This window comes from Pelodiscus sinensis, chromosome 3, assembly GCF_052426305.1.
Source record: "Pelodiscus sinensis isolate ZL-2025 chromosome 3, ASM5242630v1, whole genome shotgun sequence".
In the NCBI taxonomy this organism is placed as follows: Eukaryota; Metazoa; Chordata; order Testudines; family Trionychidae; genus Pelodiscus; species Pelodiscus sinensis.
Window position 1 is genome coordinate 23,785,944 of NC_143054.1, and position 121,896 is coordinate 23,907,839.

Sequence of the window (121,896 nt, forward strand, 5' to 3'; positions counted from 1 at the left end):
CCGTACCAATCTAGACGCGCTTTTCCGAAAATGCTTTTAAAGGAAAACTTTTCCATTAAAAGCATTTCCGGAAAATCATGCCAGTCTAGACGTAGCCCTTGAGTTTTCAAGGTGAGATTTTAATTTTGAGGTAAGGCAATGGGCAGTCAAATGGTTTTCTTATCCAATTAAATATGGTTAGGTTACAATCAACAAAACATTTCAAAAACTAGGATTGGAATGTAGAGACATTTTCTTTTATATCTCCAATGATAAGGCTATTGGATGAGAAATCCAGGAAATCGTTCTGTATTGAAAACATTTGAAAAATGTTGTTGTTGACTTGTGATTTCCAAGTATTTTTAGTTAAGGCATTAATTTTGTCATTGAGTTTGAGAATGTTAGTTTCTTTTTCCTTGTAATGCTACTCATTCAATGAATTTAAACAGTCAAAAATATCAGCTAGATATGTGAAACAAAAACAGGACTATGTAGCACTTAAAAGACTAACAAGATGGTTTATTAGGTGATGAGCTTTCGTGGGCCAGACCCACTTCCTTAGATCAAATAGTGGAAGAAAATTGGCACAACCATATATACCAAAGGATACAATTAAAAAAAATGAACACATATGAAAAGGACAAATCAAATTTTAGAACAGAAGGGGAATAGGGGGGAAGGGGACGTAAATGTCTGTGAGGGTATGTCTACACTACCCCGCTAGTTCGAACCAGCGGGGTAATGTATGCATACCGCACTTTCTAATGAAGCCCGGGATTTGAATTTCCCGGGCTTCATTAGCATAAGCGGGGAGCCGCCATTTTTAAATCCCCGCTGCTTCGAACCCCGTGCAGCCCGGCTACACGGGGCTCGAACTAGGTAGTTCGGACTAGGTTCCTATTCCGAACTACCGTTACTCCTCGTGAAATAGGAAGCCTAGTCCGAACTATCTAGTTCGTGCCACGTGTAGCCGCGGGCACGCAGTCCGCACTAGCGGACATTTAAAAATGGCAGCGCCCGGCAACATGCAAATGAAGCCCGGGAAATTCAAATCCCGGGCTTCATTTGCAAGTTTGTATGACTACATTAACCACCCCAGTTCGAACTAGGGTGGTAGTGTAGACATACCCACATAGACCAATAACTGCTGCCAACAAAACATCAGTAGATTCTGTAAGGAAAAGAACTAGTTCTTTTGAATCCTTTCCATCATTGGCTCTCTTATGTCATTGGACATGTTGTCAATATGACAATTCACAGTGCAATAAATCTCAGCCAAATGGCAGCATATTTGCCAATCATAGTTTCTCATATTTGTTTAGCCTCAAGAAGAAGAGAGTCGAGATGGTGTGAGATTTTTTGCTTTAGTGATTAAAAGTGAAACAGGATAAGCTACCTTCAGAGTTTGGCTGTCATAATTGATTTACAGATAACAATTTCTGTTGCTCAAGTTCATGTATGTAAATGTTGCTGGATTTTATTTGTTTTTAGGCTGCTATTGACCAAAATTTCATTGCACAAAACACACTGGGGACTTGGAATGTCTTCTGAACCAGAGTAAGTAAATCCAAATGCAAAATTACAACTTAAGTATTTTGTGTTTTTCACCACACTTGTGATTCCTAACTCCCGTTCTCCATCATCTGTCATCTTCAGGACTCCTCCTCTTGGCATAGTTAGGATGGCTTGGTATGCTATTGCCACCTTTACTTCTGAGCTACAGCTGCCTGGAGCTCTGGGCCCCTTTGAATCACTGCTGAAGCGCCGCTCCATGTGGCTCAGTGGGCTGAAGTTGAGAGGGGTTGTCAGCCGACGGTCAGGGTAGAGTGTGTGTGTGTGTGTGTGTGTGTGTGTGTGTTACCGAGAAAAGGTTTAACGTCCGTGCCTTTACCGCTAGGACCGGGGTCCCGTCGCGGAGGGCAGCCAACAGGCTGACAGATGCCCCGAGTTAATAGGAAGAGCTTATTACATCTCAGATTTTAGCTGCTAGGATACAGGATCCCTTTGCAGCGGGCAGTCTAGGGAAGATTGAGAGCTGCCCCAACGGATCTGTCACCTGGGAGTGACACGATCCAAACGCCCAAGCTCTTCCTATACCTGTCCCTTATGACCAGCTGAAGTTCTTTTAAATTGTGCTTGGTTCTGTTACAGCAACTGAAGGAGTCAGGTTAAAAACTTAAACAGTTACAGGTTAATTAAAAGTGACGAGGAGTCCTGTGGCACCTTATAGACTAACTGAAGTGTAGGAGCATAAGCTTTCGTGGGCAAAGACCCACTTCGTCAGATGCATGTCAGATGCATCTGACGAAGTGGGTCTTTGCCCACGAAAGCTTATGCTCCTACACTTTAGTTAGTCTATAAGGTGCCACAGGACTTCTCGTCGCTTTTGCAGATTCAGACTAACACGGCTACCCCTCTGAGGTTAATTAAAAAGACTTATAAAGCATATGGTTACAATGGCTATTGCTCTATTTCTTAACTGCTAGCAAATATAGATATAAAAAATAGTTACAAAGAAAATAAAGATAGAAAATAGAAATAATTGTACCAAGTGACAGCTTAATCTTTAAAGAGCTCTAAGTCTATGTGTACACTTAAGACAAAGGACCACATCCAGGTACAATTTTTACCCCCTTCTGTGCCTCTCAACTCCAGCGGGTCAAGCCAGGGCCGGTCCCTCAATTCCTAGGAAAGACGAATACGAGGTGGGCGTCCCCGTGCAACCTCGGGAGGTCATACACCTAACCTGACCAGCAGATAGATAGTAGATTGACACTCAGAGTAAATGTGCTGCTGGACCCATCTTTATACCCATAGGCACCCGTATCCTCTTTCTTATATAAGATGCCAAATTGTACTGGTCCGTTTCTGTGGAGCCAGTTCTTACAAGCAAGTTTCAAGTTAATTTACACTTGCAAGAGAGATAACTAAATTGTGAGTACTAGACATTTTTTTACTGGGCGAGAGATTCCTCTCCCCGCGGACGGCTGTGTGTTCGTATCAATATGGGTTTCACTCAAGGGCACTCCTCAGAAGCCTCTTGGTCAGCAATTGGCATATCTCTGTTTACAGCAATTCACGGTCACAGCAGCCTGCCATATCCAGGCAAGCAAAATTGGATGTTACAAGGGGGGTTCCTGTCTGGCTACAGGGGTGCACAGTCCTAGCGGCTCTGAGAGCAGGCTGCCCTGTCCCTGTCCCTTTCTCGTGATGCTTGCCCCTTGAAGCAGCATGGAGCTGCCCCCACATGCCTTGCTCAGGGGCCCGCAATAGCTGTCGGCTCCACTTCCTATAATAGTCTTGCAACCCCTTTTTGGACCAGGACCCCCAGTTTGAGAAAACTGGGCTAGAGAATCCATTTAGTAGCAGATCCAACCTTCTTGCCCCACCATCTTATACAGCCCCAAAAGATAGGCATCTCAGATCTCCCCTTCTCTTATCCATTAGATCGACTCCAATTCCATCCATAGGTCTTGTCTTCACTACATAATTTATCAGGCTATAGAGTTCAACAATTTAAATATCTTGGTTCAGAGTTGATGGAAATGGGACTGTGGAATATTAGGAGTCACAGGAAGAGCACTTGATGGAAATGGAGAGAGCTGATGGGAACGCATCACAAGACCTGTGATTAGGTCACTCATGCTGTATGGATCAGAAGGTTGTCTAATGAGGCAGCGAGAAGAGCAACTTCACTGCTGCCGAAATGAGGATGCTTTTGTGGATGTTGGGTGCAATGAGAACTCATAAGCTATGGAATGAAGTGACTTCTGCCAGGATGCAAGTAGCCCCTATCATGGAAAAGCTGAGGGAATAGTGACTGAGAAGGCTGGGTCAGTGCATCGTTTCTCCTCCACTTGCACTGGGGCTGAGAGGTCCCACTGGCTGTTCCCCTCTTTACGCTGGGGCTGCCCCCACCAGGGTTGCCAAAATTTATTTCGTAATAGTACCAAACTTTTCACGAAAAGGTACCAAAACACACAAAAACGTACCAAATTTTAAACATCAATATATAAACCCTATAAAACATCTTAAGCAGGAAAAAATACATTTAACTTACATTACATCTTACTAAAACATCGAAATGGAAGAAATACTTTCAACTTACCTTATATTTTGTTAAAAGAGAACTTTTTCGTCAACTGCTTCATTACTATACCATCTTTTTTGTTGCATTCTATCACAAAGCTCTTTTGGTGGATTCCACGTTGTGCAGTTAATGTCTTGAAGTAAAGATTTAGATCTTATTAATGCATTTAAGGTGGACATTTTCAGAGATGCACGATTTTTAACTTTAATGTTGTTGAGTAAGGAGAAAACTCTTTCAGCAGCTGCTGAAGAGTGAGGCAATGAAAGAAGATTGATCATAAATTTTGACAACAGAGAGAAGTGATATTCGTCACCACATTTTTCTTGAGATATGTTAAACCAAAAATTTTCAGGCATTTTTTCAGCATTAGGAGGTTGATCTTGCGTTGTCAGCTCCCTCCATTCTTCATTTATTTGTTCATCGACTAGGTTAGAAATTTCATAACTAGTGGGATAATTGATTTAGGCCTTCCCTCAATAACATTAGCTGGGTCCAACGCCTTAAGCAACTCCAATTTTGCAAACAATTCACAAGATAAAAAGCGCTGAAACATCTGCTTTGTAAGGCAAACATAGAAATTTAAAATTTTTACTTGAAATTCTTGCAATTCTTTCCGGGAAATTTTTCCTGAATTATCCAGGTAAATGCTTTCTACAGTGGCACCACAATAAATGTCATCTATCCTGAGATATGTTGAAGGATCATTAATATTGATTTTACTTATATCATTAGGTTTCAAAATTTCTCGTTTGATGAAATTACTGAGAATCCCTTTAACACTAGTATTAATAGAATTCCTTAACTTATGAATTCTCAATGTTTCTGCTTGATACTCCAAATTGAGCTTATTGATGTCAGGCAAAATGTAAGCTAAGAAAGCATAATACATTTTTGTAATTGGATTTTGTAATCCCTCTAGAATTCTTGAAGCCATAGGAATGCCATCTTCTAATGCAGCAGATGTAAAGAACATTAAAAGTGCAGGCCATTGTTCTAAAATTCTTTTCACCACTTGCTCAAGGGAAAGCCATCTTGTGTAGCTAATGTGGATATTTTTTTGAGGATTGGTATTTGTAAATGTTTGAAATTCTTTATATTCATTTAGGCGCTTAGGACTATTGCTCAAATATGAAAAAATATTTCTGGCTAACTCTTCTAAATAATGTGGCAGTGCAGTGCAGGCTTTAGGAGCACACAAGTACAATGAATGGCAAACACAAGGTTGTATGAAGATATGAGAAATTTTCTGTTTTAAGAGATGCTGAACTCCTCCTTTGCTTCCCATCATAACAGTAGCATTATCGCTGGCAAATCCTATTAGGTTTTCAAAAGAGATTTCATTACTGTTAAAAAACACCTCTATGCAATTATAAATTCCAAGAGCAGTTGTGTCTTTAATTTCTAATAGTGTTAGAAATTTGTCCACTGTTTTTTGAACTTCAGTATCATAATGTCTAGCTACCAGAACAAGTTGTTTGATAGTAGAAATGTCATCAATAATAAAAGAAAATTTTGTCACCTTCAACTTAGAAACTAGGTTACTGAAGTCATGTTCACTGATCACATTAGAAAAAATGTATGTTCCTTTGGTTTTAGCACACTTGATATCCTTTGCTATTTTTGAATCTGGACAAACGTTTGCAACGAGGCCAGGCAAATGATCCAAAAGGGCTATAGGTAAATTGTGTTCTGCAATAAATCCACACAGTTTAAGCTCAGCAGCTGCTATCTGTGCTGAGTGAATAGAGGATGGACCAGGTTTCATAAAGTCAGTTACTTTTGAAGTTTGTTTTGTAGATTTTAGGGTTTTTTTATGCTTTTCTGTGTTTTCATGTCTTTCAATTTGACTTAAACTACCAGCAATTTCGCAATTGCATAATTTGCAGAAACCTTTACCTGGGTTGTATTTACTAACTACTAGCCAGCCAGAAAATTTTTCATGTGTCAACAACTTCGACGGCAATTTTCTCTCGTAAGAAGCTGTACACTTTTGTTTTTTTCTCTTAGGAGTGTTATCCTTATCATTTTCATCACTATCTGAACGAATAACCATATTTTTCTCTTCACTCATAATGGGTTCACCAAAAACAACGTGAAAACACAAAATGTTCACAAAGGATTTGTAAAAGTAAGCAAACAAGTAGCCGAGTAACCGGAACACAGCGCTAACTGCATCACTGCAACTCAAACTGACGCCAGGGCGGCTGGGCCAGTGACGCGGCCACGTGAAGAGGAGGAATACATCACATGATTGCATCACATAACACAATACACGCAGTCACAGTCTCGTCTCCCCAGGCTTCATTTGCATAATAAACTGAAAAGATATTAATGAACATGTATCCGATGTAAGAAATGTTAACGTTTTAAAAATGAGTGTGGAACATGAAATTATAACTTAGAGGCTTCTGAGCAAAAATGTATAATATTAGCACAAAAATTCCTAAAACGTACCAAAAATATCAGGCGTACCAAACGTACAACAGGAGGTAAATAGGACCAATAGCAACTATGGCAGCCCTGGCCCCCACTTGCACTGGGTTTGGGGAGGAAGCTAGAGGTTGCCTCCTCTCACACTGTGGAAGGGGGTTCATGGTCCATTATTCCCCCCCTCCCCCCCCCCATGCACGGTTTGGTTGGTCCCAGCTGCCCGTTAGCTCTGATTAGGATGGTAGGAACGCGCTGCCCTGTCTGTCACGGCGAGGAGGCGGGGTTGAGGGGGACATGTGTCCGCCCATAGTGGGCTGGGGTCGGCGCCCGTGATAGGTCACTTGGCGGGGGGAGGTGGGGCAGAGTAGTCTACGCCTTCTCTGACTGGGCGGGGACTAGGACGCCTGTCTCGCGGGGGGGAGGCGTTAGTGCGGGTGGCTGCCGCCGGCAGAACGTAGCGGTTCAGGTAAGAAGGACGGTTGGAGGCCTTCCCCCTCCCTCCCCCCGCACCCTCACGCGTGGGGAGGTGGCGCTGGGCTCGCGCGGCCTCTTGCGTTGCCCCGGGAGACGGTGCGGGTGGGCGCAGGCAGGGACATGTGGGCGCAGACCAGAGCACCGCCGCAGTTCCCCGCCTAGGCGTCCAGCTACCCGCTCCCAGGGGTCCCGGACTCCTCCCCTCCCCCCCCACATTCGCTGAGGAGGCGGGTGGCTACCCGCGTACTGCGTTGCTGCTCTCCTCCCCCCCCCCCCACCCCGCGCCGCCACTCTTAGTTGGGCTTTGGGGAGAATGTGAGGTTCCCGCTTTACATTTGGGGTGGGGGTCGCAGGGCCTGGTCTCCTGTCCTAGAGCACCTGCGGGACTAGTGCGGGGGCTAGCACCGCACAGGCACTTAAGCAAGTAGGTGGGTAGCTCTCTCCCCAAAGAGATGATGCACGTAGTTCAAACTATAGCAGGTGGATAAGGCGAGCAGTAGGAGGGTGTGTGCATGGGGGAGGGGGAGATTAATGCACATATATTTAGGTGTCTTTCGTGTCCACTGAGCTCTGTGTTTATGTGATTGTATTTTCCCTTTTATTATAGCTATTCTTTATTCATCCAGCACACTGCACAATGTGGTTTAGCCTTTGAACCAATCATGTGCCTATAAATAGGGTGAAGCAGTACCAAATGGCTCCTTTCTCCCTTTTAAAAGCAAAATTTAGTGTGTGTGTATGTGTATGGGGGAGCGGGGATGGTTGTTTATTGTTGAGGTTTTTTGTTTTTGTTTTTGTTTTGCCCTACTGTGAATCCTTGAAACTCTCCAGGCCTCATCAGCATGATAAAGTTTTACCAGTTACGCTGGTATCCTTATATCAATATATAAGCCCTGTAAGGACACTTCTATTATAGAATAAGGGTGCTTTTCTTTAGTTTAGCTTAATTCTCTTTCCAAGTAGCACAAATTAAGTCCAAAAACTGCCAGAGTGGCGTGTACAAGCAGTATAATTATACTGGTTTTAATTCATGTCTCAGGTTACACTGAAAAAAAAATTCTTTCTAGCAGCTAGTGACATCTGATTGTAAACTGCTTTGAAAATGCTTTTCTTAGGTTAAACAAGAGAATAATGAAGTTAGTTATGAGGATGGATAGAAAAGACTCTGACTCCACCCTTTTGGCTGAATCCCTAAACAACCCTTTTATTGTGATGTATTTGACATTGAACTTATACCACGCTTGATTTCACTCATTATTTTTCTAGTTTAGCTTCAAGGTACTCTTCATTTTCAATTTATTGATTGGGCTTTGATTATGCTAAACTCTCAACATTCCTGTGTTATGTACTAGAATTGTGTGTGTTCCATAAAGTGATAGAAAGAGACTTTCGCTTTGCACTTTCTCCATTTTCTATTTTCATGTTGTCCTGTCAATTTTTTTTATTTTGATTTTTTTTTCTCTTCCCTCCTCCCAGCATCTCCCTGTCTGCTTAGTTAGAAATATATAATAATCTAAAACTCACTTTTGCAATGAGGAAAACTCGCTTGCATACCTGGAGGAATAAAAACATTTGTGACATAAGATTGACTGTTGAGCAAGTAATTTTATCTACTCACCACTTGACTACAAAAAAACAGTGAAGCTTAATGCCAGATAGAGAAAAAATAAAGCTAATTTGTTGCATGTTCTGTAATGTGTGATACTGTTAATTTTTCCTTTAAAATATAGATAATATTTGTACAGCAGCAACTTGTCATTTTTCTTAGACATGATTTCTGTATGATGACAGAGTTTCTTTCCTGACTTCCCATGTGTCTAGTTTAAATGAATAAAATTATGAAGAGCTATAGAGAGCAGGAATTTCTTACCCTACGCAGGCTATACTGTAATTTTTTTCATGGCTATAAAAGAAAATTATAGATTACATTAGAAAAACATCAAGAGCTTGAGTTAAACCCACAAAAGTGGAAACTAATAGTTTAAGGCTAAAATTCTTCCAAATACTGCATTTTGTTCAACTATTACAGCACATCTGGTTTATAAGATTGTACCTAAATGCAACTAACTGTATCTAAGATGTTCAGGATTGCTTATTATTATTTTTTTTTAATTGAGTACTTCATATGCACTCTCTTGTAATTTCCTTTTATGCTGTCCTCTATTATCCTTTATATAGTAAGTCTTGAATTCCTGTTTCCTTCACCCTCAATTTAAAAAATCTATACATTAGTAACCATTAAAAAGTCAAGTACCTGCTAGTAAAAAACAAACAAAAAAACCCCAACCCCATGGGGAAACTGTAGTAATGTGGATTAGTTGGATACCATTGGGGAACATTGAGTAGTAGATTGTCATAGTGCTATGGAGATTCTTTATTGACAGTGTCCTGCATCTTAGTATGTCTTCATAACACTGCTTTATATGCTATACATTTGTTTTAAGTGGCAGGAGTCCTGTGGCACCTTATAGACTAACTGAAGTGTAGGAACATAAGCTTTCGTGGGCAAAGACCCACTTCGTCAGATGGGTCTTTGCCCACGAAAGCTTATGCTCCTACACTTCAGTTAGTCTATAAGGTGCCACAGAACTCCTCTCCGCTTTTACATTTGTTTTGTCAGGTCAAAAAATCTTTTCTGGTAGTCTGACAGTTTGTATTGATTTGCATATAGGTGATGTGAATTCCCATAAACAAAATTCCCATATTGTTGTTTAAAATTAGTGTTTAAAAATACATACTCAAAGTATCTATGCTACACAATGCAAATCATCGAGACTAGAATGAAATTTCCACCTTAAAAGAGAAGCCTTTTGCGTATGTACAGATAATGTCAAACTGATTAGTTCTCTCATCAGTCATATTTGTATGCACATCTGAATACCCTGTAATTATAGCTTGTAACGTAAATTATTTGTGTTGGGCATGCTGCAAAATTCTAGTGGCCTTCTTTAAAACCATTTAATGACTAGATTCAGAAACCCCACTTTCTGCTGCGTGTATGAAGTTTGATCATTCACTTACTAATTCATATATTTTTATTTTGTAGTAATAACAAATCACAACATTTTCATCCTTTGGATTTAATTTGATTATTTAGCAGTAATACTGATGATCTGATATTAAAATCCTGAAAATAAACTTATGCTACTGATAACCCTTAATTTTAATGTTCCTAGTGGACAATAAACCATACATAGTAAATATGAGGATTTTGGGAGGCAGAACCTGCAAGAGAGATATATGTTTGTATGTAGTCCTACTGAATTCACTGCCTGTCATGATTTCGGCCCATTATTAACACTCTAACAATAGTATATTTCATGAGTCTCATTCAGTCTTACTATATTGTTCATGGGTATAGTGAATAGAGAAAGTAATTTGAAACGAGTGAGTTAAAATGTTTTATACTGAGCTAACCCAAAAGCTCAAAGAAAAAAATGAGGTAAAATGGAATTTCTCTGAATTATATACATGGTGCAGGATATTGGGGATGTATTTGTAGTTATAAAATTCAAACTGCGATAGATGATGGGATTCCATGGTGAAGGGTGTAGGTAATTTTACTGAGAGGCAGTGAATGTCCTTTGTTTCAGTGAAAATACAGAGTACTACTGGTTTTGTTTTTCTATATGTTTGTGCAGTGCCAAATCCTAACTGGAGTTTTGATGCTACCGCACTACAAATGACTGAAATGGGACAGTTATTTTGGGGGGGCATATCTAATTACTGTTCAGGGGCACTCATTCTCAATTCTCATTTTTTAAATGTTTGTAAGCTTTATTAATTTTGAACTCTAGAAATGGCAAAAGCTGGGTAACTTTTGTTTTAGCCTAATTAAATATCAGGCAGTCCCAGTGAGATACATATGAATAATTAATTTTATTTCACTAATTGCTTTAATAATATACAAATCAGTAAAGCACTTCAGAAACTGCTAAGAGATGATTATCTAATTAGAAGTGCCTGAGTTACACAGATTACACTCACTTCTCTGATTTCATTGTGTGTTCTCTACCTAGTTTATAGTTCTGTGTGACATCATGCAAGTCAGCTTGCAGGATTTGCTCCTTAGTCAGTAGGAATAATTACTGTGCTCAAAGCGAAGTACACTATAAATCTTTGTAGGATTCAGCCCTATATATTCAAGTGATTCCTTTTTGTATGTAACTGTCTATACTCTAAGATACGATTCTGCTAGTGTAGTAGTTATGGGTAGCATAGTCTATCAGCAATCCTGTTTTTTGCAGTACTTTATTGTAGTAATATACTGGTCCAGTTCTGTGAATGTATTCTTTCTTTGATCTGGTAATAAGTATTGATGTGGTGTGACATTAAATGGTTGTATAAATTATGGAGTGTGTGTCTCAGATTCCTGCGTGACATTACTATTTTTGACTATAGCATATTGGGAGCTTATGTTAAGCATATTGTCCACCATGATCCCCAAATCCGAGTTATTACAGAATAGGGCACTCTATCCTGGGTAAGTATGGTCTACATTCATTGTTCCTAGATGTATGTACTTATTTTTAGTTGTATTAAAAATGGGTATCGTTTGCTTGTTCCCTGTTTACTAAGCGGTCTGTATCACTCTGAATCGGTGACCTACCCTCCTCTTTATTCACCACTCCCTGACCTTTTGTGTCCTCTTCAAACTTTATCTGTGATAATGTATTTTCTTCCAGGTCATTGATAAATTGTTAAGTATTGTAGAGCCAAGAACTGATACTCGTGGGCTGTCTCTGAGAAAACACCCACTTGGTGGTCATATGCTGTTGAGAATTATTTTTTGACACCTATCAGTTACACAGATTTTTCATCCATTTAATGTGTGCTATGGTAATTGTAGATCATTGTGGTTTTTAATTAAAATACCATGCAGTACAAATTCAAATACAGGTTGAACCTCTCTAGTCCAGCATCCTTGGGACTAGGGATGTCAACTAACTTTTTTTGTGTGTAAACATGTAATTGTGTGAATTTTTAGTGGTTACACATTTACACTAGAGATGTAAGCTACTAGACAACTATCCAGTAAGCAAAAGCTTATTGCATAGTCGATACACTACAGAAGGAGACAGGATGGGGTGGGTGGGGGGGGGGGAGCAAAGTGCAGCTCTCTGTGGGGTGTTGGCTTAAAAGCTGGTTTCCCTCAGTTCTAGTTCTGTGGGAGGGGCGGGGACGCAGTGGTGGCTTTCCAACTCCCTGCTGGCCTTGGGCTCCATGCGGTGTTTCAATCTTTGAAATGCACAAGAGCCCCTGCTGAGGCTCTTGTACATTTCAAAGGCGGAATGCTGTGCTAGTACTTATTGACTACAGGCAGTCCCCGACTTACGCGGATCCGACTTATGTCGGATCCGCAGTTACGAACGGGGCTCGCCCCGGAGGACACGGACTGCGGGACCTCGCGGTCCTGCCGCCCGTGTACTCTGGGGCTTTCTCCGCGTCTCCCTGGTCTGCAGACCAGGAAAATGCGGAGCAAAGCCGTGGGGGGGGCTGTCCTGCTGGCAGCTGTCCTGCTGCTGGCGTCCTCAGGGGCTTTGCTCCCCGTCTCCCTGGTCTGCTGGTCTCCAGGCACTCCAGCAGACCAGGGAGACTGGGAGCAAAGCCGCGGAGGACCCAGGCAGCGGGACGTCTCGGTCCACCGCCCGCGTCTTCCTGGTCTGCTGGGGTGGGGGGGGGCGCAGCTAGTACGACCCCCCCCCCCCCCCAGCAGACTAGGCTTTTCTCCAGACTCCTGTGGCAGAGCAGCTGGGGCGCTGCCGGTTAGTCCCGCAGCGCCGCTCTGGGCGCTACTGGACCAACCCGGCAGCACCCCAGCTGCTCTGCCCCAGGCATCCCCAAGTCAGCTGCTGCTGAAACTGACCAGCGCTGACTACAGGAAGCCCGAGGCAGAGTTGCTCTGCCCCGGGCTTCCTGGAATCAGCTGCTGATCAGTTTCAGCAGCACCTGACTTGGGGACGCTTGGGGTTCTTAAGTTGATTCTGTATGTAAGTCAGAACTGGCGGTCAGTTTCAGCAGCGGCTGAATCTGGACGCCAGTTCCGACTTACATACAGATTCAACTTAAGAACAAACCTACAGTCCCTATCTTGTACGTAACCCGGGGACTGTCTGTATTCAATTAGTCAGTGGAAATCCCATCGACTATTTGATTAGTTAATTGAAAGTTAACATTCCTAGTTTACACACAGATGGGGCATATAGGAGCTACTGCTTATGGGGAGCTGGCTATCGCTGAGCACTGGCTCCAGCCTGCACACCCATCCCTTGGATAGAGGTAGCAGAATGGGGAGCAGACAATTGGCAGGACCCAGTATGTTTAGGGTGTCAGTTTGAAAGCCAGCTTCCCATGTGTACTGTCTTCTATCTGCCCCCTCTCTCCTCCCACCTCCCGCTGCAGCGGGACGGGGGAGGAAAGAGACAGGTAGCTCTGTAGGAGCTGGTGCCCTGGGGGAGCTGGCTCTCTCCCCCGCACCTACTGCCTCTGTGGGAAGCAGCTCTGTGGGGCGAGGGGGAAGGCGGCTCCACAGTACTAAGCACTCTTTCCACACACACCCCACTTGCTACCTGACTGTTGCCAAACCAGAGAATTTGCCAAACCGCAGGAGATCAATATTGTCTAACAGCATTACCAATATTTCCACTAGGCTCTTAGAAGATAACACCTCGGAACACTGAGAGCCAGGGCTGGTGGCTGTAAACAGAATTTTTGGGATTGCAGGAAACTTGACCACACCCTGGGTAAGTGGGCTTTGGCTTACTAAAATCATACCAGTGCTCCAAGTCTAATTGGAAGAGTAATGATGATTTTCAGTGGTTTACTTGGCTAACTCGCTTAATTATTGAATGTGAATTATCTGGACTTGCTGATTTAAAAATATTTGCCTTTATTGGATTTGGTTAATATCGTCCATGAGTACTATAGGTTGAACCTCGCTAGTCCAGAACTCTCTGGTCTGGAAACATCCATTGTCCAGAATGATTTTAGTTTTTTCATTGGTATGGACAGTTTTCCCACAGTCCCATAAAGTTTGTTTACGGCCCTCAGTCTTGGCTCTCAGTGTACTGTGCCATTGTTTAACTCTAATCTACCTTTAAATGTCCTCTAACAGCCCAGTAAGCAGTAAAAGTGTTGATAATGCTTCTAGACAATATTGACCTCCCATGATCCAGAAAATTCTCTGGTTCAGAACTGGTCAGGTCCCCTCAGTGCTGGACTAGAGAAGTTCAACCTGTAGCAGAATAGAAAAGAATATTATTACTGCCTGGTGAAATGATGTAATCTTTTCCCCCAAATTGAGAACTTCAATATTTATTGAACACTTGTGCCATTTTTGTATTATTATTGATTGTATAGTGGTCTTGTGTACCCATATTATATTCAGGTTTCTCTTGTTCCTAATGCATTTTTATAACAAGGTTTGTTGTTATCCACAATTCTTCTGGTCTTTTTTTTCCCTTTTGTGTTCTTTGACTTCCCTAATCAGATGTCTGTGACTTCTAACTGCCAGTTTCATATTCCTTCCTATCAGCTTTCCCTTTGTTATATTTTGTTAGTATTATTTTTAATTGTTTTTAGCTTTCTTCTCTTCCCCTCCAAGCCAGATGTTTGTTTGTTTGTTTTTTGGTTTGTTTGTTTGTTTGTGTTTTGCATAGTCTTCTTCCTTAATTGTTAGGTTGTGGCTTTCTGGGAATCTGTCAAGATATTCTTAGATGATTCCAAATTATCATTTGCACTGTTCTGAGTCAGTTCTTCTTTGTAGCTAATTGGCTCGAGATTGTTTTCAGCTTTGTGAAATTGACATAGCTAAGGCAACAAATCTATATAAATGGTATGGATGTTTATAAATATATCAAATCATGATTACTTGTACCTAAGCTAGCATTTATTTTTACTTCTGTTATCAGTTCCTTTTATCTCTTAAAACAGATTCTAAACTAATAAAGAATTTCTCCATATTAGCAGTAAAATGTTGGATCACGAAACTGTAATCTGTAATGTTTATAAATTCCAAAGAAATTTTAGAACTGGCATCATGAGACCTCCAACATATCACTTAAATTGAAACCCATGTTCACACATCTTTTCTCTTATACATTATAGATACTTGCATAAGGAGGTCGTTATTCTTTTCCCTGTTGTCACTGAGTGGTCTGTAATAAATGCCAACTAAGACCCTATCTTGTGATAGAACAGTTAGAAATGTATTCATAAGCATCTGAGTTACTTGGAAACAGGGAGTAAGGTTTTGTTTTTATGACATTTATTGTTTGTTCAAATGACTTGTTTTCTAGATTGGATCCTTTACTTAAAGTGTGGAAATTGAAATTGCAGGATTGTTTCTCTTCCTTGTTGTCATTATTTCTAGAAACTGTTAGCATCTAATGTTTCTTCAGCATGATAATCCCACCTTTAGTGTAATGTCATTTCATTACGTTAGAACCTAGTTTTGTAGTTCTGCAGTTCTCATACTATGGTGTATGCTGCTGCTGGTTTCTGTAGAGGAGGTTTTATGTTGCCTGCTCCTTATTTTGAGATCTGAAAGGGTTGGATGCCAATAGAAGCAGGTAGAAACCAGGCAGAGCCACCATAATTGTGTCCAGTAGAGGCTCTTCCGGCATAGAAGAGGAAATGGGTGCTGTCTGTATTCACCTGTGCTATGTCCCCCACCTGCTGCACTGGGCTGGGACTCCGTGAGCTTGGAACATCTGTGGTGCTGCGCCAGACCAGAGTCCCAGTTTTATAGAAGGTTAACCTGTAGTTACATTTTAACAAGCATGGTTGGGATATCACTATTCGTTGTCACAAACACACATTGGTTTTTTTGGGTTTTTTTACTGAACTAAAAGTAAATTACCTAAAAAAAATCCCCTTTTCATTTGTTACTGAAGCATCCTGTTGATTCCCAAATCCTAGCAAAGTTATCAAAATTGTAGTAAACGTCTGTATTTTTGTGAATGCAGTTACATTAATTATCTGCTTTATTTATAAATCAGGTAAATGTCAGCTTAAAATGTTAAGCTTGCTTACATTTGAAATAGTATTTGATTATACAAAATTAAAACTTTTTCACTATTCTGCTAAATGCCAAGAGAAAATTCTATGGCAATAAAAATGATTACGTTTCTAACAAAATTCTTTGTTAGGGTCTCATGTACTAGCAAAGATAGTTTTGCAGAAAACCCCAAGAACTTTTTTTTTGAACTGATTACAAAATCCAGTGTTTTAATCATTTTATCCGACAGTGTGAAAGAGATGCAAACTTTTAACAAGGCAGTTTAGTTTTAAGGACCAAGACTCCGCTAATTCAAATACTTACACATGTTCTTAACTTGAAGACTTGGCCTGTGATCCAGCAAACACTTTGCCTTGGTAAACTTGGTTTGCTGCATAAGTGCCCAAGAAGGCAAGGAACAGCTCTGTTACAATATTAATTATAAAATAGCTGAGTAACAACAAGGTGGATTTTGGATGAGTCTGCAGCCCACATGCTATGGGGCTGGTGAATAGGTTGATCCTATAAATAATTTGTATAAGAAACTGTATTTTGGAGAATATATGCATGCCAGGAGTTGGGCCAGGCTTCCTAATTGTTGTATTAGTTATTGAGACCCCAAACAGAACTTTTTTTTGTTAGTAAGGCAGAGCAACAAAACTCATTGAAGGCATGCTACAACAATGTGGAATGGCATTTACCTTACTACAGTTTGGTGCATTAAAAAGTTGGCAGTGTTTTTGAGAAGTCTAAATGTTTGTGATTGACATTATTAATCTGTTTCCTAATTCACTGTATAAAAAACATTATAAAACACATACAGGATTGTAGAACAGTAAATACTCTATTATACAGTTTTGCATTTTAATTGAAGCTTTGAGTCATTGTCAGTGCATCTTATTCCAAAAGAGAAATTTGTATACCAGTGATATGGCATTAATTCAAAAAGGGACTGTTATATAAGCAAATACAATGCATATACTGCATCCTTTAGTTTTTAATACAGTCTTTAAAGGGTAGATTTGAAACTGACACATTTTGTGACGGATATTAGTATATATACATTGGAGAAATTGTCTGTACTTTCAGGGTATGTGTTTATGTGTTTTTAGTTTTTTGTTTTTTGTCAGCCTCCTCCTCCCCCTGAGGTAGAAATGAGTGAGTAGCACAGCAGCTCACAACAAATTCATATGCTGGCACTGAAGGGAGCAGTCTCTGTAGTGGTGCTGACTTCCTTCTGTTCTTTTGACCATAAAAGGAGAAAAACACTGCCATATGACTTGTACTGGAGAGAATCACAGGGCAAAAACTGCATGTTTTTAAAGTTGCCTTAGGAAGCTTATTCTGTTACATGGCTTGCTGAATTCTGTTTCATGTGTCTCTTGTCTACTTCCCACCCCTGAGTGCTGTGCATTTCAATTCTTTTTTAAAAGGCTGTAGAGGTAGTAGGTGAAGAACAGCTTTAACTTTTCCTGGGAATACTTATTAGTAACAAGTTTAATGAACATCTGAAGAACTGAAATATACTTTATTCTGATCAAAAATAAGATTTTTTTATATCAAATATCTGTAAATTAAGGGCTCAATTGTTCTTTCTTTTCTTTTAACATGAGAGGATTCTGTTAGGGGACTGGGTGTAAAGAAGGCGGAAGGTAAATAGCTCCTCAACCGAGCCATTTCTAAACCTTGCTGGAAAATTTCTCCCGGGGCTGAGAGGAACACCTCTCCAGAACATATTCATCCTGTGCCAGTGACTGTCTACATGCACAGTCACTTAAGAATCACTTGTTAGTCTTTAAAGTGCTACCAGACTATTTGTTGTTTTTTAAGTTTATCCTGTACAGACTAACTTGGCTACCCCCTGAAGGTTTTGGATTTCACAGAGTACCATGCAACGTTATCAATAGCATTGTTGTGTTGGCTACTTTGAGCTAAAATAGACCAGCAATTTGAAATATGTAGCGCAAAATCATAGAATCAGAGGGTTGGAAGAGACCTTAAGTGGTCATTGAGTCTAATAACCTGCCCAAAGCAGGACCAACTCTTTAACTGAATCATCCCAGACAGAGCTTTGTCAAGCCGGACTTAAAAACCTCTAGGGAAGGATATTCTACCACCTCTCTCAGTAACTCATTCCACTGCTTCACCACCTTCCTAGTAAAATATTTTTTTCTAATATCCAACCTAGACCTCCCCCACTGCAACTTGACACCATTGCTCCTTGTTCTGCCATCTGTCACTACTGAGAAAAGCCTCTCTCCATCCTCTTTGGAACCACCTTCAGGTATAAAGGGAGTTGTAGAAAATCATTTCATTGTGTGACTATTCTTGTATGAGCAAAAATTGCACATAAATTGCACATTGAAGTTCAGATTCTTTACTGCTTTCCAATCTTGTGTAATAATTTACTCATATGCAAAGCAGGTATAAAACATGACTAGTGATACTCTCACCTCAGTGGTTCATGAGCTAAATTAGCGAGCAGCGTTATCCAAAAGAACCACAATAGTGTGAATACATAATTTAATTTACGTTAGTAGATATTCATACTTAAACAATATGACACTGGAAATATTTAATATGTATGTAATATAAAAATTATTCTCAATAAAATGATTGATCAATTAGTTAATGTATTAAAAGTATCCTGATTAGCTAATCATTCAGTTGGTGTTTTAATATCATGTGTGGAAAATAGCTGCAGGAGATGCATTGAAGAGACACTTGCTCATTCTGGGTATAGGCAGTGTTTTATACCCACTTTTTACCTGGTGTAGCCAGTTATGTAAACTGGAAAATCACACCTTATTTATGGTGATTAAAGAGTCCTTGTTTTGTTTATTTTAACCAAAATTGAGGGGAAACTATTGTATTAACTATGAAATCTTATTCTAGATTAGGGATGTTAAATATTGGTTAATTAAATAGTCGAGTAACCTCATGAATTCTTGTCGGTTAGTTGACTATTCTATAGTCCCTGAGGGTGGGGCCCACAGCCGCTGTGCTCTGGCTTCATTCCCGAAGAGCCCACTTACAATCTACACTGCTGCCTCTGATAGAGGCAGCAGCGTGGGGTGCCAAGCAGGAGCTGGTCCGTAAGGGGAGCCAATTTAAAAACCAGCTCCCCTTGCAGACAGGCTGCCTGTTGTCCAAGTGCTGTTTCCTCTGATAATGAAGCAGCAGTGCAGGGTGGTAGCACATCCTCTCTACGGGACGTCTGAGCTCCCAGACCAGGCGTGAGCTGGAACTGAGCTTGGCTGCCTGCCCATGTGGCTCCTAATACACTTCAGATGTAGAGCCACAGGGTGGGAGGTCCTGGACCCAGCATGAGCCAGGACTGAGCCTGCCTGCCTAGCTTCTAAAATAGTTTAAATGTAGAACCGCAGCAGGCTAGGTCTCAGACCCATTGCAAGCCAGGAGTGAGCCAGGCAGCTGGCCAGCCAGCTAAAAAAATTTACTGTCCGGGGGGGGGGGAGGGAAGTGCATGTATTTTGTAGCATTAACCTAAGTTTTTGCTAATCGGTTAATCGACTACACGATTACATCCCTAATCTAGATCTTGGTGCCTTTTGTTTTAGGGGAAAAAAGTTATCTAGTTTGATTTTAATACCTAGAGAATTTTGTTTGGAAACAAGTTAAAACATCAGTAATTTCCCCATGTAATTCATAAGCAGAAGCAAACATACAACCTCCGAAAATTCGTGATTTTTATAGTACAGTCTCTTCTCAAAGAGCTTGTCTTCTTCAGACTTCCCAGATAACAGCCAGCCAGCCAGCCTAATGTGAGGAGAGATGGAGGGTCATATTGTCAGCTTCTCTTATATCTTCATTGAAGCTGGTGGACCTATACCAAATTACAGCATCTGACAATCTGGTCCGGAGTCTCTTCTGGTGTTGGAAGCAATCCAGGGTGATTAGAATTAAGGAATCATGTGTGCAGATACAATTGAAGTGGGCACATTAGTTGTATTTTATTATTAAACAGAGATCGAGAGTTCTCAGGTTTCTATGATAAAATGCACTTAAAATTCCAGATATTCCCCATAGTGCCAAAATGTGGAAAGACTGTTGTCTTTGATCACTGAAATACATGGGTTGATATGCACCAGCAGAGGATCAAGATCTTTATATTTTATTATCTAACAAAATATTGCAAATCTGTAGTTAAAAATATGATTAAATGTAGCAAGGAACTGCTTGAGTATCCCTCTGGCACACCTGGAAACTTAAGATATGGTTTGCCTTGGTAAAATTTCAGTATTGTTTAATTCAGCAATGTCTCCAGAAATGGAATTGCAGCAACCCTCGCACAAAAGAGTATTATGAGAAGCTTCACAAACTTTCCATTGATGCTGTGGGGTAAGCTATGGCAAGTTTATCTTCAAACTTCTCAACCTGCTGTGGGGAAATTCTAGCCACATTTAGGAAGCAAGAAGTGATATCTGTGGAAAAAAAACAATACTCGTATTAAAAACACATTGAGGGACTCAATATTATGCAAGGGGTCTCTTCGGGGTTTTGTGTACAGCCTTTTGAGAGAGCTTTCTAGAATTAAAATCTTCTAGTCAAAGAGCTAAACTTTTTAAACTTTATAATAATGTTAATAGATTTTTTTATCATGCGCAAAGGATACATACCCTGGTTCAAGTCCAAATTTATTCCCATTTTCCTACTTGCTTTGTAGTGGGGATGTTAAATGTTCAATAATTGTGTAACCACACCAAATCTTATTGGTTAGTGATGGCTGCTGGCTCGCTCCCAGAAACAAATGCATTCCTGTGGACAGAGGCTGGTCTACAGCATCAGCCCCTATCTGTGGGGGGGCCCTAGCTCCCCATGGACAGAGGCTGCTCCAGCATCCTGTATGCCACCTTAGGCTTATCGGTTAATTATTTAAATGACTATTTGCTAACATCCCTACTTTGTAATTAACTAAAATAATGGCACCAACACACAAACATAACGTGTAAATGTGGTTGTTGCTCCTGTTTCCACTGCAGAATCTCCCTGCTTCTTGGGGGATGCTCTTATCGCTTTTTATTCTGCTAAATTTAAGACCACTGGACAAACTTAACCTGAGAGAAGACTTCTAACAATGCAGGGTTTATCCACTTTCGTCTTACGTAATAATTAATACATATCTGGTGTGGACAAATCCTTACCTTATTGAAACCATAAACTCATATTATTGCAACATAGATTAAGGGCATCTGTACTTTTCTTAAATCAAAATCCAGAACATGTAACTTCATTTTAGACTATGAAACTTGGTACCTTAAGTAATGAATATCTGAGATTTGAGGTAATTTTATACAGTAAACTTCTGATAATACGGCACCTTTAGGACCCAGGAGATGCCAGATTATCAGATATGTCGGCCTATACGAAGGGGGGGCTAAGAGGGGTCTGGGGTGGAGTGGAGCGATGTGCCCCTTGGCGCTGTGGGACCAACCCGGAAGCACCCCAGCTGCTCTGCCCCAGGTGTCCCCAAGTCAGCTGCTGCTGAAACTGACCAGCGGCTGACTCCGGGAAGCCCGGGGCAGAGTACCCCAGCTGCTCTGCCCCGGGCTTCCCGAAGGCAGCTGCTGGTCAGAGTAGCTGGGGGTTCTGCTGGGTTGGTCCCGCAGCGCTGAGGGGCAACGCTATGGGACCAACCCGGCAGCACCCCAGCTGCTCTGCCCCTGGGTTCCCTGAGTCAGCTGCTGGTCAGTTTCAGCAGCGGCTGAATCAGGGAAGCCGGGGGCAGAGCAGCTCCAATTGTCCGGCTGCCTGGAGCACTTCTGGGTTTCAGATGGTTCCGGACCATCAGGAGTGCTGGACCATTGGATGCCGGACCACTGGTGTTTTACTGTAGTGACCTTGTTTAGAATCTGGTGTGTTCTTTATATTGCATACTATCTTATCTAATCATTCTGTTTTACCTGTGGTCTATAACGGTCAAATTTTGCAGTCCTATGTTGAATCTACTTTGCTTAGCTCTGTACATGTAATTACTTCAGTATTTATGTACTATTTAAGAAATGATGAAGCCATATGATCAGTATTAAACAGCAGGAAACTGTTAGAGGGCACTGCCTTAAATTAAACTGTGTGCAGAGTAAGACTGCTCAATAATCCCTGATTTACACTAGGAAGTTACTTAGAGAAATAACTCCCGTTATTTTGAAATAACAAGCAGAGCATTCAAACTTACCAAGCTCATTTCAAAATAATAACTCCTGCTTTCCACGTGGAGTAACACTATTTCAAAAGTTATTTTGAAATAGCGGTAGTATTTTTTGTTTTTTAATCTAGAACCCTGCAAACATGTGGGTATCCAATGCAGATATCCATGGATCAATTTTATGGCTGCAGATAGAAATTTTGTATTGGTACAGGACTCTATAGAAATATGACAGTCTTTTCAGAGAGTTTCTCAACTTGAGCAGTTCTACCAGTCATCTCTAATCAAACAGGAACTATTTTTTAAAATGCTAAACCATTTTTCCTTCAGACTTTGAAAACAAAATTCACCTTCAGGCATAGCTATTGCATGAAAAATTTCAGAGAATGAAAATGTGAGGTTAGATTGGAAACAGTTATTTTAGATCCTATAATAATTGTATCTATAGAAGTTCATCTCTGGGATTTCAAGAGCCAAATTTTATTCCAGTTATTTATTTGCCTCTAAGCTTGCTCAGCAAAGGAAATAGTAAACCTGGATTCAGAGTGGAGAGAACTCTATTTTCTACAGCCATGTTAGAAGTATTGTGGTTATGGGTGAGCTGGTATTTTAATTCCAAGCTTTCATGTTGTACCTAGTACAACAGACTTCCGATAATCTGGCACCTTTGGGACCCAGGGGGTGCCGGATTATTGGATATGCTGGAGTATCAGTATGGAAGGCTGTGACAGGTATGGGGGTGGGAGGAAGGTTGGGTGGGGAACGGCGTGGCGTGGGGCGAACTGGGTGCTCGTGAAGGGCAGCGCTGCGGGACCAACCTGGCAGCACCCCAGCTGCTCTGCCCCAAGGTTTCCCCAAGTCCACGGCTGGTCAGTTTCAACAGAGGCAGACTTGGAGAAGCCGTGGGGCAGAACAGCTGGGGTGCTGCCGAGCAGGGGGGTGAGGAGTGGGGCTGCGGGACCAACCCGGTAGCACACCAGCTGCTCTGCTCTGCACTGCTTCCCCAGGTCCGCAGCTGATCAGTTTCAGCAGCGGCAGCAGTGGACTTGGGGAAGCAGCTCCAATTGTCTGGCTGGCCGGAGCACTTCAGGGTTCCAGTTGGTGCCGATCTATTGGGAGTGCCAGACCACTGGATGCCGGACAATGGGAGTTTTATTGTAACATTTTTAAAGGTGATTTCACTTGTGATCTTGATAAAGCATGAGCCTTCAAAATTAACATCATAAGAAAAAAAACAACAACCAAAAACCTGTGCAGCCATTCTTGAGTTTGAATATGGAACAAGTGGTGGATTTTTAGTCATAAGAAAGTGATAATGGTATACTACAAATAGCTCTTGTTTCTGATTACCTTTGTTTTCCCCCTGTATTTACATGTTTTTAAAGCTTTGGTAACTTTCTGAATGTATAAGAATTTGATCTCCGAAATCCTCCAGCATGCAAAGGATTTTGGGAAAAACAGTTCCAGTTTATGTAAATATTTTTGTTTTAAATGCACATAGGAATTATGACAAGCAGCTAAATTTTACAAGACGCATGTCTCATGCATTTTCCATAACTTAGTTGAATTTTTAAGGGTACGTCTAGACTACATGCCATTTAAATAATTGCCGCTTCATTTAAATTTACATGGCTCAGCACGATAGTCTGGACGCTCCCCTGCCGACATCAAAGGTATTTGTCGACCACCCAGGTATGCCTCATCCCAGGAGGCATACCTGGGTGGTCGACAAATACCTTTGATGTCGGCAGGGGAGCGTCCAGACTATTGCGCTGAGCCGACAAACAGCTGATCAGCTGGTTGTCTGCTCAGCGCGGCAGCCATGTAAATTTAAATGAAGCGGTGATTATTTAAATTGCCGCTTCTTTTTACTATGTCCGGTACCCTAATCTGTCGCCAGAGGCATGTAGTCTAGACGTACCCTAAGATAATGCACATGCCTCAGCTACATAAAAACCACCTGCACCAATTTTGGCAGCAATTCATCACCTTAATCCCAACTATCTTATTGAGTCAATTAAAAAATAATTGAACATTTTCATGAATAAAAATCCAAACTAAATATTTCTAAAAAAAATCAGATCTGCTACAACTTTTAAAATTGTTATTCTATTTTAACAAAGTTCCAAATTTCACTTAAAAAATGAGAACAGGCTTAACCTAACTTGTTTTCTTTTAAGCTAGAGAAGTCTTATCTGCAAAGTTGAAAGAAAGGAAAAGCACAGTGATCCTGTGTGGTTTTTTGTGACAGACGGATGCTGAGCCTCTAACTCCACGGTTCCAGATTATTGAATCTGAACTAGAAATACTACTTTACTAGGTAAGAAATTGCTCTGTGTGTGCTGTATAAGTCTTCCTCTTCACAGTGTTTAAATGAGTATGTACAGTATTATGAAAGGTAGTATTATGTAGGATTGTAGAGTATTTTTAGTTTAATGTGTTTGGCTTTGCTGGATGTACCTGCATTTCTCAAATGATGAATATAGTGTCCTCACTGTCATGAGACAGCAGTAATATGCTCTGATTGAGATGACTTGTTGAGTTGAAGTGTTAGAGCATGTCTATATGAAGAATTAATGTTTGGCAAGCTGGGGTGTAAATGTGCAGCACTACACTTTGATAGGTACTAAGCAGTCACGTGGGCTTTTTTTCTGAGCTCTAGATTAAGGTCCCTAATGTGCTTTGTTGTACTGCAGTTTGAAATAGCTGGCAGTCAAAGTATACTATGGAATTTAGAGCACTGCACAGCTACAGTCCACCTTGCTATTCACTAAGTTGCTGTATAGATAATCTCTTGATTTCCCTCCAAGAAAAGACTTCTGAGGCATCATGAGCGAGAAGGAGCCTGATCTGAAGGACTCCACAGATTCCATGGTACTCCACAGATTCCAGAAGGATGACTTTCTCCTATCACACTTATCTATGGGGGAAAGCCTTGCTATTACTCTACTGATGCCCATCCCTGTGGAGAATACAAACTCGAGAGAAATATAATGGTTCTTTTAGCACTATTAACAGTGTACAAGTTCTTGATAAGAAATATTCTAGATCTTCATGGCAGCATGCCACAGAACTGTTCTGACCAGATCTCACTTAGATGAGCTGCTCTTCACTAGTTCTTCTTAGCTTGTTTGAAAACTTTGGTAGATGTTGGTGTTTGCCGTGGACTGTCCCTCAGATAATAACTTTTGTCAGTCATAAACGGAGGGACAAATTTTGTTGGCATAGTGTTTGTGGGACAAGGATCATTAGCAGAGGTCATCTTGGGGCTAATGGTTCCTAGCAGAAAGAGAGAGCCTTTAGATGTGTGGAAAAGAATCTTTAGGATAGCTCTTTCTCACTCTGTCAACAGGGCATCTCTTGTGCATTATCCAGCATGTCATGGCATGAGCATGAAACATCAAAAGAAAAATCAGTCTCAATTAATCACGCTAGAAGTCTGTGTCACTGAGGATGTCCGGAAACAGATATGGTTCAGTCACACTCACATAAACTCAGAGAACTCTATGCTAATATTATAGATGTGATATAAAAGAAACAGAATAGAACCATCAGCAGAATTAAAGATTCACTTTAAGTCCTGTTGTGTGTAAAATGACATAACCAAGTCCATAGATAAATACACCCTGAGATGTAATCAGTTCATCATAGAGAGATCCCTCCTAAAAACATCTTCTGCAATTTAATAGAAAACAATCACTGGTATATTTCTACAGGATTTTTTTAAGTTTAAAGAACATAAACATTAGAAAGAGTATAGAGCATTGCCCTTAGTTACATTCCAGGACTCTTGAAGAATGAGAGGGAATGACGGTTGAGTAGCAGTGCATGTGTTGCTGTCACTTTTACAGACAGGAGCCGAAGGCCTGTGCATCCAGAAAGTCACTGTTCTTAACTTAATGGGGGAGAGGAAATTGAATGAACCAGTGAGTGAACAGCTGCAGCTGTAGGGGTGTCTGTAGGATTGAGAAAATGAGAGAAGAGGAAGGGTTTAATTAAGGCAAAGGAAAGAGAGATCTTTGGGGAGGGGGAGTGAAACGGGGAGGAGAAGGAAGAGGATAAGAACAAAATGATCTAAGAGGAGAGGATACAGGTGTGTGACGGAAGAAGAAAAGAGAAGCGGGTCTAACATAGAAGAGCATCTGATCTCTAATAAAAATGGGTTGAAGATAGGAAGGGGTAATGAGGAATAACAAGCATAAGATCTAGTTAATTATGGGTGTTTTAAAGTTTATTAAATAAAAAGTTAATAACATTACAACCAAATACGACACAGTTGTCTTTATTTTGTTAAATATCGGGGTTATGGCTTATAAGGGCTGTTGTGGTACAGTTATTTTTTCCAGCAAGTTCTCCTGGAAAGTAGAAAGCCTTCAATGAGACTTACTTGCCAGTGGACAAAGTTCTCCTGCTGGGTGTCAGAGTGGGGCATCTCTCCTTTACATCCTTCCGTGCAATTGGTATTGACTACTTACTGAACTTCAAGAACAGTGGTCTAGCACACTCCTCTGTCAAGTTGTGCTTTGCTTTCATCTATGCTTTCCACTAGGATGTTAAGAAGCCTGTAATTTGTTAATTGAGTAGTTGACAAAAACTTCGTTGAAAGTACATTGAAAGTACTCAGTTCTGGATCCCTGCTGCGGTAGTTTCTGGGACCTGGCACAAGCCTGGACTGAGCCAGCCTGTCGGACAGCCTGTTAGTGTTCCCGACCACTATGGCCAGAACCTGTCTCAGGCTCGTGGTACACTTGTCAGCCTGTACTAAGGTAGTTCACTTTACCAGATTGCATTGAGGTCTCTGCAGGCCTTGTTGGCTCAAGTTTACAAACTGGGTTGTCGCCACTTAGAGTAGTCACCTTAGCTCCACTGGTGCTCAACTCTCTCCAGTGGTGGTTAAACCAAGCCACTGGGTGCACTGGGGTTCTGTTCTGTGCACTCAACCTCTCGCTAACATTGGTCATGGATGTCTCCATTGGGCTGGGGAGCCCATCTGGCTGAACTCAGAACACAGGACCTGTGGTCACCAGCAGAAATTTCCCTGCATATCAACATCAAGGAGCTATAGGTGGTGCGTTTGGCCTGCAAAACTTCTGAGCAGCCCTGTGGCAGGTGTTTTCTCATTTGGACAGATATCACTCTGTTTTCTATCCTTGCGCGGGTTGAATTTTCTTATGTGCACTACCAATATTGAGGGTGCGTGGATGTGCACCACCAATACAAACAAAACCAGATAATTTTAAGCAGTTCATAAGTGTGTGGAAGGCAGTATATTAAAACAAGGGATATTTAATACTGAGCAATGCATAAAATATTTAATATGAAATTAAATACAAAAGAAAATTAACACTCCGTTGGAGTACATGTATCAACTTTTCTAACAGCTCAAGCTAATACATGCTACTCCTGATTCATAAGAGCCAGAACTCTACCAAAAAGCAAAGATCTGGCCTTAATGCAATATAGTATACCATGTATTAATTAGTAACACAGATTTTTTAAAAAAATCGTTAAGTTCAGAGTTTTAGATATCGGTAACACTCCAAAAACATTCTGTTAACAGAATCTTTTTCTTCCTTATCTTAAGCCATTAACACCTTATGCAAACTTTGTTTGAAATTCAATCATGCAAATGTCCCGGCATGCACCATTTCCCTTCCAGCCTGCTCCCCCACTCAACCCAGTCAGACAGCTAGTCAAACACCCCTGCCTCCGTCTCACTGCACAGATGCCAGCACCCACCCACCCTCTCTTTCCCCAACCTGCCCTATGTAGTCAGCCCCTTATCTCCATTCTAGCTCCTTTGCTATGCACTCATTCAGCATTGGCTCAGGCCTTCTGAGCTGTGTTCCTTGCTCCTGTCCTTATCCAAGACATTTGTAGAGCAGCTACCTGGTCTTCAGTACATACTTTTAGGTCTTATTGTATAATTCAGCATAAAGCAAGAGAGGACACGGCTGAGCAGTATTGCAGTCAGCAGATCGGTGAGCTCCAACTCCTCTTCAGTATAATGGCTTGGGAGCCGCCTGACTTGGAATAAACATGAACAATCACTCGAAGAAAAAATGGTTATGTACATTTTATAATGGCTATTCTTTGATATGTGTTGCTCATGTCCATTCCAATATCCCTCCCCCTGTGTTGGCGAATTCAGGAAAGAAGAAATTGGGGGGAGGGGGCCGCGAGGCTTGGCAGAGGACTATATATACCACCACATTGAATCAGCACCGCTCTAGGGATCTCCACAGCTGATCTGTGTACACTGCTATGGGAAAACCTTCTGATGACTGTGCACAGAGCTCATACGTGTGACTTGGAATGGACAGGAGCAACACATCTCAAAGAACAATAGTTACAAAAGGTATGTAACTGTTTTTCACCTGTTCTGTAACGTGTTCTTCAAGCTGTGGTGTTTATCATGTCCATTCCATGATCTGCCTTCCTTCCCCACTGTGACTCATTACTGTTACTGGAACTCCTTGGGTGCTATTTCAATAAAAATATATAATAAATAGCTTTCAGGTTACACATCCCGCCTAGCTGCTGTCACATGTTCTATGAGCATTGTGACATATGTGAATGTTAAGGAGTTGTAACACATGACAAGGAATTACAATTACTTGCAGGAGGGATTTTGTTAAAAGGTTTGTTTTTTTAGAAAATAGGCAGATTTAGAATTTTATATTCTGTGCTGGGTGGTTCCACAGCCAAATGCCCAAACTGGAGAATACCTTTGTGCTAGCCTTGACTGATACTCCCAAGGGACTATCTCAGAGCACATGAATGTGAATGGGGAGGTGTTCTCTGAAGCTTTTTGTGACCAACCTATTAATGGGTCAACATATGAGTAGGGTTTTCAGAATCATGTTCATGATTTAGGGGCACACGTTCCATTGGCTTTTTTTTTTTTTTTCAAGCTGTAAGATCAGGGCTTTGAACGAAAGCAAACTGAGAGGCCATAAGAAGTGAGCGTAGTGTTAATTTTTTCACAGCATTCATGTTAATATGTTCTAAAAACACTTGTTTTTGTGGTGTCCATGTCCATTAACATAACTCATTGACGTCTTCCTCAAGCACAAACAAAAAACAGGACTATGTAGCACTTTAAAGACTAACAAGATGGTTTATTAGGTGATAAGCTTTTGTGGGCCAGACCCACTTCTATTTGATCTGAGGAAGTGAGTCTGGCCCACGAAAGCTTATCACCTAATAAACCATCTTTTTAGTCTTTAAAGTGCTACATAGTCCTGTTTTTTGTTTCAGCTACACCAGACTAACACGGCTACATTTCTATCGCTATTCCTCAAGCACAGTACTTCCTGAAATTAAAGGTCAGAACTGAAAGAGAGCAACAAGCCATCTGTCTCTTTCACTTTCCATCTGGAGCAAAGAAACATTTATAAAGAGCTCTTTAATTAATTGATGTGAAAAATTGGATATGGATTCGATCATGTGTACCAAATGTATAAGGTAGGTGGGTGCAGAAAATAGATTGCTGGCCAGGTGTGAGCTCTGCTGTGCTTACACAAATCAAGAATTTTTTTTTTTTTAAAAGAACAGAATGGCTTCACTCTTGCAAGTGCGTAAGCATGCAAATTAGACTATACATGTGCACAAAGCTCATGCTTATGTGCTTGCAATATTTGGGCCTAAATAAGGAAGTCATTATTTAATCCACAAGCCACATCCAAGACTGAAATTGTGCTCTTGTATGTACTGATGAAAATTCTCTGCTGCCTTATGTAGTCATTTACTGTTGTGTGAAATGGACATAGAATACTGCTTAGTTTTGTTGGCAGTGTTTTGTGCGTAATGGCACTCACTCTTCACAGGTGTAAGTAACTACACAAAGGAAATCAGGCCCATTTGGAAGCTAAGTTTATTCTACTGAGCTAGCACTTTGCCTTAAACGCTCTGAATGCATATGAGTCAATCAGAAAATACTTTTTGTGCATTAATAATCTAAATAGCATTTTGAAAACCTACCCTTGAGCAGTAATTTAAGTGTTTTTATTCAAGAATTATGGTATAAATACAGTAATTCCTCATTAACACGTGCCCGCTTAACACGTTTTTGTGATAGCACGATTTTTTTGGGGGGGGGGAGTGTTTTTTGAACTACATGACCGTCCCCGGAATAACACGATTTTCCCCAGTCGGTCCATCACCAGTGGCTGTGCTGGGCTTCCCCTGCCTCCCTGCAAAGTGGCAGAAGGTTTGCCTGTCGCTGTGCCGTTCCCCACTGACTCCCCCTCGCTGGACGCCTCGCCCCCTCTCCTCTGCCCCTGCTTGCAGGCTGGTGCCTGGGTTTCCCCAGCCGGCCCGTTGCTGGCGGCTGTGCAGGGCTTCCTCCACTTCCCTGCAAAGCGGCGGAGGGTTCGCTGCTCGCCGCGCCATTCCCTGGCAACACCCCCCCCCCCCCCCCGCCGGATGCGGTGCGGGTCCCGGCAGACCTGTCACGGGGCATACTCCCAACCTAATCTCTCTCTCTCTCTCTCTCTCTCCCCTCTCCTCCCCTTACCCAGAGCCAAACACCTCCCCTCCCTGCTGTAAACCAGTCCCCTTTCTCCCCCAGCCTTCTGTCCCAGTCGCCACAGACACCACCACTTGAAACGCAACCCCCCACCTTTTCCATTATTTTCAATGGGAAAATTGACCCCGCATAACATGTTTTCACTTAATACGATCATTTTCTGAAACATATCTATACTGTTAAATGAGGAATTACTGTAGCACCTTTGAAAGTGTTGAGTAGACCCAATTAACCTACACTAGGTACATAACTTTTAGGTAATAACTTTTAGAAATACTAGTGCCAAAATCTTCAGACAGGCCATCTAAATAGCTGGCATGATTTTTAGAACTCGTACACACAACCTGAAATAATTTGAGTTGTGAATTTTCAGCACTTCTGAAAAATCAGCCACTCTTACAGATGCCTTGGTATGAATCTAGGTGTCTAAATTTGAGGTATCCTTGAATAAAAATATTATACAGTCCTTGGTCAAACACTCTGCTTCCATTGTATTAATGTTACACTGATTCAGACTTGAATTTCCATGGCTGGATTTTTAGGAGTATGTTCTTCTAAGTAATCCTAATGAGTATCCCGTTTCCTGCCCCTCACTAACGCAACTCTGAGGGAATCCAAGCCTTTGCTGCTCTGGATTCCTGAGGTGTTTAAAAAAAAAAAAAGTCTCCACCTCCAAGGGAAAAAAAACAAAACTAGATTCTAGTCACTGCCCTGTTTACAGGGTTTCTAGGAATACTTTCAGGATACAGAATTTATGTGAGACCCCCTCTTTGGGAGTGCAGAAACTTGCCTTCTTTTCCTTCTGTGTGCAGCAGCAAACAGATTCCTCACCACTTAAACAATTCAATGCAAAAGGTAGGAAACGTCATTTACAGTTCAGCTGTCACGGGCACACAGTAGTAGAGAATCAGTTAATTTATCTGGGCAAAGTTACATCTCTAACACACTTATGATCTTTTACTTTATTATTCAGTACTTAGGAGAGTGCAGACGATAGAAAACAAACACTGTACTTGTGTCCCACACCACTCCAGGGAATTCTTTGGTCTGTAGCAAGCTGTCCAGATTTGCTTCTGAGATTGTGCTTGGCTCATAGCTGGCACATGCTGGATTGCTTTTCCTTTGGGCCATTTTTCTTCAGTCCACCTGTGCAAGCAAATCAGTTTCTGCCTTCCTAAAAACTTTCCCTTCCCTCCCTGAATTACTTGACAATCTTGCCAGCTTTCCCACATGACAAACCCTGTGAGATGACTTTGTTGTCCAGATGACCTCCCCCGGCTATGCTGCTGCTTCTGGGTAGGAATGAGTCTTCTCGCTAGATTTCCAGTAGTGAGGTACTTAGCTACCCTTTGTCAGTCGTGTATCTCTACATATTGGGTCTCAGTCCAATGGGGAGGCAAACAGGTAACAGACAGTGGAAAAAACTGTACATTTGAAATGGAGCCTCATGCAGAAACATAGTTCATAATTTATAAATTGTACTGATTTCCAAGTTATCACAGCATGATATGACATTTCTGTTTTGCATCTTTCTCATGATGGCAAAAGTGTTTAGTCACAAAACAATGTATTTACAATTGTGTGGACTGAACGAAGAACCTGGTGGTGTAAGGTTAATAAACTTGAAATCTGTTAAGTGGAATAATTCTTTAATCTTTGACATTAATACATGAAATTAATTATACAAAATATTATTGTTCCGCCTAGGGGTACCTCTTTTACATTAGGGGCCACTGACCCACAGAAAAATCAGTTGTGGGCTGCACACAAGTGAGAAGAAAAAACACCCCAAAAACCTCTCACTGACATGGCCCCCAACTGAGGAGGAGGAATACACTCCCCTTATTTCTTTTGCACACCAAAAGCTTGGCCGGAGGAGTGGGGGGGGAGCGTTGATGTTGTTTGCTCTAGCCCAGTAGCGGGGGGAGGGAAGGCTGTAGTGCTAGTGCAGTCTTCCCAGTGCTGGGGGACTCAGAGCTTTGGGAGCTGGATCCAGGCAAGCTGTGGGACACATCCAGCCCCTGGGTCTGAGGTTCCCCATCCCTGGTCTATATAAATTATCATTGTATTGCTATAGTCATGTAAAATATGCCACTTAGTGGATAACTGCTATCACTACAGCCTCTTTTGCAGAATTAAATTACAGTAATTTATGGCTCCTTAATACTGTCGTGTTCTATCTAAAAATAAAATAAAAAATGAAAAAGTGCCATCTTTATCATAAGACTACACAAGTCCAACATGTATTGATGTTCTTTGCTTACACATTGCTTAAATAAAGTGGAGTCAAAAGTGCAGATAATTACTTTTTACAGAATTTGAAATACATTTGTATGAAATGCCTTAGAAAAGTAGAGTAGAGGTTTTGTTAAGATAAAAGATGCAAAGGACTATGTACAAAATGTCTATTTTATACCAGCTATCTTAAGAAAATACAACACATCTTGGTGCCTGCTCAGCACTTCAATGTTTACGTAATGGCTCTGTTTTCTGTGTGAGGGTAACTCGATATGCATTGTGCGAGGTAGTGAGAAAATTGAGAAATAGAGAAGTTGGAGTAAATTTTAAACTTTCTAAATCGAGCTAAATTTAAAACATGGAACAACTGAGTTTCATAAATTGGTCACTTTCAAGCTCTGTAATCAGAGGATTGATGGCTGACTAGCCAAACACCTAGAATGAACAACAAATTGTTTCCCAGAACTGGAATGAAGTAAGAAAAATTAAACCATCTTATTTTTGACTCCATTGGTAAAAGAAGAGAATAGTACATTATTAATGGAGAAGAGATTTGGGGGAAGATAAAAATATTAAGAGGATGAAAAGAATTCTTTCAAATTCAAATGAAATCCTACTTTAGACATCTCTCTAGATTCCATGTCAAATTAATCATTTATTCTAAACACAGAATTGTGTGATCAGATGCACTATTGCATCACTTCAGTGCAGCAGTGCTTGCTTCTTGACCTATGTTCTCCAGTACTGTCAATGGCCTACAGAGCAATAACATATAGCAGTGTATTGAACAAGTTATACTACAAGATTTGGATGTCAAAATCACAATGAAAATCCCCATAAACTAGCCTTAATCTACTCATGATGAAGCAATAGGTGGGGAACAGTGCTGCTTTAGATCTTGTGGTGCGGAAAGTATTAACAGAAAATGAAGCAACTGGGTTCAAGTCAAAGTTCATTGTAAGGCATTGGGGCATGAAATCAACTTGGCAAAATAAAAAAAAAAAATTGGAAGGTGTAGCGTTAGATGATATAGAGGTGAGTTCCTTAGCTTATGCACTGTAAAACTGGAAGACATATTTGAATTGGAGATATTTTATTTTGGGAAGTTTTTGTACTTGACCTGTATTTACAATAAATGCCAAGAAGATTAAGTGCATCTTGGGAAGGGGGCAGTAGACAGTGTCGAATGCAACAGTAGTGAAATCATCAACAGTAAAGTCTTGTGTAATTAGGAAGCTTGATCATTCCCAATAGCTCCATAAGGGATGACGTTCTAAGAGCTGGGACACAGCTACCAGTGGTGCATTGAAATTGACAAAATAGTGGCTGCTATAAATATTCATTTTGGTTCTGAAGTGTACTACCAATATTATGCTATCGTCCAGAAACAGCTGTTTTAAATGAAACAGACATCATAAGGCTGGAAGTAGTAAAAATGAGATTTTTTTTGAAAGATGTGAAGTGGAATAATTTTAAGATAAATCGTTAGAAGCAGAATAGAATGTGAAATCAGTATAGGATTGGCTACAATAAATGATGATGTTGACGAGAAGGTGAACATGATAGAATGCCATACACTAGTGTTTCTCAAACTATGTTCCATGGAGCCCCAGGGCTCCACGTGGTTGACAAACTAGAAAGCCTTCAAAAGCATAATTGAGAATCGCCTCCAACTGACGCAATTAACACACACTGCTGGGGCTCTGCATAAATTTTTATGCATGTAAAGAGCTCTGGAGCCCAAAAAGTTTGAGAACCACTGCCATACACAAAAAAAATGCAAAACCAACCTATGTGATGGCAGGGTAGGCTTATTGGAGGAACAAAACATAATGGGAAAGAATACTGACTCTGTTCTGCTTCCCATGTTTGCACAGATACTTTGGGATAAGAGAGAGGCATTCTTCTTTTGACCTTGTGCATGAAAGCTAATTGATGTACACACCCTGATATTAGTACTATAAGAGCCTGGCTTCTGATTATTAAAGCTAATTTAAAAAAAAATCTGGATACATTGTTAGACTCTTAAATCCTTTGTTAGGTGCTGAAATAAGTGGTCTGATATTTCTCCTTTGAACACCTGAAAATTCTCCTTGCCTAGTTTTAGGCATCCCCCCCCCCCCCTTTTTTTAAACTAACTAAATGTTGTAAAACAAAAAGAAGACGCTTGAGCGGCTTCCAGGGAATATATTCTTTGCACTGTGAAACATACTTCCTCGTAGAAAGAAAAAAATAGAGAAGTTACACTCCTTTTCTGTACTGTCTTGAATATAATTGTATGTGCTGGTGGTATTTTTAGGGTTGTCTGGACCCCTTTTTCTGGAATACATTTCCACTGCTTCTCATGAGCCTTGATGTTCTGTTGTGCTTAGGGTTTGGGGTGTGTTTTTTTGGAAGGGGGGAATTATTTCATTGGTCTCTGGAACATGTACAGTAAAACTCCATTAGTCCGGCATCCAATGCTCCGGGACTCCTGATGGTCCGGCACCATCAGGAACCCGGAAGTGCTGGGGCATCCGGACAGGCTTCCCCCATTCAGCTGCTGCTGAAACTGACGAGCAGCTGAATCGGGGAAGCCGGGAGCAGAGCAGCTGGGGTGCTGCCGGGTTGGTCCCGTAGCACTGCTCCTCGGGGCTGCGGGACCAACCCAGCAGCACCCCAGCAGTTCTTGGGGATGCCTGGGGCAGAGCAGCTGGGGTACTGCCCGGTTGGTCCTGCAGCGCCAAAGGATGGCGCTGCCGGACCATCCCGGTAGGACCCCAGCTGCTCTGCCCCAGGGGTCTCCGTTTCAGCCGCTGCTGAATCAGATCAGCGGCTGATTCCAGGAAGGCTGGGGCAGAGCTGCTCTGCCCCGGGCTTCCTGGAATCAGCTGCTGATCTGTTTCAGCAGCGGCTGACTTGGGGACCCCTGGGGCAGAGCAGCTGGGGTGCTGCGGGGTTGGTCTCGTAGTGCTGCCCCGAGGAGCAGCGCTACGGGACCAACCCGGCAGCACCCCAGCTGCTCTATTGCAGGCATCCCCGATTCAGCTGCTGCTGAAACTGACCAGCAGCGGCTGAATCAGTGACTCCTGGGGCAGAGCCTGACTATCGTAAGGGGGGGCTATGAGGGGTCTGGGGTGGCATCCCCTCCCACCCCACTCCAGACCCCTCATAGCCCTCCCCTTCTGATAGTCCGGCATATCTGATAATCCAGCACCTCCTGGGTCCTAAAGGTGCCGTATTATCGGAAGTTTACTGTACTAGGTTTCAACTGCAGAATTTTTGATTCATCAACAGCAAAAAATCAACTTGATTTTCAAAACCTATGATGAGTTACTGATTAAAGACTTTTTTCACCTTTAAACTGATCAAGAGTTCTGTGGAAGTTGTTTAGTTTAAAAAAAGGACATCCATACCATTTTTATTCTCTTTGGAGTTTCACCTTTCAAGCTTTTTTGTATGTCATTCCTGTGTCCCAGTTGTGATACTGAGATAATGCAAAATACTTGAAACTTGTCTCTTCCTTGTAGTTGTCCTTGCAAACAGTAGAGGGTGGTATGTATTCACTAACTATCCCTTCCTAAGTTTGTTTTATCCTTTCTCATATGAAGCCATATTGAATGAACAAATGTCTATAGATTGGCCTTTTGAGTTTGAAATGTCTCCTTCACAGGAAATCCACTGAGTAGCATTGCAGGGTTGTGAAAACAACTGCACAATGTCCACTTTTGTGCATGTGTTTAACTTTTCTCACGTCACTGAACAATACTCTGTTTTCTTTATATAATGGCGATTTCTGGTCATGGGCATTTTTAATATGAAAGGAGTAAACTGAAAATTATAAATGGGTTTATATGATTATTTACTACCAATTTGACCAAATAGTAGTGAATAGAGTTAATATAATACCATTTAACACAGTTGAACTTGAACATAAATTCTATTCTTTATCAATTGTATTGCCTTAATAGAATAGCTTTTGAAATTACACCAAGTTAACAAAGACAAATCACAATCAGACACTGCTGTTATCTCACAACATATTTTGTTTCCGTTACCATTTTGACAAGTTTCACTTAGGAATGTGAAAGGTTAACCCAGAGGTGGGGAACCTTTTTTTGCATCGGGGGCCACTGACCCACAGAAAAATCAGTCTGAGGCAAAAAAAGTGTGAGAAGCATTTAAAAAAAACCCAACCTTGGCTGACATGACCCCTGACTGAGAAGACACTCCCCACACTCCTCGCCTGCACCACAGGGGGACAATGGTGGGGCTGGAGCACCAGCACAGGCTCTCTAATGCTGAGAAGAAACCTTTAGCCACGGGGCTGGATCCATGTGGGCTGTAGGCTGCATCCGACCCGTGGGCCTTATGTTCTCCACCCCTGGGTTAACTGGTAAGTTCACCCTTAACAGGTGATGCTTACTAGTTCTGGTTAACCAATGGGGACTGGAGCAGCTTCCCACCCACCACAGGCAGGGGACTACTGCAGTCCTGTGGGACCTGCTGTGGACACTGGCTGCTCTATGTGGAGCAGCCTCTGTCCATGGCAGACCAGGGTGCTCTGCAGGCAGGGGCTGCTCTGGCGTCTATCCCCACTTAACCATTTAAACAATACATTTAACTGGTTAACCAGTTAAGTGAGATTTTCCATGCCTGCTTTGAGTTGTTAATTCTGATTGTGTGCTTTGACAACATTGTGCTTTGTATTTGTTCAGCTGCTGGATTGTTTTGAAGTTGAGGTGGGGGGAGGGGAAGAGTTAAACTGTTTAAAACTTTGTATCTTGGAGGCAGAGTGGAGGGTGCTGTTCTTCTTACCTATTTAACTTGAATGGTTAGCTAATGTTTTGGAGGAAGAAAGTTTATAAGATTCAATAACTTGATCCACAAATTGTGATAGTAAACAATATGTACATATTAAGATATCCAATAGGTATTCATAGAATTGTAGGACTGCAATTTACCATTAGAGTTCATCTAGTCTAGTCCCCTGCACTCATGGCAGGGTTATATTTAACTTGCTCTTAAATCTCCAATAATGGAGAGTCCACAACCTCCCCAGATTATGTATTTGTAAATTCTTGTTGCGTCTGACGAAGTGGGTCTTTGCCCATGAAAGCTTATGCTCCAATAAACCTGTTAGTCTATACAGTGCCACAGGACTCCTCTTCGCTTTTGCAGATTCAGACTAACACAGCTACCCCTCTGATACTTGTGAACTGTTATATCATCTCTTCTTCAGTCTAAGCAAACATAATTTTTTCAGAATAGTGGTAGAAATGTAGCCGTGTTAGTCTGGTGTAGCTGAAACAAAATAAAGGACTATGTAGCACTTTAAAGACTAACAAGATGGTTTATTAGATGATGAGCTTTCGTGGGCCAGACCCACTTCTTTTTTTTGATGAGCTTTCGTGGGGTCTGGCCCACGAAAGCTCATCATCTAATAAACCATCTTGTTAGTCTTTAAAGTGCTACATAGTCCTGCATAATTTTTTCAGTCTTCCTTTTCTTGACCTTTCATAATTTTTATTACTTTTCTCTGGACTTTCTCCACCTTGTCTACATCTTTCCTAAAATGTGGTACCCAAACTTAGATGTGCTATAGGTTGAATCTTTGAGGTCAAGGGTTCTCTTTTCCAGCATCATCCGTGGTCCGGCCTGACCATGGTGGTTGCTGGACTAGACAGCCCCAGCACAAAGGTTGCTGGCAACGGGGAGCAGAGTCAGACAGCGAGACAGCAAAGCTCATGGGACCTGCAGCTTGGCTGGGTTGGGAAACTGGTGGGACAGCTAGAGCGTGGTGAAGTTGCAGAGCCCATGGAATGGGGAAGCCACAGGGACTGCAGCGAGTGGGGCCAAGAACCCAGTTGGATCACTGCAGTTCACAAGGCAGGGGAGTGGCAGAGCCTGCAGCTGTCAGGGCCACGAGTGCTGGCAGGACCGCTGCATCTCATGGAGCTGCAAATGCCAGCAGGGATGGCAGGGCCGCTAGCATCTGGAGGGCTCTCAGAGCTCCTGGGGCTGGCATGGCCACCAGAGCTTGCGAGGGTTCTGGGGCCACCAGAACTTATGGTACCACAGAGCCCACAGGGCTGCTGCAGCCAGGGGGTGAGGGCAGCAGTTCCAGGTAACTGGGGAGAGGAGCCAAGCGGAGAGGCTGGTTACTCTCTCTCCCATATCTTCCCTGGTCCAGAAAACTCCCTTGTCTAGGACTGGTCAGATTCCAAAGGTGTGGGACCTGGGAGGTCTAATTTACACTCCAATTGAGGCCTAATCAGTACAGAGTTGAATAGAAGAATTTCTGTTCCTCCTTTAAAAATCTAGATAGCTTTTTCTCATATTTCTGAAGTAAAAAGCAGAGTGTCGAACAAAAACTTTCAGGCACTCTTTATAAATTGTTAAGCAATAATGTCAATGCCAGCCGTTTACCTGGTCTCTTTATATTTGTTATTCATATCTTCTTTTTAAAAAAAGTCTTATCTGGCCTAAGGTAATTCATGTTCTTATTCTTCCGAGTCTTGCCATCCTTCCCATTCCTTTCTAGTGCTAATTATTCTTAGTGCTGTGCATTGATTTTTAAATTAGGCTGCAAAATCTTCTGCGACAGCCTAATTGGTTGGTATGGGACAGTGGTGCACCAATCACTTTTGGGGTATGCAAACGTTAATTTAATACAAATAATAAATAATAGGAATGTGTTCTGTTGCTTTTGTTTTTCCTGTGCTGTCACTCGGAAATGGTGCCAGGCCTTGGACTAGCTAATTTGAAGATCCAGGTGAATTAAAATTTTCATAGTAGCAGTCAAAATATATATATATATGACCTAAGTTTTCCACTAACCTGTTTGCAATGTTGTCGAATAATGCATTATATTCACTGGGGAATGTCAATAGGATATGAAAGTGCAGGTGTAATGTTTCATAGGAGTCAATGATCATTGTTATTTTATGTAACAGAACTGTTAAATATTGTCATCCCAGGCATACTAAAACACTTAAATCAAGAGAGGGTAGTCTTTATAAACGCCTACTATTTCTGCATACAGAATCTCAATGACCATTTTTCACAGAATTTCTTGACAGAACTAATTGCTTGCTTAGCATTATAACATGCTTGTTTTCTTTTGTCAGTGGGATACTTGCAAAGATTAGTTCAGATCTGTGCTCCATACTTTACTTTATTTTTTTCCATTTGTAGGATTTATGGATATGGTAATGCACATGTATTAGACTGGGAATAATACAGGCATTATGCTCTTAATCCTTACATTTGAAGTACACATCACCATTTACCTCAAGACTGTTATGGCATGTTAGAAATTAGATTTGATGTTTTGACACATACAGAACAATGGTGATAAAATATTCATTTATGTAGAACTAGGGTAAGATTCCTTAGAGCTTTGAGAGATGTGAAAAGGTTTTTAAAGTATTTGTATTGAATTTTCTCAGTATACTCCAGAAAGAACATAAGAACGGCTGTACTGGGTCAGACCAAAGGTCCATCTAGCCCAGTAGTCTATCTGCCGACAGTGGCCAGCACCGGGTGCCCCAGAGAGGGTGGACTGAAGGGTACGTCTAGACTACATGCCTCTGTCGCCAGAGGCATGTAGATGAGGCTACCAGGCATAGGAAAATGAAGCGGCAATTTAAATAATCGCCGCTTCATTTAAATTTACATGGCTGCTGCGCTGAGCTGATCAGCTGTTTGTCGGCTCAGCGCGGTAGTCTGGACGCGCAGGTGTCGACATCAAAGGCATTTGTTGACCACCTAGGTATGCCTCCTGGGATTATTTAAATCGCCGCTTCATTTTCCTATGCCTGGAAGCCTCATCTACATGCCTCTGACGACAGAGGCATGTAGTCTAGACGTACCCCAAGACAATGATCAAGCGATTTGTCTCCTGCCATCCTTCTCCAGCCTCTGACAAACAGAGGCCAGGGACATCATTTATATCCCCTGGCTAATAGCCTTTTATGGACCTAACCTCCATGAAATTATCTAGCTTCTCTTTACACTCTGTTTTAGTCCTAGCCTTCACAGCCTCCTTTGGCAAGGAGTTCCATAGGTTGACTACACGCTGTGTGAAGAACTTCCTTTCTTTTATTAGTTTTAAACCGGCTACCCATTAATTTCATTTGGTGTCCTCTAGTTCTTCTATTATGGGAACTAATAAATAACTTTTCTTTATCCGCCCTCTCCACACCACTCATGATTTTATATACTTCTATCATATCCCTCCTCAGTCTCCTCTTTTCTAAACTGAAATGTCCCAGTCGCTTTAACTTCTCTTCATATGGAACCCATTCCAAACCCCTAATCATTTTAGTTACCCTTTTCTGAACCCTTTCCAAAGCCAAAATATCTTTTTTGCGGTGAGGAGACCACATCTGTACACAGTATTCAAGATGTGGGTGAACCATAGTTTTATACAGGGGCAGTAAGATATTCTGGGTCTTATTTTCTATCCCTTTCTTAATAATTCCTAGCATCCTATTTGCCTTTTTCACCGCCGCTGCTCACTGTGTGGAAGTTTTCAGAGAACTATCCACGATAACTCCAAGATCTCTTTCCTGATTTGTCGTAGCCAAATTAGCCCCCATCATACTGTACGTATAGTTGGTTTTTTTTTCCCGATGTGCATTACTTTACACTTATCCACATTAAATTTAATTTGCCATTTTGTTGCCCAATCACTCAGTTTGGTGAGATCTTTTTGGAGTCCCTCACAGTCTGCTTCTGTCTTGACTATCCTAAACAGTTTGGTATCATCCGCAAACTTTACCACTTCACTGCTTACCCCTTTCTCCAGATCATTTATGAATAAGTTGAAAAGGATCGGTCCCAGGACTGACCCTTGGGGGACACTACTAGTTACCTCTCTCCATTCTGAAAATTTACCATTTATTCCTACCCTTTGTTTCCTGTCTTTTAACCAGTTCTCAATCCAAGAAAGGACCTTCCCTCTTATCCCATGGCCATGTAATTTACACAAGAGCCTTTGGTGAGGGACCTTGTCAAAGGCTTTCTGAAAATCTAAGTATACTATATCTACTGGATCCCCCTTGTCCGCATGTTTAACCCCTTCAGAGAACTCTAATAGATTAGTAAGACAGGATTTCCCTTTACAGAAACCATGTTGACTTTTGTCCAACAAATTATGTTCTTCTACATGCCTTACAATTTTATTCTTTACTATTGTTTCGACTAATTTGCCCAGTAGTGAAGTTAGACTTACCGGTCTGTAATTGCCAGGATTGCCAGTAGAGCCCTTTTTAAATATTGGTATCACGCTGGCTACCTTCCAGTCATTAGGTACAAAAGCCGATTTAAAGGATAGGTTACAAACCACAGATAATAGTTCAGCAATTTCCCATTTGAGTTTTTTTAGAACCTTTGGATGAATGTCATCGGGTCCCGGAGATTTGTTAAGGTTAAGTTTTTCTATTTGTTCCAAAACCTCCGCTAATGACACTTCAATCCGGGACAGTTCCTCAGATTCATCACCCATAAAGGACGGAGCAGATTTGGGAATCTCCCTAACTTCCTCAGCCCTGAAGACTGAAGCAAAGACATCATTTAGTTTATCCGCAAAAGCACCATCAAGAGCTTAAATAGCAGATGAGATAAGCAGAGAAAGGAATGGCTACACTATTAAAATGCTGTGCAAGAGCTTCTGATCCTAGTTTCTTTCATATTTATTTGCCATGTGTGATGAACAATGGCATACTTTCATTTTCAGCCTCTGCATGATCTATGGGATAATTCCCAAATAAACCACTTAATTCCCAAATAAATGCACTTATGCAAGGGTGTATTTTATTTGTGTGTGTGTAGCACTTCAGATTTGGAACACCTCAGGAATAAATGGGGTTTTGATGCTATGATGCTGTCCTAAAAATTTTGATGCTGTCCTAAAAAATTATGTAAATGAATAGAAAAGATCTTTTCCCTACATGCTTATATAAATTCCTAACTAAACTTGAATAGTTTGGAAAGCAGAAGAAAGCATAAATATATAGCTGAGAGTCTGATGTCAGCACTTGACTGATTTAAAGCATGCCACCAAAAGTTAAGTTATTTCTAGAATTTTAAGTGGTTTGGACACTAAACAGAATTTGGCACCCCATTTAGGAGTATTACAGTACATGCATTTTAGTCCTGTGTATGTGGTGCTGGAGCTCACCTTTTAAAATGAGTCCACAGAATTAGAGAGCAATTACTTTCCAGGTTAGTGAAATGGAACATTGTGCTCTACTAAAACTAATGATTATACATGATTTGCTAGTCTATAAGCTTTTCACATAAGTGATTAAGGAGATGAATTATATTCATACCCCTGAGTTGAAGTAATTAGCTGCTATTTTGTAGAGTTCACCACTACCACAAAAGATTCTTTATTACATTAAAGTTTACAACTGGTTCGCACTTCTACATCTTCCCTTATGACAAAACTTAAAATATTGCATTTGATGTTTTCCAGTGGCAGTTTTGTGGAAATTCTGAATTTTATACCCTAAAATGTGGTAGAGCATTCAGCTCTCTACACACATTTGTTTGAGGAGTGAGCTACAACATGCGAAATATGAGATTAATGTATTGTATTTATTAACTGTTAACACAGCAGTTGACCCTTTGCTAACAACATTCATACTGCCATAGTTTCCCCTCACTGCAGAAAGTTCCTGAATAGGCCTTAATATTGTAAAATGTTTTCTTTGTTGGAAATAACATTGAAAACTATAGTTTAATGCAGCTCAGACAGTTGCAGGCATTTTTACCATCCTGTCATTCAATATTATATGCACATACATATTTTTGAATGACATTAATTCATAAACAAAAGGCAGGTATCCGAAGAGGGGATCCAAGATGGATCCTGACACACTCTTTTCTCCCCACCCACTTCCTTATTGAAAATCTTTCTTTTCATATCCCTGAAAACTGTGCAGAACCTTCCTTATAGTTAGTTGTTCCTAGTGTAATTTCATCTCTTAGTATGATGGGTAACGTAAGACCAGGAACAATGTGAGACTGAGCACATTGAACATATATTAAGAAGACTGCGTAAAATGCAAATTGAATTTCAAAAACTCATTGACTAGGCAGGCTTTGCAGGTATTTCCAACAGATACATAATGTTTCTTATCCCTGAAGATTTATAGCCTCTCTGAAGAGGAGCAGCTATGTATTTGAGGTTTGGTTATCAGAATAGATAATAGCAAGTTTCCATGGGATACTGGAGCAGCCTCTGTCTTCAGGGAGCTCAGACCCCCGACACTCCCCTCCCTTCCCCCATGTGGGCCTGCCATGAACAGAGGCTGCTTGTGGCAGCCTCCCCTGGCACCCTTCACCCCCGTGCTGCTTCCTCTATCAGTTGGGAGAGGGGTATGCAATACTGCAGAGCTGGTGCTGGAGTAAGCTAGCTCCTGCCTACACCCCCTCCGCTGCCTTTTGTAGGAGGTAGCAAGAGGGGGCAGGTGGGTCTGCGGAACCAGCACACGCAAAGAACCAGCTTTAAAGTCGGCTCCTTGTGTGTATTGGCTCCTACCTGTCTCCCCTCACCTTCCATGCTACTGTTTATCTATCTGAGGTAGCAGCGTGCAGGGGTGGGAGGGGGGAGATGGCTTAAAAGCTGGTTCCCCATGGGCACTGGCTCTCAACTCCCTCCCCCACTTGCTGCCTCTGATGCAAAGGAAGGGGAAGAATGCATGTAGTCAACGGGATTAATGGATAAGACTAGGCTTATTGGTTAATTGTGTAGTTGTCTACAAGTTGACATCCCTATTACTAACTCCATTTGGTTTACTATTCTCATAGTGGAGGAAATGGAGAACTATGTAGAAGGAAAGAATGGGTGCAATGTGAAGATTGGGAAATGGGATGTTTAATTTTTTTTTTAAATAATCCATGAGCAGAAACCTTTAAGAATGTTTTGAACATTGGATTTTAACCTCTAAGTACAGTACTTTGAGACGAGTGAAAAAAATCTCACAACCGTTTTGTGTTTATTGCCCTTTGATATTAGTACTACAAAACAAGAAGCCACATTTAGTAATCCACTTCATCAAATTTTTAGATATAGAAGTTGTTTTTGTGTTTTTATTTAGGTAGCTTTAGACAGCAGAGGTAGAGGATATTGAATGGCAGAGGTGGCAACATGACCATCAACAATTATCACTGTGAAACAAATACTTTGCTAACCTACTTTTTTTTGTGATGGGACAAATGAAACTTGAGGTGAAAATAATTAAATTACCCGACTATTCCAAATGAGGGAATGAAAATAAATGTAAAGTGGAAATTCAGGTATATGTAACTTATATCCAGGAAAATGTACTTAAATGAAATGCATTTTGATATTTTTCCTTTAGCCCTGGTGTGCAACACTCCAGGACTATTCCTAAAATACCTAATATGAGATAGGAGTTTGTCTCAGACTAGCCCATTTGTTTTTTGGCAAAGGGAAATGCTTTCTTACTGTTTCTAGCATGCTATCAACCAAGCCAATATTTGGATGTAGTGTTGACTTTGGAACTAGAAGAAATCGCTTCATCAGATGCTGTCAGAAGGGTGAGGTAAGACAGTTTAAAATGAGAGGAATTTGAAATGGGACTGAGTAATATTATCTACTTTCTTACAGCAAATGTTCAGTAACAGTGCATTGTTGTTTTCCATGTTTATGAAAAAATGTGATCTACATACTCTGTTTTCTGCATGATGTTGATAGCAATTCGTTACTGTTGTGGGGATGAAATATTACATTGCTGACTAACTACATGATTATTACTGTATGAACTAATAGTTTTATTTTCATTTTGTTCACTTATGTAATTGAAAAGTTAAACTCAGTAGATATGATAGACCTCACTTAAAGTTTTTTAAAAATTGGTGTTTCTGTGTATGCATTGTAATAACTTTCTGAAAAACTAATTTTTGATATTTTGAATATATGTTGCTAATTATAAAGGGCTTGACAGTCTGCGCTTTAGAGTATTTTGAAAAGGACACTTACAGATAATTTAATTCTCTGAAAAATATAGAACTGTATTAAGCCTAATATGACTTCCCTAAAGCAAGTTAGATCATCAGTCTTTGACTGTTAAGTTATAACACTTTATGAAATAAACAGGACTGCTTTAAAATCATGGAAACATTCCACTACGAGGCTATTCCTGTTCGTTCTTATGAAAAAAACATCCTTTAAATGTGCTACAGGAAGGTGTCATGTCACCCTCACTCACAATATTTATAGAAGAAACTCTGTAGCTGCTCTTAATAAGTCAGAGAGTCATGTTTGGTTTAATACGCCTTTACATTAAAAGAGACAGGAGGAGAGAGATGAAACTGAAAAATAGATGACTATCCAGTACCAGTCTAAAGTTCTATAGGTGATAGGGTTTGACAAACATACTTGCAATGCTTAGATTGTCATTAACGTAGTGCCCTACTTATTTTTAATATAGTACTTCTGAAAGAGGTACTTGTATAGAATGAAGGTAAAGGGGAAATATTGTGGTCCTGGATCGCTGTGGGCATTGTCTAAACATAAATTTTTTTAGTGTAACAGTGTAACGCTTTCTCTCTCCTGTTATAAGTGTGCCTTTTTCAGTTTAGCTTCTCTCTCCCTTGAGAAGTGGAGATAAGTTAAACTGAAAAAAAAAGTCTTTTTATACTCTGCCAGAATAAGAGTCTCTATTGTAGAATGATTCTACTGGTATAGTTGGTAAAACTTTCCAGCAAAGAAATGGCCATATAGAACTCCTCTTTTGTATCTGTCAATGAAACACTAGCTTTTACAGGAATTTCTTTCAACTTCTCTGATAATGAGTGGGTGGTTTTTTTTTTTTTTCCATTAAGATGGAGTCTAGGTATTTTTGAAATCACTAAAAAGATGCATCTGAGGTTTAAAGTTTTTCATTTAAAAATGTATTATGATGAAGGGGTACAGGATTTGTCAACAGTTTTGTAGCCGATATTTTGATGATGATGATGATATTTAAATCTCTTTATCTTTAGAAACATAGAATAAAAAAGTTGCTTTTCTTTATTTCTTACATTAATGAAGGGTGGCTCTTTTTCAGATGACTTCTTGCGTTTCTTTTTTTAAATACAAATCAAAGACTGAGGCCTTGCTTTTTCTTTTGGAATATTCCTGATTCAGCAATTCAGAGTCTGTCAGTTTTGCTAAGAGAAGTAATGCCAATGCATCTTTGCATAAGTTTAAGGGTCAAAACAAATGCATCTTCCCTGATTGGGAGACAGCTGGTCATCAATCAGAGATATTCCTGAATGTAAGACAAGGCCTCTCTGAGTTGATATGTAAATAAATACCACACAATTAATAATAAACACTTTCTGAAAAGTTCAGAACTTACCATGAAACTTAATAGATGCTGCAGACTGTGTCAAGCCCTTAGTTGTAACTTTCTAATTCTGTATATGTAACTTTTTATAATTTTGTTGCATTCACTAGGTTTGCTGGGATGGGTAATCTTCTTAAGGTCCTTACCAGGGAAATTGAAAACTATCCACATTTTTTCCTGGATTTTGAAAGTAAGTTTTAAAAATTACAAAACAATGAGTGAATCTTTTCCATTAATTTAAAGCTGGCTGAGAACTTTTTCATGATTGAATATAGTGACAAGTTTCCAGCAGTCGGACTATCTAAATCTGTGTCTCCAAGATCATTCACTCAAGATGCGCTTTCTATTTCTTTTTCAGTAACAAGAAATAAAACCTTCAAAACTATTCATTTGCATGGAACTAGGTCAGGGGCCAATTTTTTTCCTTGACTTTGAAAATGAATATAGCTTTTTGTCTGGTTTGCTGCCTTATTCCTAATAAAATATGGATTTATGCAGCATGTAATATTTCAAGAGATTTGCAAATAGATTAATTTATGCTTCCGTTTTAATATTGAATTCCGATGCTTGTGAAGTATTTTACTATAAAATAGCTAAATTCTTGTTGGGCAAAGAGTATAAATGTAAGAGTAAAGTCTTAAATTGATTTCAATATATATACTATCAATCCTGAAAGTAGATGCACACATACTAATGTTTCTGATGAAAAACCTTCATTTGCCTTAAGCAATATTTTCTTTTATTATTTCATTATATGAAGGGTGTGTTTTTTAAATGGACCAAATATATCCATAATTAGAACACATGCCACTTTTATTTGCATTATTCAATACTGATTGAACTGGGTTATTTTTATAACTTCTAAAACACAACTATGGTCTGTATATATGCTTTATTGCAACTCTTTGTCAGATGTCTGTCAGCTTGCAAAATGTAATGTGTTGCATGTTAATTTCTTAACAACATATGTACCTTGATGCAAGATTTTTGTGTGTTTTGTTTTTGCTGGTTGGTTTTGCTGCATGTATTCTAGACATTCATTTCAAAATTGGCCATCAAATTGTTTAAGATAGATTGAATCTTAATTCTGTTACTTATGTGAAATGCCTTTTTAAATGATACCGATGTATGTTGGCATGGCTTTTTTTCTTGGAAGAGTATTTAAATACATTCATTGAGCATGGTACTGGCAGAAATAATTAATTACATACTTCTATCAAATTTGAAAGAATGAAAAGGGGATTTTCAGATTGAATCCAAATGTGTACTTATCTTAAAATACTCCGCTTGAAGAATCTGATACTCACCTTTTTTCTAAAGTCATATTTTTTAAAAATTCGATTTTTTTAAGTGATTTTTCAAAGTGATTAGTTAGAATACTTAACAAAAAACAGATTTATACTCTCAGGTTAACATATTCTTAAATCAATGCCCGTTCAAGAAACTACTTGAGCATGCTTTTGTGAATTGAGGCTACAGCTTGGAAATAGTATTATTTGGACATACAGTACTTTCCCTCCTACACCTTGATTTAATACAGTATAAAGAATCCTGCTGATACTACTTGTAGAATTTAATCTGTTAGCTGCAATAAATAAATACATACAAAGATTGGCGTTTATAAACCTTGTATCTTTCTTTCCTTTGTCCAAATCTTGTGAATACTTTTTATTGTAAAACAGGTGTCAAACCTTTGTCCCAGATATTGTAATCTGGTCTACCAAACTTCAGAGTACAGGCAGTCCCCGGGTTACGTACAAGATAGGGAATGTAGGTTTGTTCTTAAGTTGAATTTGTATGTAAGTCGGAACTGGTACATATTGTACCCCAGGTGTCCCTGATTCAGCCGCTGCTGAAACTGACCAGCGGCTGACTACAGGAAGCCCAAGGCAGAGCTGCTTTACCCCAGGCTTCCTGGAATCAGCTGCTGATCAGTTTCAGCAGCAGCTGACTTTGGGACACCTGGGGTAGAGCAGCTGGGGTGCTGCCAGGTTGGTCCCTGCAGCGCCGAGGTGCGGCGCTGCGGGACCAACCCGGCAGGGCCCCAGCTGCTCTGTCCCAGGCATCCAGATTCAGCCGCTGCTGAAACTGACCAGCAGCGGCTGAAGCGGACACTCCTGGGGCAGAGCAGCTGGAGTGCTGCTGGGTTGGTCTGGTAGCGCCGACCCTTGGCGCGGCGGGACCAACCCAGCAGCACCCCAGCTGCTCTTGGGGACGCCTGGGGCAGAGCAGCTGGGGTGCTGCTGAGTTGGTCCCGCAGCGCCGGTCCTCGGCGCTACTGGACCAACCCGGCAGCACCCCAGCTGCTCTACCCTAGGCATCCAGATTGAGCTGCTGCTGAAACTGACCAGCGGTGAGAAAAGCCTGGTCTGCTGGGGGGTGGGGGGGAGGGGCGCACTAACTGCACCCCCCCCCCCCCAGCAGACCAGGTTTTTCTCGCTGCGGAGGACACGGGCGGTGGGACCGCCGAGACGCGCCGCGGTCCCGCTGCCCGCGTCCTCCGTGGCTTTGCTCTGCGTCTCCCTGGTCTGCTGACCAGGGAGACGCGGAGCAGCTTTTCTTGCTGAGGAGGACGCGGGCGGCGGGACCACCGTGGCGCGTCCCGGTGGTCTGCTAGGGGGGTGGGGTGCAGCTAGTTCGGGGTTTCCTCACCCCGTTCTTAAGTAGGGATCTGACATAAGTCGGATCCACGTAACCCGTGGACTGCCTGTATTCTAATTGAGCTCTATACCTGCCTTTGTTTTTATAAAGGCCTTTTACTGCCTTTAGGATGAACTGTTTAATCAGTACCATCATGTCATGGATTGGAAAAAAGGTACTTCTGCCAGAACTGCAGACTCGGCAGGTGGTCTGGCTGCAGTAGGCCTTTAAGGAAAAAAATATCTATTTTAATATCTTGGCTCTGGAGCTGGATTTTCCTGAAGTACATTGCCAACAAGAAATGAAATGGGGTAACACAGAGAACACCCATTCCCTGAGGACAGCAACAAACAATAATTCTAGGCATATGCACACATTTGTCTGGCACTCCCAATTATTGACAAGCCAAAGTGACTACAAATTTTAATTTGTTTGATACTGCTGAGTGAAAGTTAAAAAATGTTATGGTTTTGTTACTACTGTTACAATCATGTAGTCTTTATTGGATCAAGTCTAAAATGTATCAAATAGGTACAACAGAAGAGTCCCTTAGCTGCATGATTTGATGTACATTATTTACCCCATTATAGCATAAAAAGAGGCTTTTATACTAATGTACATGCATAATAATGTACTTAAATACTTTGTTGGGCTTGTTTTGTAGTTTTAGGTTTAAGTAAATTAAAATGCCACCAAAGCTGATACTTCAGAAGGCATTTCTACACAATAACCAATGCCCTCCAATTTACTGTCTTTTGCATTGTTGAATTTTGTTTGAGGGAGCTTGCAAACTGTAAAATTACTGCAAACTCATCCACCGTAGTTCTGGTCTTGGGAGGTGGCCCCATTTATTTTGATACTCAGTGAAACAAGATATTACCCTTAGTCGGAATCCCCTCACTTAGACCCACCCAAGGAATTCCAAGATACAGGCAGTCCCCAGGTTACATGGATCCGACTTACATCGGATCCCTACTTACAAACGGGGTGAAGCAACCCCGCACTAGCTGCTTCCCCCCAGCAGACCAGGGAGACGCGAAGCTAGTGCCTCCCCCAGCAGACCATGGAGACGCGGAGCGGCTTTTCTCAGCAGACACCTCAGCTTGAGAATAAAGGGCTGAGGGAAGTGAGGTATGGGAGAATAAAACTGAGCTCTGGAGAAATGTTTGGCTAGAGTTTCACCTACAATATGTACCAGTTTCGACTTACATACAAATTCAACTTAAGAACAAACCTACAGTCCCTATCTTGTACGTAACCCGGGGACTGCCTCTATATGCCTTGATTCTGCAAGCACTTATGTTCATACTTAAGTTTAAATAATCCTGTCAGTTTTATGGGACTACTCTAATAGTGGTAAATGCATTCATAAATGTTAGAGGATTGGGGCTATATTGAGTGTGCTTTTGTTCCATGTTCATTAAATGACCACCTCTGATTTGCAACCAGTTGTTGTTGGTCCCTTACAGTGAAAACAATCTTAATCATGTATTTCAATAATAAGATAATTTTCACTCAAAATATAAATATAAACAAGAAAAATAGAACTATCAAATTAACACATGCACCTCCTTACAGTTTCTGTGCTCCCTCCCCCCTCATTGTATATGAAAGGACTTGTATGATACATGTTTTATGAATATATAGTATATATTACAGCTGTTTTTCAAAATAATATAATTTTACATCTGAAAATAGTTGTGTTCAATAATCTTTCAAATTCTTATGAAGTTGAAATGTTTATATTATGGAAGTCAGAACTATTTTCACACTTGGTTGTGTGTTGCAAACACAGGCTCTGTGTCTCAGACCTTCCTGCTTGTCACAGGTGCACAATAGAAAAGTGATGATTAAAGTGATCATTAAAGGTCTCAAAAATATGACCGATGAGGGAAGACTGAAAGAATTGGGTTTGTTTAGTTTAGAAAAGAGAAGACTGAAACGGGACATGATAACAGTTTTCAAGTATCTAAAAGTATGTGTCAAGGAGGTGGGAGAAAAATTGTTCTCCTTGGCCTCCGATAATAGGAAAAACTGCATTTTAAGCCCATTGCTTCAAGGGAGGTTTAGGTTGGATATTAGGAAAAAGTTTCTAATTGTCAGGGTGGTTAAACACTGGAATAAATAGCTAAACGAGGTTGTGAAATCTCCATCACTGGAGATATTTAAGAGCAGGTTGGATAGACATCTATCAGGGATGATCTAGGTGATGTTTGATCCAGCCATGAGGGCAGGGGACTGGAATTGATGATCTTTTGAGGTCCCTTCCAGTTGTTGGAGTCTATGATGTGTCTGACTGGTTTGAATATAGCATGTATCCACACAGTGAATGTATATTCTTATCTTTAGATGTATAGTTCTTAAAGTGAGATTACTGTGTAACAGCCAATAAAAACAGTTTGCATTTTCAGGGCCGTCCTACATATCTGATATGTAATTTTAAAAGTGCCGAGACTTCAACAAGTGTGACCATATTCTTCTGCTTTTGAGATTATAATGAAAATCAGTATGGAAGGGCTATAAATATTGTCTTTTGGTTACTTTGATGTTAATTTAAATGTATCAATTGAAATCATAAACCCAATCCTCTGTGTTTTTCTTAAACCTAGTTAATCATCCTAGTCCAGAAATGACTAGTTAGTGTACTGTAATAACCAGGGTTCGCCAAGTGGCGGCGAGCCCTGCTCGCCAGCTACATTGTTTTGTGTGGTTCTGTGCTCTGCGCATGCGCAGATCGCTCTGCACTGGCTCTTCCGGGTTCCTGCCACGGGCAAGTAGATTACATTATTTGTCGAGCCCTGGTAATGACATGTTTGAGGTAAATAGGAAGAAGTTTAATAGGGACAAATTCAAAGTACTTCACTTAGGAAGGAACAATCTGTTTCACACATACAGAATAGGAAGTGACTGTCTAGGAAGGGATTCTGCAGAAAGGGATCTAGGGGTCATAGTGGACTACAAGGTAAATATGAGCCAACAGTGTGACACTGTTGCGTAAAAAGCAAACATCCTGGGATGCATTAAGAAGAATCTATGATTCCATGTCTGATTTACTACACTTAGTAAATATTAGTTTTGTTTAGGACAACTGCCTTTGGTAAAGTGACTTTATTTTGTGATTGTATTATTAGAGCCCTGCGTAGATACAAAAATGTGGATCTGCTTCCAATTCATATCTGTGATGTAATCCTTTAGCCATCTTTTACCACTTTCTGAATTCTCACCCAGAGCAGCAAGTTGTCTTGAAACGGGGAAGAGAGTGGAAATAAGCAAGTAGTGAGTTGGGTCTTGCAGGTAAGAGGCAGTGCAAGGACAAGGACTGGGGATAGGGAGGTGTTGGGGTCTTTAGAGAGGATGATGTGGAGATAGGGAGCTGGATACGCAGGGTATCACATTTCTTTCTGCTTATTTAAAAACTTAAGGCGTGTTTGGAAGTAAATGCAGTAAAGTTCCTTTCAATAAGTGAAGAACAGGTTGGAAGTACAGGGCTTTATAAAGGAGTGAGTCAGCGACCAGGGAGCTTGGGAACAGGGACTGCCAACAGGAGTTTGGAGAGGGAGTTCTCTAAGTAGAAAAAGAGCTAATACAGGACCCTTGAGGAAAGTGGCTGTCTGTAGTGTGTGTTTGTGTTTGGGGGTTTATTGCTGTGTGCTGAGCTTGTGTTTTATCTGTCTGGGGTTTGAGTTTTTTTTTTTCTTCCTCTTCTCCTCTCCTCCCCCTCCCCTCCCCCCCAGAGTGTATGTGCTGTGGCTGACAGGTGGAAGCTGTGAGCTTCTATCAGGGTTTGAAATCTAGAAGCTTCTGCTCATTGGTTGAGTCTTAGCCCCTCCCCCTGATTATCAGGCAGTCCAGGGCTTTATTAAGGAGTGAGTCAGCAACCAGGGACTGCAAACAGGAGTTTGGAGAAGGACTAGGAAAGGGGACTGGGAAGGGTGTAAAATACACTCGCAATTCTGTTAAAATTTTCTACTGCACTCCTGCCCTTCAAGGAGGCATTTAATAACTGAGGAATCTCTCAGAATGCAGGTATGGATATTGATAGGTCTGCTGCTGTTACCTGCACAGCAAATGCCATGTTTATCTCCCTCCCAGAAGAAAGAAGGGATTTCATCTGCACTAAGTGCAAGCTGGTCGCCATTTTGGAAGAAAAAAATAGAGGACTTGAGGCACAAGTAACGACCCTACGTTCCATCAGAGAGGATGAAGACTTCCTCGATAGAAGACAGCATTTAATTCTGCAGGCACAGCAAGCTGAAGAGCCAGTCAGGGCAATACAGGACAAGGAAGAAAACTGGCAGCATGTAACCTCTAGAAGAAGGCGGCGGCCAACTCAGGTATCCCCGATTCATGTAGAAGTAAGTAACCGCTTTCAGGCTCTCTTCACAGGCACTGCGGTTGAGAATGCTTTGTCAGGGACCTTTCAGGGAAGAAATCAGAAAGGAATGCCATCTACTGGAAGGCATGGGATGCATAGTCCTAGGGATGGGGGTTCCACAACTACCACCCCCAAAAGAAGATGACGGGTGGTGGTGGTAGAGGACTCCTTCCTAAGAGGGACTGAGTCATCCCTCTGTGGTCCAGACCTGCAATCTCGAAGTGTGCTGCTTTCCGGGATTACCCTAACCTTAACCCATACCCATTCATGATGTGACCGAGAGTCTTCCAAAAGTGATTAACCCTCCGGATCACTTCCCCTTCCTGCTTCTCCATGTAGGAACTAATGATACAGCCAAGCATGATCTTGAGCGGGTCACAGCAGATTATGTTGCTCTGGAAGAAGGATCAAGGAATTTGAAGCTCAAGTGGTGGTCTTGTCCATCCTTCCGGTTCAAGGAAAAGGTTCGGGTAGGGATTGTCGAATTGAGCAAATTAAGCAAATGCATGGTTGCACAGGTGGTGTCAGAGAGAGGGCTTTGGTTTCTTCGACCATGAGACTCTATTATGGGAACAAGGATTGTTAGGAAGAGATGGGATCCATCTAACGAAGAGAGGAAAAAACATTTTCATGGAAGGGTTGCGAACCTAGTGAGGAGGGCTTTAAACTAGGTTCATTGGGGGACAGTGACCAAATCCCTGAGGTAAGTGAGGAAGTCGGATACCGGGAAGGAACACAAGGAGGAACAAGCAACAAAGGAGGACCCCTGATTTGGATGGAGAAGATAGGGTGATCAACTGGTTATCTAAGGGGCTTGTTTCCAAGGCTTGTAGCACTTCTGTACAAACAGGAAGAATTAGAAGCCCTGGCCTAGTCAAAGAACTATGATTTGATTGGAATAACAGAGACTTGGTGGGATGACTCGCATTACTGGGGCACTGTCATGGAAGGGTATAAAATGTTCAGGAAAAACAGGTGGAGGAGAAAAGGAGGAGGAGTTGCATTGTATGTAAGAGATCAGTATGATTGCTCAGAGCTTCAGTATTTAGAGGGAGAAAAGACTGTTGAGAGACTAGAGGTCATGTTGTAGTTGGTGTCTGCTATAGACTGCTGGATCAGGTGGATGAGGCTTTCTTTGGACAACTGAAAGAAGCTTCCAGATTGCAGGCCCTGGTTCTCCTGGGGGACTTTAATCACCCTGACATCTGTTGGGAGACCAAAACAGCAGTACACAGACAATCCAGGAAGTTTTTGGAGAATGTTGGGGATAACTTATTGGTACAAGTATTGAAGGAACCCACCAGGGGCCATGCGCAGCTTGACCTGCGGCTCACAAACAGGGAGGAACTAGTAGGGGAAGTAGAGGTGGGTGACAACCTGGGAAGCAGTAATCATGAGATGGTAGATTTCAGGATCCTGACCAAAGGAAGAAAGGAGAGTAGCAAAATACACACCTTGGATTTCAGAAGAGCAGACTTTGACTCCCTCAGAGAACTGATGGATAGGATTCCCTGGGATACTTATATGAAGGGGAAAGGAGTCCAGGAGATCTGGCAATATGTTAAAGAAGCCTTATTGAAGGCACAGGAAGAAACCATCCTGACGCGCAGCAAGAAAAGCATTGTTTCCCTCTGTTATATAATGGTCATATTCACTTTCAGAATATGATCTGAAGAAGTGGGTCTGCCTCACAAAAGCTCATCCTCTAATAAACTATCTTGTTTTCTTTAAAGTGCTACATCATTGCTTTTTTTTTGTTTTTACCAAAGAAGGGTGTTTGCCACAATAAGGGAGATTGGCCCCTATGCTGGTGGACTCCGGATTCTCCTGGGGTTTGTCAGCAGGTCACCAGGCTCTTGGCTCTACCCTGCTGCCACCTGGCTTCTGGCTTAATTTTCTCAGATCTGAAAAGATTCCTTTCTTGATAAGAGAAACCCCTGTCACAGAAAAAACGTTTATTTCAATTATGTGCTTGTATTTAAATCAGTTCAGTATTGGTTCTCAGTTTATTCAGCATACAATACAATGTATAAAATAGGACAAATTAGACATTTTATATCAGATTGGATGAATCTCAAATACATTTAAAGGAAGGATAATCTGCATGTATGTATTTACAAGAAATTATTCCAGGCACATATCACGTCTGTGCTATCTCTAAAGTCAGACATTCTGGTTAGAAGGAGTAGGTTTTAGCTAAATATGTTCCTTCCTTGGGTTCTGTTTTCCTTGTAGTAGTTAAAATGAAGTCCAACTGAGTCAAAAATATTATTTCAGCCATTTCATAGAATAACTGCTGTTCAGTAACTTTCTTAGGTGTGAAGTTACTATGCAAACAAATATGCAACACTCGAGAATTATTAGATTAGAATGTTATTTGTCAAATGGTGTTTCAGGTCAGCAGATTCTGTTCTCTGCTTTTTGAGACTAAGCAGGACACTGTCCTCTCTTCATAAATGCATGTAATCTCTGCATCAACTCAGAAATATATATCTTTTGTAATTTACCTTGCAATTCTTTGGTAGGCCACAGGATATGTCAGATGAAGAGTGTGTATCACTTTGTCATGGATTCAAATTGTCTTAAAAGATTGCAATCCCTGTTGCTTTCTTTATCCAACCAATCTTTTTGAAAGTAAATATAACTATGGCTTACATGATTGCCCTACTTCTAAACAGGAAACGGGCAACTATTGGTCAAAAGTTGTGCAGAGAAAAGGTAAAGGATCTGAATGGGGGAAGAGAAACCAAAGAACAGCAGGATTCTATACTTTCCATCCTTATTGTGAGCGGTCCATAAATTTGAGGCATCTAATTGTAGGGATCAGCTGCATATCCTCTTCCAGCAAAGTAACATGATATATGTTTGTTAAATACTGATTCTCCATAGCTGTTGTTTTTGGATTGACCAGTCATTCTGTAATTTGATAGTAGCAGGGCATCTTCACTTAAGGAATTGAAAAATCCTACTACGTAATTTTCCACAGAGGACTTCAATCTGTTTCCAACTGCTCTTCCTTTTCATCAGCTGAAGGCTCTTATTTTTATCTGGATCACTTATCTCCTGCCTACTCCTTACATCTTTTTGTCCTCTGTGTGTCAAATTCTTTTGACATAAAATACTTGATTCTGCTATGCTAGATATTTGAAAAATGAGCTGGGGACTCTTGAATATTTGTGTGAAAATTCACAAAACAGCCCTTTTCAAATCAAAATTTGTAAAATGTTATCTAGCTTTACAGTTGATTGAAAATGGGGTTAAAGCAGGAATGGGCAATAATTTTAATGGGGGGCCACTCCCAAGAATTTGGTAAGTGGTCAAGGGCTGCACTTTTGTCCAGTGTTTGGGACAACGGGTGAGATGTAGAAGGGAGCTTGGGATAGAGGAGAGGAGTGTAGGAGAGAGTGAGGTCTAAGAAGGAGTTTGGGTGAAGAAGGGGGTTATTATCTGGGGAAGGGGCTTGGGGTGAATGGTCCAGGATGGGTTATGGGTGCAAGAGAGGATTCTGGCCTGGGGGAGGGCTTCAGAAGGGGGTGCAGGGTCTGGGAGGGAGTTGTGACTTGGAGAAAGTGGGGAGAGGGGATAGCCTTGGGCATGTAGTTGGATGGATAGAGGGGGTGGGATGCCAGAGTCAGGCTCTGCCTGGGAGGTGATTACCTAGGTGGCTTTCAGTCAGCAGCTCTGCAGGAACCCTGCTTATGTGCTGGGTGGGCTGCTCCATGTGGCCCTGCTGCAGCACGGGGAGGGGTGAGGAGAGTGAGGAGGCTTCATTCACTGCCCTTGTCTTCAGTAAGATTTCTCAGTTCTTCTTCGAGGATGTCCCCGCGGGTGCTCCACTATGGATGCTGGGCTTGCCCCGGCGCCGCAGACGGAAGCTTGTTAGGAGCAGTATTCAGCCGGACTAAGCATGTGCCGTGAGGCTCGCGGCTTTCGCGCTCTTTTCCTTGGCGCGTGGTCTGGCCTCCCGTCAATTCTTCAAGACCGCCTTAGGCTGCAGATGCTTGTAACTGCGCTCCTCACTTTAACCTCTGGAGGCTAGTCTTGCTGTAGCCTCTCGCTGTTCTTAACTTCTCCCTTCTCCTTTCCCCCCTCTGCCCCATAAGTTTAAAAAAAACCACGTTAACAGCGCTCCGTCCCTCTCAGCTGTTTTCCCGACTGTCTTCTGTATATAATTGCTGGTTTAAAAAAAAAAAAAAAAGAACACTAAGAACAAACTACTACTACTTCTACATTAAGAGAAAGTGAGAAACTCACTTCTCCCTGACTTCGGGAAGGAGCCTGTCACCACGGAATCAAACTGGCATGTCGACCGCTTCAAGAAATGCGGCTCTTGCCGGGAGGCAATGTCTGCCTCTGACGGCCACGCAGAGTGCATAAAATGCCTGGGCGAAACTCACGTTCCTCAGAAATGCACTCGTCGTAAATTAACCTCCAGGGCTAGAAAGGACAGGGAGAGGAGGCTGCGGATGCTCCTCTTTGATTCAGCCCTGCAGCCACAGCGAAATGACACCGGGGATCAGCCCCCTAAGAGGTGAGCTTCATCCCCCGCTGCCTCTGGCCAGAAGACCAGGCTCTCCCCTACTAGATCGTTGCCACCTGCTTTACGTGGCAGGGAGAGCCAGGGAGACAGACCAGGAACGTCCGGCATTGTAAAGCCGCGTGCCTCAGCCAAATGTCCGTGGGAGCCTCCAAAGACCGGTATCACAGGTGCCGCCGGCTCAGCCCGCATCTGTGCCACCAGCACCGACCCCTGAGCCACCAATGAGTGCTCCCCCGGAACAACCAGGGACGGTGCCGGCACCTGCACCGCCTTCTAACCACCTTGTGGTGCCAGAGCTCTCAGTGCCGATGCGCCTGATCTCCCCCGCAGCACTGGCTCCTGCGATCTCTCAACTGCCGGCACCAGGGACTGCAGCGCATACTGGCACCTCTGCCCACGCCGCTCATGCTGGAGCGATGAGCCCTGCTCCTCTCTTTTCACACCAGAGCCGCTCTCGCTCCCTCCTCTTCTCCCTGGCACTATCAGCATCTCCTCCAGCATGGCACTCCCCATACTACCGTGGGAGCCACCGCAGGTCTTCTCCTGCCCCGTCCAGGCTCCTATCTCCATTCCTGGCTGCTGGACCCTCTCATCAAAGAGATGATGACAGACGACTCTCTCTTTCCTGCATCCTCCAGGGCGTCATACAACCGCTCTCTCTCACCATACTCTCCACGCAGTCATCGGTATCGTTCGCATACCCGCTATCTGGACAGATGCTCATCGCATGACCAGTTTTATCATTACAACAACCGTTACTCCAGAGACTCTCGCAGCAGGTACTCTTATCGCTCACGATTTACACATGGCTATGCTTCATCCAGGCTCTCCCCAACTCCAGCTCCACTCACCCCACTGGAACGGACGGCTTCGTCTTCTCAGCTTCCATCTGAGTCAGAGCACGTTCCTTTCGCGGACCAACCAACTGGGCTTTCTCCACCTCATTCCTCGCTGCCACACGAAGCACTCACTCCAGGCAATGCCTCCCCTCCTGATGATCTCCGTCATTTCCAGGAGTTATTTAAACAGGTAGCCATCACCCAGGAGATACCATTGCAGGAGATTAAGGACAAACAGCATAAACTCTTCAGGAACCTCCAGCCCCAGCACAGGTCTCGCCTGGCCATTCCCCTCAATGAGGGCATTCTGGAAATTGCCAACGAAATATGGCACACTCCGGCGTCCGCTCTACCGACTAACAAAAGAGCTGACAGAGTATTTCATGCCTCCTAAAGGGATGGAATTCCTCTTTGCCCATCCCAAGCCAAACTCCTTAGTCGTTGATGCAGCCCAACAGAGGGTGAAGGCCCCACATTTCAAACAGGCTTCTGAGAAGGACATGAAGAGGCTGGACCTCCTAGTCAGAAAGGTCTATACGGCTGCAACTTTGCTCCTGAGAATTGCCAATTATTCGACGCACCTCTCTAACCTCACCTTTGACACCTTTTCATGCTTGACTCCTCTCATGGGCCACTTGCCAGACTCAAAGAAATCCATACTGAAGTCTATTATTCAAGAAGGCTATACATCAGTGCGAACGTCCCTTCAAATGGCTATGGACGTCGCCAACACTGCTGCACGCTCTATGGCTACCGCTATAGTTATGCACAGAGCATCGTACCTTCAAGCGGCAGGGGTCCCTAAGGAACTCCAGACTAAGGTCGAGGACTTACCCTTTGACAAAGACAAGCTTTTTGCGGCAAACACAAACACGGTCCTACACTCATCCAAGGACTCCCGAAAGACCCTCCGAACGTTAGGGATTTATACACCCGCCCTTCAGGAGGCGCCGATACACGCCATACCAACGTAGGTACGACTACTCCTACATTAAACACCAATGGCAACAGCAACACCAGCAACAAAGGGCCTTCGATAACCAACGCTCGTGCCAGAGGCCTCAACGCCGCCGCAACGCAAATGGCAGGCCAAACATTCCCCCCCAACAATAAGCAGCAAGTTTGATGCTTTGGTCAGGGGCGGGCAAGCAAACAGTCACAGGCAGTACCATGAATCGTCCTACCCACCCTTTTCACCATCGGTTGAGGTCCTTTTTCCATCAATGGGCCAGAATCATCACAGACAGATGGGTACTTGAAATTGTTCAGACGGGTTACCCCATTCCCCTTACCTCAATTCCGCCAACCACCCCCCCACTCCATCCCTTTTCAGGGACCCCTCTCACGAGGCCCTCCTATGAGCGGAAGTCGACCGCCTTCTTTCACTGGGTGCCATAGAACCAGTCCCAAATGACTTCAAAAACAGGGGCTTCTACTCCCATTATTTCCTCACCTAGGGTACGTCTAGTCTACATGGCTCCGTCAATGGAGCCATGTAGATTTGTTTGTTCGGCAAAGGGAAATGAAGCCACGATTTAAATAATCGCGGCTTCATTTAAATTTAAATGGCTGCCCCGCTCTGCCGATCAGCTGTTTGTGGGCAGATCGGGGCAGTTTGGATGCTCCCCTGTCGACATGAAAGCCCTTTATCGACTTCCCCAGTAAACCTCATCCTATGAGGCATAACGGGGAGGTCAATAAAGGGCTTTCAGGTCGGCGCGGGAGCGTCCAGACTAGCGCACAGAGCCGACAAACAGCTGATCAGCTGTTTGTCGGCTCAGCACGGCAGCCATTTAAATTTAAATGAAGTCGTGATTATTTAAATAGCGACTTCATTTCCCTTTGCCTATCAGCCTAATCTACATGGCTCCATCAATGGAGCCATGTAGTTTAGATACATCCCCAGAAAAGATCTGGAGGCTGGCGTCCCATCCTAGACCTCCGCCAGCTGAACAAATTCCTGCGGAAACAGCAATTCAAAATGATCACCTTAACTGCCATAATTCCCTCACTAGACCACCAAGACTGGTTTGCCTCCCTCGACCTCCAGGACCTTCCACATCCCTATCCATCCAGCTCAAAGAAGATTCCTGTGGTTTGTCGTCGGAAAAGATCACTTCCAATATAAAGTACTTCCTTTCGGACTCTCTTCGGCCCCCCGGGTATTCTCAAAGGTCTTAGCAGTAGTCGCAGCCTTCCTTTGATGGCATCTTCCCGTACTTGGACAACTGCCTACTCCAGCCTCCTTCAGCACTCGAGGTCTCCCTCATGGTCCAACTCACCCGGCAAGTTTTCCAGTCGCTTGGTCTCCTTCTCAACGAGCAAAAGTCCATTTTACACCTGACCCAGAACCTCGAGTTCATAGGTGCCCACCTGGAATCGCTAGAAGGCAGAGCCTTTCTACCTCTCCAAAGATTTCAAACCATCCAGGACCTAATTCATATCATTTCCCTCAGCCTCGCCATTCCACTCATAACATGCCTCAGACTAAGGGGCCATATGGCCGCCATGACGTACGTGGTCAAATACGCAAGACTACACTTTTGCACACTCCAATACTGGCTGACACTGGTCTACAACCACACCAGATATGACCTTCACAGGCCAGTAGCACCTCCACCTTCCATCACACGGTCACTCTGATGGTGGACCAGCCGCAAGAATCTTCTATTGGGGTACCCTTCCATCAGCAACAACCCCTCCATCAAATCACGACAGACACCTTCCTGTTAGGATGGGGTGCACACATGGGACCTCTCTCAGTACAGGGCCAATGGTCCCCACGTGAAGCACGACTACATATACATCTCTTAGAACTATGCGCCATCTTCAACGCCTGCAAATCCTTCCTCAAACACATCCAGAGCACCATGATGAGGATACTCACGGACAATGTCACGGCCATGTATTATGTCAATTGCCAGGATGGCGCTCGCTCCCCTTCTTTGTGCACGGAGGCTATCCGCTTCTGGAATTGGTGCATTCGCCATGGACTAACACCTACGACATCTTGCTTACCTGGCACCACGAACGTGACTGCAGACTTCTTAAGCAGGCATTTTGATGCAAAACACGAGTGGGAATTGCACGACGGTATCCTACTAGAGCTCTTCCAATGCTGGGGGACTCCCACAGTGGATCTCTTCGCAACATCCTGCAATGTAAAATTCCACGAGTTCTGCATCCGAGCGGGTCTCGGTCACTTATCCATGGGGGATGCTTTTCTTATCAGCTGGAACGGACCCCTGCTATACGCTTTCCCTCCCATACCACTGATCCCGCGGGTCCTTCAAAAAGTGAAAGCGGACAGGGCGAGGCTCATTCTCATAGCACCAGCTTGGCCTCGCCAGCACTGGTTCCCCTTCCTCCACCGCCTGTCTGCGCGTGCACCGCTTCACCTCCCAACACTTCCAAACCTGCTCACTCAGAACCAAGGACACCTGGTACACCCCCAGATACACACCCTGAACCTGACAGCATGGCTCTTCACTGGCTGAACCCATTCGAATCACTTTGCTCGGCACCAGTCCAACGCGTCTTTATACACAGTACATGACAAGCCATGAGGAAAACTTACCTTCATAAGTGGTGCAGATTCACCTCCTCGTGTGTCACGAACCACCACGTTCCGAAACGTGCATCTATTCCACTGGTGCTGGACTACGTGATGCACCTGAAAGACACAGGACTGGCATTAGCTTCAATCAGGGTACATTTGGCAGCGATCTCGGCTTTTCCACCATCTGTGGATGGCGTTTCCATCTTCGCCCACACTACCACAAAGAGCTTTCTCAAGGGCCTCGCCAACATAACCCCACCGCATGACCCAGTATCGCCGATGTGGAACCTGGATATAGTCCTCGATGCCCTAATGAGGCCATCGTTCGAGCCTCTGGTGACTGTACCCTTACATCTTCTCACTATGAAAATGATCTTCTTACTTGTCATAACATCAGCTACGCCACCATACACAATCTTTCTCAAAGATGGGATAGTGTTGAGACTGCACCCAAAATTCATACCTAAGGTTGTTTCCCATTTCCATGTCAACGAGCCAGTAATCCTACCAGTTTTTTTCCCAAAGCCCCGTTCCTTACCACGGGAAGCGGCCCTACGGTCCCTGGATGCCCGGAGGGCCCTAGCTTTTTATATAGACCACACCAGTCCCTTTAGACATACGGACCACCTATTTGTTTCCTTGGCACATAGGTCGAAAGGTCAACCGTTATCTTCCCAGAGGATTTCAAACCTTATAGCCTCATGCATAACACAATCTTATGCAGCAAAGCACTTATCCCTTCCCGCCCAACCACACGCCTACTCTACCAGGGCCAAGGCGACCTCGACAGCCTTCCTTAAAGGGGTCCCCCACAAGGATATTTGTAGGATGGCCACCTGGTCATCACACCAAACCTTTGCCAAACATTACTCTATATCTTCGGGCATTCGCTCCGATGGGGCACTGGCGACTGCGGCGCTCTCCACAGCGGATAAATAGGGACTTGTTTGCTCTCCTTCCGTTCTGGTGACCACTGCTATGCAGTCACCCATAGTGGAGCACCCACGGGGACATCCTCGAAGTTGAAAGCGAAGTTACTCACCTCCGGTGCAGTAACTGTCGTTCTTCGAGATGGTGTCCCCGCGGGTGCTCCACTACCCGCCCTCCTCCCCTCTTACAGACTCCGAGGCAAGGAGGACTCCAAAAACACAAGAGAAAAGGAGGACTCCAAAGAGGGGAGGAGGGCGGGTAGTGGAGCACCAGTGGGGACACCATCTCGAAGAACGACAGTTACTGCACTGGAGGTGAGTAACTTTGCTTTCCTATTGGCTGGAACCTGGCCAATGACAGCTGAGCGTTTTTGCTACTGGGTGGAGACAGCGTGTGATGCTCCTCCCTGCCCAAACTGCTTAGCAATTAGCAGCCTGCTGTTTAAAGCATCTGCAGCTGCTCTGTAGTAAAGGTGCTGGTGAGGTGGCAGCACTGCCATGTTGAAATGTCAACATTTCACACAAAAAGTTGACCAATTCCATTTTCTTAATTTTCATCTGTGACTTTCAGGTACAGAAAAATCTTTACCTCTCATTTTTTGTTTTGTTTTTTGTTTACACAACTAGCTATCTGATCAGTTTGAGTTATGTGGAAGTTTTTTGTGTGTGTGTGTGTGTGTGTGTGTGTGTGTGTGTGTGTGTGCCTGCGTTATATTTACAAGGAAGCATACTTCTGATCTGCAGATAGAAATAAGAGCTATGAGGGTAATATTTTAAAATTGCCATTATACTTATATGTAATAGTGTCTTGCAAGCAAAGGGAGTTCAGCATACACAGGAGTAGTTTTCCTGAGTCAGGCAGGTACTGTGATTTGTGATCAGTGCCAAAAGCACCTAGACAAATTAAAATTGTAGACACGGAAAAATTAAAGCTGTTTAATCACAGCACATACCTCAATATAACACTTGAGTCGATTCTGCAGCTTCCATTATCATCTTTCACTCCAAACTTGAAATCAAATATCAGTGCCCAAGACAGTGCTGTGCCACTTCAGGAAGCAAGTCTTGTCTCCTATGAGTGGGGGAAAAAGTCATTTCAAAAGCCTTGCAGATAAATGTAAGCCATATCATTTTAATAAACGACTGCCAGGATAATCTTACTTTACTTCCAGCATTAAAAGAAATGAGCATTCTTGAAACGTTTGCATCACCAATACCTCGTTTTCTCATTCAAACAGATTTGGATTTGGATTAATTATACACCTTATATACGTCTTCTCCTTATCCCACCACATTTTGAGTTTAATGGAATAAATTATACGGAGCCGCAACTCATATGGCTTCCTATTGGTCATGTGACTCTTAGGTATCGCAACTTAAAGACTTTCATTGGCACTTACTGTGAATTCCCTAATATGTATTTTGTTAATTCAAGGGGCATTGTATTGTTTGGGTCTGGCCAAGTTTAAATTAAGGGCTAATAGACTGAACTTGAGTACCTGAGGCTGTTCTCAGCAGGCTCTGACTTTTCTTTCTCATAAAGGATTTATTACCAGACTTTACTGTTGCCCATGGAGGCCCTTCTTCAAGGAGTACAAAGAAAGCATTAAAAAAAAAAACTTGTTGCAAATTCTTAGTGTATACTTGGGAGTCTCCTTAAAGTAACAGAGTCAATTTTGAACATGGAAGGAGTTCTATTTTACAGCAGTTGTGCATGTTACTGTGTGTGTGTGTGTGTGTGTGTGTGTGTGTGTGTGTGTGTTTGTGTTGTGTGTGGTTTTTTTTTCTTGAGCAGGTCCCCTCTCCCATGTACTGCTTCTCCCCTTTCCCCTTTAAAAATACCTTTCATTGTTTTTGAAAGCAGGGGAACTTCCAAAATCCCAGAACTCAATGTAACTTAAACAGTGCCCTGCTGAACTTGACATTTCATTTTTGAACTGTTAGCCAATATTGTTTTTATTTCTATTCAGATAGCTTTCATAAAATATGATGAACTTTGTAATGACAGCCCAGAGCATTTAGGGCTGTTAGTATAGATAACCATTTTATTCCCAAGACATGCTAAACTTAAGACAAACAATTTCAAATTAGATGGTCTCAGTTCTGTATTTAAGCACCTAAGGAATGAGCCTGTTTTTTTTTTTTTCTTCCAAGCCAATGATAATTGTGGGTGTTCAACATCTTGGAAAATCAAGCAGGCTGATTAGCTGCCTAAATGGGAATTTGTGCCTAATTTGAGATACTAGAGTCTTAAAATTTGACTCTTCTGAACTCCTTTTAAAAAATAAAAAAACCAACAACTGGTACTCTGTTTCCAAGACCTTTTTTATTCATATCTCAGTGAATGTAGTAGTAAATATCTGTAGTACATCACAGTCTAGCATCTTAACATAGTTGGAACTTACGCTCCTTCTACTTCCCTCATATCTACACAATGAAGGCTGGAGAGTGTGCAGATGCTGAAAAGGTTTGACCCGGTCCTTCACCTAGACTTGCACATTTGTAGCTTCACACAGAGGAATGTAGTTATCCCCAGGGCCGGACCGAGCCATTCCAGCGCCCAGGGCAGACAGTTTAATTGCGCCCCGGGTTGGGGGAGGGCACATGCTCGGCCCTGTCCCCACCTGGTGCATGGAGGAGGGTGCGCGGAGCTGGCGGTAGCAGGATGCACGTGCCCGGCCTAGCCCAGCTACCGCCGCTGGCACACAGCCCAGGGCAGGCTGAACCTGGCCGTGCAGGACCCCGCGGCTGCAGGGGGAAGGGTGCTGCTGGCCAGCACTGCAGGGGTTAATGCAGCCCCCGCTCTGCGTGGCCGCTGCAGGGTGGCCACTGGGAGCTGTAGCAGCCCACGAGCCGGGCACGGGGTGCCTGATGGCAGCTATAAAGGACGCTGCATGCCCCTTTACAGCTGCTATCAGGCGCCCCCCCATAGGTTGGCGCTCCGGGAAGCTGCTCGGCTATCCCATGCCTTAATCCGGCCCTGGTTATCCCAGGAATCCCAGGTTTTGTTACTTTGCAAAAGCATTGTAGCCAGGAAGTAATGTTGGTTATAGTGTTCCCTTAATGGGTTCCTGGGTACCTCTGTTCAATGGAGGTACCGGAGCTACTTAAAGTTCAAGAAATTGGCATGCAGGTGATGTAGACTTCCTAGACTCTGAAAACACAGACGTGTAAAGTCATTTAACATACATAAAAGTGCTTTTAAGTGACTCTAATTTCTCCCTTAAGTTTTCCTTCAGTCTTTCAAAAAAATCCTTGGGAAAGGTGCATTCGTCCTTGCCAAGACCAACAAATTTAGAATTCATTGGGAACGCTTTGTTTGGAGGTAGAGCCAGAAAAAGTGAAACCGCTACCTCTTACTTTTTTTGTAAATACATCCTTGAGATACCTCTGCTGAAAACATCAAAAAAATCCCATTGTACATGATCGTACACAAGAAATTTCAAGTAGCTTGGTTTTATTTGACTAATAAACTAATTTGGGGAAAAGAAATTCATGTAATTTAGAGTCCTCTTTGCTACAACAAATATTCTTGGGGTAACTAAAACTATCTTTTGTCTAATTCTTTTGATACATGAGGGGAATCAATGTTGCTGTGATGTTAAAATTTATGACTACAGCATACATACGGTATCTTGCATTCTATTCTGTTCTTTGTCCACAATACAAATTCTTAACAGCAAGATCTATTGATTGGCTTTATTATCCCCATAGCCTATAATTTGAGTGATATCCAGTCACTTGTACCAGCTTCACCAGAAAAACAATCCTTTGTATATTTGACTGATGAGCAAAGCCCTGCTAGACAGTGGCATTTTCACAGCTAACATTGATGCATATGTAGCAGTTGCTACACTTCCAGCTACTGCATGGCCTGAGGCAGATCTTTTGAATCCTGAATATTACACCCTGAGAAAACTGAGGGCAAATTGTCCCCTCTACCCCGCCTGTGTAGAAGGAGGAGACAGAGAGCTTTTCTTCAGAAATGTCTGACTTCGTGGTTTATAGGTAAATTGGCATGGATTATCTCTCCTACTTTCGAGACCATTAGAACCCCATGGCAGGCATTTTGAGTCACATTTCATAGAGGCAGCACCTATACATAGGGTAAGTGATTACTACCATCCTGTTCATGACTAGTTGGTTGAATAACAACATCCTTGCATCTTCCTGTCTATCTCTAATGGGACTGACAGAGTATCTTCTTTCAAGGGTTTGCACTAGTTGTTTTCCACCTTCCTCAGGATGATTTGCAGTGGGGAGGCTGTAAGAGGCAAAGCCAAATTAGCCAAGCAGTGTTCTGATACAGGATTTACCAGTTAATAGTAATGGTAATTCATATTAGACAAGCAAAACTTGAAGCTGGTGAAGAAGAGCTCACTTCTTTGTCTATTTTATTTCCTGGAAGAGAGAAGTAGCAAACTTTCAGTGATAAACATGTAGGCAATTAGACTAAGTGCAGGTGTTTCAAGTGATGGTGATGGTGTCATATTGAGGGCAGTTGCATCTAGCACAGGTGCTTGCTGGCTCTCATGGCTGTGGCTGTGTTTATCAAAATTTTAAAGTAGAACCTAGAAGTTACGAACACCCTCTGGAATGGAAGTTCATATTTCTCAATGTCCACAACTTTGAACCAAACGTTATGGTTATTATTTCAGACGTTTACAACTGAATAGTAACTGAATAAAGTTTTGAATCTTTACTGTGCAGAATAATAATGCTGCTTTTAAACATTTTAAATGAAACCAGCACAGAACGTTTCCTTATTTTGGCAAAGCTTTTTCAAACATTTCTTTTCTTTAAAATTAATTTACATTTAACACAATACTGTACTGTGTTTACTTTCTCTTTCCCTGCTACTGCTGCCTAATTATGTACTTCCAGTTCCAAATGAGGTGTGTGGTTGACCTCTCAGTTCATAACTCTGGTATTGATAAAACTGTAGTTCTATTATTTATGGAGATTCAGTAGCAACTCTAGGATCTGTTGTATAATGGAGGCAGCTTTTTTAAGGAAAGGTAGACATTAGTTTTCACAAAGTCTGAAGAAGATTGAAAACATTCTAAGATTTGCCATCCTGTCCTCTGCTTGTTTCACCCATAAAAAAGTCCAAGGAAGATCACCTGTCAAGGAGCAGGCCTATAATGTTAGGTTGGGGTTCAGGAATACCTGTTACTCTGAGTCAGAGCACTGAGGCTATGTCTAGATTATATCCCTCTTTTGAAAGTGGGATGTAAATTAGACATATTGAAATTGCAAATGAAGCCGGGATTTGAATTTCCCGTGCTTCATTTGTATAATCACGTCAGTGTTTTTTCAAAAAACATTACTTTGAAAGACAGATTCTTCCGAAAAAGGCTTTTCTTTTTGAAAGAACTGCGTCTAGACTGTGGTTTCGAAATAGTGTTTTTCGAAAAAAAATCATGACGTGATTATGAAAATGAAGTGCGGAACATTCAAATCCTGGCTTCATTTGCATTTCGATATGACTAATTTGTATCCGCCTTTTGAAAGAGGGATGTAGTTTATCTGAATCTGAGTGGATTTTTTAAATTTTAATTAAATCTATTCAGAGGAAAATGAAATATATTTAATGATATTACTTTACTTTTGGTAGTTATCCTCATGAAGAACATGGCCCTAGTCTGTCTTGATCATCTGTCTACATAACAAGTAATCATACACCATATGTACATAAAATGCAGGATAGAAAAAGTAAACTGAATCACTCTGTTTTATCTTACATTTTCAGAAAATGCTTTTTCTTTTTGAAAAGTATATGTATATTTAAAGTAAGTTAAGCCTGCAGCTCTTTGTCCCCTAATCTGTCTCCTAAGGCTGCACTCAGAGGTACATTTTGGACATTTGTTTGATTTAAAGAGTTGCTTTAAAATGCTTTTAAAAATCTTTCAATTGATAGCAGCTATGTTGGAAACTCCTAAGCTCCCTACTTAAATCTGAAAGCAGCTAATTGCCTACAGAGCATGGATTTGTGTGTGTGTGTCCGGGGTTGGGGGAGGGTAAGGGGGGTGTAGGATAGGAAGAAAGCAATTTTATATAGAAAACAAAGTGTAAAATAAAAACTAAATTACAAAACTTCTGAGTAGAAGTCCATTAATTGTTGTGTCCAGTTGTCCAAAGGTCTCAGTTCCACACACTTGTCATGCACTAATGGAATACTTAAATCTCTTCTCTTGTGTATTAATAATTAGCACCTTATTTGTAAATGTTCTGTTTGTTATCATTAGCATAACCTTTACAAAAAAATATGTAGCCATTTACTTTGAATGGACACTGCACCTATTCATCCATCTATTTTCATGATCTGTCACTTTTCAACAAGATGTCAGCTGTTTCTAGTATGCTCAAAAGAGCTCATTGAAATGTTAATGTCTTGTTTGTGCAGAGGTCACAAATTCATTACTATGAGTGTGTCTGCCTGCTTGCATCTTGGGGCAGAGCCAACCCATTAATCATTGGCAGCAGTGGAATACACACCCTTGGATTTCTCTATAGTTTTATCTACCTTCCAATTTTCTGCTGGAGGCAGATAATTTCTGACTAATCATTGGCTCAGTACTGTCTAATTCCCTATGCATCCCCCCCTGCATCCCCCTCCTGTTCTGCAATGTGATTTGTCCTTTTCATATTTGTTCATTTTTTTTAATTGTATCCTTTGGTATATATGGTTGTGACTACTTTCTTCCACTATTTGATCTGAGGAAGTGGGTCTGGCCCACGAAAGCTCATCATCTAATAAACCATCTTGTTAGTCTTTAAAGTGCTACATAGTCCTGTATTTTAATTCCCTATGTTGATTCCAGGCTGCATTTGCTATGGGGAAAGTGTCCCCTCTGCTCCTCTTCTTCTTGTGAAACATTTTGCAGTGGTTAGTGCTCTCCAGTATTCAAAATGATTGAGTTAGGCCAACTAGAGAAGAAAGAAAAATGGCCTGTTACCTGCATTATTAGGGTGTGTGTGCATGCGTGTGTGTGTGCGGGGGGAAGGGATGAGAGGGACTGGCCAGCCCTGTCTTCACAGTACAGTCTCCCTCACAGTACAGTCTGGGTCATGTTACCTAAACCTTACCTGGGCAAGAAAACAGAAAGGCAAATATGGAAAAGCCATCTCTGCTGGGCAATATCTTAGGCTGGATATGGTGACCTTAATCCCTTTCTTCCAATCTGGAAAGGAACTCGGAAAAGCAGCATGTAGGGGCTAGAAACTTGACTCTCCCCATCTCTGTGAGTGTAGTGACACCAGAAGGTTTGTACACCAGGTGACAGGTTGAGGTACTTGGCTTTATAACTCACACCAACATCTATATTTCTAGCTGCAGAATGCATGCTCCTCTCCCTGTAGATTAAGGAAAGAAGGCTTTAGACCCAGCATAGACACCGCCAATACTGGAGAGTGTGATAAGGGACTCTTTAGAAATTATTCCATTCTAATGCTTCTGCGTCTATATCTGAGGTACTTACTAATTTTCCAAACTATAGTGTCCAGGAGAAACGTGAGCTCAGCATGGTCAGGATGTTAAAATGTGATTATCTGCCTAATTGTATAGTCGATACAATTTATATCAACTATATGATTAGTCGATAAACGCTGCTGTGCAGAGCTGCAGTGGCGCTAGCTCCAGGAGCCAGCTGCAGAGCCACCTGCGCTGCTGCTTGCATTTTAAATGTAGTAAGAATCATTGGGCTCTTACTACATTTAAAATGCAGAGGTGCAGCAATCAGCATGAGCCATAACTGCTCGGTCCCAGCTCGCACTGAGTCTAGCAGCCCCTGTCAGTTGCCAGCCCTGGCTGCCACCAACAGGGATGGTGCCGGAGCAGCATCTGTCCATGGCGGCAACTGTGTACAGGACTCATGTATATTTCAAAATTAGAAGCACCAGCAGTAGGAACCGGCGCCAGTGGGGACAGAAGCAGTCCCTGCTCATGCCGTTTCCCTGCTGTGCCTTTGCCTCCCCTGCCTCCTGCAGAGAAGGTGCTGGGGGGAACTGCTTAAAGCCAGTTCCCCCCAGCACAGGCTCCTTCTCCCCCCTCCCTCCCTCTCCCAGATGCAAGTGTGGAGGATAAGCGACTAGTTGAGTGGTTACTCGACTATCTAGTCACTAACATCCCTAAATCGTGTGCAGTGGAAAGGAGTGGGACTTTAAAGAAATCATCCTAAAACCAATGCCTTCCTTGAGAGTCATCAAAAAGACCTATGTGGAAATGGTCTCTTGAGATTATTTAAAATAAATTTCCAACAATTTCTGAGCCCACTTTTATTCCACTCACACCCACCATCCTTCTGAAACAAGATTATTGGGATAGACTTCTAATAGACAATAATTTAAAATTAGCACTGTTTCCCCTATTCACCTTTCACAGAGTTCAACAGAAAATTTCAGGCTTTTAAACGATAGCTAACCTCAGTTGCCTCAGGGCTATAATCATGACTGCCAGCCAGCCATATCTGGTCATGCCAAGTCCATAGTTAACAACAGTGTTAAATAAGTGAAACATAGACTTCAGTTCCTCCATATTGTGAGTATTTGCAAGTGTGTAATCAAAAACTTCAATTTTCTGTAATATAATATTAATCAGCATATGAAAGGAATGGAAGTTTTATATAAATCCCACCATTAAGTACTCCCTTGGGGCAAGAACTCTTTATTCCAGAGTTACAGAGCACAACCTGGAAAACTTCCTTTACCTCCGTACAGCACCACCGGATTGAACCCTTGGAGGAGATGTCTTTTTAAAGTAAATCTGTCTTCAATCATGAGATCTCCCTACTTGAAATCAGACTGATAGTTCTCACTTGTCCAGAATATTCATTCCAAAAGTAAATGTGAGAGATTTTTTTTCTTCTGTTAAGCTTGAAAGTGCAGTCCTTAGAAGAATTTATAATCTTGAGGAATCGATGTCCTGTGCAATACGTTAGATGACTGATCATATGTACATAAATTAACCAAAATTCAACGTATTGGTCCTTAGGTAATGCCATTTTGGGGCAGAACTGTTCTATATGCGTTAGAACCTAGAGGAAACATATAAGTGTAGGACTGAAAGGGACCTCAGTAAGTCATCGAGTCCAGTTAGGTATAAAGTGGGGAGTGGCGACTAAAGAGAGATGCTTGCAAATCTGTGGATATCTGCAAACTTTGTGGCTCATGGATGAATACGGATGTACATTTTGCATCTGTTCAGAGCTCTCTCTAATATAATATACTTAATCTTGGATGCAGGCCCGGCCCTAGGACAAGGCAAGCAATGCAAATGCTTTGTGCCCCCTTGCTTTTGGGGCCCTGCGCTGCTGGGTATTCACCATCCACAAGCTAGGCCTGGAGCCCTGCTCCCAGCATCCTGCCTTGGGTCCCGCAAACCCTTTTGATGGGTCTGCTTGGATGCCTGATTCTGATCTTTTTTCCTTTGATGCAAAGGAATAACTACTTTGAAGTTAGTGGAATCATACCACAATAAAATAAGAATCCATTATGAGTTATCCCGTTGATGTTAACTCCGTAAATAGAACTGAATTATGTTGACATTTGTATTTCATTTGTAATGTGAGGTATATTTGCTTTTTATATTTTGTAGATGCACAGCCAACAGATGGAGAAAAGGAGGTATGGAATCAGATCAATGCAGTCTTACAGGATTCTGAAAGCTTGCTTGCCGATCTTCAGGCTTACAAAGGAGCTGGACAAGAAATAAGAGATGTATGATAATATAGCAATGACAATTCTCTTGAAGAAAAGATCAAGTAATAGCCTGCAGTATTTATTTCTACTTTGCATGCAGACAGTTCACAAAAGATATTTTGTTAAACATAGTCAGTAAAACTACTTATAAAATACATTGGATTGCTTTAACTCTTTCATTGACTCAGAGGTGTAGCTGTGTTAGTTTGTAACTGAAAAAACGAAAACAACAAATGGTCCTGCAGCACCTTAAAGACTAACAAAAAATATTGATAGTATCATGAGCTTTCATGGGCTCAACCCACTTCTTCAGATGATTGGAGCAAGGGGTCTTTCAATGACACCTATTGTGCTGCCACTGGTGTTTCATTTAAACATCTTACTATTAATACTTTGCTTCTCAAAAACACAGTTTATGTACCTTTATGGAGGAGTAAATCAATATGCCTATTGAGAAAAATATTTAAATATCATTAAGGCTCTGTAAAGTCAGAAAATGCAAAATAGTTTCTGATCTATGTATAGTTTCTGTATTCTATGTACTGTCAAATGATACTATAAAATACACTAGTTACAATTCCATATGTATTCCTTAAGCTTCTGAAGTCCTGCAACTATCTGCTAACATTCAGAATTTGTTTTTCTTCTTTTAGCTTTCACTTGACCTAGGCTGTTTGCGAAGATAGGTGTGTCTGTCTTTTACATAAGATATTCATGGTAATCATTAGTGAGAGCAGTTAGTTACTTAACAGCCAAAATCTAAAAGTAGTGGAACAACTCCCATTCACTGTGTAATGATAGAGCTTTGACCTTGTAAACCTCTTTTAGTGTGAATTTAGTACAAGTGACCCCTGTTAATGTTTCTACTGTGGATCCTTTCATCTAGAAGACCATTCCAAAGCATGTTCCTTGATGTGGGTGTTGCATTTTGAATGAATAGTTTAAAAATAGTTCCCAGGACCTCATTAAATGGTATTGTTTCTATAGCAGCTGAAACAGATGTCTTGATATTTTTGTTTTGCTCTTTTTTTGAAAAAGCCCTTGACCTAGTATTTTTTCCTTTTTTTTCCCTTTTATCCAACAGCTTTTTTCCCCTTATAGTTCTAGATTTATTTTAAGAAATATTATTTTAAACCTACCATACCCAGAATCTTCCTGTACCTGTACATCCACAAGAGCCTGGTTTTTTTTTTTTTATCCCAGTGTCCTACAACTATTAACAGTAATATTGTCATTGCAGGCAATACAAAACCCAAATGATATCCAACTTCAAGAAAAAGCTTGGAATTCAGTGTGTCCTCTGGTTCTGAGGCTGAAGCAGTTTTATGAGTTTTCAATTAGGCTAGGTGAGTTACTCTGCATTTGGTTTAACAGAATTTTTTATATATGCAAACATCCAAAGATTTTCTCTTTCTGAAAGCTTAGAGAGTTGAATAGTAATCCGTACCACTAATTTGACTTACAGTGCCTAGATTTCTCTTTTCTGGGAAGACTGTAGATTCTGTTTGCACAAATCTGAACGCAAATTTATCCTGTTGTAATTTTTCCACTTTATTAAAAGCAGCATGAAGCCACATACTTTAACATGTTAAGTTCTGGCCAGCCCTTGAATATGTTTTCACTATCAGTATTGGTTAATTTCCTGAGTTAAGGGTCTATAAATAACTGGGAAAGGAGGTCTGGGTTAGGACTCCTATATGGAATGGGTAACAAATATGGACAACTGTCATGTCCACCTGGCTTAGGTTTGCTCTCCCGAAGCCTGTGTAGGAGATTATCCCTGCATCCTGTATTGCCAGACTCCACACTTTGCATTTGTAACCCTCAGGTTGGATCCCAGTGACCTTGGTGACTAACGGTGAATTATTTTTGGCAGAGGTCCCAGAAGCATCTTTGTATTGAAGGGGGATGGTGACCATTATGGGGAAAGAATGGGAAAGGAAAGGTGGATGAACAGTCTGAGGAACTCTGTGAAATATATCTTAAGTATTTGCGTATGGGGAATTGTGGTCAAATATCAGGGAGGTGGAAGATCTTTTTTGAGAGAGGAGAGAGAATAATAGGATGATGTGAATAATTGTGAGTGATGACAGAGAGTGAGGAGCCACTGTCTTTGTTTTCTCTCATATCTCATTTTAGATTCCTAAGGACAATTACTAATTATGTCCTTAGGTCATCTATGACCTGTGGAGCCCTTCCTCCTTGACAGAATTTTATTTAAAAATCAATTTACAAACATAGCTATATAATGGCATAAAGCATCAAGATAAAATGTGACATTGTTTCTAAAATGCAGAAGACTTGAGTTAGTGCACTGTTTATGCGGGCTTTTTAATCTTCCTTAGAGAAAGCACTACAGAGCTTACTGGAATCATTGACCTGTCCACCCTATACTCCAACTCAACACCTAGAACGAGAACAGGCTCTAGCCAAGGAGTTTGCAGAAATCTTGCATTTTACTCTCCGCTTTGATGAGCTTAAGGTTAGAAATGTTTTTTACATGTACACTGAAACATTTCCTTGTATTTTGAAGTGTTGAATACTGATTCTTTTTATCCATTAAGATGAGAAACCCAGCCATTCAAAATGATTTCAGTTACTACAGACGGACAATAAATCGCAACAGAATAAACAATATGCATGTAAGTAAATGGAACTTGGAAATTTTGTTTGCACTCTGAAGTTCGTAGATGTGCATTCCCACCATTGATGGCATTTTTTTTTTTTGGCTTGGCTTACATGCTATCTACATTAAAACCACATTGTCAACTCCTTACATTGGTGAGCACTCCAGTTAAATCAAAAAAGTTGTATCTTTGGCTGCAATGAGTACATGTATTCATTTTATTTGTTTCTGCCTGCTGGTAACATTTTGAAAAGTGTCATTTATTAATTACTTGTTCTTCATGTTTTCATCAGATAGACATTGAGAATGAGGTAAATAATGAAATGGCCAACAGAATGTCTCTGTTTTATGCAGAAGCCACGCCAATGCTAAAAACTCTCAGCAATGCCACAACATGCTTTGTATCAGAAGTAAGTGCTAGAAAATAGTGCAAAAAACTTAACTTTTCATTGTACAAGTTGGTTTAATGATTGATTTGTGTTTAACTTTTCTAGAACAAAACCCTTCCGATTGAGAATACAACAGACTGTTTAAGTACTATGGCCAGTATATGTAAAGTCATGTTGGAAACACCGTAAGTTATTTATTCCATTTTTTTTGGTCAGTTTAAGTAGCCATGAAGTATGTCAGCAGTTTTTTGAAACCTAAATCTGTATGTATACTGTAAATTAATTCTTAGATTTTTTTAATAAAGCATCCACCCTAGTAGCATATAAGCAGCCTTGCCTCCTATCTTGACTTGTATGAATATTTCTCATTAATAAATTACCATTTTTGCCCAGGGAGGTTCTCAGCAAAGTGACAGATTTGGTACTACTGTGTGGGACTACTTTCATCCATAAAGTTATACACATACTCTGTTTTGCCCGATTGGAAGTCATTGGACATTTCCTTAGAAGATCCACATACTGTTCTGAATGGGGAAATCTTGGTATAGTTTATATCACAAAACAAGATATTTCTCTGTGAGCTGTGCAGTTTGTATAGGTAAACTGATGGCAACAGAGATATTTATGGAGAAGTGTGTGTGTTGGTTTTTCTTTCTTGATCAGTAATCTTGTCTAAATATAATCACCATTTTGCTGTAAACCAACCCAGTTGTGATGCTTGGCCAATTCTACCTTCACTGCAACAGTTCATATAAAAAGTGTATCTAAATAGAAAGCGCAGATGAACTTTAACAAAAAAAAATGTCCAAATGCTCCTCTGCTTTGATGTCTATAAAATGGCTGTACTGACACCATCGCTTATGAAGATGATTATAGTCACTTGCTACATTGTGCTTTTCTCCCCTCCACCAATTTGTATTCATTTCCAGTCAGATTAAGGCAATCTTTGAGCTAGAAACTAGGGATGTTAGATAGCAGGTAATAGAATAGTCGACTCACTGCACAAATTCTTACTAGTTAGTTGACTATTCGATAGTCCCTGGGGGTGAGGCCGGCAGCCAGCACAATCCGGCCCTATGGAGAGCTCCCTGCCACTCTGTGCTGCTGCTTTTGTATCCGAGGCTGCAGCATGAGGTGCCAGGTGGGAGCTGGTCCACGAGCGAACCAAGTTTAAAAACAACTTCCCTCACGGACTGGTTGCCTGCCACACCACGCTGTTGTCTCTGATACAGAGGCTGCAGTCCGGCGTTGGCACCAGTCCCTTCCCCACCCCCTTCCACCGTGCAGACAGAGGCTGCTGGAGTTGGGGGGAGGGCAGGAGAGGCTGCTGTGAAGTAGCCTCTGTCCATGGTGGCTTGGGCTGGCTGCAGACAGAGGCTGCTCCAGCAGCCTATCCACAGGAAATTCAGACACCCTCCGCAGTACCGTCAGGATAGGAGATGTAGGAGAAAGAGAGCCTGAAGCATGGGGTTGGTGCTTGAACCAAAGTAAACAAAAGTTATACACGTACGTCGTCTTCACTTCATGACGACACAACCATGCCCTCATCACCAGTCAGTGGGGATGATTTTCGGTAGCGTTAAGATCTTTTAAAGAGAGTCACTGAGACTTTAGATATTTCGCTGTCTGACGTGCCTCAGACACAGTATAAGCTGACAAACATTCTGAACGCATCTCCCCAGGTAAAATTGTCAATCCCCATGAATGAGATGCTTATGGACCCTGCTAAAAACATCTGGCAAACACCCACCACAATCACACCAACCTTCAAGAGGGCTGAAAAGAAATGTTATGTTTCCCCTAAGGGAGCAGAATTCCTCTTCTCCCACTCCACACCAGACTCACTGGTTGTTGAAGCGGTCAATCAAGGAGGGAAGCAGCAGACCACTCGTACCATCCCCTATGACTGGGATTGGAAGAGGCTGGACACAGGAGTAGTTTGAGGACGTCTGTGGCAGCTAGCGCCACAGGCAGCCGGCGCAATTGGCACCCCCGCCTGCACGGCCGTCAATGGCTATGATGTCATCATCAGGCGCCCAGGCCAGCGGCGCTCTAGGCAACTGCCTAGTTTGCCTAGGCTCATGGGCCATCCCTGGTTGGACACAATGGGGAGGAAATCAAATTTGTCAGTGAGTCCAAATTTGTCAGTGAGTCTTCAACTCAGAATAGTTAACTGTGTGGCATTACTGGCAAAATACACACATCACCTTTTCGACCAGTTAACATCCTTTATTGAGTCACTCCCAGACAACAAAAAAATAGGTCTCTCTCTCTCCCCCTCTATATGTATGTATAAAAATAACACTGGAAGGGACCTCGAGAGGTCATAGAGTCCAGTCCCCTGTCCTCACGGCAGGACCAAGTAACATCCTTGACAGATTTGCCCCAGATTCCTAAATGTCCCCTTCAAGGAATGAACTCTCAACTCTGGATTTAGCAGGCCCGTGCTCAAACCACTGAGCTATCCCTCCCCTCCCAAAAAAGGAGCAGTTTAAGATAAACATTAAAGAGAGCACACTAATATCATGAATGGTCCCTCCAGGCAGCATTTGACTCAGCAGATACAGCTGCCAGATCCCTGGCCTTCGCAGTGGTGATGAGGGGGTGGTCTTGGCTCCAGCTCTCTGGCTTTCTGAGAGAGGTCCAGTCCACAGTACAGAACCTGCCCTTTGTGGGCACTAAGTTATTCGCAGAGTCTTTGAACACCTCACTACATACCTTGAAGGACTCCAGAGATACTCTGAAAACTTTAGGCATCCACGTGCCTGCCACAAAAAGAAAAAAAAAAAAGGCTGTTCATTCACTAAGAGATACCGACCAGCACCTTTCAACCAGCAGCAATGACACTATAACAACAGATGTTGACCATTCCAAAACATAATATTGGATGGACTAGTCTCAGGCCTCTTTACTGCTTAATTCATTTTTCACCTTCCAGATTATGATGATTTCAAGAAATAACTGTTGTAGTGACAGTTTAACTTTGCCATCCACATACTGAGGCTGCCATTTATAAAGCAAATGAACTCTTAAAAATCTGAGAGTTATCTGTTCACTACTCATATTTAAATAGGAGTAACATTACTTTGAATTCCTATTGTTTTGGAAATGAATTATGAAGATATATAACCTTTTATAACCTTCCATATCTTTGGAGATCTCAGGTAAAAGTCCAAGATTGATCATTTGATAAAGGCAATAATATGACCTTTGAAGAAGTAGTAGAAAATCAGTTTTCTGGTTTTTTTCTCTGTAAATTGCTAAGTTGATGATTCAAGGATCATTACTCATGTTGGTTTCCTTAAAACTTACCGATTTACACTTTTAACACTATTACATCAGATCTGAGATTTCCTTGCATTGATACTCCAGTTTGAGAATAAAATTCTCCTGTGAAACACGTGAAAGAATAAAATTGTGCTATACAGTATCAGTCAAGATTAATTTTTTTTATTTTGCAGAGAATACAGAAGTCGGTTCACCAGTGAAAAGACTCTTATGTTCTGCATGAGAGTAATGGTGGGCGTTATTATTCTCTATGATCATGTTCATCCTGTGGGAGCTTTTTCAAAAACATCAAAGATTGATGTAAGCATAATTTACAAAGAAGATCTTTTTAATGGAAAATTTTGGAAAATATTTATCTACAGATTTCTTCCGTGAAGTTTAGGCTTTTATACCAATCCTTTGCAATTGTTTTTGAATCCTGTCTGACACTAGTGTTCATTTGTCCTACTTTAAGCCAGTTCTGTTGCTTTGCTAGCAGTTCTGTTACAGTAAAATAACTTGTGGTATTGACATTCTGTGTGTTTCTTTTGTCATAATTTCTCTTTCACTAACCTTGTAATTCATCAGTTTTAAAACTCTCACTTTTTTGTCATTGTTTCTAATTTAAATAACCAGCTCTTTTGTGTAGTTACTATTTTGGTTGAAACCCAAACTAAGCCTAAAGTGTATCTCTTTCATGCTAATGTAAGCTTTCAGCTAAAGTTTTAGTGAGCATAGTCATGAAGTGAAATCAACATTTAAGGTTATATATTCGAAAGTACCCAACTGTTTGCCCAAAGTTTTTTCACAAATTTAAATCAACAATCAAGTAGCTAATCTTCAACACAATTAAACTGCAACTGACAAAAACGTTTTCCCTATCAGTCCCCTCTCACATAAACTGACTACTTTCAAAAAATTGTGCATATACTTTTCTTATACTATTGATATAGTTAGCTTTTTAATATGCTTTAAATACTATTTGCTGACTCCATATTACACTGATGAAATTGAGGCATAATAGGGGAATTTATGTTCTCAAGGTTACAAAGTAGGTCAGTGTTAGAGCTATGACCAGGTTTCCTGATTCCAGTGGATCATGCTGCCACAAAAATAAAACACTTGAAATGTTGCCAAAAGCCCCATTGTATGTTACCTTTTGTAATATATATGATGATTGTTTCACAATGCAGTTATCAAATGAAGGGGGCTCTTTGTGTGTTTTGTAATCAAATTTATAAGAGTGTGGACAGTTAGATATGCAAGTTAGTATGCAAAGGGGACCCATATGCTATCTTCATTTCAAGTGTAAAGTGCATGTCCAAGCATGGATATGTCCATTATTTCATACTGTTCTATTCAAATGAAGTCAGTTTTCTGCAGAAGGCAATTCTCCTCTAAAAACCAGTAATCTTTTGGGGAAAGTTTTGGAGCACCCTACAGACAGTGGAGCCAATGAGCCCTTTCTTATCCTCTAAGTCTCCTAGCTTCTGAATGTTTCTGTTCTTGAGAAAAGCCACTTTCCTGCTGATCAATTTGGGTGACTGTGGCATAACTTCTGCCTGAGGCTGCACCCATCTGTCTATAGATGGCTGATAGTTATACTGTATCTCTCATATATAGAGAACGAGCAACTGGCTATGCCAATTTGATTAGTCACTGGGTAGAGGCTGAGACAGACATTTTCCAGATCATCTAATCCGTAGACCTGGCATTAGTTAAGAGTCTAGGAAGTGCTTAACTCCATTTATCTACCTACAGATTTAGACACGCGTTTATCAAAATTTGGAAGGAAAGACTGACCTGTGGTTAAAACTCTGCAATGGGACTCCGCAGTAGAGCTATCCAGAAGACGACGATTCTGTTTCCCAGCAGATTTTGAATTTTGTTTTGTTCTACAATGGAACAAAAACAATATTTTTAATGATGTTGGAAAAAACAGAATTGTTAAGAAAAGGTAGTGGGTTTTTTATGTCTTATCACCTGGTGGCTAGGAGAGTGACCTGGAATGTGGGAGACCTAGTTTCAAGAACCTGTTCTGACTGATTTTGAAGTAATCTGAGATGACAAATTATGTTCTGTATTGGGTGGGAATTCCACATTATAGGCACTGCCCAAACTATTAAACTGTAATCTCCCCCTACCAAAAGTTTCTCAATTAGAGTTTTAGAGAAATAGACACATCACCGCTGTAGCTATGTCAGTCCCAGGATATTAGAAAGATAAGGTGAATGAGGTAGCATCACTGGATCCATATCTTTTGGTGAGAGAGAGGAGCTTTTGGACCATATGTGGGTTGTAGGACTAAGAATTGCCATGTAGATATTCTGGCTTAGGCTAGAGCCTGAATTTTGGGAGACTCTACTTTTGCCTGTTGTTCAATGTAATGACATTCTACTGACATTTCATGCTCACTGGCTATATGAGACCTGGAAAGAAAGCTGACCTACATTTGTTAGGTTTCACCTATTCTCAATATTTATTGGACTTTTCAATATTTATATATTTTTTCCAGATGAAGGGTTGCATAAAAGTGTTAAAGGAACAGCCTCCGGATACAGTAGAAGGCCTTCTGAATGCTCTCAGGTATGTACAGCAGTAGATACAATAGGATAGTACAAAGTAATCAGGCCATATGGTAGGAAGGAAGAAAGACACGTAGAGCCCTGCAAATGTCCACTTTATATACACGGATATCCACATATGTGAATGCGGATATCTGTGCTCTTTTTTTATGGATATGGACGTGGATACAAATTTTGTATCCATGCAGGGCTTGAGACACATGCCACATACCTAAGGTAGGTAGATGTACTAAAAGAGGATTACAAATTTTGATTATTACTAAGCAAAATTAATGAGATTGTTTTGAGAGCATGGAGATAAAATGCATGAATGGTAATGGAACCACTGGCTGTCTTCTATAAAATATTAATATCAAACCATACAATTACAACATCCATTTTATGTTCCAGCAGTAGCTTTGTTTTTCATATGAAAGCTGAAGAAACCATGTTTAATATACATAAACCTACTACAGTTAGTAACATTTCATATTTAACTTGAAGTACAGCAAACAAAACTGTGAAGATGTCCTAATTCATGTTCACTTTTTGTATATTACCATTCACTTTATATTCATAATTCCTAGGTTCACTACAAAACATCTGAATGATGAATCTACTTCCAAGCAAATTCGAGCTATGCTTCAATAGTTTCTTCTGAGACAAGTGAACTTGTGTATTGATCACAGAAGATGTGTATGTTTACATAATTTAATACAGATTGATGTTAATACTCGTATGTTCTTCATGTCACTGAAATCTATTAATCTTATTCATTACATGACTGATTTTATATAGCACAATCTCTATTTACGCATCAGCCTTATCTTTTGACATTTTACTTCAGCTACATGCTATAATAGTCTGCTGTTTGTATTTTATCCATATATGCTGCCTCTTTTACAAAAATAAGCAGCAGTAAGGACAAAATGAAGGTCAAATAGACTAAACCATAGGTGTGCAACCTTGAAGGAGAAATTTTAATATGAATTAAAATAAGAGATATTGTCTATTCATTTTTACTGGGCCATTTAAAACTAAATTTCCAACTACAAAAGTTTTCCATTTTTTTTTCTGGAGTGAAAGTCATTTGACTGTTCAGTACCATTGCATGAGACCTAACATATTTTATCAGTTACTGCTGATTCTGGCCTGGCAGAGGACAACCAACAGATTATCTTGCCACAGAAGACATTTTGTCTCTTTGGTTTATTACGTCAACCTTGTCATTCCACAGTGGAGAAATTAATATGCTGTTTCAGGTTCAATGTATTTTCTTGTAAAATGCAGTTGAATACTGTCCTTCGAATCCAGCAAGTTTGATTAATGAAACCTAATGCCTGAAGCTTGGAGAATAATAGAGAAATACTAACGTTCGTTAGAAAATGTTTGGTCGCGTAGCTATGACAATGAACTACCCTAACAGGGAGACAATTTATACCAATTAAAGAATTATTTTGCCAATATAGCTTATGTGAGTTTCCCCAAATAGATTCTGAGGGTCTGTCTACACTGGAAAAAAAAACAACCCACCTGCATCTGGCCCACATCAGCTAACAGTCTTAAAGCACATGAGCTGCAGGCTGTAACATTGCACTGTAAATGTTGGGTCCTGACCTGGAGTCCAGGACCATGTCCTCTCAACAGGTCCCAAACCCTGGGTTCTAACCCAAGCCCAAATGCCTGCACTGCAATTTTCTAGTCCCAATCCCTGCAACGTGGGCCGGATGCATGTCTCTTGTTGTAGTATAGACATACCTTAAATGGGCCAAAAGCATTTTTGTTAGTATAACTGTACTGGATCTTTATACTCGTATAAAAATATTGTTAAGACTCTTACCCCTAACTGACATCACAGCAAGTTTCTAGCGCAGACCTGGTGTCAGTAGATCGGGAATCATACAAAGGAGAGTTTGACTGTTTGAAAGTTAGGCTATTTGTGAACTCGTTTACAGTCATACTCCTATATAGTATTTTTTATCAACTAAAAACGTGAAAACTGAGACTTTCAGTTGCTTACTTAGCCCGTGTTTTCACACATTTGATACTTTCAAGAAGTTGAGTTGTTCCTGTTGAAGGATTAGAGGTCTTTTGCCAAAACCAGCAAAATACTCTTCTGAATGTCTGAGTGACCTGCAGCAGCTGTGAATTTTCTAGTGAAGAGGATCACATTTTCAAAAATGTGCACTAAATTTTTCATGCTTGGCTTACATGTTTTCATGTAAACTCTAAGGCATGTGCATAAATCCTGACTTATGTATCTGTATACATTTGCAGTAACTGGAGTTTTCATGAATGTACTTCAGAAAATGTCTCTCTCAAATGTTTTGGAGGTGTATTGCTATGTACTAGAAACTGTACTGCACTGCTACAAAGCTATTTATCAATGTTGATTCCTAGGCAGTATTTAGTTTGTAAATTCCCTCGGGTAGGGATTGCCTTCTGTTTTATATTTGCACAGTACTTATTACTCTGAGGCCTCAATTCTGATTGAGGCCTCTAGAAACTAATGTAATACAGATAATAATGCTTATGACTGTAATATATTACTGCTGCTGCTGAGTACTCAAATGTCATCAGAAACAGAATAGATTGGTTTGGTTTGGTTTTTCCCAGACCTAATAATGTCCCTAATGTATTTAAGACGTATTACTGTTTAATATAGGGATATTTACCAATGTACTTGGGGGGAGGAGGGGAGTACTTTCACCATTGTCAGCTAAATGGACTGCAGATCTTGCAGTGGTCCTGGTGGATTTTTTTATTTGCTAAATCTGCTAAAGTTAATACTTGTCTATCTGTAATTATAACTGTTAAACATTAAAATATTCTAAGAGCCAAAAGAGCAGGGCCGTGTAGTAAAGAAAATCGTAATCCTAAAAGCAGTCTTAAAGTCGTGATGTGCTGTTTGCAAATGTCAATGCATTTCTTTGCCTGGTGTGACAGGGCTTTTTGTACAGAAGTTTGTTTGAAGTAATAAAAAGTTTGGTACATTCACAACATTTGGGTTGTCTGTATATTTACATGGGTAATAAGAAAGGAGAATGTGGATTGACATTTAAATGTTCCATTTAATATCACCAATATACCCAATTTATAAAAAAGGTTATACTTTTTATATCAGTAATAATACAGATACTACAGTTGTTAGATACTTGAACAGTTCTGCTGGTTGAATGTATCCTATATAAATATTCTTGGTGGAATTATGCATCATTGTTCAATAAAGAATTTGTGCAGAAACTAAATGTTAGGCTCAGAATTTCCATTCCCCCAACAGAAATTGACTTCTGAGTTGCTGGCCGCCATTAGGGAGTGGTATGCCCAGTCCCAACTCAGAAATAGAAGACACTGTCATAGGGAGTGAGAGGGATCTGGAGGGTTCTTGGCAGCTACAGTTCCCACCATGCCATGAAGGAAGGAGTCAGCCTAAATGAAACTCCATACAAACCCAGAACCCACATCAGGATGTTTCTCCCTCTGGATCCCTAGGGTTGGGGTGAGGTGAGAGATGGTCGGTGCATGTAAATGTCTGGGCTGAGGGGGCACAGGTGAGCTCTAGATAGTAAGAGTTCTAGGAGTCTGGGTTGGAAGGAATCTGCAGCTGGCCTTTGGGAAGAAGGGTTGCGGGTGTCTCGCCTCCAGGCCGAGCTCTGGAGGAGGGGGGGTATAGAAATAGTAACTGAATTGTAGGTGTTTCCTTAACTCTCCACTCCTTGGATATTTTGTGTGTGCGCCTGTATTTTTGGACATAGCTGCTGACAAGTATTTTGAAATAAATTACCAAAACAATTGAATCTGGCATAATTATATAGTATTATTTTGACACAATGTTCAGAATTTTGCAGAATTATAAAATTGTGCACAAAATTTTTATTTTTTAAATGTAGAATTTCCCCAGAAATATATAATATACCTTCAAGTACTTGTACATGTCCATTGTGTGTGTGCTTGCCACATGCACTGGTGCTAGAAGCTTTTCCCTCAGTGGTATCTATCGGGAACTGGCTCTGGTGTTGTGTGGATTAAGGATGTTAACATGTGGTTGTCAGGCTAATTGTATAGTTGATAGGATTGTTCTGCAGAGCAGGGGTAGCTGAGACCGAGCAGTCCCGGATTTTGTTGGCTCTGGAAGCCACCTGCGCTGTGGCACTGCATTTTGAATGTAGTCAAAGCCACTGAGTTCTTACTACATTTAAAATGGAGAGGCTCAGTGATCAGCGTGAGCTGGGACGGCTCGGTTCCGGCTCGCGCTGAGTCCCGCAGCCCCAGTTTACAATGGACATCCCTGTCTGCCGCAAACGGGGGCGGGTGCTGGAACAGCCTCTGTTCCCCGTGCACAAGGCTGGCCACCACAAACAGAGGCCTCTCTGGCACCAGCTCCTGTTCACAGCAGCCAGGGCTGGATGCTGATAAGGGCTGCTACTGGAACAGCCCCTGCCCGATGCTAGCCCTGGCTCCCATGAACAGGGGTTGCTTGGTGGCAGCAGCCCCTGTCCATGGAAGGGGGGGGCAGCTCTCCACTGAGACCCCTGCAGACAGGGGCTACTTTGCAGCAGCCTCCTCTATCCCCCTCCCCACTGCCTCTCAGAGTCAGCATGGGGGGAGCAGGTGGCACCCTGGAGACAGTACTAGGGGGAACCGGCTTGTAATCCAGCTCCCCCCCCCCAACACCAGCACATGTTCCCTGCCCCCTTGCTGCCTCTCAGATAGGAAGCAAGGGGGCACTGCAGGGAGTATGTAGTCAGCGGGGACACAAGCAGTCCCCCGCTCCTCCATTTTCCAACTGCAACTGTTTTAATGGGGCTCTTGTACATTTCAAAGGCTGAAGCAGCCATAGTTGTAATTGGTGCAAGTGGGGGGTCTGTTTCAATCCCCTCTTGTGCTGTTTCCCTGCTGTGCCCCTGCCCTCCCCCCATGGATCCCTGGAAGGATTGCAAAGGGAAGATCTCCCACTCCCTGTAAGGGAGAGGAGAGCCAACACCTGTTCTGGGCAGCTCAGTGCCTCAATCAGGGTATGTCTACACTACCCTCCTAGTTCGAACTAGGAGGGTAATGTAGGCATACCGCACTTGCAAATGAAGCCCGGGATTTGAATTTCCCGGGCTTCATTTGCATAAGCGGGGAGCCGCCATTTTTAAAACCCCGCTGGTTCGAACCCCGTGCAGCGCGGCTACACGGGGCTCGAACTAGGAGTGGAACGAGGTGTACCGGTAGTTCGGAATAGGAATCCTAGTTCGAACTACCTAGTTCGAACCAGCGGGGTTTTAAAAATGGCGGCTCCCCGCTTATGCAAATGAAGCCCGGGAAATTCAAATCCCAGGCTTCATTTGCAAGTGCGATATGCCTACATTACCCTCCTAGTTTGAACTAGGGGGGTAGTGTAGACATGCCCTCAGGGAGTTGGGCTCCAGCTCAAGTCAAGCCGTCCAGCCAAGCCCAACTAATGCCTGCCATGCTGGACAATGACGAGGACCTCTATCAAGTAGATAGATATGACATTGCACAAAAATGTCAAAACTCGGAGCTGTCCATTCAGTCTGTGAGGTCTTCCTATCACATATGTCATGCAAGGAGGTGAGTGTTGATAGACAATACAGCCTCAACATCAATAGGCAAGAGGAGCACACTCAACTTCAATTCTTCGAGTACTAAAATGCCTAATCTGTCATGTCTGGAGTAATTACCCCTATGGTTGGTTGTGCTCCTGGAGGTGGCTGGCATGCCCCTGCAGCCCCCTGAGAAGATCAGAGCAGGGGTTCTCCACAGGCTGTGCTTGCCAGCGGACACCACTCCTGCAGCTCCCATTGATCAATGAGGGAGAACTGTGGCCAGTGGAGGCATCAGCTTTCACTTGGTCCAATTCTTGAGAGGCCTTAAGAGATTCTTCCCAAATGCCTGGGCTTCTGTCTCACAGTGGAAACTTAACTTGGTTTTGCCTAGGCTCCTGGGCCCACCTTTTGAGCTATTGGACTTCTGCTGCATTTCCTTGATGTCATAGAATGTCACTTGCCTTATAGCAATAATATCAGCAAGACAAGTGTCAGAGGTTAAGCCTTGACATCGGAGCTGCCATATAAAATGTTCTACAAGGACAAAGTTCAGCTGTGACTCCATCCAGCATTACTGCTGAAGATGTCTTCCTGCCATTTTAAGCATGATATTTTCTTCTCAATGTTTTGTCCCAAGCTGCACGTCTCAGGTGAGGAAAGAAGGCTGCATGCCCTGGATGTCAGATGTGCATTGGCATTTTATCTGGAGCCTACCTAATCTTCTTCAGGTCTACCCAGCTTTTCATCATGACTGTAGACAGGGTGAAGGACCTTCCACTGTCCTCAGTGAGGATTTCCAACTGTGTCCCCTCCTGCATCCCTACTTGTTACAAGCTGGCACATCCCACAAATGCCCGAAGCCCCTGTGGCAGCAGGGAATTGATTACTTGACATGCCCAGGTAACCTTTGCAGGTTCTGTGTTGCAGAAGAAGGTTATAAAGTCACAAGGTCTTTGGCAATTTGACCTGGATGAATATTCTTTCCTGATACCATATCAAGAAATCTGTGTGAACCTGAGCATGTAAGCGTCTGCTAAATATATAGGAGAGGATTCTCTGTACCTCCTTGGAACATTGGTTGATCTCGTCCTTTGGCCTGATTTCAGCTTTGGCCAATATCTTATGTTTCAGATGAAGGTGATGAAAAAACCCAGAATGCAGCTGGCTAAATGTGCACGGAGGGGGGGAGGGGAATCCTTCCTGACCCTTGCAGGTGACTGAAACATGAGGTTTGATTGTAGTAATTAACTAAATACAGACCTGCCAGCGTTATGGACAAGATAAAGGCAATGCAGAGTTCTTGTTCTCTCCAGAGCCCATGAAGGAAGGGAATGAACAGGGGGAAGGGAAGAGGTTATACTCTTTGACAGTGAAAAAGAGAATCAGGAAATAGTGTGGACCATGCCTTCAGTGCACTCAACGCTTACGCAAAACAAATCCAAGCAGAAAGATTCCATGTTATCTTCTGTTGTGTGTGTGAGAGTCATTTACTAGGCTCTCCCTTTGTGAATGATGGCTTGGCTGATGGGCTTCACGCTCTCATCCCCCTCTTATTCTGTGTAGATTTAGAAGCATGTGGTCAGGATATGTATAAAGAAAGTAGCCGACCCCACACACTGAATTCAAAGCATGTGGATCTGACTGATCCCTCACCCGTGCAAATCAGGGGTTATTCTGCTGAAAAACAGATGAGTGAACAGACTGAAGTGCTCTGTGATTTGTATTTTCATGGGCAGATGAAGAATGATGATAAAAAATACTTTGCTGGGTTTTTAATAACTCTTCTCTCTTTTGACTTTTTGTTTTGACCTGCCAGCTGGCTTACTTGGTTTCTGGTGCTATCTCAAGTGGATAACTGAAATAAATGGGACATTGTCCATGAACTATGGGCAGTACACAACCATTAACCATCACCACCTGGATTAAAGCTACATACCACAGTAGAATTGGTGGAGATCATTTACAGCTTTTCAGTATATTAGTAACAAAACTATAATGACACAAAGGTGTGCGCAATAAAATGGGCAATCTTGGGAAGTGTCTTTTTTTTTTCATTTTTACCTGTATGATACTTAATGTCCATGTGTAAAATACTTTGCAAGCATTAATTAATAGCCATACAGCATCCATAAGTGAAATTTTCAACCTTATTTTACAGGTGGTGAAATTAAGGCTTGATGGGTGAGACATGCTCTATGCCAGGAACTAAAGTGTTGTCAGTCTAGGGATTAGAGTTGCGGAGTTCCCAAATTCTAGGCCTCTCACAAATCCACCTCTTGACAGTGTTTGTTATTATGTACACTGAAAGAATTACATATAGTCCCGGGCCAAGAGATTGCTCAAAAGTGTAGGATTCTATAGGCATGGGAATTTGAAAAGCCAAATCCTGGAATGCAGAAGAATTCCAGATTCCATGGTTGTAATTACACACCACGCAATACAATATGGGAACCAATGGGCAGAAACAGTTTATAAGATTTCCACTTGCAAATAAGTGAATGAAAACCATTTTGGTTGCATTGAAATATGACTCCAATTCTCCTCAGAGATAATTAGCCAAAGTAATTATCAATTCTAATTGTTACTGTACAGACTAAAAATAATAGTGTATGACTATAATATCAAAATTCTATAAGCCTCATTCCATTCTCAAATTAGTTTCACACCCGTGTCACTGAGTTGATTCCAGTGAGAGAATTCTAATTGAGGCTAATATAAATGCTATACTTTGTGTTTTCTCCATCTTGGTCTTCCTTTTTACTTGTTTTGTAATAAGGATGTGAAAAGTTTAAAAATGTAACCGTGTAACCACTAAAAATCTAGCGTTACATGTGCTGCAGGCTCTGCAGTATGGGAGGCCCCCTGAGATACAACCGGAGTTCCGACTCCCCACGCTTACAACCATTTTTGTAAGTGCAGAAGGGGCCGGAAACCCCCAATTTATGTCCTTGGTCTGCATTTAAGATGGTACATGGTGCCTACTGTAAATGCGGGTTTGAGTTACGACGCCCCCGACTTGTGATGTTTCCTCTGTTACGAATCGCGTTGCAAGTTGGGTGCCTCCTGTATAAAGCTTATGCATAAGGTTTGTATTGCAGAGCTTGCAGCAAAGCTGGCTACCTGGGAGCAGGGCCAGCAAGGGCTGCAGACCCCACTCATGGGGAGGTTTTGCTGCTGGCTTTGAATCAAATTCTGCGGGAGTGGGGCCAGTAGCCTCGCTCCCAGGGAGCCTGCTTGCAACCCGCAGTGTCTGAGCCCAACAGAAACAGGGTCTGCTCTGGCTGGACCATCCCCTGTCTATGTGGGGCCCTGTGAGGCTGAAGCAACATCCTGCTTAGAGCGGTCGGGAGCTGTTCCAGCCCCTATCAGTTAACTAGAGCTGGTATTTGCCTCTCTATTTTATTATGTTGCTTGGACAAAAACTGGAAAGGGGGGGGCGGTGTTTTTTGCCTTTTTAGCACATTTCAAATCCTGTTTTGTTTTTAGTGTCTATGTTGTTTGTTTGGACAAAAGCAAGATTACCATATTAATTTGGTTGGGTGCTAACTGCAGAAAACATTAATCTACTTTAATCTAGAATGATTTTCTGATGTTTTGGTTTGTCTGGGAACACTAAATTCTCAATTGGGCACAGAGAGAACATTTTCTTAAGTTCATTTTCTAGTTCAGAGACTACAACAGCTCTGTATAGCCCATTGGAACTGTTGTACCATATTTCAGGCTGAGGACCATGGATGAGATCCACAAAGGGGGCTAGATATTGCAAGGCTGAGCAAGGCCACACCAAAATTTCGAGACACAAAAATATCACGTGAACAGTACTGACTCACAAAGCTGAATTAGGCTTCTGGGATCCCTAAAACTGCAATTTACAAAAGCCAACACACTAGGTAGGATGCCACCTAAACTCTTAAATAGGTGATACCAATCAACCGAATATGTGCAAAGCTAAATCCAGGCTTCAGGGAGATGCTTAACTACTCAATCAGGTGAACCAGCTGCCTGGAGTAAGGTGCCTAAAGTGCTTCTTGAGGAATGAGTTAGGAGTCTGCCTTGCTCTACTTGAAATGGCCAGAGGAGATATGTACCTTATAATATTTAGCCCAGAGATTAGTGCATTTGCCTGGGCTGTAGGAGACCCACGTTCAATTTGTCCTATCAACCATAAGGAAAGACAGGATTTTAACTGGTATCTTCCACTTCTTAGCAGAGGGTGTTATACACTGGGCTGCAGAATAATTCTCATTCTTCTTCGAGTGGTTGCTCATGTCCATTCAAATCAGGTGTGCGCACCACGTGCACCGTGTCTTCCGGAGCGTTTTCCCTAGTGGTACCCGTAGCGCCGGCAGGGCACCTCCTGGAGTGGTGCTACTATGGCGGAGCATAAGTACCCCTACCGGCGCTCCCCCTCCTCAGTTCCTTCTTACCGCCTGTGATGGTCGTTGGAGCGTGTCTCTCTGTTAGAGTAGTTAATGGTTCCCATTTCTCTTAGTGTTGTAGATAGCTGTAAATAGTTCATATTAGTTCGATAGCAGTTCTTTGGTTTTCTTTTTTTCCTTTCTCCCCCTTCGGGGGTGAGGAATGCCTGGGCCACAAGGGTTTAAGGCTTGTGCTGTATGCGCTAAATTCATGCCCAAGGGAGACCCTCATGACAGCTGTTTAAAGTGTTCGGGTGAGGGTCACCTAGCAGATGTCTGTAAGATCTGCAGGTCATTTAAGCCACGCATGAAGAGGGAGCGGGACTCTCATTTGAAGCTTCTCCTCATGGAGACGGCTTTACAGCCGGCACCGACTGGACATTCCACGGTGCGCAGTGTACTGGCATTGATGCGCAACGCTCCATCCCGTGCACGGACTTCGGTACTGAGGCCTGGCACGGCTGTCACTCCCCGGCGCTGAAAAAGTCAAGGTCTTCGTGGGGTAGGTCTCCGAGCCGGAAGTCCAGGTCCGGCCTACACCGTTGCCTTGAATCCCTGGTGCAGGCGTCTCCGAGTGCTGCGGTACAGCGTAAAAGAGCTGGACGACCATCAAGTCCCAGTCAGCTACCCTCGCGTCGTCCTTCGACACCGGACACTTTTGAGGCAGCGCAGGACCTGATTAGCCTCACTACCTCCCCTCTGTCGTCGGTTGAGGCAGAGAGGTCGAGGTCTTCAACGCTGGGAGCCATGTTGGCACCGGCTTCTCCTCCGCACCGGTTGGATCGGTTGGCACGGTCACATATGCAGCGGGACTGTCCATGTGGGACCAGTACCGCTTGCCTCTATCTCGGTGCCAGCCTCGACACAGGCTGCCAGGCCTCACGCGGTGCCTGACTGACCTCGACCCCTGTCGGTGCTGAGACCTTTCCCGGAATCGGTCTTCGCTGCCCCGGTGCCGTATTACTCAGGCCTTGTGGCATCGTCAACGGCACTATCAATGGCACCATATTACTCAAGCCTTGTGGCACCATCAACGGCACCAGCACCGACCCTTTTGACCGGGGTGCCACTTCAGTCTTGGGCACCGGGCTCTTAGGCACCACTGCAGATACCGGCATCGGCCCTGTTGGCCATGCTGGTACTATCAATGCCGATAATGCCGATCTCTTCGAGGGCGACTACTACGGCTCCAGCACCTTCCATCCTGCCTGCTGTGGTGTCCACAGGGGCAACGATGGGGGTGCTGTCTTTGGGGCAACTGGACTTGGGAGTTCCACACCCACCACCGGCACCCACTTCGGCACCGCAGTCCACATGCGCTGCATCGACACTGCATGCGGCACAGGGGCCTGTTTTCTCAGCACCGGTACACCCTCACCGCACGCACGCAGGCAAGCCAGAATCTATGGCCAGTTTCGCCCCTCCAGTGGTGGCAGGGTACTCATTATTTGCACCACCCTGGACTGAGTCTGACTACTCTTCAGATTCTGATGTGGGCTGTTTCACATCGGAGTCCTCGGGAGCTTGGCAACATCATAGATCCCATTCACGCCGGTGCCGGGACCATTCGTGTGTGCAGCAGACTTGGCCACCTCACCGCATTGGTCTTTTTGGACGCCGTGAGCCCTGGTAGTCCAAGCCGTGGCCCAGAAGGAGAGAATTCCGTAGCCAGGGCCGTCCCCGAAGGCTAGAGAGCCCAAACGCCTCGACCTGATGGGGTGTAAGGTATATGCCACTGGTGGGGTGCAGCTCCGCATTGCTAACCAGCATGCAATGCTGAGCCAATACGCCTATAACCAGGGCCCTACTCGCCAGCTGTGCTGTCTGGCGATCTGCGCATGTGCAGATCGTTCTGCGCATGCGCAGATCGCCCGAACCAGGCTCTTCTGGGTTACAATCTACTCACCTTGCCTATAACACACAGCAGGCGATGAATAAGTTTAAAGATAGGCTTCTCGCCGAGGCACGTCAGGAGTTTGCGGCTATGATCACAGAGAGCAGGACTATCGCCCGTACTGCTCTTCAGGCTTCCCTGGATGCTGTTGACTCTGCAGCCCGCACCATGGCGCCAAGTATAGTTATGCACCGTGGTGCCTGGCTGCAGGTGTCTGGAGTACCTTCTGATGTCCAGGCTACTATTCAGGATCTGCCTTTTGACGGCAAGGTGTTAATCTTGGAGCATACGGACTTGAAGCTCCATATGGTCAAGGACACAAGGTCTACTCTCCGGTCCTTGGAGATCCACACGCCGGCTCCTCAGTGACGTCAGCTTCCCTACAGACAGCAGGGGGGAACGCAGTCCCAGTTCCCCCGTGGGGATTACTGGAGATGCCGTCCTCGTGCTCCCAGTGGGAGTGCGAGGGCAGCTGTGGCCCCGTTGTCGGCCAGAGGTCGTCGTCGCCGCCCGAAAGGGGATAACCCCCGTGGGGTTGGACAGGACCCCTCTCAACAGTCCAAGCACCCTTTTTGACAGTCCTCTAGAGCGTTGCACACCAGTTTCCCCCTCTGGCCCCCTGTTTGGGGCCAGGTTATCCCGTTTTGCCCTCACCTGGGCAGGAATCACCACCAACGCCTAGGTTCTGAGAAGAGTCAGAGATGGCTATACTATCCCTTTCCTGGGTTTGCTCCCTTCCAACCTACCCGCCCCATCCCTTTTCAAGGACACCTCTCACAAAGGCATTCTCCATCAAGAGGTGTCGGCGCTGCTCCAAAAGGGAGCAATAGAGAGGGTCCCTCCACATTTAAGGAGCAAAGGGTTTTATTCACGGTATTTTATTGTCCTAAAACTCAAGGGCGGGGTTCGTCCCATCCTAGACCTCAGGGACCTCAACAAGATGGTGGTAAAATCCAAATTCAGAATAGTAACCCTGGCTTCTGTTATCCCAGTATTACAGTTAGGAGACTGGTACGCAACTCTCGATCTCAAGGATGCTAACTTCCATGTGGCAGTAAGACCCAGCCACAGGAGGTTTCTCCGCTTTATTGTATTCCGTTGTCACTTCCAGTTTACGGTGCTCCCATTTGGTCTCTCAACAGCACCCAGGGTCTTCACGAAATGCATGTCGTTCGTAGCGGCTTTCCTCCTCAAAAAAGGGGTACACGTCTTTCCGTACCTAGATGACTGACTGATTCGTGGTCGATCCTACGAACAAGTGGAGGCTCAGGTTTCCCTTACAAGGACTCTCTTCATAAAACTGGGCCTCATGCTCAACAAGGAAAAGTCATTGTTGACTCCCTCTCGGCGCCTCGAGTTTGTGGGGGCTCTCTTGGACACCAGGGTGGCAAGAGCATTCCTCCCCAGAAACAGATTTCTGGCCATAGTGGAGCTGGTCTCCGAGTTAACCCGGTTCCCCATTACGACCGCCCGAGTCTGCTCGAGAGTGCTGGGCCACATGGCGGCATGCACATATGTGGTACGCCATGCTCGATTGAGGCTCAGACCCCTGCAGGCCTGGTTAGCAAAGTCATTTGACCAGTCTGGGGGTCTCTGGGACATGGTTCTCTCGGTGCCTCCAGAGGTAATTGTCTCCTTACAGTGGTGGACTCAGGAGGCTGTGGTATGCAGCAGGGTTCCGTTTACTGTGCTTCCCCCCTCGATCACTCTGGTGATAGACGCCTCGGACCCGCGTTGGGGAGTGCACCTGGGGCGTCACAGGACCCAGGGCTTGTGGTCTCTTGCAGAGCAAGCCCAACACATAAATATCCAGGAGCTCAGGGCGGTCAGAAGAGCCTGCGAGACCTTCCTGTCAAAGCTGTCCCGCCGCTCCGTCCTGGTGTACCTGGACAACAGCTGTTTTGTTCCTCAACAGGCAGGGGGGAGCCCAGTTGCCTCCCCTCTGCTGAGAGGCTTTGTGGTTGTGGGACTTGTGCATAGTGCACAATATAGCTTTGCAGGCAGAGTACCTGCCGGGGTGTAAAAACTTGCTGGCCGATGCTTTGAGCAGGTCCTTCGGAGCCCATGAATGGTCCCTCAAGGATTCAGCCCTTCGTCCGGTCTTCCACAGGTGGGGTTGTCCCCTACTAGGCCTGTTTGCCTCAGCACACAACACCAAGTGCCAGAATTACTGCTCCCTGTTGGGCCTGGGGGAACACTCCAGGGGAGATGTCATGACCGTACTGTGGCCAGCGGGCATCCTCTATGCATTCCCTCCGTTTCCCCTAATTCCCAGGGTTCTGACCAGGGTCAAGACCTTCAGGTCCACGGTCATCCTGATAGCCCCTTGGTGGCCCAGGCAGTTCTGGTTCCTGATCCTGGTGGATATGCTCACCGAGGAGCCTATAACGGTCCCACCAGTTCGGGATCTCCTCACCCAACAGGGGGGCTCATGGTTCACCCAAATCTCAGCTCTCTCCACCTTATGGCCTGGTTGATCTGTGGCTGACCCAACCAGAAAGGGAGTGTTCCCAGGAGGTACAGATGGTGCTCCTAGGTAGCAGGAAGCCATCCACCATGTGGCGGTGGTTCTCGTCTTGGGGGTCCAAAAGGGGAGTGCACCTGTCCTGTGCATTTGTCCCGTCCATTCTGGACTATCTTTTCGAGCTCAGGTCCAGTGGCCTCTCTACCTCTTCTATCAAAGTCCATGTGGCATCACTGTCCGCCTTCCATGTTGGATTGGCAGGAGTCTCTCTATTCTCTGACCCTGTGGTCAAAAGGTTCCTTAAGGATTTGGATAAGTTGTACCTCTCGGTTACAGCCCCTCTCCCCACTTGGGACCTTCACCTCGTGTAGTCTAGGCTTGTGTCACCCCCCTTTGAGCTGCTGGCTACGTGCTCTTTGAAGCACCTCTCTATGAATGTTGCATTCATCATAGACATTATGTCGCCTCGCAGGGTCTCTGAGCTGAGGGTGCTAACTGTAAACCCGCCCTACCTAGTGTTCTCGGAGAATAATGTGAGGCTCCACCCTCACCCGGCCTTTCTCCCCGAGGTTGTGTCACTGTGCCATCTGTCCCAAGAAATGTACCTCCCGGTTTTCTTTCCAAAACCCCAAACCTCTCCTAGGGAGCAAGTCTCCACTCCCTAGATGCTAGGCAGGCGTTAGCCTTTTTATGTCGATAGAACAAAACCCTTTTGTAAGTCCACGCAACTGTTTGTTGCTTTCACAGACAGAATGAAAGGGCTCCCTATCTCGACCCAGAGGTTGTCCAATTGGGTCGCGGGGCGTATCAGGGAGTGTTATGTCCTGACCAGGAAGGTCCCGCCCCGGGTTACAGCACATTCCACCAGGGCGCAGGCATCCTCTGTAGCTTTTGGGGCGCAGGTTCCAATTACGGAAATCTGAAGGGTGGCCACGTGGTCGTCAGTGCATATCTTTATGGTGCACTATGCACTGACACAGCAGGCCAGGGAGGACACAGGGTTGGGCTCTGCAGTTCTCAGCTCTGTATTGTAAATATGTTGGTTTTTTTCTCTGTACCACATTGCACTTTATTCAACAGTTCTCTGTATTATGTTACTTGAATAAATATGTTTTGGGTTGATCAACTTTCCTGGGCTTCTCTTTCTGGGTGCTCCGACCCCTCCTCCGTAGAATGGGGTTGGCTTGGAAGTCACCTGATTCGAATGGACATGAGCAACCACTTGAAGAAAAAAACGGTTACTTACCTGTAACTGTTGTTCTTCGAGATGTGTTGATCATGTCCATTCGATTCCCACCCTACCTCCCCTTCGTCAGAGCGTCTGGCAAGAAGGAACTGAGGAGGGGGAGCACCAGCAGGAGTACTTATGCTCCGCTATAGCGACGCCACTCCAGGGAGCGTCCTGCCGGCGCTACGGGTACTGCTAGGGAAAACGCTTTGGAAGACATGGTGCACACGGTGCACACACCTGATTTGAATGGACATGAGCAACACATCTCGAAGAACAACAGTTACAGGTAAGTAACCGTTCTTTTCTTCCTTCAACAGGAGAGATTGGAAGGAGATTCTCATCAAAACTATCTCAGATCCCTCACATCAGAGATGGGTACCTTACCAGAATTTACCTCATTTTTTATATTTTAGTCCACACAGAGGGTATGTCTACACTACCCCGTTAGTTCGAACTAGCGGGGTAATGTAGGCATACCGCACTTGCAAATGAAGCCCGGGATTTGAATTTCCCGGGCTTCATTTGCATAAGCGGGGCGCCGCCATTTTTAAAACCCCGCTGGTTCGAACCCTGTGCAGCGTGGCTACACGGGGCACGAACTAGGTAGTTCGAACTAGGCTTCCTAGTTCGAACTACCGTTACTCCACGTGGAATGAGGAGTAACGGTAGTTCGAACTAGGAAGCCTAGTTCGAACTACCTAGTTCGTGCCCCGTGTAGCCACGTTGCATGGGGTTCGAACCAGCGGGGTTTTAAAAATGGCGGCGCCCCGCTTATGCAAATGAAGTCCGGGAAATTCAAATTCCGGGCTTCATTTGCAAGTGCAGTATGCCTACATTACCCTCCTAGTTCGAACTAGCGGGGTAGTGTAGACATACCCAGAGATAGTAGTTCCATTTAAATCAAGCATAAATACCCTTGGCCTTAGAAATCATCCTCCCCATATAATGTGACTAGGTATCCCAATTTTATAGAAACAGCCTTGATATTCATGGCTTTGTCTTACATAAACACTTATTATCTCCACCCCCATCCCAATGTTTCATACTATTTGGTCACAAACCCAATAGAATGGTTTCTAACACAGGATTCCTTAGAGTGGGTTTGAACCAGGACCTATAGATGAGTTTTATAGAAACCAGTATATTTTGTCTCAGTTACTCATATTTGTCTGTCTTAGTTTATGCTTTCTCAGGTGCTAGATGTCATGATGAAGGCAGCCTTTTTAAATGCTTCTGAAATTAATAACTAATTGTGTAAGTAAACCATTGTGAACCTGAAACCAACCTTATTAGATTACAAGTATGTATTCATTGTGATGATTTTTGGTTACACACATTTTTATTAAAATAGATGTCCATAATATCCTAATATTTATACCCTTGAAGATTATTTCCAGCTACTTGTTCAGTCAATTCTTTGTAGTGGTGCTTTAAAATTATAGAGTAAGTGCCACATTTGTTTAGCTTAATGTGTCATAATGACATTTGTTTTATTAATTAACAAGTTAAATAAGCTAATGAAGATTCTTTGTTCTATGGGTTCATGTCCACATTTAGGCTTACCATTCTGGTGTCTTGCACAGCTATAATTTTAATTAATGTAGTGAAATATGCATTTAAGCTTGAATAATTAATCTTTATTTTATCACTCATGACATAATTGCCCATATCCTCAACTGATGCAAATTGCTCTTGTGCAATTGAAGCGAATAGAGCTGTTACAATTTACACCAGATGATGATTTGACTCAAATAATTTAAGCTGGTTTGAGGCTAAACCAGCTCCCACTAGCCTTTTTTATGTTACAGTGAGAATGATTCATATCAGAACTGCTAGGGATAATTCAATGTCATGGATTTTGTATTTGGTAATGAATGGTAGATAGGAAACCAATAAAAAAAAAGAGCTGCTTCTCCTCTCCCCCCCAAAGAGCGAGAGTCTAGTACTCGTGAGGACGTGTAGGGCCCAATTCTGTCATTTACACCCATTTTACATAGTGTAAGTTCCTGGTCCCATTGAAATCAAAGAACATTTAGCCATTGGTATCAGTGGTAATATTTTGATTTAAACTGGCTGTAGTTCCAATGCGACTCAAGATCTCCTTGTAGTTATTTGCCTTTTAGCTGACAATAAAATAATCTTGTTTCCATAGGTTATATTATATTTTAGATCATTAGACTTTAGAATGACAACTGGGTCTTATGAGGAAAGTGCTAAAGCATTTTTGCCTTCAGTGGGTTTGTCCAGCTCTGACTGGAATTTAATAAACAAATCTATGAGTAATGCACAAGAAGAAACACAGTCCAGCTTACTCTCTCCTACATGTGTTGGCTATGCGAAGTGAACAGGAGTAAACAGAGATGAAAGTAACTTACATTTCTATGGGGGTACTGTTTTATTGGAGGGGTTGCATTCAATCTTCCCTATACTCTTTTCCATCTGTGTGCAAAATAATTTGTATGTGTACCAAGACATGTCAAATGTTCACCACCAGTAGAAACCAAAAACCTAGCTGCAGGTGCTCTGCTAATCACCTGGGCGGCATTTGAATCTCTCCTGGGTGGCTGCACAAGCACACAGCTTATCGTGATGTGACAGTATCTGTAAGAAATTTAAGTGTGGGTGTGCGCAGGGAAGGGAGTGGGCATGTGGGGGCGCAGGAGTCGCAGCAGGAACTTGGATGGGGATGTGTGGATGCAGAGAGTGCAGGGGGCAAGGATACTATTTAGGGAGTCTGGGAGGGGCTCAAACTTCCTAATTTTTGTACTAGGATGCTACTTGCTGTTCCCCTTTGTGTGTCTAAGGGATCAAGAAGGAAGCTTAGCGAGGGTCACTCACTCCTGTCCCTTGCCTTCTGTTCCCCAGCCAGGAGAGAGGATTGCGCGCACACTATGTGCTTCGCTCTCACTCCCTGAGGGAGAGGGGAACAGGAACAGCAATCAGCATCCCCATATGTATCTCAGGAATTGGGGGCATTAGTGTCCCCCCACACACACACATACACCCTGCTTAAATGGCACATTGAATGTGGCTAGGGGTTGACAGCAAGCTGCAGTGTGAGTCAACTCTACATTTGACTGCTGTTGATGAATAAACCACCTGCACTGTTCTGAAGCACGTTAATAGCTCTTTAGAACAGTGTTACTCAACCTTTTTTTTAATAAAGTACCACTTTTTAAAAAATAAATAAAATTATAAGTACCCTCAGTACCTACAGTTTTCAAACACATTTTTTTCTACAATTGCAACACATTTGTTGAATACTGGGTGATGAAATTTTTGGGTGTAAAAAGTACAAAAATATTAAAACACTGTAAAAACTTAAAACAAAAATTCAGTTTTTTCCAAATTTTAGTTGTGTTGACACTCCCCCCCACCCCCCCGATTTCTCTTGAGTACCCCTGGTTGACAAACACTGCTTTAGAACACTTTGACAGAGTTGTCTTTGAAACAGGACTGACACAAAGTGGTCTAATGAACAGTTAATTTGTGGGATGCAGACACAACTAGTGAAGCCTGACACACAAGTCCTTATTTTTAGTCACTTCAGTCAGCAGCTATTATTCTGAATTAGGGTTGTAATTCAGTATTGGTAGTATTTTCTGTGAAAATCATTGTACACAGTGGGAAAAAAAATAGAATTACTAGTCCCCAGAGCTCCTGGCTTCTCTTCCTTCATCCCTTCCTTATAATCAGTCACAGAGAATGCCTACAAGTAATAAGCCAATAAGCTGAATGAAAGTTGCAGCTTTGCTTTCTTTTTACTCATGTTAACTGAAACATAGCAAGCAGACTAGAAGAATATATACTCATTAGCCATACAGGAGTTGCTGTATTTGAACTAACTCAGATGATGGTTCTTTTATATCTTATCAGATTCAATGTGAAACAAGTTGAAGAAGCAGACACAGCTCCCAGGAAAATGGCAGTTTTTAGCCTCATGCAGAAAGTTTCTTAAAGGCTCTTTGTTTGTGTGCCCCAGAAGCTCATTTTTCATGGAACTTTTGTTCCATTGTATTATGTGCTATGGGTAATAGTAACTGCCTCTTACTGCGTATATTCCTTTGACATAGCTTTTATTGACTTCCCAGGTCAAGAAGCATAAAAATGAAAGATAGCATGTTAACCCCTGCAGTGGTGGCCATTTACCTCCATGATCTCTAAAGCAGTATGAAAACAATTCATGGTTGAGTGCTGGTATTAGGGCAGTTAAAAAGACATTCTCTCAACTACTTTTTAATGGGCTTTAATATTGTTTTTACTAGCTGCCACCTCCTCCTGCTTAAAAGCTTGAAAATAAAACCTCTTTCCCTGACTTATTCTCTACTCGTCCATTTGGTGCAGGGCTATTTCTCCCAGGTCCTGTTTTGCAGTATGTCCAATGGAACTGGAGTGAACCCTGAGAAGCTTAGACTTCTAAATGCTGCCAGCAAAAGACATCACGGAAAATATATTGCATATGATTCCCAGCATGAAAGGGGGAACCCTAAACGTGATTGTTCCTTGTTTTATTTTATAGGCAATATCAGCAGAATTCTGGGAAGGGGCTTCTCTCCCAGGAGCCTTGGGGGTGGTGGGAGGCTTTGTTTGGGTCAGTTTGGCAGACAAAATCCAGATTTCTCTAAGATAGCACCCCTACCATTATTTTCCTCCTCATGGGCCTGAGAAAGATGGCATAGGTCCCCTTCTTATAACAAGAGTTACTAAATGACCCCAGAAGGTGAAGCCAACCGCTCCAGGCAAGGAACCAAAGCTCAAGGGCTTCAGCTCTAGGCAAGGGGCCTGTAACCTGAGCCCCACCAACCAGTGCTGAAGTCTGTGGCTTCTGCTTCTGCCTTGGGAGGTGGGGCTTGAGTTCTGGCCCTGAGTCCTAGCAAGTCATAAGTCAGTCCAGGTGACCTAATTAAAATGGGGTTGTGACCCACTTATGGGTCCTGCCCCACAGTTTGAGAAATGTGATTACTTAGCTTGATTGGCTGAACAGAAGCATTCAGCATAATCTATTTGTTAAGATTAGTCCTGCCTTGGGCAGGGGGCTGGACTTGATGACCTCCTGAGGTCTCATCCAGCTCTATGATTCTGTTGGCTCCTGTGCACCCAAGGAGAAGGCGTATGAAACCTTTGTCTCCTTAGTATTACAGTAGGGCTGGGGTTTTTTTTATTCCCCTTGCTGTAAGCATCATGCTAGTTGCCTTTTGGGGGTGGAAAAGGACTTTTTCTTCACTGACAGATTAGTCTGGGGGTGGAGGTTTTTTCCCTTCACCTGCGCAGCCCAGAGATCAATTAAACAGTAAAAAATCACTAGGACCCAATGTTATACACCCATAATATGAAATGCAGAACTATTTACTGTTGAATGTCCCCTAATGCTGAAATCAGCCACTGTACCAGATGACTGCTAGCTAAGGTAATGCTAACTTTTAAAACAAGCTCTTAAAGCAATCCCGGTAGTTATAGGCCAGTTAGCCTAATTTCACTTCCAGGAAAATTGATTGAAAACTATAGTGAAGAATTGAATTATAAGAGACACAGATGAACATGATTTGTTGGGGTTTTGTAAAGGGAAATTAAGCCTTCACTATCTATTAGAATTCTTTGAGGGGGATAATGTACACATGAACAAGAGTGATCCAGTAGATATAGTGTAACTGGACTTCCAGAAAGCCTTTCACAAGGTTCCTCACCTAAAGCTGTAAAGCAAACTAAGGTTTCATGAGACGAAAAAAAGGTCTAGGCCAGAAATAAAGGGTAAGACTAAATGGTCAATTTTCACAATCCAGAAAAGTAAAAAGCAGTTCCTCAGGGACCTGTACTGGAACCTTGGCTGTTCAATATAGTCATAAATATCTTGGAAAAGAGGTGAACGGGAAGCTGGTGAAGTTGGTAGACAATACAACATTACGTAAGAAGTCCAAAGTTGACACTGAAGAATTATAAAGGGTACTTACTAGAGGGAGATTGGGCAACAAAATAATTGATCAATCCCAATATGTATAACAGCAAAGAAATACACATGTGAATACATAAGTCCAACTTTACATTAAAATGATATGGTTTAAATTAGCTGTTACCTCTCAAAAAAGAGATCTAGGAGTTACCATGGATATATCTGAAAACAACATCTGCTAAATGTGCAGCAGTTGTCACAGTCACAAAAGCTAGCATTTGGAATTATTAAAAAGATAAAGACAATAAGACAAAAAAGTCATATTGGCACTATATAAATCATGGGTATGGCCAGACCTTAAATACTGCATGCTGTTCCGTTTGCCCCATCACCGGGAAAAAGTTCAGAGAAGGACAACAAAAAACAATTAGGTGTATGAAACACCTTCAGTACAAGGAGAGATTAAAAAGACTGTGACTTTAGCTTCAAAGAGAAGAGTAAGGGGAGATACATAGAGGTCATAAAATCATGAACCTTGATCAAGAAAGTGAATAGGAAAGTGTCATTTACTCCTTAACATTACACAAAAAATGGGGGTCATGCAATTAAATCAATATGTAGCAGGCTTATATAAAACATAAAGAAGTATTGTAGATATTGTGAATACCAAAAGTATACCTAGGTTAAAATAAATGTAAGTTCACAGAAGACAGGCCCATCAATGACTGATAGCCAACATGGTCAGGGACAAAATCCCAGCATATGGATTGCCCTAAACCTCTGATTGCAAGAAGCTGAGTGTGGACAATTCTGTTCTTTCTTTTTTCAGAATCTGACACTAGTTACCACCTGAAGACAGAGTACGGGGTTAGATGGACTATTGGTTTGACCCAGGATGGCCATTCTTAGTGTTAGCACTTTCTTATCTGTTATTTACAATCATAATAATTAAATAAAAGATCCACTAAGATATGTTCATGTGTAATCAAAGTATCTGTATGAATGAAAAAATATCACCTCTCTCCTTTCTCATTCCATCTCCTTTCTTTTTCATTCTAATCATGTTCTGAACCATATTTATTATCATTCTCTTCCCAGGGAGGAAGTTATGTGCACGTTGGAGTGGGTTTTTTTTTTTTAATTTTGGTGGGGATGTTTTGCTTCTTAGTTTTTCATATATATGCTACTCTGCATATATGTGATGGCATGTCAAAGACGTGCACCTTGGACTTGCAGCAGATGAAGGGCAGGCTTATTATGAAAGTTTCTGTGAAATACTGTAATATTGTTCCACAGTCTCGGACTTCTCTCTGAAAAAGCTTTGTCTCCTGCACAGCTGAGCTTTATCTTTATGGTAAAAAGTCCCATTGAGCCCAAAGAAGGAGAGTCATTCTGCTGTTGTTCTCATTCCAGAGCTTTTGGTTGATCTTTTAAATATGGTGGGCCCAGATAAAGTAAAGGGTACCATCTTAAACTTGAATTGATATTCCATAAGTGAGTATAGATGGTAAGAGACAAGTCTGATGTTCTGTGGTAGCTTTAGTAGCTGAGGAGAAGTGCTGCTACATTCTGAGACAGTTGGAATTTGCTCAGTTGACAGCTTTATGACCAGGTACATTGCTTTGCTGTAGTCCAGTTGGGAGGTAACCAAGGTGTATAACTTAGGATGGGATGGAATCTCCTTCCCTAGCCAAGCAGAGATGGTAGAAAGTATTACATACAGATGCTGCTATGTAAGTCTTAGCATCAATGAGGAATTCATGGAAATACTTAAGGTAGACTGATTTGAATATGCTCTTTCAAGCAAAGGAAAAATGTACCATGACAGAAAACTCATCTACCCTGGACATACACAACACCCACCAATCCACCAAAAATGTTTGGTGTATGTGTGCATCATACTCTGGGCTCTGTCAGGCTGAGATGATTACAACTGCTAAAGAAGAGGTACTTATATCACATGGAGTACTCCTGTAGAACCTTAGGGTATGTCTACACAGCAGCGTCATTTTGGAATAACTGACATTATATCAAAATAACAAAATGCACATCTGCACTGCAAGCCATTATTTCAAAATAATGTCGAGTTCAAGGACATCTTACTCCAACTCCTGTAACCTCATTTCACAAGAAATAAAGGAAGTTGAAGGAAGCGTTCTTCTTTCGACTTCCTGCTGTGTAAACAACTCCAAAAGCCAAATTAAGCTATTTCGACTTCAGCTACACAATTGACATAGCTGAAATTGCGTATGCTAACTTGACTTTTGCCCTGCAGTGTAGACATGCCCTTAGAAACTAACAAAAATATATGTACAGACTTCTGATAATCTGGAACCTATGGGACCTAGGTGGTGCCGGATTATCAGATATGCCGGACTATCAGGAGGTACATATAAGCTGGTTTTATATATATATATATATATATGTACTGTATACATTATATACTGTATATAAAGTGTTCTTAACCCTTTTTATTGTACATACTGTATACAGTATACTGTAATGTTTTAGTTTTTTTAAGCCTTTTTTCCCCTTTTTGCTCAGTTCAGCTGCTGCCGCTGTTACCTTGTGACTCATTTTTTGTCGAAGCTCACTCACTAGACTCTTGCCATTTTGATGCTAGACTATCAGGAGTGCCAGACTATTGGATGCCAGACTATTGGAGTTTTACTGTAGTATCATGAGCTTTCGTGGGCAAAACCCGTTTCATCAGATCACAGGAAGAACAATGCAATTAAAGCCACTCACCTGGCTCTCCTATTGTAAACAGCTTAAGATCTGTTCTAAAGTCCCGTGAAGCCAATGTGTTTCAGATTGAGCCTATTCTGAACTTGAAAAGAAAACAAAACTAAAAAGCAGTTATTTCAAGTTCTAACATATTTGTTTATTCCTTATGTATCCCGATAAATCTTCCTTTTCTCTCTGGTGGCCACAGGCTACCTGACAAGCTAACCAGCAATGCTAATTTCTCCAGAAGGGTTCAGCAGTTCATCCTTATTGGGTTACTTGGAACTCCTTTTCACTCAGTCTCTTTGGGTCTCTTTTCCATCTGTATCCACTTTGAACAGAGATCCTTTCCAATGCTATTATGTTTTAAGACATGTTCCATTTGCCGCAGCACAAGTTTTATATCTACCCATAATTGGTTAGAACTGACCAAAAATAGTCCAAATGGCAATTTGAACCAGAATGTGTACACTCATCACACATAAGTGTAAGAATCTTTGAGAATTTTTCTCTGATTTAAAAAAAGAAATGTAGAAAATCAGCTAAAATCTATTTTTCCCCTAAGCGAAGCAAATACATCATCGTAATTAGTTAAGGAACTATGCTCATTCCTGATTTTTTTTAAAACCCAGTATTAATCCATGCCCACAGTATTCAATCGAGTTGCAAATATTGAATAATATGTTATGAAAATATTTGTTTGAATTTCAAAATAAATTGGCCTCAGCCATTTTCATGCCCCTAGATGCATATACTTTCCTTTATCTTTCTAGGAAGGTCTGTGGATGAGAATATGGATTGTGTGTTTTTTATAATACCTTAGAAAATGAATTTTAATTGTTTAATCATGAGAAACTGCTTTAAAAACCTGATTCTAAGACATCTGCTCATCCAGTCAGAGAACAGGGAATATATCATGCTCTCCAATTTGACATTTGAATATTGGACATTAGCAATAAAATACTCACAAACAAGCTACAGTCAAATAATTGTTTATAAAAATTAGTGAAATTTTATATTATGAATTTTGAAGAAAACTATGATCTGTTGATGGACAAACTCCTGGAAAATATGCAAAATTCATTAAGGACCTGATCTCAGTCTAAACAATGTCAATATAAAGACTCACATTAATTCCAAGGGCTTTGGAAAGGGCACTGAATTATTTATTTCATTCAGCTCTACTAGAAGTCTGAACAGAAGATTACTATAAAATCTGAGAGTTCAGTCTCAGCAAGGCAAAGTTCCTATTGAAAGTTCATCTCAGTGGGAATGTGTTTGAGTAAGAATTGTGAGACTGCACCCATGTAGTCAGTCTCAATAAGGCATTTACCATGTTGGTGACTTCCTTTAATTGGGTCACATCCTCCCTGACTTCGGCCTGTCTCCTTGGAACTTTTCTTATTGTAAAATGCCTGTAACAAATGATCCAAATTCTCTACTGGAATACCCCCAGGCCATGTCTACACTAGGAAAGTATTTCAAAATCACTAAATTCAACTTAGTAATTTCCAATTTAACAAATTTGAACTAGCATGTCCACACTACAGGAAAGCCTTGAAATTAGTCTGAGGCAGGGTATGTTAAGGTGGATGCCTTACCTTGGACTCAGAGCCCAAGGAAGTTCTGGAGAGTAATTAGTTCAAATTACTCTGGGGAGTAATTATTTCAAAATAGTGGCACTGGAGCATCCATATTACCGTTATTTCAAAATAGCTATTTCTGAATTAACGTTATTCCTGTTGAAAAGCAGGAGTACAGATTGCTAATTCCATAGCCATTATTTCAAAATAATGGGCTTGGTAGTGTGGACACTCTGCTTATAAATTCGACCCTGGGTGGTTATTTCAAAATAAAGTCCTAATGTAGACCAGGGTCTATTGACCTTCAAGTACTTATCTCCGCAGATAATTTGACCTCTTGACTAAAATATGCCAATACTCCTATGAGTAAGAGGTTGGCAATGAGCTTTGTGCAAGTCATACAGTACATTGTTGCCTAGAGCAGGATAGAATTTTGTCCACTGTAGAAAAAGAAACATTTGCTACAGATGCTACTGAATATTATATGCTATGATCTATACAGTCTCACCTACCTCAGCCTTTGATTTTTGTCAGTTTTTTCACAGTCTGTTTTCTCTTTTATTGCCAAGTGATATTCCCTCTGTCAACTCAAATTTGCTTCCTGCAGTTACATTTCTTAGAAGGGAAAAATAGCAAATCATAACTTTTCACTTATGAGTTTCTGCTTCTAGTCAGATCTGCTTTCATCATATGTGGAAGGAAAAAGAAAAGAGAGGCGATTCTGCTATCTCATATTTCAGCTCAGTCGAACATAGATTTGCTTAGGGGGGAAAAGGGTTGAAGGAAAAAAGGAAAATGTCAAAAATGAATAATAAATGGTATATAAACAGAAGCAGATTTTCTGCTATACATTACCCCTGATAAACTTGATAATGTTTCCCAAATGTGTTGACTTGGTTCAAAGCCAAGTTGACTGGTCAGGTTTTATGTGCTATTTTTAATTTTACTGCTTAAAAAACTTGACATCATCCTGTAGGAATTCCCTCCTACTGCATAACTGCATCTAGTTATTTGTATGTTAAAATTCATCTTAATATTGATTCATATAAAACATGTGTTATCACAGAGGCAGCAAAGAGTCAGAGCTGGGTGGGTAAAACAAGCAGGATTTGCAAGGAAACCTTTTTTTTAATGAAATATGTTTTCCTTTGAGGTCACTGCACTGTTTGATATTGTAGACCCAAAGGTCTTTCCATTCAGTAAACTTTCCTTGCCCTTTATGCAGTGAAATCTGAATGTGAATGCAAACAACTAAGGACACGGGAACCTAAAGACGTTTTGGGTTTCACAAAAAGCCTCTAGAGCTATACAATAAACTCAGGAGGCTTTGCAAAACAATTTTGCTTTTACTTAATACATAGAAACAATGGGCCTGATTTTTCTCCCCCTGCCAGCAGTACACCAATAAAAGACTGTCAACCTGAGTACATAAGAACAGCTATATTGGGTCAGACCAAAGGTCCATCTAGCACAGTATCCTGTCTGCGGACACTGGCCAATGCCAAATGCCCAAGAGGGAATTAACACAATGGCTGTGTCTAGGCTGGCAAGCTTTTCCGCAAAAGCAACTGCTTTTGTGGAAAAACTTGCCAGCTGTCTACACTGGCCGCTTGAATTTCCTCAAGAACACTGACTTCCTACTGTTTGAAATCAGTGCTTCTTGCGGAAAAACTATGCTGCTCCCGTTTGGGCAAAAGTCCTTTTGCACAAAACTTTTGCGCAAAAGGGCCAGTGTAGACAGCTCAGATTTGTTTTGCGCAAAAAAGCCCCGATCACGGCTATCTGGGTTTTTTTTGTGCAAAAGCGCGTCTAGATTGGCCACGGATGCTTTTGCGCAAAAGTGCTATTGCGGAAAAGCGTCCGTGCCAATCTAGACGCTCTTTTCCACAAATGCTTTTAACGGAAAACTTTTCAGTTAAAAGCATTTGCAGAAAATCATGCCAGTCCTTACACAGCCACCAGGTAATCATCACGTGATCCCTCTCCTGTCGTCCATTTCCAGACAAAGAGAGTAACATTACTCCAGTTTTACATCAATGTAAATGAGGGTCCAAAGTAGAAAGAATATTGCTCTGTATCTCAGAAGAAAATATTAAAGAGTGATAAGATTTTTTTTTAAGTATTAAGATGTACCAAGGACACGAGCAAGTGATGCTAATAATGAGACACTCGTAGTAGGAAAAGCATCGCTACATCAGTTTTTTTTTTAAAGTTGGCCCACCATTTGGTTACCATTCAACTAGTTTTTGCTTTGCTCATTAGTTCTCAGGAAGTGATAGCTGTATTGAAACAAATCTCCAAGAGTCTCTCAAGTGACTGAGGTTTCTGTGTGCTAGCTCATCAATACAGAAGAAAGAGTCATACGGACAGATCCTCAGCTGGTGTCAATTGACTTCAATGAAACTATGAAAATCAGTTTAGGGTCTGATCCACAGAGCCTGTTCTACTTTCATTTCTTCCGTCACCAACCTTTTTCCAGAGAAAGAAAGTCTGTCAGCTATCCAAGTGTCTTACTTTCTCACTACCCAGAGTGGGAGCAGCATAATGAATCCCATCTCCAGAGGGGAGATAATTTAGGAAGTGCTGCAAATCACATTATGTGGGGAGCTTTATTCTGCCTGTCTGGAAATGTATACAAGGACTATGTAATGATATTGGTTTATTGACTTTCTCATACCTACTTTCCCCATAGGTTGATCACAAAATTGACTAAAGAATTCAATTTAAATCTGGGCAGCTTACTTGCTGACGAATAGTTTACTTGCCAAAAAATGCAGCACTAGAGTGACCAAAAGTATTGTATCAAATTTGATGACTAGTTTCAGACAAAAATAAGAGAAACATGTTTCCAAAAGCTGAATATGCTTTGTTTCACCATTTTAAGTGAAACATTATAATCTTTTGTTTCAAAACCATTTCATTTTGAAATTTAGCCAAAATTATGATTTTTTTAAAAAGATAAAAATATTTCAAAATGAAAGGCAATATTTCATTTTGGATTGAACAAAAGCTTTTGTTTAACCTGAAATGAATTTGTTTGTTTGCTTGTTTGTTTCAGTGAAGGGGAAAAATTTCCAGTTGAGAGGAAAAAAGTCTCCAGTTTTTCTTGGTTTTTTTTAAGTAGCTACAGAACCAAGTAACTAATCATTCGCTCATCTCTATCTGAAAATGCACAATCATTTATATCAAATATTACGGCCATCGTCCCCAAGTTATTTCGGAAAAGATGCAAACTCATCTGAACTTCTAGCTGACGGTTAACTGGAATGGCAGGGGAACGGAATATGGTTGGAGCAGGAGATAGAGTGAAAGAGCAATCAGGAAAGATGAGGAGATTGGGAAAGGAAGCAGCAGTATAATAAACGCATGTGCTATGGACAACAAACACAGTAATGAGATAAATCTTACATGCACTTGGAGAGTCAAGTCTATACACTTGGGGTGAAATTCTGTCCCTAGTAAAGTCAGTGGAAGTTTGCTTTTGACTTCAGTGGAACCAGGATTTCACTCATTTCATTTCCACAAGCACAGATCTCTCTGGGTGACCTGAAGGAGATGTCCCAGATCTGGGCCTAGTACTGTAGTCAGTTCTTTCTTCTTACTCTGATCCACCCACTAGATGGCAACATTGAATTACGTTCTAATAAAGTCAATAGTACAGACGCAAGGTTATAGGAATAGGGTTTAGACTTGAAGATCACAGAACATTTGAATTTTGTTTGTTTTCTTCATCGAGATGTTATTCTTCTGCTAAATTCCTGCATTTCTTTAGTTTCTACTCCAGTAAATTGTGATTAACTGGCCAAAATCAAATCGTATGAATTAATATTTCCAGATATCGATGATATTTTCTACTTTTATTAGAGGAAATTATATAAAATGTGACAGTTTATTTCATTTAATGAGAAATAGTTTCAACAGTTCAGTTTGAGAAATAGATTAGCACATGGGGTGAGAAAAGAAGGATCAAAATCTAGAGTCCATCCTCAAGTAACAACACTAGCTCAAAACACTGAAACGATGTAATAAGAGCATCACAGCCTTCTCACAGGAAAACTACACAGTTTGTTTTGAAAGAAAAAATCTCTTGATGTGATCCTTTTCATTTATAAAGAGAAGGACTTCTGACATTTTGAACTATCATACGCATTATGAAAATAAGACAATTTCCATAATCATGGACGAAAATAAATTAACTGTAAATTGTTCATAAAGAACTTTGCTGCAGAGAAAAAACATTAATGTGGGAAGAGTGTTATCTACTTTATTTACATCTAAATAAAAGGGGTTCTATATGAAATAGGGGAAATTAGGTAAAATATTAAAGAGAAATTCAGATATTCATAGAGGTTAAGGTCAAATGAGGACACCTTATCAACTAGCCTCAGCTCCTATATATCCCTGTCCCCTAAAACCACCCAGCCATCTCCCACAGTGCTAGAGGGTAGGCATAGCATCTAGAGTGACCTTGACAAATTGGAGGATCGGGCCAAAAGAAATTTGATGAGGTTCAACAAGGACAAGTGCAGAGTCCTGCATTTGGGATGGAAGAATCCCAAGCACTGTAATGGGTTGGGGGCCAACTGGCTAAGCAGCAGCTCTGCAGAAAAAAGATTTGGGGATTACAGTGGATGAGAAGCTGGATATGAATCAACAGTGCGCCCTTGTAGCCAAGAAGGCTAATGAAATATTGGGGTGCATTAGTAGGAGCATTGCCAGCAGATCTACGGAAGTGATCCCAGCCTGCACCATTCCCCACTTTCCCTTTATTTGGCACTGGTGTGGCCAAATCTGGAGTATTGCATTCAATTCTGGGGCCTCGTTACAAAAAGGATTTGGACTATGGATGCACCGGAGAGAGTCCAGTCAGTGGAGGACAATAAAAATTACTAGGGGGCTGGAGCACATGACCTGTGAGGAGAGGCTGAGGGATTTGGGCTTATTTAATCTACAGAAGAGAAGAGTGAGGGGGGATTTGATAGCAGCCTTTAACTACCTGAAGGCGGGTTCCGAAGAGGATGGAGAAAGGCTGTTCTCTGTGGTGACAGATGGCAGAACGAGGAGCAATGGTCTCAAGTTGCAGTGGGGAAGGTTGAGGTTGGATATCAAGAAAAATTATTTCACTAGGAGGGTGGTGAAGCCCTGGAATGGGTTACCTAGGGAGGTGGTTTTTAGGTCCCAGCTTGATATAGCCCTGACTGGGATGCTTCAGTTGGGATTGGTCCTGCTTTTAGCAGGGGGTTAGACTTGATGACCTCCTAAGGTCTCTTCCAACCTTGTAGTCACCAGTGGCTTCTGGAAGCGGAGCAACCTGGCCCCAGGCCACTCCGCTTTACTGTCTCCCAGCCATGCCATGTAGGGAGGGGGTTTAGGGGAAGTGGTGGAACTGCACTCACCAATGGTGGGAAGTGGAACAACTTCATAGGAGTCAGGAGAGTGGTGCAGACTGGGATCAGTTGCAACACTTTCTACTGCTGCCACTACTGGTGAGTGCAGGGGTGGGCCACGGCCTGCTGCCAGAACCAGGCCTCCCTCTAATCCCCTGGGAGGATTGCTCAGGGGAGAGGGTTTGTGGGAAAGACTGATGCCCTTCCCAATCAGCTCTGCTGACTCCCAGCTGCATTGCTCCACTTCTCACTGCTGCCGGTGAGTGCTGGAGGCAGCTCCACCCCTTCCTCCAAGGCACCACCCATGAGTGACATGGCTGTGAACCAGGAGAGTGGAGCGGTGTGGGTCAAGCCACTCTGCTTCCCACAACAGGTCAGTGTGGGATCAGGCCTGACCCCTGCTGCTGACCCCAGGTCCTCCGCAGGACCCCACAAAGTATGGGGCAGAGTGGCTGCCCCAATCTGTTCTATGGACAGGATGACTCTGGGTGTAGGGACAAAATCAGGAAATCCAGTTCAAAGAATGTGTTATAGCTGGAAAGACAGGCTAGAGAGACAAGGGCTTTAGGGGATTCACCCTGCAGAAACAGACTTGGGGTCTGCAGCCATTTAAGCTCCTGTGTTCTGACCATCCCTTCCTGGCAGGAGGTTTGAGGAGTCAGCTCTGTACACTGCCATTCCTCCCTCCTCTCTAGGCTGGAGTTGCATTGCCTCAAGCACCGGGAAGCTGTCCTCATACTGCCCTCACCATTGGCTGGGAATCATGGCTTATGGAACTTGTGCGGGGCAGTGCCTACAGGGCAGCGTGGGCCACACAGAGCCACCTGTTCCACATCCACTTCCACCAAATGGAAGCTGTATTGTGGAAGTGCCCCAAGCCCCAGCTCCTTTCCTCAGCCCCGAGTCCCTTCCCCCAACCTAAATCCCTCCCAGATCCTAGCTTCTCACTCCCCACCCCAGAGCTCCCTCTTGTACCCTAACACCTTACAAATCCCTACACCCCAACCTTGAGCCCCAGCCTTGAGCCTAATCCAGCACTCTAAACTCTTTGGCTGCAGCTTGGAGCCCACTCCTGCACCCCAAATGCCTCTTCCCCAGCCCCACCTCAGAGCCTTCACCCCAGGTAGGAACCCTCACCCACCCTCCTGTTTAAATCTGCAGCCACCAATCCCCTATTTTGGTCTCCCAGAGCCTAGAATCTAATAGCCCCAGACTTCGAGAAGAGTTAATTCAGCCCCAGTGGGGCCAGATGCTATTCTCCTGAGGGTACTGAAAGAATTAGCTGAGGAAATCTCAGAGCCACTGGCAATTATATTTAACAGGATGACAGAAGAAGTCCTGGAAGACTGGAGAAGTGCCCACCATAAAAAGGGGGAACAGGGAAATGTTAGCCACATCAACCTAACTGAGGATGAAGAGGGAGCCACTAGCAGACAGCACAGCTTCATCAAGAACAAACCATGTCATCCCACCTTGATCTCCATCTTTGACAGAGTAACTAATTTGCTACGGGGAATGTGGCTAGGGGGAATATGGTGGACATAAAATACCTGATCTTCATCAAGGCTTTTGACACCTTCCCACATGACATTCTGATAAGCTGGAGAAATGTAGATTCCACAAAACTTTCATTAAGTGGATAGTTGGTTAAACAACTACAAACAAAGAGTAACTATTAATGGAATGATGTCAGATTGGAGGAGGTCTCAAGTGGGGTCTGTTCTGGGTCTAGTGGTTTTTAGCATCTTTATTAATGACATGGAGGTAGGTATCAAAAGCAAAGTGATCAAGTTTGCAAATGGACCCTCCTCCCCCAGCTTTGTGTCAATATTTTGGTCAGAGGGATCTTGATATACCAAAGAACTGGGCTATAGCTAAGGCTATGATTTATAAATAAATACTTTGAAATAATGGCCGGCTTGTGTAGATGCAGTCGTGCAAAGTAGACGTACCCTCAGGGAAGAAAAAACAAATTGCACAAATACAGAATGGAGGATATCTGGCTTGACAGTAGCACTGTTCAGACGGAGCTAGAGGTCGTGGTGGATCACAGCCTCGGCAATAGTCAACTATGCAATCCTGTCAAAAAAACAAAAGCAAAAAAAAAAACCCAAATAAATTCAATTTTAGGTTGCATTAACAAAGGCAGAGTGTGCAGTTCACAGGAAGTGATAGTACACTTCTACTCAGCACTGATTAGGCCTTTACTGGATCCCAGTTTTGATCACCAATGTATGGATGTAACGATACAGGAGAGGAGCCAGAGATGATCAGCAAAGATTATCAAAGGGATGGAATGCAAGACATATAAACAAAAACCGAAAAAACCCCAACCCTCCTGGTATATTTAGTTTGAGAAAGAGGGGATTAAGATGGAACATGATAATGGTCTTCAAATACTTAAAAGACTGCTATAAAAATGCAAAAAAAAGTTTCTCTGTCATATACTGCAGGACAAGATGCAGTAGGTTCAAAATACAGCCTAGCAGATTTAGATTAAATGTCAGGAAAAACATCCTAACTGTAAGAACAATAGGACAATGCTATGCACTGCTGTGTGAGATTGCTGAAGTTTCTTCACGAAAGCTTTCAAAGGGATGGCTTATATACAACAAATCCTTCATCTTTTCAGGGGGTTAGATTAGATGGTCCCTTCTAACCTAATGGTTCCATGATTAAATGTAAAGAAATTTAACTATGTCTCATACAAATTGGCAGGATACCTTCATCCAAAAGGTTTGTTTCCTAGAATCATAGAATATTAGGACTGGAAGGGACCTCGAGAGGTCATCGAGTCCAGTCCTCTGCCCTCATGGCAGGACCAAATACTGTCTAGACCATTCCTGATAGACATTTATCTAACCTACTCTTAAATATCGCCACAGATGGAGATTCCACAACTTCCCTGGGCAATTTATTCCAGTGTTTGACTACCCTGACAGTTAGGAACTTTTTCCTAATGTCCAACCTAAACCTCCCTTGCTGCAGTTTAAGCCCATTGCTTCTTGTTCTATCCCCAGAGGCCAAGATGAACAAGTTTTCTCCCTCCTCCTTATGACACCCTCTTAGATATCTGAAAACTGCTATCATGTTCCCCCTCAGTCTTCTCTTTTCCAAACTAAACAAACCCAATTCCTTCAGCCTTCCCTCATAGGTCATGTTCTCTAGACCTTTAATCATTCTCGTTGCTCTTCTCTGGACCTTCTCCAATTTCTCCACATCTTTCTTGAAATGCGGTGCCCAGAACTGAACACAATACTCCAATTGAGGCCTAATCAGTGCAGAGTAGAGTGGAAGAATGACTTCTCGTGTCTTTCTCACAACACACCTGTCAATGCATCCCAGAATCATGTTTTCTTTCTTTGCAACAGCATCACACTGCTAGACTCATATTCAACTTGTGGTCCACTATAACCCCTAGATCCCTTTCTGCTGTACTCCTACCCAGACAGTCACTTTCCATTCTGTATGTATGACACTAATTGTTCCTTCCTAAGTGGAGCACTTGCATTTGTCTTTACTAAACTTCATCCTATTTACCTCAGACCATTTCTCCAATTTGTCCAGGTCATTTTGAGTTCTGAGCCTATCCTCCAGATTAGTCGCAACCCCTCTCAGCTTGGCATCATCTGCAAACTTAATAAGCGTACTTTCTATACCAATATCTAAATCGTTAATGAAGATATTGAACAGAGCCGGTCCCAAAGCAGACCCCTGCGGAACCCCACTTGTTATGTCTTTCTAGCAGGATTGTGAACCATTAATAACTACTCTCTGAGTACGGTTATCCAGCCAATTATGCACCCACCTTATAGTAGCCCCATCTAAGTTGTATTTACCTAGTTTATTGATAAGAATATCATGCGAGACAGTATCAAACGCCTTTCTAAAGTGTAGGTATACCACATCCACCTCTTCTCCCTTATTCACAAGACTTGTTATCCTATCAAAGAAAGCTATCAGATTGGTTTGACATGATTTGTTCTTTACAAATCCATGTTGGCTGTTCCCTATCACCTTGCAAAGTAGAAACTTTCAACTCTGAGGGTATCATCTTCTGGTAATGGCAGAAAGAAACAAACTTAGTTTAACAGAGCAAGGGTATGTCTACACTACAAAGTTAATTTGAACTAACAGACATTAGTTCGAATTAACTTTGATAGGTGCTACACATACAAACCGCTAGTTCGAACTTAATTCGAACTAGGGGAGTGCTTAATTCGAACTAGGTAAACCTCATTCTACGAGGACTAACGCCTAGTTCGAATTAAGAAGTTCGAATTAAGGGCTGTGTAGCCACTTAATTTGAACTAGTGGGAGGCTAGCCCTTCCCAGCTTGCCCTGGTGGCCACTCTGGGCACCACCAGGGAAACTCTTCTGCCCCCCTCCCGGCCCCGGAGCCTTTAAAGGGGCACGGTCTGGCTACAGTGCCCGTACCAGGTGCAAGCCTGCCAGCACCCAGCCAGCAGACCCTGCACCTGGCACGGCACGAACCAGCCATCCGCTGCCACTCAGCCCTCCGCCTCTTCCCGGGACCAGGCTGGCGGCTCCCAGGAGCTTGCCCGGGGCTGCAAGAGGCGGGTGCCCGCCTGGTCTAGTGCGGACATCGTGGACCTCATCCATGAACGCCATACTAGGCATAGGAAAGTGGCCGTCTAGGGCAGCATAGCTACCAGCCTGGCCACCCAGGAGCAGGTTTGCATGAAAATCAAGGTGGTCCAGTGAGACCCCCGACCCTGAGCCCTGAGCAACAGCCGTACTGGGTCAGACCAAAGGTTCATCTAGCCCAGTAGCCTGTCTGCTGACAGGGGCCAACACCAGCTACCCCGGAGGGGATGGACCAAGGACAATGATCAAGCCATTTGTCTCATGCCATCCATCTCCAGCCTTCCAAAACAGAGGCCAGGGACACCATTTCTATCCCCTGGCTAATACCACTCCATGGACCCAGCCTCCATGAATTTATCTAACTTCTCTTTAAACTCTGTTATAGTTTTAGCCTTCACAGCCTCCTGCAGCAAGGAGTTCCACAGGTTTACTATTTGCTTTGTGAAGAAGAACTGTGCGTTATTAGTTTGAAGCCTGCTACCCATTCATTTCATTTGGTGTCCTCTAGTCATTCTATTATGGGAACTAATGAAGAACTTTTCTTTATGCACCCTCTCCACACCACTCGTGCTTTTATAGACCTCTATCATAGCCCCCCTCAGTCTCCTCTTTTCTAAGCTGAGAAGTCCCAGTCTCTTTAGACTCTCTTCATATGGGACCTGTTCCAAACCCCTGATCATTTTAGTTGCCCTCCCACCCTCTCTCTTCCCACCTCCTTTTCCAAGTCTCCCCTAGTTTTGTTCAATAAAGAGAGTTTCTATTTTTGAACACACATGTCCTTTATTTTGTACATCAGGAAGGGGGGCTAGGAAGGGTAAGTGGAAGGAGGTGAGGGAGGAATGGGGTATGAGCCCCCGATGGGGAGGACTGGGGTGGTTTTGCAGGCTCCTCGGGGTGGAAGCTCTCCTGCAGCCCCCCGATTGACATACCTCCCCCCCGGATGGCAGCCTGCGGCAAGTGCAGCTGGGCTGATGGCTGAGTGCTGTGATGTGCCAAGTGTGGGCATTCAGGGCACTCCAAGCCAGGACTGCTTTGCTGTCCCTCATCGAGGTAGACAAGCGAGCAGGGAACCCCTGAGAACTGTCTGTCCGGGGTGGGGGTCGGGTCCCTTTAAGCACAGCTCTCGGCTAGCCTGAGACAGCAGCTCCACACTCTAAGTCCTAATCTGATGCCCTGCCGGCACTGCTTCCGGCCATCCTTAACGTCGGTTCAGGGTCCACTCAATGTAGACATGCTAGTTCAAATTAGCAAAACGCTAATTCGAACTAGTTTTTAGGTCTAGATGCACTAGTTCGAATTAAGTTAGTTCGAATTAGTGCTGTAGTGTAGACATACCCCAAGAGATTAGTGCAAGAGACATCTAACTATCTTCCTAGATGTTTGGGGTAAAGGAAAAATAATGCCATTTGCCTTTTCCCTCAAATAAAACCATGTGTTTTAAAATTTAAGGATCTCTCCATATTGACTGGGGCTTCTGGATCCCACTGTAACTACTAAAGAATACATCTAAAGGGTTTAAATGACCCAGGCTTTTGGGTAGCTTTTGGGATGAATGTCACCTTTTCTGCCTTATTTTTTCCATGCATGACATAGGGATAGTAACAGTAGGCTGGACCACACTCATCAGAAGTTTGACACCATTAAAGTATATGAAATGACCTAAGGGATGAAATTTGGCCCACTTTCCTTATTTGGATCACCTTCCTCACTTGTTGTTCTGTGAGAGTGGTGTTTTACAAATGTGAATTGTAACAATACTTAATGTAATCAAGGAATGTTGTAAAATAAGGGATATCTATAGGCCAAATTTATGATTATTATTACCTACCAATCAAAGTAACCAAGAATAAGAGGAAATCCAGTATGTATAATGATAGTTTTTATACTTCATCCTGACTTATTAAATCTAAGTGAACAAATCTTTCCTTTCATCTCTGCATTCACTGATTTTACCTGGAAAAAAAAATCCTTCCCTCTTTAGACTGTAAGTCATTGAGCACAAATATATTGGAAAGCACACACAGAATCCAATATGAACAGCTTTCTATTTTCTGGATTTTTTTTAATGTACCTATAGCGTAAAAGCAAGGGCATGTGAGTTACTGCTGACATAGGCCAGACACTAAACCACCAACCTCACCACCCTGTAGTTCGCTCAGTGGCCAGGGATATAAGGAGCTATTTAGAGAAACTGGTGGGCCTGCCTGATGCTGATGTAATGATGCATTCCTGTGGTTTGCAAGCTGTTTCAGAAGAGAGATATGCTGTTCATGTGCATAGGGGTGGGAGCCCAGGTTTTGCTACATCCTGCCCAGAGGCCAAAAAAGGAAACAAGACACAGCAGAAATAAGAATGAAATGCAAACAGGCAGTAGGTAAGATTTAGGAAGAGAATTAAAAAAAAAACCCAACCTTTGAGTTAATTGAAACAGGGAACAATACAACTTTATGCAAACCACACTCTATAAATGAAGATGGTTCAGAGAGGAGTTTTCCTTCTCCAACCCCCTCCCCCCCCCATGTAAACACAGTTTAAGGGACCTGATTCACTTCTCTTTCATAACAGTTACATTTTAATGTAATTCCACTGGCTTTAATGCAAGGGTGCAATTTATCAAGAGCTAGGGGGGGCAGTATGCCCCCTCCTGAGTTTGTTCCTCTGGATTTCATACTTGAGGTCTGCTTACAGCCCATGTCCTGACTCCAGAGGCAGGTCTTAAATGCAATAGCATTTGAACTGCTTGCAGCTTTGCCGTTGGGGCAGATAGCTTGTTATAAAAAGAAGGAGGCACTTGATTAGGAATAACAAAAGGCTGGGCATTGAAGTAATTGAAGGATCATTAGGTCATCATGAAAACATTGCTGGATACTCCACTTAAAAGATAGGGGAGGAAAGAGTAGGAATGAGTGTTTTGATGCAAGGATCTGCATTTGGACCACGGTTGCTAAACTTCTCATAAATGCTCTTGAAAAAGGGTAAACAAAGATTATCCAAAACTGACTGCAGAGTTACAAAGGGATCTCACAAAACTGAGAGAATGGGCAATTCAAGGGCAGATGGAATTCAGTGTTGTTAAATGCAAAGTAATGCACATGGGAAATTATAATCCTAACTATAGATACAAAAATGATGAGGTCTAAATTAGCTGTTCCTACTCAAGAAAGAGATCTTAGAATCCTTGTCAATAGTTCCCTGAAAACATCTACTCAGTGCACAGTGGCAGTATAAAAACTAAAAAGCTAACAGAATATTGGGAATCATTATAAAAGGTATAGATAATAAGGCAAAATACCATATTGCTGCTACATATAAAGTCATTGTATGCCCACATCTTGAATACTGCATGCAGATCTGGTCACCCCATCTAAAAAAAAGATATATTGGATTTGGACAAGGTACAGAAAGGACCACAGAAATGATTGGGGGTAAGGGACAGCTTCCATGTGAGGATAAATGAACAAGACTGGGATT

At 42.4% G+C, this 121,896-nt stretch overlaps 1 protein-coding gene and 3 long non-coding RNA genes across 15 annotated transcripts; 1 reads left to right on the forward strand and 3 right to left on the reverse strand.

Moving 5' to 3' along the window:
- The first annotated feature begins 6,825 nt into the window (after positions 1-6,825).
- Positions 6,826-85,676, forward strand: CYRIA (CYFIP related Rac1 interactor A). 12 transcript variants are annotated; one of them, XM_075923457.2, is made up of 13 exons: positions 6,831-6,965; positions 13,623-13,716; positions 24,315-24,454; positions 47,358-47,437; positions 73,725-73,846; positions 75,069-75,174; positions 76,174-76,310; positions 76,393-76,470; positions 76,748-76,864; positions 76,949-77,028; positions 80,305-80,431; positions 82,626-82,696; positions 83,262-85,676. In XM_075923457.2, exons 4-13 carry the CDS (start codon positions 47,368-47,370, stop codon positions 83,323-83,325), a joined length of 972 nt encoding a protein of 323 aa, XP_075779572.1. In that variant the 5' UTR covers positions 6,831-6,965; positions 13,623-13,716; positions 24,315-24,454; positions 47,358-47,367; the 3' UTR covers positions 83,326-85,676. The 12 variants fall into 12 exon arrangements, with proteins under 12 accessions (XP_075779584.1, XP_075779572.1, XP_075779580.1 ...); XM_075923465.2 differs by having other exon boundaries at positions 73,725-73,753; XM_075923462.2 differs by having other exon boundaries at positions 24,386-24,454.
- On the reverse strand, positions 20,278-28,649 carry LOC142827765 (uncharacterized). Its single transcript, XR_012902505.2, has 3 exons — positions 28,512-28,649; positions 28,042-28,157; positions 20,278-20,413 (listed from the first exon to the last, which is right to left on the reverse strand). It is a non-coding gene; the product is annotated as an uncharacterized LOC142827765 (long non-coding RNA).
- Positions 57,425-65,420, reverse strand: LOC142827763 (uncharacterized). The gene is made up of 5 exons (XR_012902501.2): positions 65,291-65,420; positions 65,083-65,201; positions 63,219-63,314; positions 62,660-62,795; positions 57,425-58,437 (listed from the first exon to the last, which is right to left on the reverse strand). It is a non-coding gene; the product is annotated as an uncharacterized LOC142827763 (long non-coding RNA).
- LOC142827764 (uncharacterized) lies at positions 79,557-109,164 on the reverse strand. The gene is made up of 3 exons (XR_012902503.2): positions 108,943-109,164; positions 81,914-82,005; positions 79,557-79,608 (listed from the first exon to the last, which is right to left on the reverse strand). It is a non-coding gene; the product is annotated as an uncharacterized LOC142827764 (long non-coding RNA).
- Between the last annotated feature and the right edge of the window lie 12,732 nt (positions 109,165-121,896).

What these genes read in the sequence shown, in the direction of transcription:
- CYRIA (XM_075923457.2), top strand. Translation starts at nt 47,368, where the DNA reads ATGGGTAATCTTCTTAAGGTCCTTACCAGGGAAATTGAAAACTATCCA. An exon ending in TTTTTTCCTGGATTTTGAAA is followed by an intron (nt 47,438 to 73,724) that starts GTAAGTTTTAAA and finishes TATATTTTGTAG; the next exon opens with ATGCACAGCCAACAGATGGA. An exon ending in CAACATGCTTTGTATCAGAA is followed by an intron (nt 76,865 to 76,948) that starts GTAAGTGCTAGA and finishes TAACTTTTCTAG; the next exon opens with AACAAAACCCTTCCGATTGA.